The following is a 144,179-nucleotide window of genomic DNA, read 5'->3' on the forward strand; positions in this document are numbered from 1 at the left end:
CCAATATTTTCAAAGTCAAACCACTAGTAACTTAACAGTGTGCCTAACATTTCTTTTGTCATAGAACACATGAAGTTTATGTTTGCACAGACAAGTTGGCTTGAGGTCAGGGCCTCAGGCCCTGCCCCACTGAGGACTGAGAGCATAAATATCTCAGACACACTGTAAGTCATTCATGTGGGAAGGGTTGCTTTCCAGTAGAGGTTGCTTTTTCTGTCGTGCTATCTGTTGATGTCTATTAACCCCTTCTCAGAATATTTTTAAATGCATGAAATAAAATTTATAGGATTGGAAAGGAAACTGATTATATAGAAATACAGTTAGCAAATATTTTAAAACAAATGTATGATATAATAATATACATACTTCTTTATTGAAGCATCAAATAAGATCAGTGGCAACTTCAAAGTAGTTGAAAGTATAAGTAATTTTCAATGTATTTGCAACCATTACATTGTAATATGAAAATATTGTTTTTGCTATTAGAGACCTAGTCATGGGTGTTGCTAATACTACAGAAGTTTGTAGCCTATATTTATAGTTGAGGGAGATGACAAGTTTTGAGAGAAAGTAAGGATGCAATTTTTTCAAATGCCAACTCATGGACCCCTAAGACTTTTTCCCCTAAGAAAACTCTGCTTTAGAAGAGGAAAGCTACAGGAAAATGTTTCTATTGCACTCTCTTCTTCCCTGTGCCCAGACTTTCCCTGAATCATTCAAAGTCCCTTTACCTATATTCTTTTTTCCTTCGGTTTTCTCTATATTTTTTAATTTTTGAATTAGTCTTTTTTCATTATTATCTTCCAAATTCCTTCCATTCTTTTCCTTCACTTCATTTCCTTTCCTCCCTTTCCATAATTCATTTCTCAATACACTTAGCACATGAGCAGGTCCATTAGGGTAAGCCCTTGAATGAGTCTGTCCATAGCACACAGTAGAAGTTTGATCAAAGAGGGAAATGCACCAAGAAATGCAGCCAAGTTATAGGAGGGATTCACCTTGCTCCAAGCCAGGCCCTTTGTCGTCAGTAAAAAAAAAAAAAAAGAAAGAAAGAACGTAGTTTTTACTGCTCAGGATAAAAGTGGGCAATTGTCTGTTTACCTTAGTCAATATACAGTCAGTAAAATTACCTAATCATCAGAGTAGAATATTTGCAGTCATTTTTATCACATAAATATCATGTTCTTCCTGTAGATTAAGGTTCCATTAGTTAATCTCATATCTTAATAGAAGTTATTATCATTAACAAAACCCTAAAAATATTTATAGACAGTCAAGATTATAAGAAAGTGCAAGCATTTAAAATTGTTCTCCACATACCTCAAATACACAACCATACATTGGTACTGAAAAATATCGTAACACCACACTCATTTACCACCCTCCTGCTCAAATAATATTCTAGATAAAACTGGTATGATTAGGCCGGGCGTGGTGGCTCAGGTCTGTAATCCCAGCACTTTGGGAGGCCAAGGTGGGTGGATCATGAGGTCAGGAGTTCGAGATCAGCCTGGCCAAGATGGTGAAACCCCGTCTCTACTAAAAATTAAAAAAATTAGCCGGGCACGGTGGCAGGCACCTGTAATCCCAGTTATTTGAGAGGCTGAGGCAGGAGAATCACTTGAACCCAGGAGGTGGAGGTTGCTGTGCGCCAAGATCATGACACTGTACTCCAGCTTGGGCGACAGAGTGAGACTCCATCTCAAAAACAAACAAACAAAAAACTTGTATGATTATGCTCTTAGAGGCCATGAATTATCTGCTTGATCTCTTGGGGCCGCCACTGAGTAATCCAGAAGACCATTAAATTCCCCAGTAAGGGCCGGGGGCAGTAGCTCACGCCTGTAATCCCAGCATTTTGGGAGGCCGAGGCGGGTGAATTGCCTGAGGTCAGGAGTTCAAGACCAGTCTGGCCAACATGGTGAAACCCCGTTACTACTAAAAATACAAAAAAAATTACCCAGTCGTGGTGGCATGCACCTGTAATCCCAGCTACTCGGGAGACTGAGGCGGGGAATTGCTTGAACCAGGGAGGCGGAGGTTGCAGTGAGCTAAGATGATGCCACTGTACTCCAGCCTGGGTGACAGAGCAAGACTCCATCTCAAAAACATAAAAATAAATTCCCCAGTAAGTAAACGAAGAAAAATACTGAGTAAATTTGGAAACAATAGGAAAACAAGAGACTCATAAGTGAAATTTATTTTTAAATTGTGCTGGATTCAGCTTACCCATAAGGAAAGGGAATTCATTAAATGTTAAGTCTTTCATCTCCGTAAAGCACATGTAACAACATTTAATATAATTGTGTGTACAACCATGTGAGCTAATTTTGCCACAAAAAAACAGCCACCTGGGTAGTAAACTGTCTGAAAAAATAATGATAATTTATAAAAATGCCAATTGGGGAAAAGCACTTAATTCTATGCTATCTAGCCAAAGAAAATGAGATCCACTCCAATTATTTCAATACTCTGACATGAAGCATTTTGTGTTACTTTGGTAGTCATAATTTATCGCGAGGAAGGCTGATCAGGAAGTGGATAGAAGCATCTGTATGGAAGCCACGCCTCAGTCCACAGGCTTTCTCAGGTGACTCACCTATTTCCAAGCTACCTAGCTCTCCCTGCTGATTGTTTCAAGTGCAAATAAACATGCTGTATGATGCAAATCTCGGCTTCCCTAATCAAATACCAAATGTGTGACCATAACAATCATTATCTTTTTCTCTAAGCCTCAGTTTCTTCAAATGTAATATGGGGTAATTCATAGAGCAATGATGAAAATCAAGTTAGACAACACATGTTAAGTTGTTAGTGCTGAGCCTGACACAGAGTAAGTTCTCAATCAATAATACGGTGATGGCCTTTAGCCGATCCAAGCAACTGGCCAGATAATACTTTGAACTCTTAAGAAGAAAATATGGTTGAATTTTATATGATGTGTAATGCCTTTTACCTGTTTAGAAATCTATTTTATTCTTCTTCTATTTGGTGCAGTACATACCAATGGTGAGCTAATGCTGTGGTATTTTTCACACACCATAGTGGAAGTATTACTTTAATGTCAAGTGTAAGCAGCTCTTATTATGCTTAAGACCATGACATCTGCCTTGATATAGCATAAAGAAAAATCACATCCACCTGGAGAACATGAAGATAACTATAGCATTGTTTCTATAGGGGGAATAAATTAAAATTTTGTGATTTCTTTACGTGAAAATTTGAAGTACATTGACTTAGCCTGGGGATTTCCAAAATAACTTTCTAAGAAGTAATACGGATCTTTAAAAGAAAATGATTAAAAATCCATCTATTTTATTTGGCTCATTCAAATATAATATCTATAAAAGCTTTGTGTTGTGGTAATAATCCCTTACTATTTCCTCTCTCTCCTTGGTCTTTTCATTTATTCATTTCCCATTAATCGTAAAACTGAAATAAAAAGAGAATGAATTTTTTAAAGTCACTTTCCATTCTAAAGCTTTGTTAATTTCTTCTAAGTGCACTTTAGTGCTGTTTAATTTGTATCTAGGGGTAGCTCATTGTTGCTGCACTATTTGCTTATTCCTCCAGATAGAAGCAATTCACTGGGCTGGCCAAATCCTCCACCTGGCCACCATCAGCATATGCACAGCACCAGGAGGAAACAGGCAGCTGAGTGTACCTTTGGGCCTGTTTCCTTTGGTATTCAAACTCTCCACTTTCTCCAGTGGGCCCACAGTAGTGGGGGCATATTTATGGAATTTAGATCATCTCTGATCCTAATCCTGGCAGACAATAAACATAGCTGTGCTTCCATTCTGATATTTTAGTACTAAACAAAGCTCTATCTATTTAAAAGCTATTGCACTGACAAATAAGGAGTCTCTAACGTGCACTTCCGAATTTAACATTAGTTGTTATTGGAACTCACTGTTTTGTTAATGTCATATAAGAAAAGTCTAGAAAGAAACAGGAGTGATCTTGCTGTAGCTCAATCAGGATTATGGATGTCCACACTTTGGAGAATGTATAAATGTTACACTGTGGTGATACGTTTTTTAGGGTCACCGGACAACTCCACACCCCTTAGAGCTAGAACTTGGTATGTTAACTGTAACTTGGTAATACATATGTTAAAAATGGCTTTTATCTTGGATGATAACATCACTAGTTTCTAGGCGTAGCACTTTTTCTAATGTGTAAGAAGTTTCACTCCATGGATGTCACCTGATGATTGATCATTTTGATGTAGAAAAGTTTGAATTTAAACACCAAATCATTCTTTATCTGAGAATCTGTTACTCAAGAGAGCAGATATTTTTAACTAAGGACGTATCATGCCACATTGAACTGAAACAAACACTAAGCACATTGTACAAGATCAGTAGTGGCAGTAAATGTGCACTAATGACCAGGACACAGCACAGTATTTTTATTCCAAATGAAGTACTTGCAATTAGTTTAGTATTTTTTGAACAATATTTATATAGATTTCTTTATGTTAAATTTCAACAAAACATGGAGGGTCCAGAAGACCTCATCTTGGAGGTCTTGGGATTTTCGCCTTACAGAATGATTCTTCTTGCCCTTGGTCATATTTTTCTTGGTCTTAGAACCTGCTAAATACCAAACCCACAGATGATTCAGAAAAAAAAAAAATAAAATAAATTTTTAAAAAGCCAACCAAGCTATTCTACCAAAGAGCTGAAGAAAAGCCCTAATGATCTTTAAATCCAGTAACCAAAAGTTGCCAGCTTCTTCTTCTAACACAAATTAACTTTTTTTTTTTAATTAGTTTGGAAAACTCTCTGCTACATAGCTTCTTTCTTTGCTGTGTACAACTTACTCTAAACTGCTGTTCACACCCGTAATCTATGTGCCTAGCTTAGTGCCTGGCACATGAAAGGTATCACATAAATATATTTAGAATTCATAAGAGTCTAGTTTAGGGAACAAATTGAATGAATGAATGAATGAATGAAGACCATATTCTAAGTTTTAATCCTTATCACTACTAATTTAGCAGAAATGTCCTGAGAAGTGCTGATTTTCACATTCCTTCTCATCACATTTTTCCTACTGATACTGTTGAAAGTGACAAATGTAGAACTCCACTCCAGATTTCTCCAGTGTGGGAAACCAGGGAGCAGAGCAAATCAAAGCAAGGGAAGTTTTTCAATCTTTTAGCATCTCTGGTAAATTAGTAAGGTATCCTCCTGCATGTTGCTCTGGGTTTGAAAAGGTTTTAAAACAAATTACTTTTTTCTCTTGGCCTCTCTCAGGAGCAACCTAAATCCTAGTTTTCAAATGTTGAAATGCCCTTAAAAGGGAGGGGTTGAAATGATATATTCAAGGAATCAGTTTTAAAGAATTAGAATGCTAGCTCTCCTCACAGCAGATAGTCTGGAAATGAAAACTGCTAGGCTTTTTGGTGGTATTAGCAGAGTAGTAAATATAATGTACATGTCATTTTTATTCCAGATGGAAAGACTAGTAGTTACTAGTGAATGACATTAAATTGTACCAGATGCCAAGTAAATTTTAACAATTTTATAGATGATTTTCTCATATTCATATATTCATTAGTATTTCAATGTTTAGGTATATAACTCAAGGTTTCAATATTACACCATGTAAAAAGAAAATTATAAAAGTGTCTACAGAACAACATTCCACTCTTGAGACAAAAATCCATAGTTTGGTCAAGAAATTATTCTATATCAACCCAAGAGAAATGAAAATATATCCCACAAATACCTATATGTGAATGCTCATAGCAGCAGTATTCATAATAACCAAAATGTAAAAATTATCCAAACGCACGTGAACTGGTAAATGGATACACAAAATGTGGTTGCTCCAGATGATGGAATATTATTAAGCAATAAAAAGGAATGAACTACTCATAAATGCTACAACATGGAAGAACCTCAAAAACATTGCACTAAATGAAGTAAGCCACATGCAAAAGATCACACATTATATTATTCCATGTATATAAAATGTCCAGAAAATAAAAATCTATAGAAATAAAAAGCAGGTCTGGAGCTGGGCATGGGAACAGGAATTGTCTGCGAAGAAGCATGAGGAATATTTTCAGGGTGAGAGAAAGAGTCTAAAATTGGATTTTGGTGATAGTTACACAACTTGTAAATTTACTTAAAAATTATTAAACTGTACACTTAAGATGGGTAAATTTTATGATATATAAACAATAAAGCTGCTAATAAAAGTGAGAACAAACACTTTTGTCACAGATGAAAAGCTTGATTAAAATGCTTACCTATGCAAAAAAAAAATCACCTGTGAAATATAAAATACTTTTACTAATATGTAAAGCAATTGTCAATGAGAAGTGGTTTTTTCCCCCTTAACAATATGATAGAAATATGAGAACAGACATTCCCTAAATTGCCCTACCTTCCAATATCTCAACAATGTCACTGAGTAGATACTTATTGGGAGCCTCCTGTGTGTCAAGTATCATGTTAAGTTCTTAAAAAGTGAAAAGATTGAGACAACTTTAATCAAGACCTCCTTTTTCTTTCATTTACTTATTTATTTATTTATTTATTTTTGGCTTTCCAGCCATAGACCTTCTTTACCCTCACTGATCTAAGAGACTGTCTCAAAAGGCATAGACAAGCACACTTGTAGATTTATCGTTCCAATTCCAACATCAGCTGAGCGATCTATGTGAATTAGTGTATGCCCTAACCCCTTCCCCAGATTTCACTTTCCTCAAACTCCCTTGCAGCCATATCCTTCATTGCCTGCAAATAACCTTGCCTTTTACTTCCAAAAGAAAATTGAAGCCACCCTGTAGAGAATGCCTTAGGGCCTCTTTCCACTCACCCACTGACAATCCTTCTCACCTCCCAACAAGTTAGCCCCTCCTATTCCCTCAGGAGTCAATATTCAACTCTCTCTAGTATATTTAACCTCTTCTTAATTGGTACTTTTCCCTTAAATTACAAACATGTTCAAGATCTTTCACTATTTTAAAAGTATTCTTAAAACTTACAAACTCCTCTAGCAACTTTCCTCTTTCCCTCTCTCCCTTCATTTCCTTGAAAGATCTGGCTAAAATTCCTGCTTCCTATTCTTGAGCCCTGTCTAAGATCAGCAATGACGAGCCAGTTGCTATATCATTGTTTCCTCATCAATCTTTAGTTTACTTGATGTTTCGGTAGTATGCTTTTGGACCTTGGAGTTGATCCTAGAAAGGATTGAGACTTTGGAGAATGCTAGAATGGAGTGAATATATTTTATACCTTCACCTCTCCAAAGACCCAGATCATCATTTCCAACTGCTTATTGTACATTTCCATTTGGATAACACATGGATTGTGCAGATTCATATACTGTATTTCATCAGATCTAAATTTTCATCAATTATAACATAACCCATTATTTTATATACCATTAAGAAAAAAATGCCACTAATTTGATGATGCTATGCTAGTCATTGTGAGAATCATAGCAAAATGTGGAGATGTTAAAAATCGGCGGGGGTTAGGGGGTGACATGGACCAATGAGGTGAAGGAAGGATTCAAGGAAGTGAAGAATTTAATCAGCAAGGAAGTGGAGGATTCATCTTCAGAAGGGAAGATGTTTCAAGCAGCTGGCAGCGCATGAGCAAAGTCACAGCTGTTTAAAAATGCCTGGTCTGTTTGGAAAACCATGGCATCTGGAAAGACCAAGGCCAACTTGTGACAGCCTGTTATCAAAAATACCTCAGTAATTAAGCAGACTTTAAACTGTAGGGAAAGGAATAATAACGCCCATACGTTCTTAGTTGAAATAGACTCATTAAGACAGACAGATTAACAAGAGAAAAACAAACAGAAGTTTGTTAACATGTATATTTCATATATACATGGGCGACACCCAGGGAATAAGTTCTCAAAGATGTAGCTTTGAATTCCAGCTTATATAACATCTTCAACAAAGAACAGTAAATTTTTAGAGAAGTAAAAAGACAAAGGAAAAGGACTTGGAGTCTCTAGGGACAGCAACTTGGGGAAGACTAACAGAAAAAGTTTACTTAGTAAAGCTTGTTAATGTGGATTTCTCTGGCATCACCCCTAAGCCTATAAATTGTGTGTATTAGAGGGAAAATAACACCTTTTGTCTTTGTAAATCTATATCCTGCTTTTAAGCAAATAGAAGACAGAGAGCTTTCCTGTATCTCCTTCTTAATTGCCTTCAGCTCAACAATCCTTTATATTTTGGGGTGATATATTCTTGTCTTTCATAGTCCCTCCATTGAAACTTTATTTATATAAAACTTCACAAAATAAAAGTCACATTGGTAACTATGGAAAGATTTGGGTTGGAAGTTGCAAGATCAAAGATGGGCAAAAGACAGAAAAACATAAATTGAAACAAGCAGGAAAAAAAAATACATTGAAATACATTGTCCCATACCTTATTGAATCAGTCACTTTGTACTGAGGAAAAGTCAGTTCAGTTAAACTTGTGTCTCATTTCAGGAGGTGGTATTATAAGTGGGCTCCCACCAAAGCTAGGCCTATATGATGCAAGCACACAGTTATTTAATAAGAGGTATTTATATGGAAACAAGAGAAAAATAAAGATTAATCATTAGAGCAAATTTTAAACCAGTTACTGAACTCAGAAGGTGGCTACTCAGAAAGAATTCTAAATGTTGGGCTCAAAGCATCTTTTGCAATTTTAATGACTCTAGTGATGTCTGAGTGGCCCAGAGGCAAGAGGCATGAAGGAGGTCCACATGTGAGCTATTGTGGTTATTTCTCTTAAGTTTATGTTAAGTTGTCCAGTATCAACTTGCGGGGTTTTGGGAAAAGGGTAGATTTTGTTCTTACTGAAGTCAAATCACAAAGGTAAGAGAATATTGGAAATGTTAATTTGGAGACCCACAGCCAAATATTGGAGGAAACTAGAAAAATTCAGAATCCAGTTCAGTCTACAGGTAGATAATAAAACCTCAAAAACTATCAATAGGGCTAGAATCTAATAATAGGTGCACTGTACTTTTATTCTGAAGCATTTTTTTTCTCTGTAATCACCCCTATTTTTACCAAAGATAATCACAGTAAGGCTAATTTATTTTCAGAATAAGTCTAGTGTTTTTAAACTTCGATTGGTTATTTACGTAAGTACAGCAAAAATAGTGATTGATCACATAGGATCTTTTTAAGTCTGCTTTGCTGCAACTTTTGATAAGAAATTTCAGATTAGACTTTTAAAAGGCTTTGACTCAAGGCCAAGGATTTGCTAGAAGACTTTGACCACAATACCTATAGATTTGGGTAAATTCTTCTGCTCTTAAGTTTCCTGAAATATTTTGAGGTTCCTGATTCTGCCAGGAAGTGACATTCCATACTCACCTATAAGGTTTGCAACACTTTTAATTAGGTACTAGGCCAGTTTTTTTGAGGGGGGCTTTACTGGTTCCATAAAGCCAACCTTAGTTTCTTAAAACTGTCTGGTCATATCTGATTCTATGCACATTTTCAAACATGACCTTCCAGTCAAAAGCCTTGGCAATATAAGGAGTGTTTCCAATTGCATTCTGTTATAAAGAGAATAAATTCTTATTGAACTTATAAAAATAACTATTGCCATAAAACAGAAATACTTGTAATAGCTTCTGAATTCTCAGGAGATCAGGTAAGGAGAAAAAATAAATGTTTACAAAATTCTGTTTACAAAAAGTATACTTTATCAAATTAATGTAAGCTATAGATAGTTCAAGACAATAAAATAAAAGGTTTCCTTAATCTGAAAAACAAAGCATTAAAAAACCAGTAATGTTTCAAACAAAGAGGCCATGAAAAATTTACCCTCATTACTCCAATCAGTTCCATAAAATTAATTCTTGTTCTGTTTGATCTCGGTTAGCAATTTTGTGAACCCATCAGTTCCTTTATTAGAATTCTAGAAATTCTTGCCCAGTCCAATGGTGTGATCTTATAGTTAGCAGAATATGTACTCGTCAGAGTCTTTTCCATGAATCGCCTTGAAGATGAAACACTTCAAGATTATAGTTGCTTGCAGAAACTTCCAGGAAAGTACCAGAGTAAAACAATTAATTAGCTGTGAATGACAATATTTTCAATGGCCATAGTTAAAGATCTGATGAGAGTTAACTATAATAATGATGCAATTGACAAGAAAATTTATTTGTTTCTGTGACAGCATTTTAAGATAACTAGGATTTTGTCTGATAACATTATACAAACTTCTAGGAATCAAATTTCTAGGAATTTCATATAATTTCTGGAACACATATTAATAACATATCCACATAATTCGAAGAAGGTGAAACATCATTTATCTCTTTTTGTTTCTTTCCAGACAGCCTGTCACCCAGGCTGGTATACAGTGGCTCAATCGCAGCTCACTGCAGCCTCGAACTCCTGAGAGGATCCTCTCACTTCAGCCTCCCAAGTAGATAGGACTGCAGGCACATGCCACCACACCTGGCTAATTTTCATTTTTCATTTTTTTGTAGAGACGGTGTTTTACTATGTTGCTCAGGCTCGCCTTGAACTTCTGGCGTAAAGCCATCCTCCTGCCTTGGCCTCCCCAAGTTCTGGGATTATAGGCATGAGCCACTGCACCCAGCCCATTTCTTATTTGACAATGCTTCCTATGCAAATTTAACATATCAAATAAGCCTAATTAATTTAATATGTCTCTTGTTAGGGAGAATAAATTTTTTGAGATAGTCAAGGGGCTCATCTGAAAAATCCTGAAGTTAATTCTAGGTTAAAAAATACTTAATTTAGAATTTGATTTAGGGCATTGGTAAAAATGCCAAAATGTTCAAATCACTTGAATCCATAGGATTACAGATCACTGTGAAATAATAGTCATTCATTTAACTAGAATGAGAATTAAAATACTTCAAAGGCAAATACAGAAAGTTACATAGCTGCAGGAAAAAAAAAATTTGCCCTTTTAATACAAAAGACTCAGTTGTCTTAAGTAATCAAAGACCTAATAATAGAAAACACAAAGCACAGAAAATTATTTTGATAAGACATAAAATCTTTGTTTTCTAGTCAGAGCCCTCTAAAGGTAAAAATCTTTCAGTGTCTCTTATCAAGAGCAGATTTAATGTTCTAAGGACTTTGCTTTTTTTACAGAGAAAAGCAGCTTCTAGTTTTATACTAGTAAGTTGTTGATAGTAAGACTCATTTTTAAAACTCTTATAATACATTTATTCAATTTTAACCAGCTTCAGCACAAAAGATAGTCCCTCCCTCTTTGACCCCTCCTCTCCTCCCCCACATAACTTTCTATATCCTTTCAGTTTTGTCCTTCATGTTCCTTTTTTATTCTAAAATAACCATTCCTTTCACTTTAATACAGAATTAATTACTCTCTTTTTCCTTTAACAAAACAGATCCTCTTATAACTTTCCTTACCAAAAGCACATCTCATTTTCCTTGTATACTTTGCACCCAAGAGTTGTTTCCCTTAATATTTCTAGTAGTTTTAATTATATATTAATCCAAATTTTTAACTCTAAGTAACTTTAATTTCTAGAAACATGTTCTTCCTCATAGTGTAATTTTTTAACTTGACACAAGACGTGTTTAATAGCAGACCCAAATATCTTCGGCTTCTCTATACTATATGAAAACAAAATGCCAAAAGTATACAAATTTAAACTTACGCTTAGTAATTAGTGCATCAGTATTTTATCTTATTTGGAAATGATCTAGATATTGAATAAGTATCTATTTTTTAACTTAGCAAAACTTAAGAGTGTAAGTTACCAAAGAGATTTACAAAACTGTTTTTAAGTAGATATAACATGAAACATAATTATTGTTTGAAAGCATATTCATAAATTCTTACCCCACTTACACCTGTTTAATTCACTTATTCTTCACAATTGTGCTTGGATTACCCATGAAATTTTCAGGGACATCGTTCAAAGTTAAGCATCATTTCAAGTTATTTCCCCATTAAGTATTTTCACTGCACATGCATGGTAGGCAGACATCATCAAAACAACAACTTAAAAGTTACATATATTGGATTTTTTGTTTGTTATTATTAAACTAACAATATTAATGTAGCCTTATCTACCAAAGACTTATCCAAGTCATGTGAACTTGAAAAGCATCTGGGTTAGTTCCTATACTTCTGGCAGTTTTAGGAATATTTAATTTTTTATATAAGCACTCATTTTTCTTTAAGCCAATTAAATAGAGCTCTTTTACAAATTAATTTTGGCAATGCCATCCAGAGTTAGGAAAATATCACATATACTAACATACATACAAAGACATATATAGACATAGACAGTAGTAGATCTTATAGCTTTCATTCTAAAACTTTAGCCATGTTCCAGGTACTATAATACAAAACTCACTAGTTTATAAAAGAATAAGCAGAATCCAAATTGTTTCTGACAAATGGGACAAGCCAGGGTTACCTGCTCAGATGGCCAAACCTTTCTACCACTATTTTTGGGAAAGACTTAGATTTTTTTATTTGCCCAATTTCCAAATAGCTTTTTTTCCTTCTGATGAGTCATCTCCCTGAAGTCTGCATTTCAAAAGGAGTGGTTCTCAGGTAAGACAAGATAGAACATTTATATCTCAAAGGTACAGAAAAAGAATGTAAGTTTCTCTCCAAGAAGGAGCCTTGGGGCACATTTTTCTATCATCAGAGCTCAATCCTGTGGAGGCTGTTGACTAAATTTTAAGTGCCAGTATATTTCCAGTTAACCTTTGTAGTCTTGGATAGCTGCTTTGGGGGATCCTGAGATCCATGAGAGCAGGATTCCAAAGCTCAAGTGACCAAGAGGCTAGAGTGGGAGGGAAAAGGTCCATCAAGGGAGGACAGAGGGATGGAGGAGGCAGAGGCTGAAAGGAGACATATCAACAATGTAAGGGAACTGATGAAAGATTTAAGGCAACAAAAGAAAAAAGAAGAAATAGAAGCAATGAGAAGGAAGAAGCCAACTTGGGGAGATCTTAAGTTCTTAAAGAAGCCAATAAAGTTCCATATTACCCTTAACAAAATTTATGCCAACAAGAGAGAAACCTGAAAGTGGGGGCAGAACCTACAGTTAGCAAGGGTTTGAGAAGAAGGGCTTCCCATGGAGGAATTCCTATGGGAGAAGCAGGATCAAATGGAGAGAACAGAGTGGCCTTTAAAAAGTTGCTCCTATCAGGCTATAAATATCAGAAACCAAACTTTTTTAACCAAAGGTATTATCTACCAAGCAACTCAGGATCAAAACCAATAAACCTTTTATGGCTTAACCACAGATATACTAGCCATCTCCAGAGGTGCAAAGATACCATCTCCGTGATTTAAAAGTTCACTTTCAGACGTAGCCAAAAGAATCAAAGATCTCTGTTGCCACAGGTGGTTAAGGATAGTGTTTGTGTAAAAATGTGTCCCAGGGAATGTGGGATGCTTCCAATCACAGCCCTGCTAATTTGAAATACCACACATGCATTTTACTGGGATAGAATTTTCCCAGCACTAACCAAAAGCAATGAAGGTTGAGACGATGAAAGCCGCCTGTGGACTGGGACCTATTATTAAGACAAATTCCCCTGAGAGTTGGCACAACGAACACTTTGTTTCTCAGGTTCCCAACCCAACTAACTTCCAGACACAGGTTGACACCTGCAACCCCACCCCAATGCCAGCAAGGACCAGAGAAAATATTTTTACCAGTCATAAAGCCAAGCTCTCAGGACATAAACAAGACAAACAGGAAAACGATGGTTGTACATTGAATGAAAAGGATCAATAACAAATGGGTACCCCAAGATAGAGAATCACATTTCGAACTAAATCATGCAAATGTTTTCCTCCAGCTAAAATGAATTTGGAAAGGAAAGGACAGGATAAATTTTTACTTTGCTCTCTTAAATGGGCACTACAGATAGAGATCAGGAAGAGCTGACTTTGATGTAAATTCTTACCCTTTTGCCTGCTTCTGCCATTTCCTCAGGATCCCATCTGTGGACTCTGAAGCAAATGAGTGTCCCAGAAAAATCCCATCTCCTTGTCACCAGAAATTCAGAGAAAGGAATAAGAACCTCTCTAGGTTCTTAGTAGGAACAGACCCATTACAAAAGACAGGTTAACAAGAAGTTTGTTAACAAGTATATTTCACATATACATGGGAGACACCCAGGGAATGAGTAGTTGAGTAGTTCTCAAAGATGTGGCTTTGAATTTCAGCTTATATCACAGATTTAACATAGAAAAGTACAAATAACCAACAAAAAAATGGTTAAGTAAGTAAAGCTTGTTAACTATAGATTCCTCCAGCATCACCCCCAGGACTATACGTGTTTAAAGTTGCCGTCAGTGGTTGTTGTTCTTCGTAGAACAGGGGCAAGATACCTTTTGTCTTTGTAAATCTTTGTTCTGCTTGTAGGCAAGTAGATGGAGGGTACAGAGTTTTCCTGTATCTACTTATTCTTAATTGCCTTCAGCTCAACAATTCTTTATATTTTGCAGTGGCCCGTACTGGTCCCCCACACAATAATAGTCCATAATTTCTTGCCTCTGAAATTTATTTCAGCCCCATATTCAAACTCTCAGAGACATTCTGTCTCATTTTAAATAAAAATGCATCATTCACTTCAGTCTTGAAACTATCCTCTTTTAAATCACCCAGTGAGCATTTATACATTTTTAAGAATTCTGTAACTTAGAAATCAGCTAATGATATTTGCTCTTAAGAATGAGAAAGAAAAAAATTTTCCTTGAAATGTGTGTTAAACGTGAAAGAAAAGAAAACATAAATAAGGAAGAATGTTTAGTGCTTGCCCAGATTTTTCCTCCTTTTATTAGGTAGTCCAAAGTCCAGAATGTGTTAAGGTCTATGGGAAAATGTCAAGTATACCAAGAAAACATTTAATTAGATCATAGACAATAACCAGCAAGAAACAGTTCCCTCTTCTTCACTTCCCTTTGAGGATATAACTAAAATAGCAAGAAAACAGAAATAAGTTCATAGCACCTAGTTGCCCCTGCCCAACATGTCTTCACCTAGAAAGTACAGAGAGAATTGAGCCAAAGAGAGGTAAGAAATAGTAAGAAAGCATCCAGTCCCATTAACTATGGTCACAGCTTCTAGGCCCAGCTGTACTGTGCAGGGAACTGTTTTCCTGGGAGACTGGCAGAGCTTGCAGATGTCAGAAGGAACAAGTACCAAGGAACTTTAAAGAAACCAAGCTACCTCCATTCAAGAAAAGCCTCCTACTCAGTAATTGCTGCCCTCTTAATAGGCCAACTGCTGTTGCCTTCCAGCTTGTCACATCTCAACCTCAACTCCTCAGATCATGCTTCAGGGCTTTTTTTGCCCTGGGTACCGTTGTTCCACTTCATCTCACAAATCCATAGCTGCCTCCAAGGCCACCAACCTCTGCTCTGCACAGTTCCAGAGAAGAATCTATTGCAGCAAGCAATGTGTTCATGCTGGCATTTAAGTGCCTCATTGTCTCTGGTATTGTCCTGTTATTTAATGCCTTAATAGGTTCTTAAAGATGCTGCTGGAGCCATTCAAAAGCCATGGACAATGTCTAAGCTAAACATTCTACATATATACCTTTTTCCCTGATTTGTGTCTCCATCTGCATCCACAATCATGCTGAAGTTCATGTAAACCATAGCTTGATTTGGAAACAGATAATCATGTCAGTAAACCAATGGACCAGTGGTTCTCAATAGGGAGAATAGGATTTAGCCGTGAGGAAACATTTGGCAATGTCTGAAGGCATTATTGGTTATCACAGTGATATCACTGATATCACAATGATATAGTTTGGCTGTGTCCCCTCTGAGAAGAGGGCTACCATCCTCCAGTTAAATTGGACTTTAACTAGAAGTCCAATTAAACCTCTTTTTTTCCTAGTTTCAGGTATGTCTTTATCAGCAGCATGAAAATGAACTAATATAGTAAACTGGTACCAGTAGAGTGCGGCATTACCGAAAAGATACCCCAAAATGTGGAAGCGACTTTGGAACTGGGTAACAGGCAGAGAGGTGGGAACAGTTTGGAGGGCTCAGAAGAAGACAGGAAAATGTGGAAAAGTTTGGAACCTCCTAGAGACTTGTTGAATGGCTTTGACAAAAATGCTGATAGTGATATGAACAATAAAGTCCGGGCTGAGGTGGTCTCAGATGGAGATGAGGAACTTGTTGGGAACTGGAGCAAAAGTGACTCTTGTTATGTTTTACCAAAGAGACTAGCAGCATTTTGCTCCTGTCCTAGAGATTTGTGGAATTTTGAACTTGAGGGAGATGATTTAGTGTATCTGGCAAAAGAAATTTCTAAGCAGTAAAGCTTCAAAAGGTGACTTGGGTGCTATTAAAAGCATTCTGTTTTGAAAGGGAAATGGAGCACAAAAGTGAAGAAAATTTGCAGCCTGATGATGCAGTAGAAAACAAAAACCCATTTTTGAGGAGAAATTCAAGTCAGCTGCAGAAACTTGCATATGTAGCAAGAAGCCTAATGTTAATCCCCAAGGCCATGGGGAAAATGTCTCCAGGCCATGTCAGAGACCTTCATGGCAGCCCCTCCCATTACAGGCCCAGAAGCCCAGGAGCGAAAAGTGGTTTTGTGGGCCGGGCCCAGGGTCCCCATGCTGTGTGCAGCCTAGGGACTTGGTGTCCTGTGTCCCAGCTGCTCCAGTCATGGCTGAAAGGGGTCAATGCAGAGCTTGGGCTGTAGCTTCAGAGGGTGGAAGCCTCAAGCCTGGCAGCTTCCATGTGGTATTAAGCCTGTGGGTGCACAGAAGTCAAGAACTGAGGTTTGGGAACCTCCGCCTAGATTTCAGAGGATGTATGGAAATGTCTGGATGCCCAAGCAAAAGTTTGCTGCAGGGGTGGGGCCCTCATGGAGAACCTCTGCTAGGGCAGTGCTGAAGAGAAATGTGGGGTCAGAGTCCCTACACAGAATCCCTATTGAGGCACTGCCTAGGGGAGCTGTGAGAAGAAAGCCACCATCCTCCAGACCCCAAAATGGTAGATCTACTAACAGATTGCACCGTGAGCCTGGAAAAGCCACAGACACTCAAAGCCAGCCCAGGAAAACAGCCAGCAGGGAGGCTGTACCCTGCAAAGCCACAGAGGCAGGGTTGCCCAAGATCATAAGAACCCACCTCTTACATCAATGTGAGCTGGATATGAGACATAGAGTCAAAGGAGATCATTTTGGAGCTTTAAAATTTGACTGCCCCACTGGATTTCGGACTTGCATGGGCCCTGTAATGCCTTTGTTTTGGCCAATTTCTCCCATTTGGAATAGGAGTATTTACCCAATACCTGTACCCACATTGTATCTAGGAAGTAACTAACTTGCTTTTGATTTTAGAGGCTCATAGGCAGAAGGGACTTGCCTTGTCTCAGGTGAGACTTTGGACTGTGGACTTTTTGGTTAATGCTGAAATAAGACTTTGGGGGAGTGTTGGGAAGGCACGGTTGGTTTTGAAATGTGAGGACAAGAGATTTGGAGGGGCCAGGGGTGGAATGATAGGGTTTGGCTGTATCCCAACCCAAACCTCAATTTGAATTGTATCTCCCAGAATTCCCACATGTTGTGGGAGGGACCCAGGGGTAGGTAATTGAATCATGGGGGCGGATCTTTCCCGGGCTATTCACATGATAGTGAATAAGTCTCATGAGATCTGATGGGTTTATCAGGGGTTTCTGCTTTTGCTTCTTCCTCATTTTTCTCTTGCCTCTGCCACGTAAGTAGTACCTTTCACCTCCTGCCATGATTACAAGGCCTCCCCAGCCATGTGGAACTGTAAGTCCAATTAAGCCTCTTTTTGTTCCCAGTTTCGAATATGTCTTTATCATCAGCGTGAAAACGAACTAATATACATACAACTTGAGCAGGTGGTTGGGTGGTGCTATGGGCATCTAACTGGCAGAGTCCAAGAATGCTCCAAAATATCCTACAATGCACAGGGCAGTCCCCAACAACAAAGAATGATCCAGCCCAAAATGTCAACAGTGCTAAGATTGAGAAACCCAGTAGTAATCTAACAAAATATTACTTATTCAGTAATTATGATCTCATTTCTCATGTCATACATTCTTGAATAGAATTGCAGCACCTGACTTCAAATATTTAACAATGAAAAGAACCAGAATATGAGCCTGTTCTGCACACCTGCCATGCATACATTTAAAGCATATACAGAGTTCAGCAGTATCAGATAAACAAAATGTCACAAACATTGTCTACTCATTTTTTGGTTTGTTTTTTGGGGTTTTTTTTTAAACAGTCTCGCTCTGTTGCCCAGGCTGGAGGGCAGTGGCGCAATCTCAGCTCACTGCAACCTCCACCTCCTGGGTTCAAGCGATTCTTCTGCCTCAGTCTCCCGAGTAGCTGGGATTATGGGCGCCCACCACCATGCCCGGCTAATTCTTGTATTTTTAGTAGAAATGGGGTTTCACCATGTTGGCCAGGTCTCTAACTCCTGACTTCAGGTGATCCACCCACCTCAGCCTCCCAAAGTGCTGGGATTACAGGAGTGAGCCACCGCACCTGGTCCGACTCATATTTTGTTTAATTTCCAAAATGCATGTAAGCTACTGATATGCATAAATCATTAACAATTCATTTCATAAATGCATAAAATAGTGAAGGCACTAAGAGTTACTATCCATCTGTCTCCAGAATGGTTTCTCAGCCTCACTAAACCCTTTTCTTCATTGAACGTAATATCCCTCACTGTAACCAGGGAGAATGTATGAAGTCCCTCTTTCACATCAGGAGATCTGAGCTACACACCTGACCCTGTGTGGCCAGAATGGACAATATTCTGGATCCTCCTGGTATCTTTATGATGCTCCTACACTGAAGTATTGATTTTCATGTATATTTGTTAGAAAAAAATGCTAAGAGGAAAGATAAGCAAACAAATGGTTTCAAAAATGGGTATAATGCAAGAGTGAGCAAGTGGAGAAGGAAGAGGACTGGGAGCACAAAGAAAGCGAGAGAGATTTTTTTAATCCTTTTTTAAATGCTTGTGTGAGAGATGTTGGGGGTAATTGGTTCAGCTGTGTTCTTCACCCTGCCTCTGAAACCCTGCCATGGCCGACAATTTGTGACTTGGTCCATATTTCTCTTGATCAACCTGTCACTCTGTCAGTTAAAATTTACCATCAAACACAACTTTTACCAACTGCTACCCTTATGCCCATTGGACTTACACCAGCTACACTTCCCAACATTTTATACTCTGAATTAAATTGTGTGTGAAAATTACCTTTTATTGACTTTAGTGAGTGCCTTATACAAACAACTGAGGGTTGATTTCAACTGCCCACTGCCAAAATAGCCCTCTGTCCCATCTGTTGGATGCACATATCATTAAGACTTTTATTAGCCTCAGAAATAGAGAACTCATTTTATGGTGTTAGCTAAAAAACCTGCAAAAGTCCGTGAAATGCAGCACTACTAGTCCCTGGTAACCACTGTATCTGAGCAAATGTTAAAAAACCAGGTTGGCATCAATATTAAAAGATAAAACTGTGTCCAAATGAGAGCACCAAGATGTAATTTTGTGTCTGTAAATTCATACTTTAGACTACTCAAGGAAAATAAACCTATTGCCCTTCCAAGAAATGAAGAGCTTTAAAAATGTAGGTGTTGAAAAGAATAAGAAAATGTCTTATTCTGTTTATACTGATTTGTTAAGAAAAATACTTGTCAAAGGACACAAAATTTAAGTTAGACTGAAAAAAATAAGTTTGAGAGATCTGTTGTACATCATGATGATTACAGTTAATAACAATATATTGAATATTTGAAAATTGTTGAGAGTACATTTTTAATGTTTTCATCACCCAAAAAAAGACTAGTACTTGAAGTAATGTCTGTGTTAAATATCTTAGCCATCCCAAAATGTACATACTATAACAAAACAAGTAATACACCATAAATATATTTAATTTTTATTTGTAAAGTTATTTCTAATTTACAAATAAATATTACATAAAAGAAATAAAGGGAAATTTCCTCAGAAGCACCAGGAAAATGTAAATTCTTAATGAAACCACTGGGGAGTAAAGACATGGCTTAAGAGTTACCATCAGAAGAAATCAAGAACTTTCTTAGAAAAGTAGTAAGAGGTTTAACCATTAGGGGCCCAGGGAGAAGTAATGATCTTTTACCAGAAGAAGAGAATAAAATCATGGAAGCCTAATATGGCTTTTTACAGTTCTGCTTACAATTACGCATTAAACAATTTACCCCTTGCAGATGAGTTCCTAAAGCCTGCTGAGATGTTGCACTCGGAGAAACGAGTACATGCTGTTTTTTCTTCTGTTGTGGTTTATTTTTATTAAAACAAAAACTTACAACAACTAAAAAAAAAAAAAAAAATCACTTTTGCTGAATTTTACTCTTTCCAAGAAGACCAACAGCTTGGATGAACATTTGTCCAATGTTTGTAGTAAGTCCGACCATAAAAGACAATGGCTTAGACATTCATGCCCAGTCAATGTCCTATGGGCTGGAATTCATAAAATAAAGGCAGCAGATGGCATACCTAAATTTAATTTGCTATTTGATTTATCCTTGTGTTACCACTCTGAAATGCAGATACCGAATGTTTATCTAATAACGCTGTTAGAAAACACAAGACCATGCTTCAAGCAAGTTTATCATGGAATCTGATGCTAGACCATCAATCCTGAGAATGAAAACTGAAGCCCGTCCACAGAGGCACTCTCCTCTGACTAAGTCGGACCTGTCAACAGCCAGTACTCTATGGTTCAGGGAAGGCATTTCATGTGGTTTAGAATCACTATTCTGGCTGTAATGCAATACCAGAGACCATCAAGAGGAAGAATATGCTTTTGATTCTGTCATTCCCATGTGAAATTAGAGGGGATATTTTTGTGTGCTTGGGTCTTATCTCCTAATGTTCACTAAGAAAATTGATGGTTGTTTAATTGTTGTGATCACTTTTCCTTGTGAGTTCTTCTCTTGAACATTATGCTACTGTCTGATTGTCCATTGGCATGTATACATCACACCAATATTCTGGAACACCACATAATAAAATGAAAACTTTTTGAGTCTATGTTACTGCTCTGGCAGCTGTCAAAATAATTCTTGCTGACATCATGTTGAACAGACTTGCCTCGGAGTCAGATCAATGTTGGGGAGCATCATGCAGTGCTGCAAAATTAGGTCATTAATTGTGAAGCAAGCACAACCCTTCTTGCATTTGGAGATCAAAATTCTGACATAAAAGAAAATTGAACAATCAAAAACTCTGTAATCATCTTTTAAATCTCAAACAAGTTGTCAATTTAGTCATTTAATTTCCAGAGTTCTTTGGAAGGATTTTTATCACATAAAAGTATGGTAATATAATACCTCATTTTCCAAAGGAACTGTGAAACATCCCAACATTAAAAAATTTCACTCTTAAAGGGTAAAAATCCATGTCCTAACATCCATTGCACTGATCATATTTCTGAGCACACAAATGCCAACTTTTTCAAATGACTCCAGGAAAACTTATTGTCAACCTGTTTCTCTCAAGTATCAACCATGCTGATTATAGGTTTGCTTATAAAATTACCTCGTGGTAATACAGTAGGAAGAAACTAGAGTCTCAATGATTTAGAATTGGAAACAGAAAAAAAAAAAAAGGAACCCAATCTGGTGGTTAGAACTGGATTGCCAAATGACAGCATCTCCAGCATTATCTGTGTGCCTGGGGCTTGCCCTTCCAAACTAATTTTTAAAATAAATTGAAATTGAACTGGAGCCATGCAAAGTAGAACAAAGACCTTTCTGAAGATTCATATCAGGTAAACAGTAAACAGGTTGTCAGAAAATATTGACATTTGAATTGACTTTATGCTTTTATTTCCTATCCAATATGGCATTTTATATTATTAACATTTATTTATTAAAACCCTGCCCTTTCCTCAAAAGGTTTTAAGGAGCTTTAATATTCTGTTACAGCATTTTAAGAATAAAAATAGTTTCCCCTTACCTTATAAACTGGAATAAAACAAATATTTCTCATATTTGAATTAAAAGTAGAAATGTACCTCTTCTTATACGTTTGTTTCCAAGAAAGATATTAATTTGAAAATATAACAAGTAATTTATTTAATAATTCAAAATACCTAGGAATTTTTTTCTAAAATTTATTACCTATTACATGAATCAAAGATCAGAATCTTAAGATGGCCTATGAGAATTAACAAAGATAAATGTAGGAACAAAAATAGATTGATTTATTTGGCAGTATTCCAGTTTACCTCCCCACTCTTCTGTCCTGATTAATTGCCCTCAGTGAGGAGCTGGAGCCTAGTTATGCTGTTTTCTTAATTCCTGTTGATGGAGTGTTGATATAAGAATAGAAAGAGAACCAACTGCCTTTTAACTAGTCCATTTTTCATGTACTAATCAATCATAACTTGTCCATTTTAATTATCTCCCAAATTCCAAATAGTGATACGCTTGGAGTTTCCAAATATTTGCATGATTAAATATGTTTTCCTTATTTCAATAAGGAGCCTCAAATTGATGACTCAGGTGGTAAGATTTATGGAATGCAGCAATTGTGCTTATCTCCCAGCTTTCAAAATACTGGTCTGCAATTCAGTAACAAACAACAGTCCCACCAGAGATATGCAGACTATGCCCATTAATGATGATGATCATGTTGGAAATAAAAATAGAACCATATACCAACATTAGTAGATGCCAAAGAGTAAACCCAGCCAAGAAAATGTTTACTAGCATCTCTTTTCGTATCCATAAAAAGACAGTTTATTCAAATATTAAGTATAATTATACAAAACTAACAGGCCATGGGTGCACCTATATAACATTTTCAGGTTGTTTTTGCCGTCCTTGGGGCAATACCAGCAGATCAGGTCACCAATCAGTTATATCCATCAAGTTACAAAGTAATTCTGTCTGCCTCACAAACAACTGGACAGTTCAGTTAAGAAAGGTCTATAAAAGGAGAATTTTTACTGAATCGACTGAAGCAATCAGTTGTTTTGATTGGATGCAAACAAACAGAAGTTAACTCTTTTCTGAAATAACTCCCCATTTAGGAGCTTGCCTCTTCTACAATATAAAATCCTATTGCCTTTTTAACATCAGAATTGAAGCAACAAGGTTCTATTTTCATAGTAATTGGTCTAGGAATTGATGATAGAATATGATGATGATGAAGAAGGAGGAGGAGGAAATAATGACAATAATAATATGAGAGGAAACATAATTTCTCCTCTTTCAGTTGGGATGGATCCCTATAACAAACGATAGATTAACAAGAGAAAAACAAGCAGAAGTTTATTAACGTGTATACATCATGTATACATGGGAGCTACCCAAAGCAAAATGAGTAAATATCAAGAATATACATCTAAGAAGGTAGACTAAATACCATCATCCAGTGAAACAGAGAGAGGTTTACTATGCAGGTTTCAGTCAATACTTCTCTATTAATAATACTTTCTAGTGATTTAGAGTCATCCTTCTCTTCCTGGCACAAAGCGGAGATACCATACAAAGGGAAATTTTTTAAAAGATGTAACTATTTTTACAAATGGTAACTTCTACTCTAGTTTTAGAGTTTCTCCTATGCCTCTTGTTTCCCATAATAAACTCAAAATAATCCTTAGGCTAAAGAGGCATATTTTGAGGTGGCATATTCGGTTCTTCTACAGTCATATTTTGGAATAGCATTTTCTGAACTTCATCAATGATAATGATAATAATGCAGGATTTCTTTTTTCAATTTTAGATTCAGGGTGTACATGTGCAGGTTTGTTACACAGGTGTAGTGCATGATGCTGAGGTTTGAGCTTGGGATGATCTTGTCACTCAAGTAGTGAACATAGTACCCAATAGGTAACTTTTCAACATTTGTCCCCCTCTACCTTTCCCTTTTTGGAGTCCCCAGTGTTTATTGTTCCCATATTTGTGTCCATGTGTACCCAGTGTTTAGCTCCCACTTATAAGTGAGAACATGCAGTATTTGGTTTTCTGTTACTGCATTAATTTGCTTAGAATAATGACCTCCAGTTGCAATGAAGTTTGCTGCAGAAGACATAATTTCATTTCTTTTTTATGGCTGTGTAGTATTGCGTGGTATGTATATACAACATTTTCTTTATCCAATCCAGCGATGGACACGTGGATTGAGCTCATGATTTTACTATTCTGAACAGTGCTGCAACACACATACAAATGCAGGTGTCTTTTGTTAAAATGATTTATTTTCCTTTGGGTATTTCCCCAGTAATGGGATTACTGGGTCAAATGGTAGTTCTATTTTTAGTTCTTCAGGAAATCTCCAAACTGCTTTCCACAAGGGCTGAATTAGTTTGCATTTCCACCAACAGTGTATAAGCATCGTTTTTTCTCTACATCACCAATATCTGTTATTTCTTGACTTTTTAACAATAGTCATTCGAACTTGTGTTAGATGGCATCTTATTGTGATTTTAATTTGCAAATGATGCGGGATTTCTGAAGGAATAATTTTCAGATAAAAATGTTCCTAGTTGTTTACAGACAAATTAAATGTAATAGAGTTTAACTGAGCAAAGAACAATTCGTAAATTGGGCAGTCTCCTGAGCCAGAGTAGGCTCAGCAACTCCGGCACAGTCACATGGTAGATTTACGGACAGAAAAAGAAAAGTGGCATACAGAAAATGGAGGTGAGGTACAGAAACAGCCAGACTGGTTACAGCTCAGCATTTACCTTATTTGAACATGATTTGAACAGTTAGCCCCCTTTGATTGGCCAAAACTCAGTTATTGGCACAAGTGTAGGTTACAGTCTGTATACACCTCTATTTAGTTTGTACTTTAGTACATTCAGGGAAACCTATAGGCCAAACTTAAAATATGTTAAGTAGTCAGCTTTAGGATTAACTTGATTTAGCATATTCAATATTTAACAGACACAAATACATGTACAAAGTACTTGAGGTTCTCCAAGTAATTGGAACTTCCTCTGACTTAACACAAAGTACTCATTCTCTGATTTCTCTCTCTTCCCTGGTATCATCTGGCCATTTTAACAGAGAAGAAGACAGCCTTCTGTTTACTCCTTACTCATCAGTTCTAAGCAGCACTCAGGTTGAGAAAATGGTTTTTCCAGAATCATCATTTGGCCCAGTTGTTAAACTCACACCCTAAAACAAAGAAAAAGAAGAGCCAAGAGAACTACTCCTTTAGTTTTTTTGCCTGTTTGCCTGCCTGGCACCGCAGGTATTAAAGAACACAATTAAGCCCTTTTTATGTCTGAATACCCCACAACACTTAGCTCAAGAACCTTACCATTGAAATCACAATAAATTCTTTGGTTTTGAACAACACAGACCACGAATCCACAGGGCCAGATCTTTAAGTTTACGTAATTGTAATTATGTACTCTGTCTAAAGCGTCCCAAAATGTATTCTCAAAATAACTGGTCTGAATTGATGATTTTGAAGAAAATATTCCACAGCCAAACGCACTGAAATCATAGGAGTGGTCATAAGTCTTCTAATTTTAGCTGGACTTTGTTATCCAAACCCTCTACTGTGAGACATGCTTGGGAAGTAGCTGTATGGCAGAGTCCCTTTTTGATGATTTGTAATGCATATTAAAGACTCCAAGAAACCTTACACTAAAGGAGTTTGTTTTAGTTTAAAGCAAATGTATTTGACCTCAGAACCCTTTTCTACTTAATATTATGGAATGCTTGGGGAAATCCTTTTCCAGAAATTGAGACATCACATAGGATAAATTATCACACCGTGGACAGTTTAGAGAGTTTCCAAAATCTCACGCTGTTACATGAAACACAGACAGACACAAAGGTGCCGCTTGCCTTATTAATCACCAAAGCTTTAAGTAAAAAAGAAATGTAAAATATGTACATGAGACAGAAAGAAAAATTTCAAAATCTATGGAAAAAATATTGCGTGCCTGTAGAAGCCAAGGAAAAACTTCCCCTTCGCATTCTGAAGTTTTGCTGAAAAATCAACTCACAAAATGCAGATAACCTGGAGAAAAGAAAAACAGATCTATTAATGTGTATACAGGGAAGAACTACAGACTGATTACTCTCCACCTTCCAGTGGGGTTCAGAAGGTCAAATGCATCTTGAGGATACAGAAAGAATGAGGGCTTGGACTATGACAAAACAGATTATGGGAGGGGAAGAAGAGGCAAGGCTAGCAAAAGTGGCCTTGTTATGCAGATGAAACCTCACAAGTAGCAGCCCTCAGAGGGAAGAGATAGCAAATGTTTCTTTCAGACCTTTAAAGGGGTCAGACTCTTCAATTAATCTTCCCTAGATCTGGACAGATGAGAGAAGGAAGGCCTCAGAGAAAAACTGGCTGCATCAGTGTGGATTCTCCACCGATGTAAACCTCCCCCATGAAAGACCTTGCAGGGTTACTTCTGTTTGCAGGCCTTCTGAACAGACAACTCAAAATATGTCAAAGAAGTGTATTTGGGGGAAAGATATTTTGATTTCCCTCACACCTAACAAAAATATTTTTTTTTAATTACTACCTGAAAATCTTAATTGCCCTCCCGTGGAATCACAGTGTATGGATTGAGATAAACTTTCCAGTGTGTTTACAGTTCCAAGTACAGCACACCACAAGCCATCCACAAATAATTATGTCGTCCTTTAGTGGATATTGGCCACTCTTTTTAGCTGTCCAGATCTGAACCCCACTCCCTAAGACTGGGGAATGCTCTAGCTAAGGAGTCATAGGAGGCAGAGACACTTCTTACCATCAAAGTTAAAGTCAGACTCTCACTTTCCCAGCCTCCTAGTAGCAAGGGCACTGACCTACGACTTTCACTTTGACTTGGAAGCTGGTGACAAACAGAAGTGAGGACTGCTCAAGATCTCTTCTGCAAAGGGTCGCAACAGCAGCAGCAGTAGTAGCTGCATTAAGTATTTTGCATGAGGTTTATGCCAGAGTCCTAGGGATGATCTCATTACGCTGGCCTAGCAAGCCAGCACATCCCACCATCCTGACCACAAGAATTGGTTCCAGATAGAGAGGCACATGTCCAAGAAGGTCCACTGAGATTCAATCTAAATATTTGGTTTAGCATTTGGTGGGGAAAGCGGCGCGCGTTGGCTCACGCCTGTAATCCCAGCACTTTGGGAGGCCGAGGCGGGCAGATCACGAGGTCAGGAGATTGAGACCATCCTGGCTAACATGGTGAAATCCCATCTCCTACTAAAAATACACACACACACACACACACAGAAAAAGTAGCCAGGCGTGGTGGCAGGTGCCTGTAGTCCCAGCTACTCGGGAGGCTGAGGCAGGAGAATGGCATGAACCCGGGAGGTGGAGCTTGCAGTAAGCCTAGATTGTGCCACTGCACTCCAGCCTGGGCGACAGACCGAGACTCTATCTCAAAAAAAAAGAATTTCGGGGAAAAAGAAATTATCTTTTCAATAGGGTTACCAATCCACTAGGATACAAAGCTGTACTTATTAGTGGCCTTCCTGTAACTACATGACACAGGTGACCAAAATATAGAGGCCTAGGCTTAACAAATATTGTAACTGCCCAATGGGTTCATTTTGCTTACTGCCCAGATAGAGTCAATTTATTAAGACAGAGGAATTGCAATAGAGAAAGAGTTTAACTCACCCAGACCTGGCTGAATGGGAGACCAGAGTTTTACCATTAGTCAAATCAATCTCCCTGAAAATTTGGAGATTGGGTTTTTTTGTTTTTTTTTTTTTTTTGAGACGGAGTCTCACGCTCTTGCCCAGGCTGGAGTGCAGTGGCGCGATCTCGGCTCACTGCAAGCTCCGCCTCCCGGGTTCCCGCCATTCTCCTGCCTCAGCCTCCTGAGTAGCTGGGACTACAGGCGCCCGCCACCGGGCCCGGCTAATTTTTTGTATTTTTAGTAGAGACGGGGTTTCACTGTGGTCTCGATCTCCTGACCTTGTGATCCGCCCGCCTCGGCCTCCCAAAGTGCTGGGATTACAGGCTTGAGCCACCGCGCCCGATAATTTGTTGGGAAGGGCGTCAGGAAGCAGGGAGTGCTGATTGGTCGGGTCAGAGACGAAGTCATAGGGAGTCAAAACCATTTTCTAATGCTGAGTCCGTTCCTGGAGAGGGCCACAGGATCAGATGAGCCAGTTTATTGATCTGGGTGGTACTAGCTGATCCATTGAGCACAGGGTCTGAAAAATATCTTAAGCAATAATCTTAGGTTTTACAACAGTCATATTATCCCTAGTAGCAATTGAAGAGGTTTAGAGTCTTGTGGCCTCTAGCTGTAAGGTTCCTACGCCATAATTTCTAATCTTGTGACTAATTTGTTAGGCCTACAAAGGCAGTCTGGTCCCCAGGCAAGCAGGGGGTTTATTTTGGGAAAGGGATATTATCATATTTGTTTCAAATTTCAACTATAAACTAAGTTCCTCACAAAGTTAGTTCAAGCCTACACTGAGGAATCAGGAATATACGAGAACAGCCTGGAGGTTAGATGCAAAATGGAGTTTGTCAGGTCAGATTTTTTTTCACTGTCATAATTTTCTTGCTGTTATAATTTTTGCAAAGGTGGTTTCAATATCATCAACTAAACCTGTGATGTCAGCATTATTGCTAAACTTTTTAGTTATATAAATAACAAGTTCTCTCGTTTAGCTAGTTTACTTTTAATTTTGGTTGCAAACAAGGGGAACTTAGGGAAGTGAAGTGAAGAAAGAACCCAAATTGGGGTTGATGGATTGCAAAAGCTGAAGCTAGAAAGACATTAACAAAAGCCAAATCCAAAAGGCAAGGTCAGTGGGGAGGAAAATACATAAAACAGAACAGTGAGCAATGAGGTTATAATCTGGAAGAATCAGCAACAGACTAAAATGTGGTGTACGAAGCAGATTAAGTTATGATAATTTAGAACAAATCCATGAATAAGCAAATGTTGTGATGTATCATTTTTGTGGTACCCAAAGCATAGTGTAAAAAAGACATCCCATATGTCTATGACCATACCACCCTGAATGCACCCAGTTAGCTGATCTTGGGAAAAAACATTTTATGTGTACACCACTCGATCATTAATTCTGAAAATAGAGAAGAGTCTAAGAAGCTAAAAGGAAATTGTCAATTCTAAGAATACATACATGGGTCAGAATAAGATGATTTTATGACTTCAGATAAGTTTATAATTTTTATTTGATGTAAATTTTCATAACCAAAAGGGAATTCTGGAAGGTATGTTTGCTATTAACCCAAGGGAAGAATAAAATTTGACTTTCCTAGGAAAGCAATATTTGTCTGAATATTACTCTCCCTATAATGTAATTACTGAACAATGTCAAAATAATCTGGCTTTCTTGTGAAAATGTCAGATTGTCATTATTTCTATATCCTTCCACTCAACAAAGTACCTTGCACTTGCTAAAGAACAAATTAAAATGAATGAGACAGTTTGATATTTTGAGGAGCTTATAATCTCAGGGAAAGGAGAAGGTTTCACAAATATTCAACTAGACTACAGAAATAAAGAAACAATATGAATAAATAAAATCAAAATACTATGAGACTGTGCAGAAAAGGAAATAATTAACACCCACAAAAGAAGCAGACTTGTCAAAGTCAACGAATTGCCTAAATTTTCAACTTTTTAATCAGTTGTGTTGATAGAGTATCAATATATAGACCATTTATATCCTTCATATCCAGAAGGTTATGTAATTGGGCTTTAATTTGTTTAATAAAAACACTTTCATCGAAGCATTGAGAACATCAACAAAACAGCTGTGACTTTTTTTTTTTTTTTTTTTTTGCAATTACAGCATGGTATTCAGTTAACTGAACAATGATTATTTTATATAAACTGCATCAGAGACAACTGAAGATGAAAACACTACCATCCTCATATATAACTAATTTGAACTGTGCAATGACAAGAACCTACTTTAAATTTCCACGCCCATTTACAACCCCAGTACTGTAGCAGGCAACGTTAGTGTCTATTGAAAATGCCACCAGGACAGAACAATCAGAAAATATATTTAGTAGTGTGCTAACCATACAGAAAAAGATAGTATAAATAGTTTAAAAACATATCTTAGGCAGGCTTACCTTTCATTTTTTTCTTTCAAAGGAATGAGGGTTTACAGGGGATTTAAATGCTTTATAGACAAGGGGAACAACTTGTACTAGAGCCAACTTATCATTATCTTCTTCATCTTCATTTTTTCATCTTTCTCCTCCTCATCCTTTTCATCTTCCTCGTCTTCCTCCTCCTTCTTTTTCTTGCTTTTTTCAGTTAATGACTCCCTTTTTTGCTACATCAGGCTTTCCTTAGCTCAGTGTGCAACAATATCCTTTTCATATTATTCTTTCAGCTTCACAGCCTTTTTTTTTTTGTAAGGCTGCTTGTCATCTGCAGCAGTGTTATTTCCTATCTCTCCCAGTTTCTTTACAACATTGCTGATGGATAGGCCGAGATGTTCTGCTTTGATTTGGGGGCAATACTCAGAACAGAACAGGAAAAAGGCTGAAGGTGGCCTCTTGGGTGCATTAGGATCCTTGAACTTATTTTCCCCCTTTTAGGAGGGATATAGGTTTTCATTTCCTTTTCACGAAGGCTCTGTCTGCCATTGCCATGTATTCAAATTTTCCTTTCTCTTTAGTAGAGAGGGTCTTCCATTTCTCTGAGTACTTCTTAGAAAACTCTGAGAAATTGACTGAAGCATCTGGGTGCTCCTCCTGGCAAATTTGCACAAAGAATGCATACGATGACATTTTGTCTCTTGGCTTCTGAGGATCTCCTTTGCCTATGTTTGGTTATTTTTCCCCAGTGAGGCATGCAGTTGTCTAGTGCCTGACCAACTCTCACTTGTTCTAGCACTTTCTCTATGGATCTCAAAGTATGGTAATGGCTCTTTAAGTTTAAAAAAAAAAAAATGTTGTACGCAGATTATTGCCTCAGGTGAAATGGAACAGTCAATACTGAAACTTAAGGAAACAGCTGCCTGTCTTTCTAAGGCAGACATTGATGGTTAACTATTGTTAACAATATTAACTATTGCACAAACCCTACCATGGCCTGCAAGGAGGAAGTCTAGGGTAATTCTACCATCCGTAACAACCCTGGTCAGTGAATTGGGGCTCACCTTAATGCCTCCCAGGGCTAACATGGTGTTTAGTGCATTTTATGTGTGTGTATAACTTAGGATCCAATCTAGGACGTCTCTTTAGTCTTCTTCAATCTGGACTAGTATCTCAGCCTTTATCTTTCATAATATTGACATTTCTAGAGGGTAAAAGTCAGTTTTTGTGGAGGATGTCCCTAATTTTGGTTTGTCTCCTTGCTTCTCATGATAAACAAGTTTTTATAAAGGTTAAAGAGCCATTACCATACATTGAGATCCATAGAGAAAGTGCTAGAACATGTGAGAAAAACCTTTTCAACAAATAATAGTGGATCTACTGAATATCCATATTTTAAAAATGAATGATTCATATCTTACACTAAAGACTCATATCTTACATAAAGACCTCAAACTACAAATCTGTTATAAGAAAAAATAGGTGAATGTGTTTGAAACCTTGAGATAGGCAAAAATTCCTTTGAAAAAATGTAAAGGCATTAATTATAAAATAAAAATGTTGGTAAACAAGCTTTATCAAGATTAAAAACATCTGTTGATCAAAAGATAACATTGAGAAAATAAAAATGCAAGCCACATACCGGGAAAAATATTTGGAACACATATTTCTAACACAGGACTTGTATCCATACTATATAAAGAACAGCTACAACACAAGAATTAAAGCACAACCAATTTCTTTAAAAAGGCAAAAGACTTCAATAGATGCTTCACAAAAGAAGATTTGCAAATGATCAATAAACACATGAAAAGATGTTCACCACTACCAATCATCAGGGAAATACAAGTTAAAATAAGAATTAGATACCACTTTATACTCATTAGAAATACCAAAATTAAATACTAAAAATAACAAGGTGTTGGAGAGAACACAAAGCGACTAGATACTGATGGAAGCTTAAAATGGTACAAACCACGATGGAAAAAATGTTTAGCAGAATCTTATTGTGTTAAACCTAGATTTACACTATTGCTTAACAATTCCACTCACATGTTCACCCCCCTTAAATGAAAACATATGCCAAGTAAAGAACTTGTACAAAAATATTTATTGCAGCCTTATTAATAATAACACAAAATTGGAAACAACACAAATATCTCAACAGTAAAACAGCTAAACAAATTATGACATATCCATACAATGGAATATCACTTATTAATAAAAAGTAATAAACCAATAATGCCAACAAAGCCAAGCACAGTGGCTCATGCCTGTAATCCCAGCACTCTGGGAGGCTGAGGCAGGCAGACCACTTGATGCCAGGAGTTCAAGGCCATCCTGGCCAACAGAGGGAAACTGTGTCTCTACTAAAAATACAAAAATTAGCCAAGCATGGTGGTGCATTCCAGTAATCCTAGCTACTCTGGAGTCTGAGGCACAAGAATCACTTGAACCCAGGAGGTAGAGGTTGCAGTGAGCTGAGATCACACGCCACTGCACTCCCACCTGGGCGACAGAGCGAGACTCTGTCTCAAAAATAATATTAACAGTAATAATGGTAATACAAACAAAAATACTGATAAATCTCAAAAACATTATCTTGAATGATAGAAGCCAGAAACAAAGGAATATATATAGTATAATCTCATTTACATTAATTTTAATACAGGCAAAATTAACGTATAAAGCTAGAAATCAGAGTAACATTTGCCTGAGAGGAGTACAGAAACAGACTGGAAAAGTGCACAAGGGAATTTGTTAGGGTGATGAAAATGTTCTATATCTTGTTTGAGATGTTTATTACATGGGTTTATACATTTGTCAAAATTCATCAAACTTTACACGAAAATCTGCAGAATTTATTGTATGTAATTCTCAATTCAAAATGGAAAAAAATACAAAATAGATTTTATTTAAATCTAATTTACTCCCAGGCTATTCAAGTTCTGATATCCAAATTAAATAAGTTGAATTTGAGAGTGTTTACTCTATTTCCACAGGTGTTGAGAGAGATACTCTCTCAGACTTTACACAGCTACCAAGGCAACAATGCCAGGAAAACTATTAATCAAGATATGGTAGCACCTGTTTGCAATCAGGAGAAGAAAGCAAAGAACACTCTGGATTATAAAAGCAGATGAGACCTACCCACGAGGCCTAGTCAGACACAATGTTGGCGCTCTTGGTTCTGGCAACTGTGGCCCTGGCATCTGCTCATCATGGTGGTGAGCACTTTGAAGGGTAAGTAAGCCATCTTTAAGGAGCAAGTCCTTCTTCCTTACTAGCCCCAAGATTTGGACACATCACTCAATTTAAATTTTCTGTGCTTCTACTATCTCACTATTCAGCGAAAAGGTGTTCCGTGTTAATGTTGAAGATGAAAATCACATTAACGTAATCCGCGATTTGGCCAGCACCACCCAGGTAAGTAACAATTTTGATTTGCTTCACATGTAATTTAAAATCTTAGATCGCACTGTGATTCCAACAATGGGAAAAAAAACATGAAATGTTAACTATAGCACTTTTGGTAGCAAGAAATAAAATCTTGGAAAACATTTAATGCCATAATGTCTTCTATTTCTGCCTAAATTAGATTGCCATAAGCCCTGTAGCATTATAAATCCATGGTAACTTTTAAAAGAGCTGACAGAGTGACAACTGGATGAGTTGGAACTGTCACGAAGGTCACAGAACATCTAATGTGCAGTCACTTTCCTTCTAAGGCAAAAGAGAAAAATGATCAACCTGGATATTACTGAAAAACTGGGCTTTTGTCCAACTTCAAATTCATTTCCACATCCCATGTATCATCTGTCCTCTTTGATTTTCTTTCATTCCAAATCAAACAGCTTGGGTTTGCATGACCTTGATTCAGGTCCCCCTAATGATATGACATAAGGGGGAAAAAGAAGGTAAAAAGCCATGAGTGATTTTCATACTTCTCTTTTGCTTTCAAAAAACTGACATCTCTGTGCTATTTTTTTTTTATCCACTATATACGAGGTGAGAACTGACATTTTAAACTGTATATATAATGTAGCAGGAAGCTATTGCCGACCACAAATACAGTAGTTCCACTTGGGCCAATGCCATTTTTTCATAAACATATAAACTAAAATAATCTGCTAGCTTATACACACACACACACACACACACACACACATACACATGTATAGTCATTCTGTAGCTTTTAAGGCCTAGAGGAAGGAAGAAGAAGGTGGATAGTGTCATAATCACAGGCTCAGAGGTTCAGAATTGAAAGAAATATAAACTCATCTATTCTGGCGATTCACTCAAATCCAGAATTTCCTTCTGGGAAACAGCATCCGCAGTTGCTACCCCTGGTAAAACCTGTTTGAGTAATTCCGGGAATAGTTCGTTTACTACTTTTTGGAATAGCCCACTTGCCTTGCAAATCATTCCAACTGTTTGCTTCCTTATTCTGAGCTGAAAACTTCTTTCTCTAACTTTGACCTGTTGGGCTTAGCTGAGCCAAATATCATGTTACCTCTAAGATTTATCTTTTTCAGGCTTTCTGTAATTTTTCTTAAAACTGGTTTACAGACTCTTGATCATTCTGCTCACCTCTAGATACAGCTCAGTCTTTCTGTCTACATTTCTTTTTTTAAATGTAGTTACCAGAATTGACAATGGACCTCCAGGTGTGCTCTGATTAATACATACTACAGGGCCGTTGCTTGCCTTCATTTGTAAAGCAGACATTTATTAATGGTGCCTAAGATTCCTTTTAGCATCTTGGGCAGTCATAGAACACTATAAGCTTATATTAAACCTGTGTTCAATCAAAACCATTAGGTAAATTTTTTTTCCTCACATGAATCACCCTCGAACAGGGTATCCCTCCTTCTGTGCTTACCTAATTGACTTTTTTCACCTATATGTAGCATTTTAGATTTACACTTTTAAGATTTATCTTGATAGCTGTTTTCAGCATGTTGAGATCTTTTAGGAGACTAATTCAGTCATCCAGGGCAATAATTCTTCCCCCTAACTTTGTATCTCCAGCGAGTTTGATAATCATGCCTGTTCAACTTTTATCCTTGTCACTGATAAAAGAAAATATTAAGTAGGTCAGGAGTCACTGAATTAGAGGCCTTCTTCATGTTTCACTCATTCAGTACATATTTATCATGAATCTCCAATGTACCAGACATAATGTTAAGCACTGAAGTGATTCGTTAACCTAGTCTCCTTGCATGAGTTTACTCAACTACCCAAACTAGTGGGGTGTTACCTAGGGGTAACTCTGCCTGACGCTTTCTGGTTTATAAAGAAAGATATCAATGCAGAGACTTCATCAAATACTTTACTAAGATCAAGATTCAACATTCTACCAAGTTAGTGCTGTCATCCAAAAATAAGGTGAAGTTAATTGGGCCTGACTTATTCTTGCTTTAAACTCTACTGACTCCCAGAGACCACAGCTTCCTTTTCTCAGCATTCACAATCCATCTGCTTCCAGTTTACTCTGCAGCTTTGCCAGAATCCATGCCAGGCCCCAGCAGCTCCTGCTTCTGGGCTTCACCTGTTTTCTTGTCTATAAAATCTAAAACTTGCTCCCTCTACTCCCCAGTGAGCCCTTCAAGCTCTGATTATTCCAAGATTGCTGAGAAAGTTCTGCAATCACATCTGCAGTATTTTTTTTTAATTATCTAAAATTCAGCATTTCATAGTGGTCAAGAGCAGAGAGTCTGGACTCAGACTGCCTGGGTTCAGTTCCTAGCCCTACTACTTGTTAGTCAAACTTGGACACCTCTCTGGGTCTCAACTTCCTCATTTGTAAAATGAAGACGATAATACTATTTTATGTAGGGGATTGTTGTGAGATGTAAATGAATTAATATAGGTAAAGCACTTAGAACTTAAATAGTAAGAACTACATGTGTTTGCTGCTATTACTATCATTAGGTCTGAAATTTTGAATACAATTTATATGGCTGGTATAATCAATCACCTATGTCCTCATCTACCTTGGGCCTCAATGTTCTCTTTCCAAAGAAGGTATTTCTGCTTAAATCATAACATGAAAAACTCTTTACTTATCCCTGTGGTAATTTCATCTCTCAGTAGTAATCGAATAAACAAGGGATAGTGTAACTCTCTCTTGGAAAACACAGAAGCCAAAAAAGAGTTAAATAGGGCTTCTTTCTTTCCTCTGGCTGCAGACATCATGCTTTAGCTCCAAGCAGTTGGACCCAACATATTTCTTCTTTATTCTTTTATTTTCAACATGATTGAAATGAGATTTTATTCTCCTTAGCAATTATGGGAACAGCATATTCTGGTCTGTAGCCTTCCTGATAAGATCATTACAAGGGCATCCAGTCTTTGTATTCATCCTTGGCCATGTGTCCTTCCTCTCAGCTTTTGAACATGTCCTTTTAAATGCTGAATATATTGGACAGATTTGTAACCACACTGTACTCCAGTAGCCCCTCTTTTCTCATCTATAATTGAATAGTAAGGATTTTATTTTATCTCCTCACAATCAGGGTTGTACTTTTTCCTTTATTGGAGGCATTCACTGTAAAACCTATTCACTTTTCTCTGGACTGTCTTGAAGTCTGTGTTTCTCAAATTTAAGGTGCATTTTTCTCTATACCTAGAGTAACATGGTTACTGTCTTCCAATGTTCTTGTCATTCCTACTGTACCGGTAAGTTCCTCCCTGCTGTCTGGAATTGGGCCTTGAGTAGAAGTTGCTTTCTTTTCCAACAAAAAAGGAAAATTTCACCAAGATAAATGAAAAGCCTATCAGATGTTTGACTTATAGTCAAATGCAACATGAAGAAACAAATTCATGCAAATTTCTGAAGAAACAAAGATCCCCAACACCAATATTTATATTTTTATTGGCCAATCTTATTCCCAGAAAAATTTCAGGTTGGCATGCTACTTTATCTTGCTTTTGGGCTAGCTTTCCGAGATATTTTAGGAAGGATTCTTTAGTTGTTAGGCAGCCGACTGATTAAATTAATATAATGCTATCATTTAAAGATATCTCTTAATCATCCAATAAATGTTCTATATGGTTCTTTGTCACATTTATAATTTTATAACTTCAGTTTTCTAACTTCATAATGTATAGTTTAATTCCCTACATCTACATCCTATATTTTACTCCATGTTTATATTTCAGACATACATCTCATTCACAAGGTCTTAGTAATTTCTGAAATTTATCACCTTATGTTATTACTTTGACTTTAATACCTGTATTCATATTTGGTGCACAGGTAAACACCTGTGAGACTATAGCATCGCTCCTGATTTCCAGCCATGTTTCTCCTAGGAAGTACCAGAGACTAACTCTAGTGTAGGGGGTCTGGGTCACACACGCGGCACTCCAGAGAGTTCTATGTTGACAGATTTGCTAACTAGTTTTCTCCACATCAAACTGAAATTTTTAAGCAACCTCAGGTTAGGTCTGTAAGTTTCTGTCAAACATATTTATGAGATTTATTTGCCCCCTCTTAAAGAATCCATAATGCTCATACCGTAATCTTAAAAGTAACACTTTCTCTACATATATACATATACTCTTCTAATACTTGGCAGAGCTAGGACCAATGGGTAAGAGCTTAGGAGGATACAGATGGCAATTTTCAGTTTGATATTAGAAAGAAAACCATTTATAATCAATTAAGCTGTTCTGAAGCGGCACTAGATATACACAAGGTTCTGCTAGAACCACCACCAAGAACATCATGCAGGCATTTGATGCTTTGAGTGGAAAGCTGGCATCTTAATATAGGCTCTTCCAAAGTAGACCCCGAGACAAAGATTCAAGGGAAAGAATTTTGTCTGGGAAGCGCAGGGAGCCCTGGTAAAGAAGTGGGGAGTGCTACATAGAAGTAAAGGCAGCCAACAAAGGAAACGGTGTTAAGCCAGCTACCAGAGGACAACTGGAGGTAAACCCACAGGGAAACGCTAGGAATGTGTACAAACAACACACTTCAGAATTATCCCACCTAAGAGGTGAAGGAGTTGGAGTAGTTCAACATTCGCTTTTCAGGATTATTGGTTGAACCACAAAGAGTAATTTCCTTGGTACCTCGTGTCTACCTGGAGCTGAGAATTTGACTTTTCCCAGTTCTATAGGAAAGAACCCTCAGGCACAGAGAGCAGATCTTAGCAACGGGAGTACACGGAGCACACTAAAAGGTCCCCGCAATTATGTACCAGCAGGACACTGTCAGGTCAGCTACAGATACGTGGAGGACTCTATGTGTTTTGCCAATTCTCAACCTTGTCGTCTATAATAAAGACATCCCTCCCTCTCCCACCACACCATAGAATGACAGGTGTTTATTAGGAACAAAATTCAGAGCTAAGTTTCAAAAATACGCTTTCTCTTATAATGTGCTTATCTTCATTGCCCTTCTCTCCACAATGTTGGCTAACTAGAAGTTGTCACCAGTCCCTTGCTTTCTCTGTCCTATTCTTAGCATGTCTTTATACTTCCACACTTCATTGAACCCTCTCATCCTTGACTCACTAGGTCACCTTCTACAGCCAATCCTTATCCAAACATTGATACTCTCTCCTTTCAATCCCTTTGTGACACTCACCTCACCTCATGCTTTTTTCTTCTGGAATGCCAGTATCCCTGCCTCCCATGGCCCTGACATTCCTTATGGGCCTGCTTCATGACTCACCACCTCTAAATATCTACAGTGGTTTGAAGCTTGCCAGGACAGAATATAGGTTACTGGGAGCCCCACAAGTGTATCTGAAACTGAGATGTCTTATAGTATTACCTCGTCAGTTTCTGCTGCACAGCCTCTAAGTCTGCGCAGACTCCCTTCCAAGTTTCCAAGCAGTGGTCCTAAATATCACCATCAGACACATTTCTAGCCCCAAAGCAATGTGCAAACATCTGAACAGAGATTGGCTGAGACACAGGGACAAAGAAAGACCCAATGTCAGGCTGACCTCAGACTTCTAGGCTTCCACTTAGCACAAGCAAGGAAGAGAAAAACAGACACCTACAAGACGCAGTATGTTTTAGTTAATATTTTTCCACTGAAAAGTGATACTTAAAACCACACATCCACAGATTTTTTAAAAAATGCTGTTTTGGGCTTCATATTCTCTAACGTCTCCCCTATAAAGACAAAGGCCATGTTTGATTTGCCCACTAATGTATTCCTAGTCTCAGACACAGAGCCTAGCATATCATAGGTTCTCAACAATAGTTGATGAGTAACAAAATAAATGAAAATGTCGGTACATGACTGGATCCCCAAGAGCAATTTGTTTCCAGCCACAGTGCCAATATACCCATTGTGAAAAGATATCATTTTTCTTCCTGATGTATCCACCAGAGGTCAGGGATGCTCCTGGTTCCGCATATTACTGTGACTTGCACAGAATTGAGTTCCAAGAAAAACACGTAAGTCCATTAAAAAGTAAAATAGCTTTACATTTCTCCATTAATTTTTGTAGTTCTAGTTAATTCATCATTCATCTAACACATAGATCCATTACCACAACACTACTACCCCAATAAGCTAGTGATCCAGAAAATCAATAAATAGAAAAGAACAGTTACAGAATACAACTAACTAGCATTATGGGAAATGATTATATGTTTTTTCATGTTCATTGATAATCAATCAAGGTTATATATGTATTTGTAAACAGTTTTATCAACATCTAACTGCTTGGTTCCAACCCTTGTTCACTCAAAGGAAATATTTTCAACAAATTTCATGAATGATTTGATTTTGAAAATAACTCAATTGAGTAGAGCAATAACATGCTCACAGATGATCATTCACCCATTGAATTATAGGTATCCAATATAGTTTATCTTGCCCTTTATTCAGATTGACTTCTGGAAGCCAGATTCTGTCACACAAATCAAACCTCACAGTACAGTTGACTTCCGTGTTAAAGCAGAAGATATTGTCACTGTGGAGAATGTTCTAAAGCAGAATGAACTACAACACGAGTAAGTTTATGTTTTATAAATATTAAAATTCTCTCCCATGCATGCTTTCATCTGAGCCTTTGAATAACTCTGGGAGGGTAGAAATGAGACCAAGACCATGCCTTCCCCAGGACCCCACAAATAGGTAACAGCAGAGCTGGCCCTGGATTCCAAGTCTTAAGACTTCAGTTCTGATGGATTTTGTGTTTAGCTATTGCTCTAATGAAAATGGTTTTTATTCTTGAATCCCAAGTCTTCTGCCAGATATCTGACTTGGTCCATTTTACAAGCAATGTATAGAGTACAGGCCTAACCAATGGATACTCTATTCTCAGCCAGACATAGTTTTAACCCCAAATCTTATCAGCTCTTCTTTCCAGGGTATTAGCCAGACCTATTGTGAACTATGAGGGCTATTTATGCATTTTTAGCATAAGGATAAGTATAGAGTCAGTCTGAATGACCCTTCTGTCCTTTTTTCTCTAAAGTCCCACCACTATGTCTAATGGTAGGAGAAGGCATGGAAAGAAAGATGCAAAGAAAAGACTAGAGTAGTTGGCTAAGCTGATCCTGTCTCCCTCACTGAATACCACTTTGGTTCATCTAGGTCTTTCATGACAAGAATGTCTTCCTAAGTAAAGGCAATTGTCCATTTGCTGATCCAACAAATCAGTATTGAATGTCTACATGTATCAAGTTCCAATAAGGACAGATATGGCCTCACATCCTTTAGGGGAAAACAGACTTTAAATAAGGAATTGTGGTAGTATTTAATAGATGGTAAGAAGAGTAAAGAGCTGGAGTTCAGAAGAATAGACCAAGTCTAGGGGTCAGGGAGGGCTGTCCTAGGAAATGATTCTTCAGCTGAGAACTGAAAGATGAGTAGGAGTTGATTAGCCAGACAAAGACGAGGAAAAAAACCATACTTTAGGCAGAGAACAGACCATATGCTAGGGCTTAGAAGCGCGAGAGACCATGCTAACCCAGGACATTTGCATAAGAGGGAAGGAAGAAACAAGGTCTCTAGTACAAAGCAGAGGTCCTCTTCCAGTGGGTGGATTAGGCAGGAACAAAGACAAAGTCTTGGGCTCTGGTCCTGAACATTCAAATGTTTATCCAGCAATCCCCCATCACAAACTCAAGTCTTCATTATGTTTTGGAAAAATGTAACCTATATAATTTTAACAGAAATTTTTCTTGTTTTTCACATCGTAAAAATGTAAAAGAATAGTATCTGTGCCGGTGAAGATGTCAGAATTGTCACCTATAAAATCTGCACCTCCATTAGAGAAGTGGTGTAGCATAGTGCAACAAGTAAAGGCTTTGGGGAAAAAACAGACCAGATTCTAATCCTGGCTTTGCACATTGCTGTGTGGTTGTGGGTAATTTGCTCAACCTTTCTGAGCTTCAGCTTTCTTATCCATAAAATGAAGACATAATGCCTCTTTCAAAGGGCTGTTGTAAAAATAAAACAAAACAATACATAAATAAATTACAACTGGTATTATATTGCTGAGAATGCTACTATGGTTTACTGTTGTACAAAGAGGGAGATTATACATTTTTTAAGAGTCTACAGAAACTGCTATGTTTAACCCCATTATCATGCCTCACAAAGCTTAGTTATGTGCTTTCTGCCTGAGGGAAGTGTCAAAATGTGACCTTAAGAATTGACTGTCTTTTTACAACACAGATATAATCTAGTAAGTCTCAAAATGTGATTAAGACTCATGTCTATAACATTTTGCTCTTTTTATTATACTGAAAAGGACATCTAAAATTCTAGTCCTTGGAGCCTTCAGAAGCATTCAAAAAGATCAGTTTCTTTGTAATTCTTTAAGAAAAACAAAGATCAGTGACCATAGATTAACTCTAGCTACCTGAATGATGTCTTAATTCTACCCTTATCACAAAACAGTAAAATGGTTTCTGATAGAATTTCAATCTCTATTTATAATCGGATAGAAAATTCCCTTTCCTTTTTAGTGGTGAACTTTTTGGGAATTGTGTATGAATGTTGTCTCATCTAGAACATAGGACATCCCCTGAGGGCTAAGAGCTTGTTAATTTTTGCTTCTCTGTTCACTGCTTAGCACATTTGTAGCGTATAATTTTTGAAATATTAAATAATAATGAGTCCCTGGAAATCCTGGAGAAGCATACCAGCAATATCCTTGCTGGGGTTGCAAACAGTCCCTGTGCATCCCATTATTACCTCATATGGTAACTAACTTGCATTTAGACGATTTCCTGCTGGCAAAAATTTGCAGTAGTGTTTGTATATAACAAGAACCATTCGCTGCACACAAGTTCTACCAAAATAACTTCTCAGATTTTTCAGTGTTTCCAACCCTCTTCACCAAGACCTGTATTATTTGGCAGCTTTAATCAGATCCTAAATTATCATAGGAAAAAAATCAAAATGTGTGCAAAAGAAAGATAACTGTAGTTTTAAATGCCAAAGTTTCACCCTTAGTAACAGAAAGACTAGAAATCAGATAGTGTAAATTTCCAACTTATGGTTATGAAGCTAAGTTGACAGAACCTTTAGGTGGCCTGCCCTCCATGGAATTCCTTGCTACAGACTGTAAAAGATTGCCTTTGCCCTACTTGATCCAGGGAGACTGACTGTTGCTCAAACATATATCAGCATTTTTCTGCATATTTCAGAGGTATACAGGAAGGTGTCCTAGGATAGCAATAGGCACGTAGTAATGTTCTTTAATAGCAGTGGGCACAAAATCCAGGTACTGATCAAATATTCCATTTTCCAGACATCTGAAAGGGGGATAAAACTGAGTCATGTCTTTCTTTACTTCTCAGACATTGCATTCCTTGCTTTTTTGGGAGTCCCAGTTATCTAATTTGCTTGCGTGTTTAAAAAAAGAAAAAAAAAAAAAGGAGAAGTTGGATGGCACTATAAAACGAGCATATAAAAGTATAAAACACTATACATGCTTCTCTATTTTGGAGCTGTGAGGCATTGTTTTAATCTTCTAGAATGGAAGCTCATTATTTAGTAATAATATTTTGTAATATAGCTAAAGTAGTACTTTGTCCTAAATCTAATAAAATCAAATAACCACAGGACTGGGAAGGATTATTTGAGGTCAGTCCCCCACCTTCAAGCAAAAGTCAGCACCACATTTCAACCGCGCTCTGATGCTCTTTTGCAAGTTACTAGAGGATATTTTTACTCTTGGGTGTCATCTTCAATTTAACTAACTGGTTTTTTATGCTTCTTTGTCCTGGATATTGATGAAAATGTTTAATATTTAACATAGTAATAACTCCAACAGAATGTCTCTTAGTACCAAACGAAATGCCAGCCTCCACACAGTCACCGATCCTCCTAAATAATTTAAACTCAGCCGGTCGCGGTGGCTCACGCCTGTAATCCCAGCACCTTCGGAGGCCGAGGCAGGTGGATCATGAGGTCAGGAGATCAAGACCATCCTGGCTAACACAGTGAAACCCCGTGTCTACTAAAAATACAACAACTTAGCCAGGTGCGGTGGCGGGTGCCTGTAGTCCCAGCTACTTGGGAGGCTGAGGCAAGAGAATGGCGTGAACTTGGGAAGCGGAGCTTGCAGTGAGCCGTGATTGCACCACTGCACGCCAGCCTGGGTGACAGAACGAGACTCCATCTCAAAAATAAATAAATAAATAAATAAATAATTTGAACTAAAGGGTTGGGTACAGGTAAGAGGATAGCAATATGTCTGGAAGCTTTGAAATGAAAGAGGATGTCATTTTCTGGTTCCTCTTGGATTTTTTTTTTTTCATTCCGAGAAGCTCATCCTTACTAGGTAAGATTTGTTCTTTCACATTATGATATCGAGACATAATTGTCTTCTTAGCAGTTTCTGTCGGTTGATTTTTTGTTGTCGTTGTTTCCAGGTTTTTGTCTTGCTTGGCTTGCTTTGTTTTGGTTTGGTTAGTCTGTTTTTAGTTTTTTGTTATCCTTGAATATCATTTGCTGAACTATCTATTTTTTAGTTTTCCTCCACGTTTTCCTGAGTTATGACAGTGGTAACTGGCAAATTTTTATTTTTTTCATAAACTTGGAAGACATGTATGTAAATGACTAAGGCTTATGGATTGGAATCAAGCCACAGCATTTTGGAATTGAAAAGGATGTTGAATATTTACTAATCAAATGACCCCATTCTAAAACTTATGACATTAAGGTCCAGGGATCAGATGACTTTTCTAAAGCCAATTTATGAGTTGGGCAAAACTATGACCTTGATCTTTTGATTCCTTATTCATGATTCCTTCTACTTCCACCCTATTCCTTAACAATTCAATTGGGGTAGTGAATGTAATTGGGGTAGTGAATATAGTGCTGACTAAAATCACTGTTCCTAACTATAGCAGACTGACTGACGTTCCCCAAAAAACTCTATATCCTAATCCCCAGAACATCTGAATATGTCATGTTTATCACAAAGAGGAATTAAGGTTATAGATGGAATTAAGGTTCCTAATCTGCTGATGTTAAAATAGGGAGATTATTCTGGATTGTCCTATAGGTCCACTGTAATCATGGATCTTTAAAGTGAAAGAGAGAGGGAGAAGAGGTCACAGTGATTGGACGTGAGGACTTTATCTGCTGTTGGAGCCTTGAAAGTGGAGAAAAGGGTATGGCCAAGGAATGCAGGTGACCTCTCAGAACGAGAAAGGGCAAAGAATTAGATTCTCCCCTAGAGCTTCCCTCTTGATACCTCTTTTTTAGCCACACCTCATTTTTATCCCAGTGAGACTTATGTTGGAATTCTAACCTACAGAAGTATAAAATAATAAATTTTATATATTTTAAACCACTAAGTCTGTGGCAACTGACAGCAGCCATAGAAAACTAATACACTCACAAAGCATTGGCAGCTGTTCAATAGAAAATGATTTTCCATGGAATAACTTCTAAAATCTGCATTTTTTCCTTTTTAATTACTACCTTAAGACAGTTAAGACCTTAAGAAAGTGTTTGTCTTTTGCTAGGAAACAGATCCCGTTTAGTATTAATTTATTACACTTTCCAAAAACAGACGCAAGTTCATACCCAAGTTCACCAGTTGAAGGAGTGACCAGGAGGAAGGTTCAGAGGATGTCCCTGACATACTTCATCAGAATGTCCTTGGGGCAGCCAGAGGAGAAGCAGACTTTTGATGTGTGTCTGCAATTCTCTGTATGTCAGATAAAATCATTTCAAGGTTTAACTGGATAATAGAAATTTCTGCAAAGTGGCCTCTGTCTGTAATATTCACAGTACTGTGATCAAGGATACTAATGATCATAAACTTTTCTCTCTTCCAAGCATACTTTTCACTCAAAGTAGAAAGGGAAGTGAAGTCACACACACACACATATCTTCAGACTGGCATCAGATTGGAAACTATCACCTGAACAATTCATTTATCTAAACAGGTAGGCCTCAAAGGTTTCTGTTACCACTTTTCATATTACCTTGCTACAGAGCCATTATTAGATTACTTAGACCACCCAAAAGACAAGCAAATAGAAACTAGTTCTTTAAACCCATTCTTCTTTTACCTAGTAAATCTTCAGCTTGTTAATATTTCTGAATTTCCAGACAAGATCTTTTTCTCAGAACCTAGAGACAGTTCCAAAGTGACAACTCCTCCCATTTACCCAGAATTGAGTAGCTCTCTGGAACACAAGACTTTTAGTTCTAAATTCAGAAAAGTCCTGAGGAAGAAAGACCATAGATAGGCTTCGAGTACATACTGTTGTGTGGAAACCCAAGGCCCTGACCCAAAATGTCCCAGGTACCACGGGCAACCATTTTCCAAGTTTAAGGTTCACAGATAGTCAAATACCTGAGGTTTGGGCTGAGGAAGTTCCTATTTTGCTTGCACTCTCCAGTATCCTTCTTCGTGACTTACTCACTCTTTACGATCAGTAACAGAATCTCCCTGGAGCAGCTGAAGGTCATCAGGAAGAACCAGAGGACGACATGAGAATTTATGGAGAGTGCACTGTGCCATCTGCTAAAGCAGCGGCTCTGGGGCTTTATGTGTGTTCACTGGGGAAAAATACACTTATATTCATAGGAACACCCACTTTGGTTCGTTGCAGGGTACTGATAAGCAACCTGAGAAATGTGGTGGAGGCTCAGTTTGATAGCCGGGTTCGTGCAACAGGACACAGTTATGTGAAGTACAACAAGTGGGAAACGGTATGATGTGCACATGATTTAGACAGATATTACTTTGGGAATTGAACCAAGAATGCCACACTGATCTACAAATGATTCCATTTGGTAGATAGAGGCTTGGACTCAACAAGTCGCCACTGAGAATCCAGCCCTCATCTCTCGCAGTGTTATCGGAACCACATTTGAGGGACGTGATATTTACCTCCTCAAGGTAATCATTTTTAACCATGACCTTGCCATGTCTGAGGGCTTTAAATCAATGAATTCTAACATATGAACATCTGTTTCACAGACATGCTTATCCCAAACATTGTTATAACTCTTTCCTGCCTACAACCCCGAGGGAACCAGATTCCCCAGCTTCTTTTATCATATGTGGATTTTTAAATCATTATTTTGATTTATTCAAAAGGAAAAATGCAATAAAATAAGAGAAGACCTATAAATTTAACCACATTCCTATAAGCAATGTAAATGATTATCTACCTTGATGAAATTCTTCTTTCCCAGCTGTCGTTTGCAAATCCATTTGCTAAAGAGGTTCATAAACTTCATGTCTATCAGACAACATTACAAAGCATATCAACAATTTGTTTCTGTCATTTTCTAACACCATTTTTGTCATGTAATTCTAATGAAGGAAATAAAAAGACAAGGAATAAGTGAGAGAGTAGTAAAAATTCTTACAAGATTAGCAATAATCATGATTACTTCTAATTACTCATCCAGTTGTCTTGGTCATGTCACCTAATAACAGTAGCTGAAAATAACCTCCACATGAGTACAATTAAGCAGGGTAATCAAGCATCATCTGAAAATATGAGCTTGTCAAGCTTAATAAAAGTAATAAACAGCCATATAAGCTTTCAGCTCAAACATTGTGAGTCTAGAAGCGAGAACATACTGTGTTAGTATTATATTTTAATTTAATCATGGGATCCAGCTCTTGCTGCTGTTGGGTTTCACTTGTTGAGTCTCAAGCCCAGACAGGTAGTGGAGGTTAACCCCTGAATGTCCTATGATGAATCATGGTTTTCCTTTTCCTTTTGTTTGCAATAGGTTGGCAAAGCTGGACAAAATAAGCCTGCCATTTTCATAGACTGTGGTTTCCATGCCAGAGAGTGGATTTCTCCTGCATTTTGCCAGTGGTTTGTAAGAGAGGTCAGTGTGTAGAGTGGTTTTTGGCAAAGAGAAATGTATGTTTTAATTTTCAATTAATTCCTTAAAACCTAGAGAGAATAATAACACAGAAAAAAATCCACAATTACAAGTTCCCAATTTTGGAAACTAGTTTCAACTTCCACCAACAGACCTTTATAAGGCAAGATTTTAAACAGAAAATTCTATTTATGGGCCAGGTGCAGTGGTTCATGCCTATAACCCTAGCACTTTGGGAGGCCGAGACAGCTGGATTGCTTGGGCCCAGGAATTGGAGACCAGCCTGCGCAACATGGTGAAACCTCATCTCCAAAAAAAAAAAACAAAAAAAAATGTATTTATTTGAATTTCATTCATCTGAACTTTCTCACCCACATTTGGTAGAGAGTCCAACAGCTAGTATAGTGGTTGGTCATGTAAAACCTAATGGTTGTGGTTAAACCAATTGGATCATTATCTCCTGGCTAATAATAATTGTTTACTTCAGAAGAAAAGAAAACAGTGCATAGTAGTCCTTACTCTAAATGATACTGTTTTTCATGCCTTATCATTCTAGTAACAAGATATATGTATAAGCCTTTTAAAAACAAGTTTTAAAATATGCATAAGTCTGTACTGATATGCATAGACGATTCAATAAATAAAAGAGAGGCAAAGAACAACTCCTTCTTGCAGAAGAATTACAACTAATATATGTACAAAGAATGAGCAAAACATAAAATCATCACTAGAACACCACAGCAATAATCATGTCAGGCAAATCCACGATGTATATAAAATTAGTGGGTAAAAGTTTAGGGAGAAACAGGATATTTGCACAGTCTCAAAGTTATCTCCTCCCAAAAATGTATTCATTATAAAGGGAAGACTTACAGTGGATAAACCTAGCAGAAGGAACTACCTTAACAAGTGATCAAGGTTGACATCACCAGTAATAAATAAGACATATCAATATCATGTACCTTCAGATATTATTCAGTGAAAAGACATATCACATGGTGATATGTGGCATTCTTCCTTAAAATAAGTGACCTCCCTTCAATCATAAACAAAATTTAATTTTGAAAAATAATTTAGACAAACTCAAAGTAAGGGGCATTCTGCAAAATAACCTGACCAGAACTCTTCAACAGTATTAAAGTCATAAAACACAAAAAGACTGAAGACCTGTCACAGATCAGAGGAGACAATGGAGACAAGACAAATAAAGGCAATGTAGGATCCCAGATTGGAAACGAGAATGGAAAAAGGATATTAGTGGATAAACTTGTGAAATCTGAATAAAGTCTATAAATTAGTTTATAGTATTGTATCACTGTTAATTTCTTCACTTTGAAAATTATACCATGGGTATGTAAGATGGTAACATTCCGGAAGCTGGATGACAGGTATATGGGAACTACTTTTGCAATTCTTCTGTAAGTCTAAAATTATTTCAAATTTAAAAGTTGAAAACATTGAAGTGCTTTAAATGTGTAAGAATATTATCATATACAACATAATTTTTGTGTGAAGCACTTCCGTATATATTTGTTATATAGTCTTGGTTTCTAGACATTATGTATCAGATTGGCATCACTTAGCTTCACTATGTAGCTCACCGTCTGCCTTTTAGAAGAGGATAACTGGACCTTAGAATGAAATTTTACTATTTTTCCAATTTGCAGATCATTAAAAGAACATGATTGTATAGCTCCTGTAACCTAAAAAGCACATGCTTGATCATGTAATATTGTAATTAATTTATATATATATAAAAAATTACTAATAGTATATAAAAACTGTTCACACATAGAAGTCTAATCTATTTTAAAGTTTATTCAAGTAAGCCTAGGGAAGGGTTGAATTTAAGTTTAGTATGATGCTGGATCAGAGGGACAATGACTAAGGGAACTTATTAAATGGGCATGATGTCCCTCATTCATAGATAAATGTCTACATTACTTAACAGGGACAACAGGATTGTCCCTTCTTGAGAAAGACAACAAAGGAAACTCCCATCACTATGCAGCTTGGGGTGTTGGTGAGAGCCTCCCCAAAGTCCCTGAGTGTGAGCTTATTATGAGAGGCATTCTCATTATCTTGTTATATTGGACATTCCCTCTAGTGAGATCATCTACAGGAGGTTTCATAGACAAGAAATACATTTCTAAATGACATTATTAGGAACACGCAGAGCTATCCACAGAACTTCTTACCAGAACTAGGTCTTACACTTATACCTTAGTAACTTTGAAAAAAGCTATTGTAGTTGTTATCTGAAAAGAAATGAATATATATGTTCTTCAGAAGTCTTTAATTAAATAAGTTTCTCATTAAAGTAAAAAGTTAAAATAAGAAGGATGCAATAGAAATATCCTGGAAGCAGAGAAGAATTAGAAATAACAATTATAAATAAAAATATTAAGTATTGGTAGTAATTTGCTGATTGCTTTTTAAATATTAATATTGTCCATCCTCAATAGGAAATACTGTTTTTGTTACCAAAGTTAACATTCAACAGTCTTTGTAAATTTTAACAGCATTATATGTTCCATTTTTCCATGATGTTCCTCTTCATAATTCACATACAGGCTGTTCGTACCTATGGAAGTGAGATCCAAATAACAGAGCTTCTCAACAAGTTAGACTTTTATATCCTGCCTGTGCTCAATATCGACGGCTACATCTACACCTGGACCAAGGTATATGCAACAATACTGAGAGAGGCTGATTAAATTAAAACCAACCTCTCTCTGTTATATTTGTCCTAACCATATAGTCCACTTTCAGAGCCGATTTTGGAGAAAGACTCGCTCCACCCATGCTGGATCTAGCTGCGTTGGCACAGACCCCAACAGAAATTTTGATGCTGGTTGGTGCGGTAAGTATCTGGCTAACCATTTTGCATCTATCCATTGAAAAACATAACAGGAAAAATAAGAAAACACAATAGTGTCTAAAATTAAAAAAAAACAGCGAAGTTTTATATTTTAAAGTTCTAACTTTCTAAAAGCACCCAAAAAAAAAATTTAATTCAATTAACTAAAACATATTGAGAACTCTGTTGTGTTCCCAGCTGTGCTAGATGCTGAAAATATAAGGCTGAACAAACCAGACATAATCCTACTACTCATGGAATGTATAGTCTAGAGGGGGAGACAGCCATTAAATAAGTCATTATTTACATAAAATTGTAATGCAATTAAGAATGATCATACTAAAAATGTTTTCATGGATATTAGTTTCTCCCCTGCTTATTAATGTTCTTACACTATATTGATACTACACGGAGACACATTGGTGATTCCACGTGCAACTTTTTACCACGTTAGCTTAAAAACATACCATCCTAATCCTGTGATTAAATGGATATTTTACTACATAATATATACATAATAGGGACAACTATAAGGCCTCCTTGATTAGGACTCCTATGAAAACAACTTTCTAATTTGAAACTTTAAAACATCCTCACAAGAACCTTATTAGGTGATCCTTGCCATTAACATCACATGTTTTTCCAGAAATTGGAGCCTCTCGAAACCCCTGTGATGAAACTTACTGTGGACCTGCTGCAGAGTCTGAAAAGGAGACCAAGGCCCTGGCTGATTTCATCCGCAACAACCTCTCTTCCATCAAGGCATATCTGACAATCCACTCGTACTCCCAAATGTTAATCTACCCTTACTCATATGCTTACAAAGTCGGTGAGAACAATGTTGAGTTGGTAAGTAGCAAAATAGTAGGTATGATATTTTACTGCTGAGATTTTTAAAATTCTAATCCTAAAAAAAAAAAATCATTATAAGAACACTTTCTGCAAGTCCCTTTATTGATTTTTTGGTAGTAGAATTGAAAAACTTATTACAGATGTATAAGGAATCTGGAGTTGGCTAAAAGAAATATGATTTTCATACAGGAAATTGTTCCCCACATGTGATTTATTGACTAATCTTCAAAATGACAATAGTTCCATTTCCTCTGGCTTCACCACAATACTGACTTACATGATGATTTCAGATGCATTTGAGATAATCAACAAAGTTGCTTGATCACATACATATTTTTTTTCAGTCAGTTTTGTCAAGCTGCCCTGAGCTGAATTTGACACAGATCCAGAGCATAGCAGAGCATAGCAGATGTCATTAGGAATTTGTCACACTTGGGTGATATCAGGTTTAGTCATTAAATACTAAAACTGTTTATTTCACTTTTTGATTGGGTGAGACTCAAAAGTAAATCAATCAATGAACAAATAATGTGAATGAGTCTTTACCACATACAGGGCATAAAGCAAAGAAATTTAAGAATCTCTGACATCAAAAAAACTAGCAATCTTATTGAACAATCAAGACATAATCACTTGAGCAGTTAAATAATGAGTTTTCTCATTGAGAAATATCACATGTCAATGAATAATTTTTTAAAAAAGCATGTTTGAATCTTTCAAACAATATTTCATTAATTTGTGAAACATCTGGCTGCCAGAAGTTGGCACCAATAAACTAAAAGAGCAAATATAAGATTTAAAGCATTTGAGTTACGCCAAAAAAAAAAAAAAAGTGTATTCCACTTAGACAATGACATGCATATTTGGCTTACCTAAATGAATAAATTTGAAGACCCAGTAACTTTAAAACTGAAAAATGTTGTTTTATACTTTCAGAATCAGTCTTTCAGAGACCAAATAAAATATGTAATGCTGTAAATATTTTGAGAACAAATCAGAAAAATAACCCCATCTCCTAGAAAATTGATAGCTAATAGTTGGATGGGCCCTTTTCTTTAAAAAAAAAATACAATTTTTCAAAAAGCTTTTCATTTTTCCCCATCCGTGGCCAATATATAGAAGTTAGCACCGCTAAGCATTTCAGTTTTTCACTTAAGCTCAGGCTGTCTGTGTTGCCAGTGGGCACTCACAGTCTTGCTGTCCCAGAGATGGGTGTGGTTGGCTCCTCATTTCTGTCCAAAATTTCTGGCCACCAGAAAAGGGGATGTGGGGGTATGTAGTTTGTATAACTCATGTAAATATATTTAAGTTGTGCCATATCAGAAGAGAAAAAGCCAAAGCCATAGCTACATACTAATGAGTTAATAATTAAAATATAAAAATTAAAATTACAAAACACATTGAGAGTAGCAATAACATATATATCCAGTTTGCTTCAGTATCAACTAGTTTTACACATAAATACTAAAAGACTAACACTAACAGAATAAACCTTAAAGTGTTCCTGGAAGCTGAGCTGCCAAAGTTTTCTTATTCAGTACATTTCCTATTCAAGGAATAAGTGTAAGCCCTTTTAGTGATGAGACAGCTTTGTTGCCACTAGTTGTATACAATAACAACGAGAATCTGGGCTACCCTAAAAGTCTCCAAATCATCCTTAAAAAAAAAAAAAGGCAAGTAAGTCCTGCCTCTAGAATATTATGAATAATTTTTGCTACTTCCTAAGGGAATTTTCTCCAGCAAAAGAAGCAAGCCTCAGAGTTAGCAGTTTTAATGGGCCAATTCACATGTGCGCCAAATGGTGTAAAACTGTTCCAACAGAACGTGAGTCACTGATACTCTTCCCTAAGAGTCACTTCTTTGTTTAAAGTCAAGGAGAGGTAATAGTAAAAGAGATACTATTCAAAATCCTGTCCTCCAAAATTGTTGTTAAATTCTAATTGCCAATGAAGTATAATAAGTAGAATTCTACCAAAGTAAAATGTTCATAATCTATTCTCAAAAGGAGAAAAAGCACAAGCCACAAAATAATCTTATTTTGGATGCTTGTTTCTACACACACAAAACTAAAAAGTTCAAATAAAAGTACATGCCACTTTTATCTTTACCAGAGTACAAGACAGGTGACTAAAATGCATAAATTGAATTTGATATATCAGACTCATTGATTTAAAAACTTTTAATTTCCAATAATTTTCTCTATTGATTAAGCTTTCCTCTAGTATCTTAAAAGAAACACTCAAATGCCACTAGTAAGTGGCATGCTACTTAAGGTGACTGTTATTTGATTATCTGATTCATTTGGTGTCTGAATTTAGTTTAGCACACCAAAGCAACTTTAATATTTTGAGTAGCTAGAGATCCTTCCAACTTTTTCTTGTATGGTAGAATTCCAATTTACTTACTTCCAAAGCACATTTTGCTAAAACAAGCTCATTAACTATAGTGCAATTACAAATATACGTATAGACAAAAAAGAATATGACTCTCTCAAAAATATCAATCTTAACATTTTTAGTTTTTATTTGCAATGAGGATTTCAAGGGGAAAAAAATAAGCCTTGGTCTAGAAAAGTTAATTTTCCACCCAAATCTAGTGCCTCCATATTAATTCTTACATAGAGAAATGTGACTCTGCTGCAGAAAACAAAAGGTAGTAAAACATTAGGAAGATGAATTCTTGCGTCATACCACATTAAAATTCAAAGGAAACAATGAGGACTTATACAGCATTCTGCCAAGTCATTGGTATACATGGGATTTCTATTTTTCTTTATATCTATAAAATTATTATTATATTTATAGCAAAAAATATATATGTTTCAATGACAATAAGACTAGACTAAAGGAAATTATCTTGTCCTTATGTTAGCATTTTCAGCCCAAACTTAGGACATCCCATAAGCAGCAGTCCTTTGATATCTGAGTCATGACAAAAATTTATGTGGCTTCATTTCTGAATGATTTTACATGTAGCTTGCCTAATAATTGCTCACATCGTAAGACAACCTTCCGAAGAAAGAAGGGCAGAGATAAGAATGCAAAAGACCAATGAAGTAAAGAACAGGAAAAGTATTATATGGATTGCAGAGAAGACTACTAGAAAAGATATGTTTAGCAGAGCAGAAGGGAGATGGAATAACAAGAATATCTCACACATATAATGCTTTCCCATTTGCAAACTGATTTTACTCATACTATATTGTTTAAAGCAAGAATACAAAGTGCACTCTGAGCTTCTAATGGCCTCATAAACCGTCCAGTCTCTCAGTGTAGACCTCTTTAATATAAAGTGGCCACTACCGTCAAAGGAAGTTTTAAGACTTAGAAGAAAAACAATGAATTTAGATTTCCAAAATTCTAAAGGACAATGAAATATTGAATTCTGTGACCTTGTTATTGTCAGAGAAATTAAAACTGGGATAAAAGCCTTTCAAACCTAACCAAATGACTGCACTTATTGGGCAGGAAGAAGCACCCAATCTTTGGTACACCTCCTGCAAAGTTGTCTACATGACACTGTTAATAATAACAATAATAATAATAATACAACTTCAAAGTGAAAAATGGGAAGCCAGAAGAATATCCAGCCAACAAGTATCTTGTCCCTCTCCACAGATTAACAACGTGGAAAGCAGAGTGCACTACACAAAGGTGCCAATCCAGGGCATGAGTCTCGCACCATTTCTCTGCATTAGAAGCACAGAATGTTATGCCTAGAAAAGTCTTAGAAATTCTCTGGTCTGTTTCTCATTTTCCACCTGAGGTATGGAAGGCTTGGTGAAGCCAACACTAGTAGTCAGGGTAGCCCTGGGTCTAAAGCTACTGGCTCCTGAAGAATCTTCTAGGCTGCCTCAATTTCCAAAGACACACAGACACATATTTAAGTGGGTACATTCTATGGTGGTACCCCATAGAACTGCTTTGCAGAAGAACATTCATCAGAAAGTCTTTCATCCCACACAGTACATCATAATTACCTCTGCCTCTGGACATTACTAAAGATGTACTCTGGTTAGCTGAGATGACTAACTTCTAATGGCCTAGTCTTTATGATTCTGGCCCATTCTTTTGAGAGATATATATATTCATTAACCAGGAAAAAGATAACAGTAACCAGAAGAAGAAATATGACAGACTTTCTAAAAAATTATTAAATGTGAACAAAAGATAGAAAGCTACTTCTAAATTCTAACACCTTCCAGTCCAGTGGCACCTCACTCACTGCCTCTTAATTGAAGTTTTAATTAAGGCATTACTAAGACACAAGTCCCCTGCTCTCCTCAAGAATGTGAGTATAATGCAAGATTATGGTTAAAGATAAACCTAAAAATCAGAGGGAAAACTATTGTGATTAGAAGGCGAACAGTTGCCGGGCTATGCACACATCCAAGCACATCACCCATCACAGCTGCTCCATGTCCCTAATAGCAAGAGTAGCAAGCCACAATTCTGCTTTCAGGTGTGCTTATCAGCGGCTCAGGTGAACAGAGCTTTAGACACAAAATATCTGCTGCAGGAATTTTCTCCAAATTTATACTCTCACTTAAAAGACAAAAACTTTAAATGATAAACTCAGAATTTATTTAAGAAACTAGTTGCTTATTCACCATTATGCTCTTTAAGGGACTTCTTGGCCTGATAAAATTCTCCTACTAGGCCTGGTCAGTACATGGCTTATCAATCATCAAAAATTTCATAGCCAGGCCTGGTGGCTCATGCCTGTAATCCCAGCACTTTGGGAGGCCGATGCAGGAGGATCACTTGTGGTCAGGAATTTGAGACCAGCCTGGCCAACATGGTGAAACCTCTTCCCTACCAAAAATACAAAAATTTGGCTGGATGTGGTGGCACACGCCTGTAGTCCCAGCTCCTCGGGTGGCTGAGGCATGAGAATCATTTGAACCCGGGAGGCAGAGGTTGCAGTGAGCCAAGATCATGCCACTGCACTCCAACCTGGGTAACAGAGCAAGACCCCGTCGCGGAAGGAAGGAAGGAAGGAAGGAAGGAAGGAAGGAAGGAAGGAAGGAAGGAAGGAAGGAAGGAAGGAAGGGGAAAAAAGAAATTTCATTAAGCAACTATTAAGTGCTCATTATAAAGTATGTTTCCTGCCACTGAGAACTTACAATCCTACTGAAATGACTAGACTTGGGTACCAGAAACCATACAAAAGGAGAACAGAATTGGGAGTTTCCCATTAGTGCAGTAGTAGGAATTCAGGAGAGGAAAATGGCAATGTTTGCTGAAGCTACACAGTGAAGATCATAAAGAAGGGATGCAACTTGTTCTGAGCTTTGAAGTCTGGGCAGAATTTGAGCGGCAGAGAAAGGGATAGGACGTTTTAGGCAGAGAAAATAGCCAACAAATGAGCAATGGAGAAACTGAAAGATGAAGTTGAGGAAGGAAGTAGAAGGGGGTCATCTTGTATCGAGTGTTCTCCCTGGGGAACAGTCGGGGCAAGGGCCAATCAATGAGGTGACCAGGTTGTGTAGGCACTTGAATGCCAGGATGAATCCTGTGTCACAGTGGGCCCTGGAGTCAGGGGCCTGGAAAATAGGATTGTAGGTCCATTACAGAACTTCCAGTAGAATTTGGAATTCAAACAACAAATAATTTTTATTGTAACCATGTCCAAATATTTCATGGGACAGACTTCTACTGAAAAATTATTGTTCATCTGAAATTTAAATTTAACTGGTCAATCTGTATTTTTTCCTAAAAGCCTGAAAGTTCTTGGGATAAAGTGATGTTTTAGCAAAAGTGACCTAGCAGAGATGTTTAAAAGATACTTGTAATGTCATCAACAGTGAAAAAGACATTCTCATAGCACCTTTAAAATCAGTTGTCTTTCTTTTTCATCTTTTTCCTAAAATAAATTCTAGTTTACCATAATTAAATATTTTATATGACTTCCATTTCAACTAATTTTGCCCCCCACCCCCAGATGACATTTGGCAATGTTTGGGAGACAACTTTGGTTGTCATAACTGTCAAGCTCTACTGGCATCTGGTGGGTAGAGGCCAGGGGATGCTGACACACTTCCTACAATGCACAGAACAGCCCTCCCATCCCCAACAAATTATCTAGCCCAAAATGGCAAGAGTGCCAAGGTTGAGAAACTTGCTTTAAATAAAGATAAGAACAAAGTCACATTCCTGGACAAAGGCTCTGGCCTTTCACAGGATCTTATACTTTCTTCACAAAACTTTACAATGTTCTGCAAATTTCAAGTGCAAGAGAACCTACAAATCCCCCATTAGACAGTGTTTATTTATTTGGGAGAAACTCCACTTCTACCAGAAAAATAAATACATACATACATACATTCTCTAGACTTTGCAATTTCAGCTGACTCACACTTCACATTTCCCTTGAATGTCAAAGAGCTTAAAAATATGTATGCAGATCAGTCCAATACAAAGTTTGGTTTTCATCAGTGAAAGCATTCCCACACTCCCCTGGGCTCTGTGGAAATCGGCAGGCCTGGTTCTCCTAAGTCAAACTTTTTCCTAACTCCTTGCCCTTCTCTAATCTCAGGGCCTCCTTTTTCTCAAAACACATTTGCTTTTTCAGGTCTCAAATGCTTTCTCCTTGGTGCCTGCTTATAGACCATAAGGACTTCTTCTTTTGCACCAAAATTATAAAAGTTAAGTTTCTTATTGGTCCCTTGGTATAATTTACCCATTATCGCAGGACAGAAGGAAGGAAACTGCAGTTAAGGGTCATTTTGATGCTTCCCTTATCACAGATATTCACCCATAGGGATGGCTAAACTCAGAACTTTCAGTCAGAAACAAAGTTCTACAGAAAATTTTCTTTAAATTGTTTTATACCTTATAGTTGGTTTGGAGCTTTTGTTTTCTTATACTGTAATAATGGGCCACTGGAAGATTGATGCTGGCCGTGTACAAGAGATTGGAGTGAGAGCGATGTGCACAGTCACGAAAGGGGAGTTTCTTTATCATATATTCAATGGGAATGCAGGTCAGTGGAAAAGAATATCCTCTCCTTATTCATCTCACCAGGTCCTTGGAACTCAACGCCTGGAGAAACATTACACTAGCTCTTACTTTGTCTCTTGGGCTGTGAGCTAGACGTGACATTTTAGACTCTCTCTGTCTTTTGCTCTAGGACCAAGGCCTCTTTTTGAGGAAATAGATGACAAAAGAGAACATGCATAAGATGTGGTAGGAAATTCATAGCTAAGGATTAATAAAGGCTGACCATGTTTGGCCTTGACCGAAAGCAAAGTTTTCTCTGAGGCTGATTTATATTTAGCTTCCTTCTGTTCTTTACAATTGGTAAAACCAGCTCCAGCAACACTTCTTTTGAAGTATTCCAAGGCCACAAGGAGAAGTGAAAAAGAGCAGAGGATTTAAAGAAAGAAGAACCTAGCTCAAGTCAGCCACTTATGGGGCTGTGTGCCCTTGAGCAAGTTCTTTTATCCTCTGTGAGTTTTAGTTCTTTTATCTGTAAAATGGGGATAAAAATATCTAGCTCTTATCAAGAGCTCTTTGTAAAGCTTAAGTTTTTATGTAAATGTTAGTTCTGATTTTGAATCCACTGAGAAACAATGTAAGATGTCCCTCAAAAGAGAAGTTGTATAGAAATTGTCACTAATTGGAATTTCAAGATACGGACCGAGCTGTCTGCTGTGTCGTTGCTTCTTGGCTCTTCCATCATCTGCCCTCGTCTCTTTTTACAGAAACATGCAAGGGAACAGAGTTACCACTCTAACATTGTAGCAAATGCAAGAATTACCTTTCTCTCTACCATTCTTGGCAGGGGTCAGTCATCCAGGTTGATTGGAACATTCCCACTGAGCTTGCTGCCCCAGATGGCATTCCATTCTGCTAGAAAATTCTGTGTCAGTGAAATCTGGACAGATAATGTTGAGAAGATAAATGAGTAACATTTGTGAAATTATTTGAACTCTTCTAAAGAAAAGACGCACACTGATTCCAGGGATTTTTGTTAACATAATTGGAATTTAAAATATGATATTTTACTTGATTAATGTCTGTTCTGACTTTTTTTTGTCTTTTGGCCTTGGAGGGGCTGAGAGAAAGATCCATAGACTTTTTTTTAATTAATAGAAATAAGTAAAATGCACAGAAGATGTCAATGTCTAAATGTAGCAACCCATCAACCATCAATAAATGGTACCACTGCCCTCCCCAGAAGCATCCCCAATCTCCACTCAGGTGGGTTCAGCCTCTGCAAAGCTCAGCACTCTGCACCTCCACCCAAATCTTGACTATTCATAATACCCCTAAGCCAGAGTGTTAGACTCAGTTGACTAATCATTTGCTAGGTGCTATGCAATCTGCTGAGGATACAAAATGAATAGCCAACAATTCCTTCCTTCAAGGAGCTCACCTGGAGAGGACATAGATGCAAAAACAACTGATTATAGCACACAGTGAACCCTGATAAAAGTGTGGGCACCCAACAAGGAGGGGTGCTCAATGCTTCCTAAGAGAGTAGAGGCAGTTTCATAAAGAAGATAACACTAAAACTGAATCTGGAAAAACAATAGCAATTATTCATATTTGCAAAGACAGAAAGAGGATTCCAGTGAAGCGAAAAGGGTACCCACAGTCATGGAGGTCAGGAGAAGCAGGAAAGGGTGTATAGAGAAGTAATTCAGGAAAATCTACCTCAGGAGGAACACGAGAATACACAACAAATGATGTAGCCTGAGAGACAAGGCCGGACCTGGTTTGTAACAACTGTTTTTGCCAAAGAGGTTTGACATGATAGAGCCACCGAAGACGTGGTGATGAGGTGATCTTCAGAAGATGAGAGATGAGGTGGATATCAAGATGAGAGAGCAACTGAGGACAAGAGCTGAGAACTTAGACATAAATTAAATGTTCCTCCAGTGTGCACCTGTGACAGGAATAAAATAACAACCTTTTTAAGCCCACATCAACCTCAGGTATTCCTTCAGCATCAAAAAACTAGAGCAACTGTTTCCAAAAGATGCCAGTGAAGGCATAGAGAGAACGCGGATGTCACTTCACATGCCCAGAGTGTGGTTTGAGGAAAGGACAACTAAACATTTTTCTGTGGCCTTAATGGAAATCATGATTAAATTGATAAGATAGTAAGTCAAAAGAGATAACAGATCACAAATAGCCCCCTTTGGTTTTGTCTGAAAACTGTATTATTGTATTGCACCAGTAAATATGTTGAGAGACTTGAACGACAATCAATCAACACGAGCCCAAAAGAAAACGACAATGACTACTAAATCTTCTCAAGTCTTCGTAACTATTCATGTTTGGAACTAATCTTGAAGAATATTTCCACTAACTAAAAATAATAATTCAAGGCTTAAGGAAAAATTGAAGTAAAGCCTGAAGAAGGCAACCGGGCAAGGAATAAGAATTCTGTAAGATCAGAGGTTCTGCCTTCCAGAAAAATAACTAACTAGAGATTTCCTTTGATAAATGGCAAGTTAAAGAAATTGTAGAATGGTAGAAAATATCATGTTTACCTACAAAAAGAACTATTGCCTCACCATGTTTCACATCTCCAGAAGATGGTTTTAAATCTATTCTTAGCATTATGTAATGTTTAACTGGTTCTGGTTTCAATTGGCAGTGGAACCTAAGGGTTTAACCAAAGGGTTAAAAAAATCTAAATCTAGTGTCTTTGTCACAATAAGATTAAACAAGAGGAGCAATATATTTAGGCCACAACAGTAAATATTCCATGCAGTTAGAGAAAGCATGTCTTAGTTTATCAGTTTAGAAACAGGAAAATGGAACCCTAAAATTTGCAGGCACTGAACCAAAACTCTGAAAATAATGTTAGTTCCAGGAAGCTGATTGCATCATTTCAGTGGACCAGAACAGAAAATAATGAATTACATTTTATAACTCTCTTAAAGTTTTCTAATTTACCACCTGGCTGATGAAGTATTAATGCTTTAGGAATTGGAATCCTTGAAGTCTTATGGCCATGCCCTCATCAGTTTGACATAAGATTCTACTAAACTGGTTTCAACACTAGAATAAGGGAAGGAAAATTCCTACTTTGTAAAAATCATATTATTCTGATTTCATCACCAACCTCACAGTTTTCCAGGCATATGTAGAAGAAGTAATTATAATGCCAGAATATGAAATACAGCCAGTTTCATTACCGGAATGAATTATGGCTAATTCTCATGCAGTAAACAATTTGTTTTTCAAATCTGTATTCCCCAGACAGCTGAGCCAGGCCTTGCTTCTCAAGTGTTTTATTTAAATAGGCAGTATGTCAGTGGAGTTTTACCACAGAGTTTCTGAGTACAGAGAGCCTTTCCCTAGGAGTTGGGTGCAGGGAACCGGAGGGCAATGGTTCTTATGAGAAGGTGATGATGCTTCTAAGAAAAAAGATTACACGTAAGTTAATATTTAACAACTTTTTTAAATTCTGAAATTCAAATGTTCTGCATTTTGAAATAGAATGAATATTCTGTAACTTTTTAGTCTAAAAATTTTCCAAGCTGGAGCTACCACTCATCTATGGAACTGCCAGTCCTAAGCATTTCCATGCTGGCACTGAATGTTGCATTGACTAGCCAATCCTATGGGCAGTTTCTAATGCTCCTGCCCTAACTCACACAACCCTATCGTAACTTAATCTGGCTTTATAACCTGCACATTGCCAAGCGGTTTTTTGTTTGTTTGTTTTGTTTTCTTTGGGTTTTTGCGTGCGTGTGTTTTGGTTTGTTTGCCTGCAAACAGGTAGACAACTTCTTTGCACAGCCATAAAGCCTTCCTTGTCTCCTGCTTTACTCTTACAAACTCTTACAAGACAAGATAAATAGAGGCTCAGAGTGAATGCTTGGGGAGGGTACTAGGGAAGACATCCTTGCACAAGAATTACTTGGATCATATCACTAAGTTAGGTAGAAAAATGAAAATGGGTCCTGAAAAAGCATATAATACTATCCAAATTGTTACTTTACATGCTTTGGATGCCTTAAAAATAAGGTACAGGGCATTTATTTAGCAGTATGCTTTTATTTATTTCCTTACTTATTGCTGTTTCTTTTGCAGAATACCCTGGCTAAAGCTGCTGTGAAAGAACTTGCCTCACTGCACGGCACCAAGTACACATATGGCCCAGGAGCTACAACAATCTGTGAGTCTTGGCTTCAGAACTGTGCAAAGAACCATGTGCCTAAAAAGCCAACAAATGGTTCCTGGGGCGTTTATTTTCTGATAGTTTAAAGCATGTGGCTTCTGCCTCACAACTAATTTTTCTAAAATATGTAATCAGTTTTCTGTTCAAAAAAAAAAAGGAGGGAAAGCCTGGACAACATAGCAACTTTGTCTCTAAAAACATTTAAAAATTAGCTGGTCACGCACACCTGTAATCCCAGCTACTGAGGAGGCTGAGGCGGGAGAGTCCCCTGAGCCCAGGAGTTCAAGGTTACAGTGAGCTATAATTGCACCATTGCACACCAGCCTGGGTGACAGAGCAGGACCCTGTCTCAAAATAAAAAGGGAAGGGAAGAAAAATATCCTTTTCAACCCACAGAGACATTTGCTCTCTGTAAGTATTTACTGAGCACTTACTATGTGCCAGGGCCTCACTAGGCACTTAGAGAACAAGAAAGTAAGAACAGAGAGAAGAAAAGATGAAAAGAGAAAAGGAAGGAGGGAGAGATCAGAGCAGTCTTTAAAAAACTGGCAGTAGGGAAGCAGGAAAAAATACGCAGTCTTTTGTGATACAGGTGCCAAGTGCTGTGACATTAGGATGCACAAGGAAAGCACACACAAAGAGACCAACCAACCCCACAGTATCAGAATTAACTTCCCAAGATGATGACACCACAAAAGTTTTATTTGAAAGGACCGTTGCTGGAGGAAAATATAAAACAGAGTGTTTCCGGCCAGGCATGGCGGCTCATGCCTGTAATCCCAGCACTTTGGGAGGCCGAGGTGGGCGGATCACGAGGTCAGGAGTTCGAGACCAGCCTGCCCAACATGGTGAAATCCCATCTCTACTAAAAATACAAAAAATTAGCCAGGCATGGTGGCGGGCACCTGTAATCCCAGCTGCTCAGGAGGCTGAGGCAGGAGAATCACTTGGACCCAGAAGGCAGAGGTTGCAGTGAGCTGAGATCCTACCACTGCACTCCAGCCTGGGTGACAAGAGCAAAACTCCATTTCAAAAAAAAAAGACGAGTGTTTTTGTTTTTGTTTTTGTTTTTGTTTTTTTGGCTAAACAGACAAGTACCAGGGCTACTTGAGGCACAAGTCACCTTCAAGAGGTAGACACCAGTCGCTCTAATCAGTCACTCAGTGTATGCAAGCAAGTGGCTAGAGTGGTAGGGGCTAGACTCCAGAGCTGTAGATGCTGCAGCTTAGATCTCTCTGGAAGGCACGTTCCACAGGCCTCATTTTCAATTTCTACGTATATCTTCCTTTGCCTTCAAATGATTTCTTTCTGCCTGAGGTTGGAAAGAAATTGAAACACACACATGAAAAAAGACCTGGTCTCATCATCAAGTGGCCTCCAGTGCAGTTGGAGAGGCTCTGGTCCTGAGTTGTTGGAATTTATTGTAAGCCTTTATGCAGAATACAATTTTCTTTACTTTTATTATTTTTTAAAAACCGCTCTGAATCATACGAGGCATACTGTTTTCTTAAGGGATTTCTAGCAGAGATAGCCCACCTATTTATATATTGTGAACTTGGTGCATATTTTATTCAATACAGCTAGGTTTCTTTTTCCATTACACTGTAACACCTTGGAGGGCAGAGCCAACATCTCTCCCTTGTTCTGGCATCTTCAGAGTTGAGGCCATAGCCTGCTGTTCCGTGGGGGCTATACAATTGTTGACTGAAAAAACAGATGAGTGAATAAATGAACAAATGAATTAATTAATACATATTTTATGTGTTAGTGACAACATGATTGTTATTGAATAAATTAACAAAAAGTACCTTATCTACGCCAGGCCCTATGCTAGATAAACACTAAAAATACGAAAATGAAGGCATAGCCCTGCCCTCAGCTTCTTTAATCTTATCATTTGGCATAGTTTCAGCCGGGTTTAGAGTCTTCTCCTCTTGCCAATCATACACAGCTTTCCTTATTTTCCTGAGAAATACACATCCTTTCACATATCAAGTATAGTTCACCATAGCATACAAGTACACTGGGAATTTTGCATTACAGATTACATACTTTCTGAAGTATTAAACACATCATTTCTACAAAGTGAAGTGGTGATACGTTTAATAAGATTGGAGTTATTTTTTTAAAACGGCCCCCAAAACATTTATGATCCAGTTTACTAGAAAATTGGCCTACTCAAAATATTTTGCACAGTGAAACATTTATAATGATAAAAAGAAAGTGGCAATTTTTTAAAGCTCCTTCCTAGATTTAAAGTTTTTTTTCATTGCTGTTTGCACATTTCAGATCCTGCTGCTGGGGGCTCTGACGACTGGGCTTATGATCAAGGAATCAGATATTCCTTCACCCTTGAACTCCGAGATACAGGCAGATACGGCTTTGCCCTTCCAGAATCCCAGATCCGGGCTACCTGCGAGGAGACCTTGCTGGCAATCAAGTACATTGCCAGCTATGTCCTGGAACACCTGTACTAGTTGAGAAAGCTGATGGCCTCGTTTCAAAATTCTCATTTTTCATTTCTTTTCTTTCTTGAATTCTTATTTTGGTTTGCCTGGATGTTTTACAGATCCCAATCTTTCTTTTAAGTTTCTGGGTCTATTAAACTAGGTAGATCTTTTCATATTGATCATAATAAAAGTGAATCATTACCATTGGAAAACCTGACATATGGTCTACTTCTTTGGGGATAAACCGATGTGAATGAATGACTAAGCAAGCCGTGCACAGTGAGGATTTGGTCAACTGTATAGGAGTTAACATCCTCGGGTGCTGGCCAAGACCATCAGGGTGCAGATGCACTGATTACAGTGGGAGGCTTGTGAGCTAAGAAGAAATGTAAAGGGAAATTCAGGACTATAAAACCTGGCATACATGAAAAGACACCATCTTTCTTGGTCTAGCTTTGGTCTCCACTCATTGAAGTTATTTTGTCAGCTGTCTACTACATGCCATGCACTTTGCTAAGCAATTGAAGATGGAACAATGAAAAAGAAAGATAACATTTCTGCCCTTAACGTGTGTATAGGCCCTTAGGAAAGACAGACATTACACAAATAATTAACTCATTAATTAACAATGTATTAATTAGTGATCTAATTTACGTTAATCAAATAAGTGCTGGATGAACTACACAAAAAGAACGTACAAAAAGTCTACCTGCTTGATGTAGGGGAGAAGCCTCCCTCAGAAGGTGCTGTAACCTGACAAATAAATCACAGTTAGCTGCACCCCTTCCAGGCCTGTGGCTATCCCAAAAGTGTAAGAAGAAAGCCAGTGAGGGTGAAATTTAGAGAGCTGAGGAAAGAAGAGCATGTGTCCAGGCTAGGGAGGGTGGTAGGAACCATGTCAGGCAGAGCTTAGAGGTCATGTTAAGGATTGGGGACACTGGTCTAAGAACAATGAAAATCCATGGAAGATATTAAGTCATCCATGACATGGTCATGGTGTTTTTCGAACACCAACTAGGCTAGGGTGTGGAAAGCAGATCAGACGTGAGACAAGAGGATGCCACGGACCCTGACTTGACCACTTGGACCAACGAAAGTGGCAAAAATCACTCCAGGACTTGAAGTTTTCCAGGACTGGAATTGAACATACTAATGTTGGGAAGTATTGTGCCAAGTTCAAATTTTAAAATAGAATGAGATGTACTAAAGTTATGATTTAGAGGCATCTCTTACTTAAAAATAATAGACTATTAACTCATTACTTTATAGACTTTTTGTAGTCTACTTTCATAGACTATTAACTCATTACTTTCTATATGACTTCAAGAAAAATGAGACTCCATATTGGGCATGATATCTTAAAATATCTGTAACAGTGTCCTATTCATAAAGAGAATCCATTGAAGGAGCAACGGTTTGCGAAAGTTGTCAAGCCAAAGAATAATTAATTGCATTAATTGTCCACTAGATGGTAGCAATGCAGCTGCTACAATGTGTCACACAATCACCTTCAAACTCATTTAGTAATACATCATTTAAATAGAGAGACAGAGACCCATACGTGCAAAAAAAGAAAAACAAAATTCCCATTAATTTATCAGCAACATTGGTGGTAATTAAAAAATAGATGTAATTTAGCTAAATATTCTTCCTCCTACTCTTTAAGTTATATCAACTTTGTGTATTGGAGGGTTAACATAGCCATAGTTACCTGAGTGAGGTAATCTTGCTGGAGGTGTATCATTAACTCCTGTTCCACAGGAGACTCGCTTGTGCTATCTCTGGCAAGTAACACCAACCCCTGACTAAGGGATGCTATGGCCCAAAGTATGGAAATCTTGGCAAACCACAAAGAACTCTCCTAATTCCCTAAATTGAACGCTTTAAAATAGAAATTAGGAATATATGTGGGCTGCGTTTTAAGTTTTAAGGGTAGGAACAAAGAATAGGAAAGCAAATATACAAATATTCTTATTTGAAATCCCGTGTATCTGAGATGTCCTGCACCTGAGAAATTTTTACTATAGCCACTGTCTGCTGAAAGTTAACAGGAAGCTGGCTAGAATTTCCACTTGCCTGGGCAAAACCAAGAAAAACAGAAAGGGAAATCTGCCTTAGTCCTCACTGCAGTAGTGTCTGACCAGCTAATCAGAGACTGCTGTGAGTCCACCCAGCCTTACCCACCTGAGAACCCCAGGTTGGGGGGATACCTCTTCTCCCTCCTTTATCCCACTCCCACCCTGAGATCCCAGAGCAGGCCCTGAGCCTTTCCTTCAGCTCCAAGCTCTTAGCTCCCAAAGCAACAGTGAACCAACAGCACAAGAGTGGCCCCTGAATCTTTCTTTCGCAAATGATGTGGATAGAAAATAGCAATACTGATTTTCTCATCTGGATTATGGAATTCCTACATACCTAGAATCATATGCCATTTGTTCATCTTATTTTGCAAGCTCACCTATATCAATTGGTCAAAGAGAGAATTTCTAGAAGGAAAAGAAGGCAGACCATAGCAAGTTAACATGTTAATTTGGGGGCAAAAAAGGGTTCTGCTGAGCCTCTTAGGTCATCTCATGGGAGCAGATAGTTACTAACCCCCGCCACAAGGTCAGACACTGCCTGAATCATATACACCCGCATATCTGTCCTCAAATGCCACCTTTGCTGCAACTAATTAAGAAAAATTTCTCTGCAGCATTTGCAGAGTAGTTTTGTTTCAATGTTAAGAATCCAATGATCATAACTAAAAGCAACAATTTTTTCTTTCAACGTACCTTTTGTGAGATATGTAAATGTATTCCAGAAGTTTACTGGATTGAATTTGAAGATAAAAAATCATTTGGAAGAGTATTAAATCATACTTCCATTTTATTGTTTCTTTTCTTTTTCCTTTTTTAACTTTTTTCTGTTTTTACTGTTTTTTCTGTTCACCTTTTTAAGGCATCACTTCCATTTTCTAGGATATTTCTTGTATAGTGATAACAATTGAAAATACATATAGAAAAGCATAGCTAAACTATATGGTGATATTTTAAATCATGGCTAGACATACACTACTACAAATACCCTAGAAGTGCAGAGTTCAAGAAAGATGGAAAATTATAGCTGCGTGAAGTATTCACCTCCAACTCTTTAAAGAGGTTGATTTAATCTGTTAAACATCACGGTCTTACATAGTCAATCCTAAAATGATATGGTGTTTGACAATTATTCATCCTACCCACACATATGCCAAGACCTTTTATAAATCTTGATGCAGTAATATAAGGCTGCACTGATCTATGTTTGCCAAGAAATAGCACTTGTTCTGAGAAGAAGCTCTAGAACATTCTTGAAATCCATCTATTGTATTTTTCTTCAGAGGCTAAATGGATTGGAGAGGCAGTGGGAGTCTCAAATGCATCACATGTTTATATCGTATTCCAGAAATAAGAAATTGCCAATATGTAATCTATTAAGAAGCCAAAGATATACTTTTATTTATTAACAAAGTCCTATCCTGAGAAATACCAGGGTCCTCAAAGCACTCACCTAGATTCCCCAAATAAAATAAAAGTGTTCTTCCTACTTGACCTGAAAAACAGACATAGAAGCTTTCTCTACACAATTTTAAAACCAGTCACAGAGGAAAAGGCTTCAAGAAAATATAACAGAATTCTAAAATTAAAAGAATTTCTATTTTTCCTCTTTCAACTTTCCTGTATTTTCCCGAATCGTTTTCAATGGGCATTTATAATTTTTAGAATCAGAAAATAAAACTCTAAAAAACAAAGCAATAACATTTTTTAAAAATCTTGAAGTAGTCCACATTAAAACAAATACAGAGAGATATTTTATCCCTAAAGGTCACGGCCACCACTTTAATCTACCACATGATCTATTTTGATACCAGTTCTGCAGGCTGGCAGTGGCCAACTGTAAGTCTCTGTTAACAGCACATGAACATTTTATCAACTGTCTAGAGAGCATGGATATGTTTCTTAGCACCTACCACAAAGTCTGTAACATGTGCTATCTCACTAAGCCTCACAGCCACTTGTTAGAGTCACATTAGCATTCCCATTTTACAAATGAGGTAACCAAGGCCCAGAATAACTAGGCAGCCTGCTCAAGGTGATGTAGCTAGCGTGTGGGAGCCACATTGAAGTGATGTCTCTCGAAACCCAAAGTCAAGGTCTTTCTTTTGACTAAAGATACTTTTCCCTGGTCAAAAGTATCTTTAGTCAAAAGCAATAGAGCAAGCATTTGCTTTGGGAATTCTCAGTGCTGATGAGCTTGCCCAGTGTCAAGAATATGAAGGCACTTGTAAAACCCTCCTCTTCCTTACCTGCAAGGCTGGAGCCGGAAAATCCATTTGGGGAAATAAAAAAGTCTTGAGTTCTACCACACACCCATCAGACAGAGAAGAATGGAATTACTGCTCCTGGACATACAACAGGGGCGTGTCTCCAACCGCACTATTTTCATAATACACAGTCATGACTCAGAGAAGTTTTATATACAGTCAGCTATACATTTGTCAATGTGAAGAGGTGGTTTTCAAAAAGGAAATTCTAATAAGTTATCTGATTAGATAAATCCACTTACTCTTTTAGGTTACCTATGATTCTAGGTAAAGGTATTAGTCTCCCATAATTAATCAAGTTATGTTCAAGACTAAAGATCCCTCCAGAGATGGTTTTAAATGATCTATAGGTGGCTTTCATTAATTCAACTTTCAAAAGGCATTATTTGGCAATTACAGCATCCAGGCTCTGAAGACAGTGTCCAATTAATAAACATTACAGTATTGATATTTTCTTCCTCTCAAGGAGTCCTCAAGTTGCCTTAGAAATAGGGCCGACTCTGAGGACAAAACGAAGAGAAGGGACAAAGAGTTAGGGCAGTGCTTTAGGTCTTTAGTGTTTATTTCTTCACCAAGAGAAGTACAGGACAAATGTAACAAAAATGTTATCGTTGTAAAATCTAAACAGTGAACACTTCAATGTTTGCCATAGTACTTACAGCATTTTTAGTACGTTTATATTTTGTAATTTAAATGTTTTTAATTTCACAACTTACATTCTAGCTTCAAAAATATATTTTACATTATTACAAACCACTCACCAAGATTTTATGGCCAGATACCCAAATTCATCTCAGTCTCCAAGTGCAAATTGTAAAACTGATTTCTTCTATCATTCAATTCAAGCAGAATGGTAGAGTAGTATTTTAGAACAGACAGAACTATTAAACCCCAGCTCTGTGAACATACTTTCTCTGTTACCTTGACCAAGTTATTTGCTAAAGGCATTTGCTTCCCATCCTGTGTCTGTAAAATGGGTATTTCCTATTGCAAAAGGTAGATAAGTAGCATGGGCTTGATGGGTTAGCGTTTTTCCCTCCCCAGCTAGAAAAAAAAAAAAAAAAACCTAGTGTGGGCAAAGAAGGGGAACAGTTTGTGCAACAGAACCCTAAGAGGAAATCAGCTGCTCATCAAGATAAGGGCTGATGCATAAAACTGCCAGAGGGTCTCAAGGCAGGCAAAGAAGAATCATGATGCTCATCCTGCCCATGGGTTTGATTGCTACCACTCTTGCAATTGCTCCTGTCCGCTTTGACAGGTAAATCTTACTTCCTGTGTTCCAGTCTCTGTGTGGGAAGAGAACTAAAGGTTGTTTCCTTACAGTTCACTGTTTTTTGTTTTTTTTTTCATTTGCCTTTGTAAAGGGAGAAGGTGTTCCGCGTGAAGCCCCAGGATGAAAAACAAGCAGACATCATAAAGGACTTGGCCAAAACCAATGAGGTAAGCATTTAGAGGGATATTTTATCTTTTCTTACTGTTCTCTAAAATATGCTTCTTCTTATTTTACTGTTAATGCCCACGGGACTACAAAAGACTATTGAACATAAGGGGAAAGCAGGAGCTATCTGGATAATTCAGCCAGTGGCCAATACTTCATCTGTTCTGGTTTTGGTCTTGGTTTCCACGACTACCACTTCTGTTTTTCCTCCCAAAAACTTTGCAAACACCAAGTTTTTTCAAGTAAAACTGTGAAATCAGGAGCTGTTCTTAGCTTCCTTATCAGGGCATCTTTCTCTTGCCTACTGGTGCCATTCCCTCTCCATTCTCCCCACTCCCACCCTCATCTCCTCTGGTGCCATAATTTCTCTTTGAGTACTAACTAAAAACGTTGAGGCATTGGCAAATATCAAGATGTGACCCTTTCCAAGAGCAGGTACATTTTCAAAAAAGACTTTTAAAGTTAGATCAATCCTTTAAAATCTAACAGTCTAAAATAATTTTATCATGTATTCAGCTGCTCCTAAATACGTTGTGCAAGCCACCTTACATATGTCATTTCAAATTCTCCAACAGATTCTCGATGTCAGGGTTATAATGTAACTCATTTGAAACAGAAGAGCTAAAGTGCAAAGACAAAAAATTAAATGACCAAGATTACACATCAGATTTAAACCCAGAACTGGACTGGGGATTTATTCCAGTAGAACACACTCTTATCTCTACAACAAATCAATCAAAGGCTCTGCCTATTCTAACTCCCAAATATTTCTCAAATCCACACATTGCCCTCCATTCCACTGCCACTGCCAACTTCATATTCACTCTGCCTCTTGCAAGGACAATTTCCATAGTCCCTTAGCTAGCAATCAGGGTTCTAGTCTTGCCACCCACAAAGCCAACTCTGCATTGCAACCTGATTGCTCACTCTAAAACTTGACAATTGCATTCCTCCATTTGAGGGTCATTGCTGAGAAGCAGCCTAGTATGGAAAAAGCATTTTCTTCAAAGTCAAATGCTTACATTCAAATCCAAGCTCTACACTACCTCTGTAGCCTTAGGCAAGTTACTCAACATCTCTGGGTCTCCATTTCTTCTTCTATAAAATGAGGAGGATAATAATCATACCTACTTCCTAGGGTTGCTTCAAAGACTAAATAAGGTTTTGGTAGCACTCAGAAGCAGGCCTGCTGTATTAAGCATCACAGAAGTGTTTTTTGTTTGTTTTTGTTTTTGTTTTGAGACAGAGTTCCACTCTGTCACCCAGGCTGGAGTGCAGTGGTGCAATCTCTGCAGCCTCCGACTCCCAGGTTCAAGTGATTCACCTGCCTCAGCCTCCCTATTAGCTGGGATTACAAGTGCCCACCACCATTCCCAGCTAATTTTTGTGTTTTTAGTGAAGATGGGGTTTTGCCACATCGCCCAGCTGGTCTCAAACTCCTGACCTCAAGTGATCCACCCTCCTCGGCCTCCCAAAATGCTGGCATTACAGGCGTGAGCCACCATGCCCGGTCAGAAGCAGTTTCTGTTGGTATTCGTATAGCATTCAGAACCTTTTATGATCGGCCAAACTACCAACCTCTTCAATATCCTGCTCATCCACCTTCTTCCGCACCCTTCAAGCCCCATAAACACCAAAATCTCACCCACCTTGGCCCTGTACACCTTTCCTCATTCTCAGGAATATGTTTCTCTCCATTTTGACCTGGGTAAGTCCTACTTATTTCTCAAGATCCAACTCAGGCAGTGTCTCCTGCAGGAAGTCTCTTCTGTTCATCAACTCTCATGACTCAGTTTTGGCTGCTCCTTGTGCTCCTGGAACACCAGATCCTTCCTCTGGCATTGGTTAACATGTGAGAAACATGCACGTCTGATTGTGTTCCACACCAAACCTTTCACATGTCAAAAGTCCCTTATTAGTCTCTACAACTGTGGCACCCAGCTCTGTGCCTTGTGCTTAATAAATGAAAGTTCACTAAGCTCTAAGCTCCTGCGGCACATTACCCTGCTAGAACAGAGAAATGTCTATTTTGATAAGTTGGCTCTGCCTAACTTGCTTTTGCGTCACACTACATCTCTCATATGTCCAACTCATGCTGTAACTTTTTGATCAAAATAAACAAACATTGGTTGGTTCATAGCAGCCTCATATTGTCACTTGATTGACCTAGAGGTAGAGGGGGTCTCAACTAAGAAACAGCCAGGCAGACCTGGACACATGCACAAGCAGGGGTGGAAATTGAGCTTTGCCTTCACATTTCCCAAGCTGGGGACTTGTACTTCATTTAGTTTCACAATTGAGTATGATTTTGAAGAACCACAAGAACTGGAATCTTTTTAATGTTTGTTTTTGTTTTTGTTTTTGCTTTTGTTTTGTTTTTTGTTGTTTTTTGAGATGGAGTTTTGCTCTTGTTGCCCAGGCTGGAGTGCAATGGCGAGATCTCAGCTCACTGCAACCTCCGCCTCCCAGATTCAAGCAATTCTCCTGTGTCAGCCTCCCAAGTAGCTGGAATTACAGGCATGTGCCACCACGCCTGGCTAATTTTGCATTTTTAGTAGAAACGGGGTTTCTCCATGTTGATCAGGCTGGTCTCGAACTCCTGACCTCAGGTGATCCGCACCTCAGCCTCCCAAAGTGCTGGGATTACAGTCGTGAGCCACGATGCCCAGCCTCGTAATTATTTTGATCTGAATGCTATACTTCTGAGGTCATATACAAATTTTTGAGATTGTCAGCTAGAGGAAGAGAAAGGAAAAAAAAAATCTGCACCTGTTAAATGTCTTCATGCCCCAGATCTCAGACCTATTTCACAATCTTCACAGCACTTCCCAGTGAACTCTCATTTACCCCATTATTTTAGGAGAGAGGACTAAAATTTAAAGAATCCTAGTAACTTGCCCAAGGACATATTGCTAGAAAAATGACATTCCTGGGGGACTATCCCAACTGTCGGATACAAGACTTTCAGGATTTCCAGAGTTTATAGGGACATCAGGTTCTGAGGACTAACTAACCAGATATTTAATTTAAATTTCCAATTAGAGCCAGATTCTGTGGCTAGATGAATTGTGATCCCATTCAACCCCAAAATTGTGGAAGAAAAAAATTAATCAAAAGAGCTGCCCATCCTTTTTAACTTGATAGACCTGAAGTCCTAAAAAAAAAAAAAAAAAAAGTGATCAGGCACTAGGAAGGTTTCTTTCCTCCTCCCTAATATTCAACAGTTCTTAAGTATATTTGCAAAAATCCCATAAGCTTATTAAAAGAAAGGTCTATATCTTAGCTATGCTGAGCCCCAAATTCCTTTCACAGAGTATGAGACATGATCATTTCTTAATCAATATGTGTTGGGTAAGCAAATAAACTCTGACTAACATTGAGCTTATCTCTGCAGCTTGACTTCTGGTATCCAGGTGCCACCCACCACGTAGCTGCTAATATGACGGTGGATTTCCGAGTTAGTGAGAAGGAATCCCAAGCCATCCAGTCTGCCTTGGATCAAAATAAAATGCACTATGAGTAAGTCCTTGGCAAATATTGAAATGTGTTGGATATTCAAAGCTTTGGGAGTCTTGAAGTAGAAGAAAGTATTACAATGGAACTATGTTTAATTGGGCCCCCAAAAACAAAAGCTCTTTCTATAAGATACAGATCACAGCTACTTCCAAACACATTATCGAAGCCTATTTACAGAGGTGATAGAATCAAACTTGGCAGTTCAACATCTACCTTACATTTGCTGTTAGCTATAATAATAACAATTACCTGTATCTACCATCTCCAAAACCAGCCCCTCATAAGCACAGAGCCCACATGAGCAGGCATGAATGGGTTAGCCACACGCCATCACTACTGACAGGTAATCGGCCCAGATCATGAGCTACTGGTACTGGCCTCCTTTTATGTATTTGAATTTCCCTGATACACAAAAGGAGACCAAAAAAAAAAGCCATTGGTATGTCAGAAATACAGCAATAAATAATTCTTTACGGAAAAATTTCTTCCTCAGAGAAAGCACAAGCAGAGCAGTCGAATAAGGTTTAAATCAAAGAGAAAGGAATCTCAAATAGCCAGAGATGCAGAAATGAGTTATTCTGGCCCCAAGGAGAAATAAGAGAAAATTTGAATATATTGAGCAGCAGCCATGGGCCATGCACAGTCTGGGCCCTGGCCAGTGAACGAGAAGGGAGCCCAGCAATGAATATCATAAATCAATGCATAATTTAGAAATTAAAATGTGTCAGCCAGGCATGCTGGCTCACGCCTGTAATCCCAGCACTTTGTGAGGCCAAGGCAGGCAAATCATGAGGTCAGGAGTTAGAGACCAGCCTGGCCAATATGGTGACACCCCATCTCTACTAAAAATACAAAAATTACCTGGGCATGGTGGCATGTGCCTGTAGTTTCAGCTACTCGGGAGGCTGAGGCAGAAGAATCGCTTGAACCCAGAAGGCAGAGGTTGCAGTGAGCCGAGATAGCGCCACTGCACTCCAGCCTGGGCGACACAGCTAGACTCCATCTCAAAAAAAAAAAAGAAAGAAAAGAAAGAAAATGTGCTTTTATACTTTCAAACATTTCATAGTTTCATGTACAGAGAGGTCCAATTTTAACTTCCCCAGGCCACGTCATGCCAGGATTCCCGTTTATTGAGACCCTCATTATCTAAACACTAGTTCATTTTTTTTTTTTTTTTTTGAACTTGTCATTTTACACCTCTATTACCTGACTTGGTGCTTTAACTCAAAAGATCTGCTTCTGGCTGAGATAAAGAAAGATCCTATTAATGTCAGTGATGTTATACTGCAGAGCAGGATTTACTACTGCTCACCATAACTTGATTGTATTTATGATATTGCTACAATATTTCAAATAAATATAAACTCTAATGAAATTTAAAAATCACATACATAGGACAAGTAAGCAAAAAACATTCTTATTCATGGCTTTAAAGGTAACATTCTATTATTTGTGATGGTTATTGATGACTTTTTCGGTTTTGTTACTGTTTCAAGAAGGTTGTGGTACAAATGTAAAAGTTAACAAATTGAAAATACATAATTCAAAATTGATACCAGCTTTTAACTCTTTTAAATTAATATACTGATATAGGTTTCTCTGTGTTTTTATAAATTGCATCATTAAACTTAGACACTTTGAAAATATAACTACAAGACTGCAGAAATTTGTATTACATTATCTGTTTACATTAAGGTTCAGATAATGCATTGACTTTTTCATTTAAAAGAAATCAACCCTCTATCTTAAATAACCCCTGGTTATTGTGTGTTTTTTGTTTTTTTTTTGTTTTTTTTTTTTTTTTTTTGAGACAGAGTCTCACTCTGTCACCCAGACTAGAGTGCAGTGGCGCAATCTCGGTTCACTGCAAGCTCCGCCTCCCAGGTTTACACCATTCTGCTGCCTCAGCCTCCCGACTAACTGGGACTACAGGCACCTGCCACCATGCCAGGCTAATTTTTTGTATTTTTAGTAAAGATGGGGTTTTACCGTGTTAGCCAGGATGGTCTCGATCTCCTGACCTTGTGATCCGCCCACCTCAGCCTCCCGAAGTGCTGGGATTACAGGCGTGAGCCACCACGCCCAGCCTACTGTGTCTCTTGATTCACTCACTTCATTGCCAACTTTCTAGTGTATGTGCCTAAATTATCACACTCTTCACTTTACCTCAAAAATATAGACCTGGTCTGGATTCCTATGATAAACTAATTCTTACAAAGCACTCAGCCCAAGCTAAAATAAAGTAGCGGTGTGGCCAAATTTTATATAATTTGGCTTGAACAGCAAGGTAAAGAATTAGGTATTATGTTTTCCTTAATAGCCCTCTAATGCAGTTATAATGTAGAAAATGTATCTAGAAAAGCTAGTTGTTTGGCATGAGCATGGATAGTGGAGTAAATCACTGTACGACATCTAAGCAGGCAGCTAGCATCCTTCTAATTTATCAAATAGCTCACATCAGCCTTTTTTCTCCTTTGGTCCTCTAGGCCTCTGCTAGCCTGAAATGATTCTCATTCAACTAGATGTCTAAATCCAGATCTTCAAATTAGTGTGTTTTTCACTTTATCTTATGACAAAGGAGTTTCTTGCTATCTACATCGAGAACCAAAGTGTTAAATTACCTATAAAAATTGGTTTTATCAAATTAAAACATGAATTCTAGAAAGTGGCCCAAATCAGTCACAGTTATGGGAAAGCCACATAATTAGTTACCTCCCTCAGAAATATAAATATGTAAACTGATATGTGCAGGCAAGAACTATTTAAAATCTTGTCTCCAAGTACTAATTATATAGATAATTTTATTTGCATATTAATTATATGTATTGCTTGGTGTCAGTCAGTAACAGAAAAGAGTTCTAAGAACAGAAAAGAGTTCTAAGAACAGAAACATCTGGTCGGATCCAGGCACCAGGCTGAATTAAACCGAGGCTGGTTTGACACAATGATTTACTTAGACACCCTTCATTAGATAGTATATATCAACCACTATTTGGTTTAAAGTGTCTGTGTGATTTTTTTTAATTTTTAGAAAATTAAGTTAGTAAGCCAGATTTTATTTTAAAGTAACATACTTGTTTCCTTTTTTATTTATAAAATCATAAAAGTTCAAGTTCAAAAAACAAACAACATGGATATACTAACAAACCCAAACAGACTGGAGAACAAATATCGAAGGGAAAGCATGTCCATTGGACTGAGCCTCTGGGGAAGACACTATACTTGGATTCAGCAGTTAAAAATCCTAGTGTTTTTAACATTGTTTACATTTTAGATAGTCAATTTTTAACACTGTCTTTTCTTTGATAAAAGGTTAAAATTAGAAAATAAAGAGTTGTTAATGAAAGGTAACTCAGAAAACAGCTATTAATATAATAAGAAAACTCAAATGGTACAATTAAGTAAAATCTTACTAGGATCCATATAAGATTATGTGAGAAATGCAAAAGAGATCTATGCCAAACTAACACAGTGATAATCAACACCTCATATTAATGTCTACCTGCCTAATAATAATGTTCAGTCAGATACAAATTCATATTCCATGGATATACACAGTCCTATCAAGTGTTTCAATCAAATCATTCTAATGAGTCATTCATTTTTTTCTTCTGCTTCACATTTTTACATATTACTTACCTAAGAGTATAACAAGCATGTTATACTACAACATGCTACATGCTACAAATGTTGAAGTTACAATTGGTCATGTGACAAAAAGGAGTGTGGAAGGTAGGAAAGCAGGTTCTGAAGCAAGGCTATCTGGGTCCAGTCCCATTGAAGCCATGCATTAGGTATTTAACATTGGCAATTTATTAAACTTTGCTTTACCTCATACCTCATCTATAAAATGGGAATAATAATGGAACCTATTTCATAAGCGTTTCATGAAGATTGACTGGGATCATAAAGTTTCTGTCTGCCTAGTCCTTTACTTCTATGAATACACACACATATACTGAAACAGGGAATAACTAGAGGCTATCACCAGATGCTCCATTTTCCTCCCAGTGAATAAATGAGTAGTATTCCTCAAACCTTGGGAAATCCATGTCAGTAAGTGTAGAGTTTGATGTGTGGTAATCAAATTAGGGAGTTACCAGGAGGATATTGAATCTTATAGAAATCCAAAACCATGCTTTTTGAATAGCACCATATCCTGATGTAATGTGGGCATCAGGAGAATCCAGTCCCATTTATAAGGCACCCTGACAGTGACTCTGCCTTCCTGAAACACCTTTCCCCAGTGCATACACATGCACACACACACACACACACACACACACACACACCCCAGAGCCTATGATGGTCACATACATTGGCCCACAGTTCTCCAGTCCTTCTGTGCTGCTTTCTAAAAGCAGCAAAGGATGGGAGTCTTGAAACTGTCAAAGTAAAATTTATCTCATCTCTTCTCTGAACCTCTTACTTGCTCCCTGATCTTGGGACACAGACTTCCATGAGTGTTGGTTGATTAGGCCAACCGTGCACCAACCTCCGAAGACTAAGGAGACTAGAGTCTGACGGCAATACCCAAGGATTTCATCCGGTGATGAAGGCACTATTGCCAATGGCTCACAGCTAGGGTGCTGATGTCAGACCCTCCAGGTTCAAATTCCAACTTCTGTATTTCAACAGTTGTGTCCATTTTGGAAACTGGCCAAACCTTCATAAAAACAAGGGCTGATAATGGTACCCAGTTAATCATGCTGAGTGATAAAATCTAAATACAGTGCCAAGAAAAGTGCCTGGCGCATAAGGAAGGTTCAGTAAACATTAACCATTTGTATTACTCAATCCCCAGTGATAATTATTTATCCTTTCACCTATATTTAGGAATTTTGTTAAACAAATTAAGCAAATTTTGGAGCACAAAATAATATTTGAGAAAAAGTAATTTGTTTTCATTTGTTTATGCCTGGCTGCTGGTTAGTGAAAGGGCTCGTGAAAATAACATCTGGCTCCAATTCTTAATTTCCAGCCTTAATTTCTAGTCCCTATCAGCAACAACCTGGCACCTTTCTGATGTTCTCATGCAGCTGCATCATTTGTGGAAAGATTGAACTTCAACTCACCCTGTTTTTTGTGTGCATATATGTGTGTGTGTGTGTGTGTGTGTGTGTGTGCTGCTATTGTTATCACAAGAGCTAAACTGACACGTGTAAGTCTAAAAATATTCTTAGATACAAGCTTCCTGTGACTAATTAATACTGCCTTATGTTACAAATCAACCTCTGGGACCATAAAATTTCTCTTCTGCCTGGTTCCTCCACTTCTATTAATGCAGGTGGAGCAAAAGCCATGTGCCCTCTTTAGAGCTTAAAGCAATTAATTATGTCTGTAATGATCACCCAAAATATAATTTCAAACCTTCCCAGGCTTCGTGTGAGTTTCAGTGCAACATGCTCCACCTGATTCCAAAATTGCTGCCACAAGTTTATTTTCTCAGAAATCCTAGATTCATCATAAGTCAAAAGCAAAGCATACAGTGAGTTAGATATAATATACATAATGTACATAATGATGTGCTTGTCAGTGCTGCTAATAGGAATCAATATTCATGACCAGTACTTGGTCCCATGTGCTAAATAAACTCTAATTAGGGGAATACGGCATTTGCGTTCCACATCAGAACTCAGATCAGTCAGTCAATCAGCAAGGAGAAACCAACAAGTAGAGGGGAGCTCAGCAGTGTCAGTATTATAGCTCATTATTGTAAGAAATTGAAGAAATCAAAGAGTCAAACATCAAAACCTGCTTTAAAAACGTGTTACGACTATAAAATGGTGGTCGATTTTGTGACCCAACTTCACTATTATTCGGAAGTTCAATGGGAGCCTGAGGCCACCAAGCACTTCGGTTTTACTTCATTTCATTCTCACCACAAGCCTGGTCACCGCAATTGTAAAAGTTGGAAAGCTGAGGTTCAGAGGGTAACCAAGCCGCCCAAGATCACATTTAGTATTATGTAGGCGAACTGGGGTTGGAACCCAAGAAGGCTGAACACAGGTCACTCACTGCTTGCTTATTTGATAAGATTTATGGTGATGGAAAGAGTACATGATATTGTCTCAAAGACTAGAATGAATATTTTAAAATAGACATTTTCCTGCATCCAGGACTCACCACTAACAGCAGAAAAAAAAATACATGTGCATTTCATTGCCAAGAGGTGAGTAATTCCTTTATTTATATAGTCAATGAGAAATGAGATAAACCAAATAAGAAAATTGTTCAGGCAAGTACAACTTCAAGAAATCCTTTCTTTAACATTTTTATTGAAACATTCCCATTATAAATGATAATTTTCTGCCCTGCAAAATAGAGTATATTGAATATGGTTTACCTTTGGGTAAATAATTATCATTATCAATATGAATTTTCATTCTGTGCTATGAGACCACTAACCCATGTTTGCTAAGTCCTTCTGTCTAGGGAGTTTTTTTACGTTTCTGTTTTGTTTTGTTTTTTTCTTTTTGCTGTCAGCTATCACCTACTGTTAACAGTGCACTCGCTGCTTGCTTTCAGCACGTCATTCTCCCTAGATCCAATGCATTCCTTCTAGGTTAAACAAGATTTTTAGAACACTATCTAAAATAAGACAAACAAGGCTTTTTGTGAGGGTATTTGTAAATCTCCTACAGCTGTTAAATAATATTTAACATATTAAGGAATCTAATAATAGGTTTTAATGCAGCCATACATCAATGGACAATAATTTGATCATATAAATTGATACTGCCATATTAATCTCAAAGTGGCATTCAACATCTTTCTTAACGGTGAAAGATAAGTTTTCCTGTAAAAAAAAAAAAAAAAGAATGCCCTCTATGGCTACTATTATTTATCATAGTTCAGAGAGTTTTCCAATGCAAAACAGCAAGGAAAAAAAGAAAGTTACTAAGAAAATTAGAAAGTATAGATACTGGCAGAAGAAATAACACAGAAAATACCCTAAAGACATAATTAAAATTCTTAAAAGTAAAAAGATAGTTTTTTAATCTAATAAAATAGCTAAGTATAATCAAAGTAAATGGTTTTTTAATATATGAATACTGTAATAACCAATTCAAAAATGTAGTGAGAAAAAAAGTCACTCGCAAAACTGGTAAAAAAAATATATATATATAGAGAGAGAGAGAGAGACAATCAAAATACATAACATTTTACTGAAGAATCAAAAAGATACAACTATATTATGTCTGTTATTAATTATAAAATTCTTATATTTATAATTTAATGTCTATCCAAAATCCTATTTTTTCTGATAATTCGAATTCCTAAAATGATTCTGATAAGATTTTTTTTTTTTTTTTTTTGAGACAGAGTCTCCTCTGTCACCCAGGCTGGAGGGCAGTGGCGCAATCTCCGCTCACTGCAACCTCCACTTCCTGGGTTCAAGCAATTCTTATGCCTCAGCCACCCTAGTAGCTGAGACTACAGGTGTCCGCTACCACACCTGGCTAACTTTTGTATTTTTAGTAGAGACGGGATTTCACCATGTTGCCCAGGCTGGTCTCAAACTTCTAGCCTCATGTGATCCCACTGCCTCGGCTTCCCAAAGTGCTGGGATTACAGGTGTGAACTATCATGCCCAGCCAAGATATTTCTTTAAAATAGGTGAAATTACTCTAAATTTTTGGAGAAAAAGATACATTATCCAGTATTAAATTTTACTGTAATTAAATATGATTTGGTTTATATTAAGGCATAAGAAAACAGATTAATGAAGCAAATAGAAAATCCCCAGACAAAATAAATAAAATACTTTCATATATGATGAAGACGACATTTTTAAAAAATAAATCTTGAAATGAGGCAGTTTGTATTCAAATTCCCAACTCCACCTCATACAAACTGTGAATATTTAAAACCTTCTGAGTACTAACTTCCCCATCTGTAAAGTGATAATACTGACAAGGTTAATTAAATAATGTGTATAAAGCTGTACCTGGCCTGTATTACACATATGGATATCTGAATCCTAGTGAAAACATCAGGTAGGCAGTTGGATGTGTAAGCCTAGGGTTCAGAGGAGAGTCTATACCTGGAGATTCAAGTATGAGTGACCATCAGGTGACCATTACAGCCATTGGACTCCATAAAATGATGACATGAGATGGCTCAGAAAGAGATGAAAATAGGAAGATGAGGCCGGGCGCAGTGGCTCATGCCTGTAATCCCAGCACTTCAGGAGGTTGAGGTGGACAGATCACCTGAGGTCAGGAGTTCAAGACCAGCCTGACCAACATGGATAAACCCCATCTCTACTAAAAACACAAAATTAACCGGCGTGGTGGTACGCGCCTGTAATCCCAGCTATTTGGGAGGCTAAAGCAGGAGAATCGCTTGAACTTGGGAGGTGGAGATTGTGGTGAGCCGAGATCACCCCATTGCACTCCAGCCTGGGCAACAAGAGCAAAACTCCATCTCAAAAAAAAAAAGAAAAGAAAAGAAAAAGAAAATAGGAAGATAAGGTGTAAGCCTCTTGACCCTCAACATCAGTCTCCCAGTGATTTTTCCCATCTCTTATTTCGACCCCTCCAAATCTTGTTAGCCATTTTCTAGATACATCTCTATAGGCACATTATTTCAACACTTTGTACCTCATTTTTCTCATCTGAAGATAAGCATAATAATCTCATATGAAGATTAAATGTATTAGTAATGTACATATGGAGGTCAGAGCAATGCCTGGCACAAGGTAAGTGCTAAGTACCTGCTTACTATTTTAATTATCATTATTATTCAAGTTTCTCCCAGCTCTCAAGGTGTGAAATTATAAGGTATGGTCTGTAGATGTGTGCATGAAAGTATCCCTTGTTGCCTGTGTTTATGTGGACGTAGATGTGTGTGTGTTTTGGAGAAGGATGGGGAGTACTATAGCAGTACAATATGAGCCACATGCATAATTTTAAAATTCTAGTAGCCACATTAAAAAATTAAAAAGCAACAGGTAAAATTAACTTTAGCAATACATTTTTTAAGCCCAATATATCTGAAATATTTATTCTATACAATATAAAACTTATTAGTGAGATAATTTATATAATTTTTATACTATCTTCAAAATCTGGTATATATTTTACACATACAGCAATCTACTCTTGGACAAGCCCCACATCACATGTCCTGTAGGCACATGGGGCTAAAGACTATCATACTGGACAGCACAGCTCCAGATAAATGGGGAGATCAGAAGCCAGACATATGACATGTCTAAAGGAGATAGCTAGAGGAGAATAATGAAGAAACAGAGCAAACTTGATTAAAGATACAGGAGAAGGAAGAGAAGCTTTCTGCAAATGAAAGATAACTGTGTTTTCCTTTCTCATGATAAAACATGTATTTTATCATTCCCCTGTCAAACAGAATCTTGATTCATGATTTACAAGAAGAGATTGAGAAACAGTTTGATGTTAAAGAAGATATCCCAGGCAGGCACAGCTATGCAAAATACAACAACTGGGAAAAGGTACAGTATAAAATGCCTGTACTTTTTAAGCTACCCTTAATATTTATTGTCATTTTATTTTCTTTTATTCTAATTTTGCAAGATTGATTTTGCTCTTAAGATAGTGGCTTGGACTGAAAAGATGATGGATAAGCATCCTGAAATGGTCTCCCGTATTAAAATTGGATCTACTGTTGAAGATAATCCACTCTATGTCCTGAAGGTAAAAATAATTCAAGAACCACTAGTTCTTATTATTGTTGAAAAACATTAATTTAAAAGTTACTTTGTAATACAACTGAGTCATTTTTGAGACAATACATATTATCTCTGAAAGACTATTTAAGCTCCAGACATCCATTAAAGAATAGAAGTGACAGGTGGTTTTGGTGGAACCAAGAAAGTGTCTGGATAAACATTTCTCAGAGATTGCACAGTGGACAAACCCAAACAAATATTTCATCACACTGCTTTATTACGAGAGTCTGTGATGTCTCTGGTATAAAAAACTCAGCCCTTAAAATGCAGCGAAACTGATGAATGAATGTCATGAAAGGAATCTAAATATCATAGCCTCATAGGACTGTAGAACAGTATATTAGGCATTTCAACCCTGTATTGCTGGAGGGTTCCCTAAAACAGAGCCAACAATTTCCATTCTGTTGCTGCTGGATTTTTGCACATCCAAAGATACTGCTCCCTGAAGCAGCCACTTAACAAGTGAGAAGCCCATCCACATCCTGAATCCCCATTCATTCATTATCTCCAATCACCCAAAACAAATCTGCACTCTCTTCAAAACGGCAGCCATTCAAGTAACCAGTAATAATTCCCTTCCCCACTCAACACAACACAAGATCTTCTCCACTCCAGGGTAAATATCCCCAGTTTACAAAACCAGAAAAGCAAAAGGAAATGGCAGAAACAAAAGTGACTTTATAATCAATTTCTCAGAACACAGGATGTTAGTAATAAAATAAAAACAATGGACTACAATTTTTTTTCAAAATCCTACCAGCTGCCCTGACACTAGAAAAATTTTTTGAAAAATATACATTGTAATAGATTATGAATTATGGATAGACATTTAAGGATATGTCCCGTAGTCCCTTCTGAGAACAATATGTGCATACATGGTTCTCATTCAACAATAGACAGGGGAAAGAATTGCTTTGCGAATATGAATGAGTTATTGGTCAAGAAGGGATCAATGTGTGAATTTGTTCAAAACAATATCTCAAGTTTATTTTTAAATAGATTGGAAAAAAGAATGAAAGAAGAAAGGCTATTTTTATGGATTGTGGCATTCATGCACGAGAATGGGTCTCCCCAGCATTCTGCCAGTGGTTTGTCTATCAGGTAAGCGAATCAGAAGACTCTCCCAATTCTCCTTTGACTGTCTAGTTTCCAGCACTTCACTGAGTGGCGACATCCTTTCCAAACACGCAATTCCACTGAGCTAGAAGAGCCCACACTTGGTGCTGGTCAGGGAAGAAATGCTCTGAATTTTACTCATCATTACAGTTTTTATGAAATTGACACCTTCCCTTCAAATAATTCTTAAACTCAAGCTAAGAGTTTATGAAACTCAAACTTTTCTTGGGCTATCATATGAAAGTTTTTCCTATAGTCAAGTGTGGAAAATCTGAAACAAACTTCACATAACCTACAAATGTAACCTTTGTTCAGTGAGTTCAAAACATAGATATTTAATTTTAATTCCTGTTTAGATAATACATTGGTCACACATGTACTTGGAATTTTCATATTTAAGTTTCCTTTCTGAGTGTAAAATAACTCACTCTTTTTTTTTTTTCTTTTTTGAGACAGAGTCTCACTCTGTCACCCAGGCTGGAATGCAGTGGTGCAGTCTCGGCTCACTGCAACCTCCAATTTCTGGGTTCAAGCGATTCTACTGCCTCAGCCTCCAAAGTGGCTGGAACTACAGGCATGCGCCACCACGCCCAGCTAATTTTTGTATTTTTAGTAGAGACGGGGTTTTGCCATGTTGGCAAGGCTGTTCTCAAACTCCTGATCTCAAGTAATCCGCCCCCGTCGGCCTCCCAAAGTGCTGGGATAACAGGCATGAGCCGCCACACCGGGTCTATAATTCACTTTTTTAAAAGGTTCATCTAGTTTATATATTCAATTTCCTTTCACTCTATTGCCAATGTATTTTGACTCCTAATCATATTTTAATTTTCTCTTTCTGTCAGCTTTTGCATATTGCACTGGTGAAATATGTATAACAATGGTTTTCTGGGCATAGATAGTTTTTCTAGAAAAGAATCCACCAGGAAGTAACCTGTAGTTATTTTTGCTCTCCCAAATGAGGGCCAAGAGCTCCCCCTACTCAACACATAAAGGAATGCACATCACAGGTCTACAAAAAATCTCTTGTCTTCAGTTCAGATACACCTGGAAGGGACTTCCCAAGCGTGGTGAGAGAGATTTTAGGTAGCTACAGAAAGTGCATGTGATTCGAGAAATTTCAGTCAGATATGGAAAAAAAAAACAAAAAAGTTGTTCAATCTCTGAATTCTTGGATATTTTATTAATACAAATTTTTTTATTTAATCCTGCTTATAACTATCTCACAAATTCTCTCCAATCTTTTCATATTCCTGTGCTTACAGACTCAATCTATATAGTTACGTAAAGGATGTGAGAGAATCAATTAAAAATAAGTAGTACTACAAATTTTCCATTTGGCTTCCAATCTTTCTATGAAACATCTCTCTCATGCTACCTTTAGAACACTACAGGTCTCGATAATTAAATGCTCCTTTAAAGACTGTTCATTTCCATTAATGTCATTAGTCTAAATAAGTTAGGTTTTTTTCCCCTGTAATCTACATGGATTGTTCATTTTTGTTCATTTTAAGGAAAATATGTTTGAAAGCATGTGATCTTGGGAAGTGATTCAAGTTATTACTATTATAAACACAGCTTTCCACATAATAGCTAAACTTCATACCAATAGCTTAATTTTTTTCTCCTCCTACAGGCAACCAAAACTTATGGGAGAAACAAAATTATGACCAAACTTTTGGATCGAATGAATTTTTACATTCTTCCTGTGTTCAATGTTGATGGATATATTTGGTCATGGACAAAGGTACTGCTCTCTACTCTCTTGTATGCATTTAGATATTATTTACTGGCTTTAATACACATTGTTATGCATTCAGCTTAGGGTTTAGGTAACTAGTTAATGTTAATTCAGAAAATTATATTTTTTTAAATCTCAGTTTCAAATTAAGCATGATTTCTTGGTTGCATAGGTATCCTTGAAATAATACAAAATTTTTGCTGCTGAAGCTAGTTATGTGGAAAAATGAAATAAAGTAGTAATTATAGAGGAAATGTATGATTGCATTATACGATATGGCATAACTAGCTAAGAATAAAGTCAATTAATTGATTTTAAAACAAAAACCTTTGTATTTCATCAATTTTGAATAGAATTTGAGGTAGAATCATTGTATCAAAAAAGAAATAAAAGAGAGATACGGATACCCATTTGTCTTTTCACAGTACATTTTATTATCCTGCTTTTGCTAAATAAGAACTCTCAGACAGACACTGTCACATCAAGTTATTTTCTGCAAATAATGCTCCAACAGTAAAAATTTGACCTGCATTATATCTGAATCTATATATGGTGAAAAAGCTAATGAAGTTATAATTTAAATTATGGTTAATTTCAGAACACCATTAGTCATCTTCTAATACTGAGAACTAAACAACAGTGTTTAAAATTAACTGAATTATTTCATCAAAGCCCAAGGATATAATATTAAAAACCATGATTCTGAAAATATTACAAATTATAAGAAAACAATATTTTTTCTTTTTATAATAAAGGGCCTCAAGTTAACTAGATAGATTTCAAATAAAGTTGCAGACACCTGCAGAGAGAATTTGAAATGATCAAATTGAAAAATGCAAACTGATCTTGTGTAAACACTTACATCATTCAATCTGGCAGAACCGCATGTGGAGAAGAAATCGTTCCAAGAACCAAAACTCCAAATGCATCGGCACTGACCTCAACAGGAATTTTAATGCTTCATGGGACTGTGAGTAGCAGATTTGCTATCAAGGAAAATTGCTATAAGGAATATTTAGGCCCCAAGCTTAACTAAAACACCTACTTGTTCAGTAAAAATGGTTATGCTTAGAGTGAGTGTTCACTTTTGTATCTGTAACATGAAAGACAATCATCACTACCATTGAGGGATGTTTTGCTGTGTGGAAGGAAATGAGGAGGAACGGACTGTTTATCAAACCATCTCTTACTACATCTAGTTTGCTAATAATTAAGCACAATCCAAATGTACAAAAATTCAGATAATCTGAATAAAGACCTCAGATTCCTCTGCTTCCTGATGTGAGAAATGTCAGCAGTTAAAAGCAACATAGAGACGGTTTTTCAGATATTTAGTGAAAAGAGTCATCTGGAGCAAAGAAAGTGAAAAAGTGTAATGGAAATACGATGATAAGCAGAGGCCTGCTACATCAGACGATGCTTTAGTTGCTATACAACTATGACTTTATCACTGCCTAGTTTCAAGGAGAAATTACCATTGCCCCAATTTATATTTTTCTTCTGTGCCTAATTTTGTTGAAAACATCACCTGAGCTCTTAACTGTATTCTGCCATAATGAACATGATAATAGCAGCAGCTACCCCTAATTGAGAGCTTTCTGCTGAAAAAAGCTGAAGAAACTTTTGCCCAGAGAAGGTAATTCACACCAGCCCCCAGCGCATTAGAGCTGGGGTTGAATTAGAACTGGAGTCTATCTGGCTCCAAGTCATGGGCTGCTGCTGATTTATTATTCCTGTGGCCTTGGGAAAGGACAAGGAAATAAACAAAGCTCAGAATATTCCAGTGGGCTAAGTCTGTTACAATCTGGCATGTGTGTGAAATGTTAATCTGTAGTGACTATGATACAAGGGACATTGAAGCAGCCCTGTAAACATGAAAGGCAAAAACATTTAAACCATTCTGTGAATCTATAATACATTAGAAGAGGCAGGAGCTGTATGGATGGGGAGCAGACTATGGTCTCATCCACTTATGTCTTCTGCAGCCATTCCTAATACCAACGACCCATGTGCAGATAACTATCGGGGCTCTGCACCGGAGTCCGAGAAAGAGACGAAAGCTTTCACTGATTTCATTAGAAGCCACCTGAATGAAATCAAGGCTTACATCACCTTCCATTCCTACTCCCAGATGCTATTGTTTCCCTATGGATATACATCAAAACTGCCACCTAACCACGAGGACTTGGTACGTAGACAAAAGTTTGCGCTTAATGCATCGACACCACCATTGACTTTCAGTCTATTCTTCATTAACTAGAGTATGTTGAAAGAATTTCACATTTTAATGTCAAAGAAAAGAACTAATGAAATTTGCCTTGAAGTTAAAATCATGATCTTGAATTTTTCATTGACAAAAGTATATAGATAATAAACTCTTTTAATGTGATTCTCAGGAGGAAAAACAAATCGGGAAGAAATGTCTATGCAAGGCACAACAGAAGCCTATTACGACACAGTTCCCTGTGGGGTTTAAGAGTTACCATGGGTCGTACGGTAAAACCATACATGGAAAAAGCCTAATAGAACAGCAAAGACATTCACTAGTCCTGCCCCCCAGATATCAGATTTAAGAAGATACGTTGTATTTTTATCCTCCTGATAAACTTGGAAAGTATACTTTTACTATCCAAAGAAGACTATAAATGTTTGTGAAGCTTCCTCACTAAGAATATGTTATCTTTCCAAAACTATGATCCATTAAGCACCTTTTATTAATAAAAACTGATTTGATAATGTGAGCTTTAAAAAAAAAGTCTGCATATGGGTTCCAATGAATCACAGGAAGTAACAGAGTGAATGTGTGGATAGAGGGATAAATATTTTGAATTGCTATAGTAGAAAATAAATAAAACAGAAAAAGTTTAGTGGCCCAGATCTCATGGTGATTGGCAAATATAGCACGTCCGGTAACAGCTGTGGTTCAAATACTGCCTCATAAAATATTTTAAAATTAAAAGGTTACAATTTTCATTCTGACCTCAGTTCATTGTGTTTAGCACAACAGCATTTAATGTTAATTGGAGCAGAGATCTGAATCAGTCATTAAAATCATCTCCATATATACAACAAAGAAAACATACCAGCAATATATGGCCCATAGTCATTTATTATCCAATCTATGTGATAATCTGAGTGCATGAGTTCAACTAATGCATACAAATGTACAGCACTGTGATTTCAATCCACTGTTAGGAAAATGACATTATGGGTTAAAAAAATGCTTATCCACAAAAAAAAACACTTTGAGTAAAATGAGAGTTCTTTGCATAGCAACTAAATTGATTGAGAAAAAGAAAAATTCTTGGTTATATACATTACACATATCATCTTTTAAAAATCTTTACTTGTAAGTGCAAATATGTTAGGAACTATATTCCATTAAAATTCATTCTGACAATCACTCTCATAGCACAAAACACTAACGTGTATTAAAAGGTCATGACAAAATGCCATTCTGAAAGAGACACCCTAATTAACAACTATTTTAAAGAGTGATCAACCGCCCTTCTTCCCTTGGTATGCTGAAGTCAGATGAGTAGAGAAGATCCTGTAGCAATATGAGCCTGTTAGGGACCAAGGAATGTAAAACACGGAAGAAACTAGAGAAATCGTCAGAAAAGACAATTATCTGAAGCCAAAAAATATTGACAGGAAAAATAATGTATATTTTATATTTTAAAAGAAAAGAATGAGGAGATAGAGAGAGAGAAAGAAAAGGAAGGGTAGAAACACAAAATGAGATATGGCATTACTGTATATAATTGACAGCATATTTAAGTCTTCATTTTTTAATTTTTATTTTTTTAGACGGAGTCTCACTCTGTCGCCAGGCTGGAGTGCAGTGGCGCGATCTCAGCTCACTACAACCTCTGACTCCCTGGTTCAAGTGATTCTTCTGCCTCAGCCTCCCGAGTAGCTGGGACTACAGGCACATGGCACCATGCCCAGCACATTTTTTGTATTTTTAGCAGAGACAGGGTTTCACCATGCTAACCAGGGTGGTCTCAATCTCCTGACCTCGTGATCCACCCACCTCGGCCTCCCCAAGTGCTGGGATTACAGGCATGAGCCACCGTGCCCAGCCAGGTCTTCATAATTACCACATATATTACTGAAAATAAGTTTCTCATTTAACCATTTATTTTCTTTTGATCTTCAAATGCCAAATAACTAGTAAATTTGACTTTTTTTCATCCCTAGTAATTTACATATTTACATATATATGTATGTATGGGCTTTGGTTTTGTTAAAACCAGGAACTGAATTCCGGCTTCACCAGTTGCAAGTAACCAGGAAATAGTACTGTCCACCTTATAGGGTTGTTATGAGTCTTGAAACTCAAAATCAAGGGCTAAGCACAGTGACTAACCTGTAAGACTCCATTAAAAAATTGCATACATCCATAATTACATATTATTTGGTATTTACACAGTATTCTATTATTTCACTGTAACTTTCCTTTCTCTCCAGGCCAAAGTTGCAAAGATTGGCACTGATGTTCTATCAACTCGATATGAAACCCGCTACATCTATGGCCCAATAGAATCAACAATTTGTAAGTCATTCCTCTTATTTACTGAGCCCTTTCCCTTAATTATTTTTTATAAATATTAAAGAAAATCATAGAATTTGCAATTTATGTTAGAGCATCTGAAATTGCTAATTTAAATTCTACTTTTTACAGGATATTCTGAATTATATGTGAATCTAGGTGATAGATTCTGCCCTTTTCTTGGGATAAGATTTTTCTAGAAACAAATTATACTGAACTTTTACAGGGTTACAAGGTCAACAGAAGCTATTAAGTCAAGACAGATTTACAGTTTAATTCATCTACTTTCCTGTTTCCCACCTCTACCACCAACAAGGTTGCACCCTTCCAGGAACTAATGAGAATTCACTGGAGCGAGAAAAAAAAAAAAATTAGCCAGGCATGGTGACCTATGCCTGTAGTCCCAGCTTCTCGGGAGGCTGGGATGGGAAGATCATCTGGGCCTGGGAGGTTGAAACTGCAGTGAGCTGTAATTGCGCCACTGCACTCCAGCCTGGGCAACAGAGCAAGACCTCATCTAAAAATAACACACACAAAAAAGTAGTTGGAGCAGAGTCTACATTTTTTTAAACCATTTAACTTTAACTGGACTCTTTCTTACTTGCCTTGTCTGCATGTAAGTATGGTCTATTCCCTAGCACCTGATAGGAAAACAGATAGAAAATCCGTTTCAGTCCCTCTGGTCATATAAAACAAGTTATTTGTCCTTCTCACTTGCTCCCTCTCGCTATGTTCAACTGAAAGCTGTATGGTGAACTAGAAAGGAAATCACAAGACTCTAGTTCTGTCACTTTTGTTTTATATTCTCAGCACCATTTCTTACTCTTCACTATTTTTAAATTTGTGTTGTCTGTGTGTTTTTAAGTTATTGACTTGGATTTCTTGGCCTTGATTTTCTTGTCTCTTGTTCTATATACAAGGAATCAGTAATTTTTTTTCTGTAAAGGGCCAGATAGTAAATAGTTTTGTGGAGGTACAGTCTCTGTTGCAGGTACTCAACCAGAGCATCATAGCTCAAAAACGGCCATAGACAATAAGTCAGCAAATGGGCATGATTGTGTGCCAATAAAACCTCATTCACAGAAACAGGAGGCTGGCTAGGATTTGCCAACTCCCATACTTTATACTAAATAATATCTGCAAATATTTATAGAGTCTTTACAAGTTAGGCACTGTGCTTACCCTTTGATTTTCACAATCTCAAGCCTCATGACAACCCTATGAGGTGGGGAGTACTATTTCCCAGTTATTAGTAACTGGTGAAGCTGGAACTCAATCTCAGATTTTAACAAATAAAAGCCCTGATCTTGCCCACTGCACATACTGTTTGCGTGTTTGGATTTTCTATTTTCAACGAACAGCCAAAAAATCCATTTGAGTATCACCGAAGACCACTAACTCAGATCCTGGGAAGTAAGACCACTTTCTACTCTTATAGCACCTCCCACTAATCTTAGTTTGGGAATTATTTAGTAAAAATACCTTTTCTCCAAATCAAGTTCAAGCTTCAGTTCTTAGTCTCAAAATTTATACAAAATTCCCCATGAAACTTCTCAAAAGCAAGAATTATGCTTTGGATTTCCTCTTAGACCCTATAACATATAGTACAGTGCAGGGCATGGAACAATAGCAGAATTAGTTCCCATAAACTTGCTCAATGATAATGGTGTCCTGGCTTATTCACAAGAAGTAAATGTGGGTTGAAATCACAACAGGACTGGACTTGATTAAGCCTGCATCACTCTGTAGACCAAATATCCAACATTTTTTAGCATTAAGACTGCCTTTTAGCTTTTAAAACTTTCATGAACAACCCTTCCACCACCAAACATACACTCATATTTTTATTACACTTTTAGAATCTGTGCATTAAAAAATATATATGTGCATATGAATCCATGGATTCCTTGCAACAATTTTACCTGGTCCTGTTTTGAAGTCACTTCTGTAATCCAAGCTAAAAGTATAAACTTGGAACTGAAAGTCTGCATCCTCAGGAATTGCTATGGAATTTGAAAATGCTGGAATCAACATATACTGTTTCTAGGACTTACTTATTAGAGGCTTCTTTGGCAGAACTGGAAAATGACTAAAAAATGGAGAAGTCCCATTCCTCGAGCACATTCATTAACAATCACCTATCAACCAGTCACTGTTAAAGTGCTGAAGAGAAAGTGTAGTGATACAGATGATCCCCAGCATCCACACAGATCTTGCTACAGCCTAGCCATGCTGGGGACTCATTACATGTACAGGTCGATGACAACAAGATTTCAAAATAGATGTTATGTATCCAACTATGTGAGTGGACAAAAAGTAAGCAAAGTAAAGAACAAAAGGACAGACTAGAACATCAGTTCAAAACGGCAGCCCACTTGGTAGATACTAATAAATAGCAGGGCCAGATAGGCCACCCAGACACCATGTAAGAGCAATTCCTCTAAGCAAGAAAAACACGTGGATAGTCTTCGAGGCAAAGAACAAAGCATTCCAAACAGGAACAAACTTTGCAAAAGGCAATTAAAGCATCAAATAATTATCCGTGTGTGTGTGTATCTACAAAAGTATGAGAATACAGAGCTGTGCATAGCATTGCATTAAGATCTCTTAATGAACAAAAAGGTATGGTGTACCTAGCTAGCAGGCTAGCATTTTGGAGCTTTCGGAGATAGATGAGAGGACTTAGGACACAATAAACTACTCTTAAGGAAGTCACATGCTAACTGGAAGGAGCGGATAGCCAAAACTACTATAGCTCCATGCCATCATGTGTCACTTTCAAAATGGAAAGATAGGGTCAAGAGGGATTACTATTCTGTTTAACTGTGCAGCATTATTTAAATTTTTTATTACATTATACTAAAACATTTTAAAGGCATTGAGATTTAGAAAGAATTGCCTTTGTCCTGCAGTGCTGCAGCAGCTTGATAAATGATCAAGATTTCTAGGACAGACTGCTTTAATAAAGCATCTGATAGAATGTTAATCAAACATTCATGAGAAACAGAGAGTAGCAAAGTAGTTGACTTGGTAAGAATAAAAAATAAAAACGTGATTAAGGTTTAGTCATTCCAATAACCTGATGTCACTTAACTTGTCCCCAGATTTAGGAGCAGCATCTAGCATTTGTCAGTGATTTCCTCTCTTTGACTTGATGAAGACAGAAAAAAAGGCACTGGGGCAGCGTTTTTTAAACCCAACTTATGGAGGATCTCTGGACTTCAGAAAAAAAATATGTTTGCTATTTGAACATGAGAGGCAAACATATCAGATAAGTTAAAATCATAAATTTTGAAACCAGGGAGAAACACAGGCAATGATCTATTACATGGTTCTCAAGCCTGACTTCCCATTAGAATCATCAGGAAGCTGGCCAGGCGTGGTGGCTCACTTTTGTAATCCCAGCACTTTGGGAGGCTGAGGTGGGTGGATCACAAGGTCAGGAGTTTGAGACCAGTCTGGCCAACATGGTGAAACCCCGTCTCTACTAAAAATACAAAAATTAGCTGGGCGTGGTGTTGGGAACCTGTAAGGAAGGAGAATCACTTGAAACCAGAAGGCGGAGGTTGCAGTGAGCCGAGATCGCACCATTGCACTCCAGCCTGGGTGAAAGAGCAAAACTCCATCTCAATAAATAAATAAATAAATAAATAAATAAATCATCAGGGAGCTTTTAAAATGTGTGAATGATTATACCCCCACCCCCAGAGATTCTGATTTCATCAGTCTGAGGTGGAGCTCAGGCACTCAATTTTTTTTTTTAAAGTACCTAAAGTGATTCTAAGATGAAACTAGGGTTGAGAATCACTGATCTAAGCAAAACCTCTCATTTATAGACTGAAATTCAGATACAGAAAGGTTTCATCACTTTAGAGCAGAACAAAAACAAAAATCAGCATTCAAGACCAGAGTTAAAATTATATACCTACCACTTTGCCCCAAAGCAGCAATATTAAGATGGCACAAAAATGTAAATAGTAATGTTTAATGTGAAATGATTATATTTGCATATAAACACCATATCCAATCCTTCATCATCTTAGAAATAACTAAACATAGTACTTCGTGAGCAAGAATAGTTATTTGAGTTGATAAGAACCAAGAAGATTGCATTAGTAATAAAATTTATCTGTGAGTCACATCATGAATTAAAAAGTTAATTTCAAAGTACATTTCTTGTAGCTTCCTTCATGGACCAAAATTACTAGATCTGCCACTGGTTCTCAACCCAGTGCTCTTTTTTCCTATTCTACATATTCTACTCCTTCAGAATTTACATTCTGAAAAAGACAAAGTTAAGATTTGTAGTTCATAACACCAGATCTCTACTTACTAAGAGACATTCAAACTGATACTACAGAGAAAATATTTCCGTTTATGCCCATGTATCTCTGGCTTCAGCTCTTGCTTCAAATATAATTTTCACTTAATATTAATAGTACAGGTTATTATATTGAACACATTTAAATAATACTTTTTAAAATGATACAATTTTTTAGAAAACACTGTATCAAGTAAGCAATAAATGCAGCACACATTAAATCACCAGTATCACTTTGTATGGATCCCTTTGGGCTGAAATCAGATTTCTAGTTTGGTACAGTTTCATTTAGATTTGTTCTGATTGAATTTGTTGCAACTAATATTGTGCCTTGAAATAAGTAGGAGATATTTTCTTAATGTTGAACATACTCAGAATATGCTGTCAACAAAAATGAAATTATTTTATAGAACTGAGTAAAGACTTGTCATTGGCTAGAATACAGAGTGGCACATAGGTGGCACAGTACAATGATTAACAGCATGAACTCTGAAGACACAGCCTGGGCTTGAATCCTGATTCAACTGTCTACTAGCTATGTGTTTTTCAGCAAGTTCCTTACTCTGAGCCTAAGTTTCTTCTTCCGTAAAATAGTAATTGTTACTTACATTTGGGATAGGAATTAATTAAATGAGTTAACATGCATAAAGCACACAGAAGGGTACTTGGTATTTAGCAAGTGATTGTTATTATGTTTTATAAATGCATACACATGCTTTAGTGGGTACACATGGAGATAAAGAACAGGCTAAGTATCAGGTTAAACCAATTAAGTTCTGGCCAGGCACAGTGATACACACCTGTAGTCCCAGCTACTCAGGAGGCTGAGGTGGAAGGATCACTTGAGCCTGGGATGTCGAGGCTATAGTGAACCATGATCATGCCACCACACTCCAGCCAAGGTAACAGAGCAAGACCCTGTCACATACACACACACACACACACACACACACACACACACACACACACAAATTCTCTATTTTTTTCTCAAAGTAAAAACTTGCAATATTGTATTTATTTTGTGCCTTAATATAGTTTTTGTTTGCCAATTTAAGATCTAGAAAATACGAAATGTCTTCTACTTCATAGTATCACATAATTATGAAAAATCAAATTCCATATATTCTCAATGACCACTATTAATCTTAATGACAAACTTCACATAAAGTAAATCTCTCAAAAGAAAATAGTCATGCCCTTTAACCCTTGGAAATCACAGAAGTTTACTCGGCTGCAAATAGAGAGAGCTACTTCAACTAGAAACTGGTCAATTTTATTAAAATTGTCTAGCATATCCTAAATTACAAGACAAAATTCCTATTTACTTTACCTCCTTTGCTACCAAGCTCGCGTCTTAGCATGGTTTCTTTCTCATGAACTTAAATCCAACTAGCTAAAAGTGGCATCTTTTTGATCACAGAAGCCAGTATCTGTATTTCAGCTCACATGCTCCATAAATTATATGCAATATTTGACCCTGTTAATAACTCTTCTTCTTGCCATTCCTTTAGCTTCCTTGACTTTGAACTCTACTAGTTCTCTTCTTCCTCCTCCTCCTCTTTTTTCTACTCTCTTGCTGACTGCCTCTAAAACTAGATATTTTCCAAAAAATAGGGTACAATATATGGATACTTCCTCAGGTTCTCTCCTCGGGTCGCTCCTCTTACTTTTGACTCTCCTCATCATGAAATGACCTCTATCCCCACAGGCTGGAATCCCTCATTTGTTACCTAGGGCCCCAGGCAATCACCTTTTAGCCACTAAGTGAACCAACCAGACCAAAATAGCAGTGCAAAGCCTTTGAAAACTATATTGTCAGCTGAGCACGGTGGCTCATGCCTGTAATCTCAGCACTTTGGGAGGCCAAGGAGGGAGGATCACCTGAGAACAGGAGTCCAAGACCAGCCTGGCCAACATGGTGAAACCCCGTCTCTACTAAAAATACAAAACTTAGCTAGGTGTGGTGGTACACGTCTGTTGTCCCAGCTACTCAGGATGCTAAGGCAGGAGAATTGCTTGAACCTGGAAGGCAGAGGTTGAGCTTCAGCCTGGGCAACAAAGTGAGACTCCATCTCAAAAAAAAAAAAAAAAAAAAAAAAAAGCAAAACTGTCTAGGTGTGGTGGCACATGCCTGTAAACCCAGCACTTTGGGAGGCCAAGGTGGGCAGATTCCCTGAGGTCAGGAGTTCAAGACCAGCCTGACCAATATGGTGAAACCCTGTCTCTACTAAAAATACAAAAGTTAGCTGGGTGTGGTGGTGGGCGCCTGTAGTCCTGGCTACTTGGGAGGCTGAGACAGGAGAAGCACTTGGACCTGGGAGGCAGAGGTTGCAGTGAGTCAAGATTGTGCCATTGCATTCCAGCCAGGGTGACAGAGCGAGACTCCATCTCCAAAGAAAAAAATATATATACTATATTGTCATCAGTATCACAAGACACAAAAGTAGGCCAAGGGCCTGTTTACTAAACCTAAACAGGGTGACTACCTGCTAAATTGAAGATTTAAGTTACAATTTATTATTTAATGTAATAGCTAAAATGTCCAGAATATAATCAAAAATCACTTATAATACTAAAAACAAGAAAAATTACAGCTTGAATATAAAAAGACAATCCATAGATGCCAACGCTGAGATGATTGGAATTTCAAACATTGGAAAAGAATTTCAAAGTTGCCATCATAAAAAAAAAATGCCTCAACAAACAATTATAGATGGCCTTGAAACAAATGAAGAAATGGAAAATATCATCAAAGAAATATAAGATATAAAAAGGAACTGAATGGAAACCATAGAACTAGAAAATACAATAACCTGAACAACGAAAAACCTAGAAGGGCTTAATAGAACAAATATGACAGAGGGAAGAATCAGTGAACTTAAAGACAGAACAATCGAATTCACTCACTCTGAAGACAGAAAATAAACAAAAAAATAAACAAACAAAGCCTCAGGAACAAATAGCATAATAAAACATCCAACATTCATGTCATCAGTCCAAGGAAAATATAGATAAAGGGAACAGGGGCTGGAAAAAAATGTTTGAAGAAATAAAAGCTGAAATATCCTACATTTGACAAAGACATAAACTAACATAGTCAAGTAGCTGAGTGAAACCCAAACAGGAATAACCCAGAGAAACTCACATCAAAGTATATCATAATTAAACTTCTGAAAACTAGACAAAGAAAAAAACCATAAAAGAAATCAGGCCGGACGTGGTGGCTTATGCCTGTAATCCCAGCACTTTGGGAGGCTGAGGCAGGTGGATCACAACCTCAGGAGATCAAGACCATCCTGGCTAACACGGTGAAACCCCGTCTCTACTAAAAATACAAAAAATTAGCCAGGCGTGGTGGTGGGTGCCTGTAGTCCCAGCTACTCAGGAGGCTGAGGCAGGAGAATGGCATGAACCCGGGAGGCCAAGTTTGCAGTGAGCCGAATCGCGCCACTGCACTGCAGCCTGGGCGACGGAGGGAGACTCCATCTCACAAAAAAAAAAAAAAAAAAAAAAGGAATCAGAGAGAAATGATCTAGAGTTAAAAACAATTCCAGTGACAGCAGATTTTTCATGTGAAACCATGAAAGTCAAAAGGAAGTGACATTTTATCAAGTGCTGAATGAAAAAATCTATCAACCCTAAATGCAATAAATTCAATACCCAGCAAAATATTCAGAAATGAAGGAGGGAATAAAGACATTCTCATACAAAGGAAAATCAGGAGATATGTCTCCCGCACACCCACTTTTAATGGCTAAAAGAACCCTCTGAACAAGAAGGAAATAATCACAGCAAAAGGCTTGGAACTGCAGAGAGGAAGGAAGAAAAATGGATTCAGTATAAATAAATTAAATAATAGACTATCTTTCTTCATATGATGATTGAATCAAAAATTGTAAGTTTATTTGATGTGATGTTCAATGTATGTAGAGAAGTACTCAAGACAATTGTACTTTAAAAGTGGGAAGAGAAAAAGGATCTAAAAGGAAGTAAAGTTTCTATACCTCGCTTGACATAGTAAAATGTCAATACCATTAGACTGTGATAAGTTATATATGTGTATTATAATATCTGGAGCAACCACTAAGAAAACTAAGCAAGTGACATACTTTAAGACATTATAAATCAATCAAATGGAATCCTAAAAATGTCATGTAACCAAGAGGAAGGTGGAAAGCAAGAAAAGAAAGATAAAGGGATAAAAACAGAAAGAACAAAAAAAGAAATAAAATAATAGCACAGTTAAGTCATATCAATAATTTACCTACATGCACTAATTAAAGACACATGGGCAGAATGAACTTTTTAAATTGTAATTCAACAATATGCTGTCTATAAGAAACTCATTTCCAGTATAACAACATAGATAAGTTGAAATGAGAATGATAGAAAAGATATACTATGCCATTAGGAAGAATAGCTATATTAAGTATCAAATAAAGGGAATTTCAGAGCAAAGAAATTTGCTAGTGACAGAGACATTAACAATGATAAAAAGGATCCATCCCACCAAGAAAATAATGATCCTAAATGTGTGCACACCAATTTCACCCATGATGTCTATGCCAATAATTTAAATATTCATTTTTCCAAGCTCTTTCTTGAATGTCTTTTTGATGTTAAACGTATCACTTCATCTTCCTTTGCCTTTTCTTTTTCCCATCCTAGCGCTGAGTTCCCATTTCTTTTAACAGTATGTTTTTCCCAGCTACCCAGATTGAAACATCAATCATTTTTATCAAATCCCAATGTTTCTTACATGGAATCCCTCAGTTCTATTTCCAATGTGGTGACTCTACCCTAGTTCAGGCTTTCATTTCACAATACCTCATAACTGGTTTCTATTCTTTTCAATCCAGATTAACAATCCTAAAGTACTAAAAGGCCTCCAAAAGAAAATTTAAACACCTAGTCCCGATTCACAAGGTTTTCCAAGTTTTACTCACAAACTCCCACTGCTGCCGTTGCTCTGGTCCAGCTGGATCTCATTAGTTTCTAACAATGCCTCCATGCTTTTCTATCCTTGTAGTTCACCAGCCAGAATTCCTTTCTTCCATCTCCAGCTGAAAACACACTAGCCTTTCTTCAAGGTTATCCTACAATATCACCTCCTCCATCATGAAGGCAGTATTTGAGCTGGCACTGGGCATGAAAGGCCATACTCCTCATCAAGAATAATCTTTTTTCTTTTAAATCTTGATAAAATATTGTACCTTTTCTTTGGTACTTAGCATATTCTGCTCTGCCTCTATTGACTTATTCCTTGACTTCTGCCTCCTAAATTGTAAGTTACTGAAGACACCAGTGGCATCTTCTGCATTTTTGTACCCTGCAACAATTACTCTCCCCGGTGCCAAGAAATGTGTCCTGTAAATATTAAAGGTTTAATAAATATTTGGTGACCAATTTAAGAGCCAACACTATCTCTTTTCATCAAAATATCCCTTCTCTCTTTCTTCATCAGTTTTGAATTCTTTCAAATTTTCAAACCTTTCAGACTGTTATTATTAAACTCATTACTTGTCCTAGAACATAAACACCTTCCCATACAAAAAAAACCCTTTTATATCACATAAAGCAAATGTGAGCACATAAATGCAATTATTATATGTATATGCACTCGTATATGTATACAGCCTCTAGATGTGTGTTATATGCATATAACCTTTAGAAGTGTGTTGATATTTCCAAACTTTTTATCAAAAAATAGAACCTTGAGTTAAATTTCATAAAAGTTTACATGGAAATTTTGAATTAGGAAATTAAATATGTCTTTAAAATAACTAAATTACATTTTCTTGGTCTTTTGACTATGAAATAGTTTACCCCAGCAACATGAAAAACAAGAGACCTAAGCTATTAGAAGAAATGCAATTCTATTTATCTTGTGTGTATAGTTTTTCCCTGGTGGTTTTTAATGACCAGTGACTGCTTAGCTGGTTTCCTCAGCTGCTAGCACTTGCTCTGAACACGTCTGCAACAATGTGTGCCTAGGAAATAAACTCCAGTTAGTAGTGACCCAACCAAAATGTAATATTTTAAATGCAGCACACACTTGGTGGATTCCAAAGTCATGATTATGCTTTACTATGCACTCTGTACTATTCAGACCACTACTCTCATTCATGACTGCAATTAACTGTATACATAATTATTTTTTATTGCTAATTATATACCACTGATTTCCACTTTTAAAAAAACATTAGCATTTGTCTCTAATTAAATATTTACTGCTTGTGTTTTACAGACCCGACATCAGGTTCTTCTTTAGACTGGGCTTATGACCTGGGCATCAAACACACATTTGCCTTTGAGCTCCGAGACAAAGGCAAATTTGGTTTTCTCCTTCCCGAATCCCGGATAAAGCCAACCTGCAGAGAGACCATGCTAGCTGTCAAATTTATTTCCAAGTATATCCTCAAGCATACTCCCTAAAGAATTGCCCTCTGTTTGGAATAAGCCAATTAATCCTTTTTTGTGCCTTTCATCAGAAAGTCAATCTTCAATTATCCCCAAATTCAGCTTCTATATCACCTGAATCCTTCTCTCGCTCATTTAAGTCCCACGTTATCACTGTTTGCTTTTACTTACTTTCAGTAGCACCATAACGAAGTAGCTTTAAGTGAAACCTTTTAACTACCTTTCTTTGCTCCAAGTGAAGTTTGGACCCAGCAGAAAGCATTACTTTGAGTATTTTGAAAGGTGATATACAGTGGGGCACAGAAAATAAACGAAAACCTTCAGTTTCTCACAGATTTTCACCATGTGGCTTCATCAATTTATGTGCTAATACAATAAAAAATAAAATGCATTTAATGCTTTAAAATTCATCTTTTTATGATAAACTATATTCTCTGTATTTCTCTATAGCATTAATAATCAACATTAATGCCAATCAGTCTGTTAATAAGAAATAATATCTTCAATTTTCAAAAACATAATTTGCCTATTTTTTTCTGATAGAAGTAGACATTGTTTATATCTTCAAAAAAGCAAAAGGATGTCCTAGCAGGAAATAAAATGGTTCATATAGAGAGGAATCTCAGTCCTTTAAACAACCGATCCAGTTCTCATCAGCATAATGTACATTAAATTCGAAATAGTTTAATTTAACCTGCCATAATCAGAAGAAACCACCTGCTAAAACATCTCTTTGCCAGTACAGACACAGACAAGACAGTCTGGTCAGCTGTGACCCCTGCCCTCCTGATGGATAGAAAGGAAACCTGGAAATGTACCATAAGTTGAGGAGAGAAAGTCATGTAGACCAAAGGCAATCAGAGTAACTTGCTGCATTTGTACTATTTATACTCCTATTATTTAAGATGGTATTATTGGATAGCTTCTCCCCAACACCAATACCTCAATGTGTGATCAAGTGGCAACAGTGGTAGTGTTTACATTCCCAAAATCCAGACACAGATGCCTACCACTGGACTGACTATAATTTGAGGGACAAGTAGAGAGTTCCTTGACTTCCAGTAAACTTACTTCTTAGAACACCCTAGACAGTTTTCAATGATTGGGAAAGGTCCTGAGAAGTTAAGTCAATAAACAATCTGGGACATGCCTCATGAATCCTTTAGGGACCCATAAAAGACAGGATGCCATCAAAGCTACAAGATGATGGTGTGCTGTGATAATCATGAGGTAGATAAAAGTTTCCCATGCAAAATTGTCCAGGAAAAACAAATGTAAACTAACAAAATTGCTTTACAAGGGGAGGAGGGGAAGGTGACAGAGTCACGAAAGTAAAAGACAAAAATGTGGCTATGAGATTATATTGTCTCTTTAAAAATATGGTATCTATATCTAAATATTTAGCATTCCAAACTAGCTTCAGAACGTGGGAATGTAAATTTGTTTCATTATACATGCCATATGGGAATTATATACTCACTCACACTTACTCAAATGAGAAACGATTGAAGTATATTCTAACCCTAAAATTCATATAAATACCTCTAATTCCATTGAGCCTTTAGGTGGAGGGGATAAAAGAGATAATCCCAATTGCAGAATATTGTCACATGTCCAACCATCATTCAGTTTATAAAGACACAAACGTTGTACACACTATTTGAATTATTATGCAGCTTAATATTTTTTTCTCAATCAGAAAAAGAAAAATTAGCCTGAGTGGCTAAAAATAAAAAATCCTAACAAGATCTCATCCTAACTAAATAGTTTCTGAATGGCATCTGATTGCATTTACTTCTTTGACTGCATATGAATTGTGAAAATAAATATGTGAATACAAATATCTACATTAAAGTTAAAACACTAAATTTTTACCTCATTTATGAGAAAGTTTGAGTGGTAAGTGCTGTGATTCTTCCCTTTTAATTTTTCATCCATCAGTAAAAGTACTTTGTACCCAAGTTACAAGTTGTGCTATACATCATAATATTCTTGACAGAGGCCAGGCACAGTGGCTCATACCTGTAATCCCAACACATTGGGAGGCCAAGATGGGAGGATCACTTGAGCCCAGGAGTTCAAGACAAGTCTGGGTGATAAAGTGAGACCCTATCTCTACAAAAAAAAATAAAAATAAAAAATTAGCCAGCTGTGATGGAACATACCTGTGGTCCCAGCTACTTGGGAAGCTGAAGCAAAAGGATTGCTTGAGCCCAGGAGGTCGAGGCTGCAGCGAGCCAAAATCATGCCACTGCACTCCACCCTGGATGACACAGCAAAACTCTGACTCAAATATACATATGCACAGATACACACACACATACATATTGTGTATATACATATATACACAAAATATATACGTGTATATACATACATACAAAATATATATGTAAAAATATATATATCATTCATTTTCCAATTTTCTTACTATAAAACTCAAGAGGCATTGTTTCATATTTTGAAAATGTGTTCTGTTATAGCAATATCTAATTGTTGAGGTACACATCTGAGATGTACATCTGTTATGAAAAAATGAAACATCTTATTTTTACTCATGCAAATAAATGTTTCCAGTAAGCCTTATGACTCCAAACTGATCTTTAAATGTCATATCAGAGGTCTCTTCCCCACATTTGACACATTGGATATGCTTTTTGACCACAGAAGTGCTCACTGGCTAAGTGAACATTAGGCTTACTAACAAGAATATCTGTTTCTCATTTAACACAAACGTTTATGCCTGATTTTCTTTAGATGAAAAAATAAAGAACCCCCAAAGAAACTTAGAACATATCATTGCAAAGACACAAATTTTCTCTGTTCTCATGTTCTCCCTAGACTCTTTACCTCAAAAAAAAAAAAGTTTAAATTATTTTGACCTTTCCAAAGGGACGGATGTTGGGCTTTTCTGGACATGGGAAAAGGTCAAGGACAGAGAACTCTTCTTGGTCCCACCATGTGGTTCCCAGTGCTATAAACTAACCTTTTACCTTTAATATAGAAAATGGAAATGGGAGGTTTTCTAAAAGAGAATATGCATTGGTCCCCCAAATCTACAATGAAGTATTGCAGTATTAAGTCAATGTTAAATTTCCCAGGATATAAATCATACAAAGCAGCAGTAGCAAGAAATGTACTTAAATACTCACTTATTTGAGCATCTAAAAGAAGCAATGGAGTCTAGAAACTGTTCCTGACCACTGACCCTCAGAGACTGCATATTGTTCTCTAAAATCTCTCCTCTTTTCCTTGCCCTCTTTCTTCACTCTATTCTCCCTTATAATAGGTCTCCCAGTTTTGAACCAGGCACATGGCCATACATATAAAAGTTCTATTTCCAAACTCCCTGCAAATAGAATCGTAGGGCTACTCAAATTTTCTCATAAATAAAATAAAGTTTTAGTGTTTTAACTTTAATATAGATATTAGTCTTCACATGTTTATTTTCACAATTCATACGAAGTCAAAGAAGGAAAATACTCTGGGATGCCATTCACAAACTATTCAGTTAGAATGAGGAATGATCTTGTTAGGATTTTTTATTTTTAGTCACTCAGGTAATATTTTTTTCTGATTATGAAAAGAAATATGAGGCTGGGCGTGGTGGCTCATGCCTGTAATCCCAGCACTTTGGGAGGCCGAGGCAGGTAGATCATGAGGTCAGGAGATCTAGACCATCCTGGCTAACACGGTGAAACCCCGTCTCTACTAAAAAATAAAAAAAAATAACCAGGCTTGGTGGCGGGTGCCTGTAGTCCCACCTACTCGGTAAACTGAGGCAGGAGAATAGTGTGAACCCAGGAGGTGGAGCTTGCAGTAAGCTGAGATTGCACCACTGCACTCCAGCCTGGGTGACAGAGCGAGACTCCGTCTCAAAAAAATAAAAATAAAAATAAAAATAAAGAAGAAAACAGAAATATTAAAATGCATACTAACTCAAGTAAAATGGTATGTAAAGCTTTTGTACCTTTTATAAACTAAATAATGGACGCACACAGGACAATATCAAAAATTGGACTATTCTAGTCTATGAGTTGTAAGAAGAAGCATCATATGGCAAAGTCCAGAAAGCTCACTTCAAAGACCTCTGGAACACTGTGGCTCTTTTTTCTTTCTCTTCTTTTTGGCTGCAATATAATTGTGATGGCTGACGCTGAGCAGTCATCTTGAACCACAGATGATCTTGAAAACTAAGGCAAAGAAAATGACAAAAGGAGCCTGGGCCTTTTAGGACTTCACCAAGCAGGGATGCTAATCAAGGCTTGGACCACCTACCTTAGTATTTAAATATGAAAAAGAAATGAAGGTCCTCTTTAGTGAAACCACTGTTAATTTGGATCATTATTCTTTACAATCAAGCCTAATCCTAACTGATGCAACAAGCCAGAAACAACTGGTATAACAGTTCCAGATGGGTCACAGATGGAAATCCTTGGAGGATATGTAGTGTTACGCAAAATCACAGAGCTAGAAATCAGGAGGTTTGGGCTTGAATCCTGACTCTACTACTGAATGATATCTAGCAAGACACTATCACCTTTTGCCTGCCCTGCTTATCTCGTAGCTTTTTGTTAAAATTTGAGATCATAGATGCTCACCAAGTTAATCCACTAATTTCCACTTTGTCTTTGGGACAAAGTAAACTTGTCTTAAAAGGAGTTGGCTCAGGTGGTTCCTACTTGAGGTAAGTGTTGGATGGTATCAAAACAATGGGTGCAATTGCTGCTCTCAAGTGTGGTTCTTCACCAAGTTCCACTACAATGGGGTATAAAGTAATGTGTGCATGTGCATGTGTACATTTTCCTGTGTGCAGAATTTTCATCAGATTCTTACAATATGGGAGTTATGGACCCTCAAAAGTTTAAGCACAATTGAATGTAAAACCAAACATAATTTGAAATCATGTTTTCACGCATTAAAGTAAAAATTAATTTCAACTCTGGAGCTTTTGATAGTTATTTGCTCCCTTTTTATTGTTGTTTCTTACTATTGATTTCTTCTTTGTTTTATGATGATCTTTTGAAAAAAATATATAAAATTTCCCTTAGATGACTGGAAAATATAAAACAGTTTCACTGAACAAAACCAGGAAAATTGAATATCTCAAAATTGTATGAAATAATTAAATTCTGCCAACTTATTTGTAATAATATTGCGGTCCTTACAAATGATGTAATATTTTTAACTGTGCATGCTATGATATTTTGAGAGATCCTTACTTATTTCCCTCAAAAAAGTTAACCCACCGAAATGGGAAAAGCAGCAGCATTCTTTTATTAGGGAAGAACAAACTTATGGAGAATTATGTAAAGTTAAGATTACCTCTGGTTGCAGAAGATGCCTCCTTTTCATTCAATTGGTGACATACAGAAAATTATGGGTGGAACTCAAATTAGGGGAAAGAAATACATGGCCCCTTCCAAACTAGAAGATTTTATTGCATAAAACCACTTTGAAAGCTACATTTTCTAAATAGTTAGACTAATAGGAATACATGGCAATATTTCAAAGATTATGGCTTTACACTTCTTTCTCCTCCTTTTTAACACAATTGTATTTCATGATTAAAATGCCAAGCCACTTTTCTATAATGAGTCATAATAGCATCTTGAAAATTTCGGCAGCATATATATAGGCTACTGTCAGAATTTTCTTAGGCAAAGCTTTTGGGAGACTCTCTTGCATTTCATTGTCACAAGATCCATTATACCAGGACAGATCTCAACCTCCCTGAGTAATATCTATCTGAGGGTTATAATTTTGTCATAAAAATTTACTCTCACATGAACTTAGCATAAAAGGTCTCCGTCCAGAAAACAGGAATTGAAATGGATATATTATCACTTAAACTGCTTTTTCGCTCACTTATCCTTCAATTACAAGCCTCAAGTTCACTGGTGTCAAGAGAGGTTAAACCAGAAAAATGTAAAACAATTTTTGAAATATGTGAGGGAAATTTGACACTTAACATTCCAAATGCATTATTATTGCCATGGTATCACTGAAATGTGCTATTGCCTCATTTTACATGGTGGATTAAAAGCTTAAAAGACTACTCATGAAAAAAAAAAAAAGATCCATAGGTACCATTTCATATATAAAACAATTTGCAAGAACTCTGATTTCTTTTCTTATTCAAAAAGCCTCCAATTTCTTTTTTTTTTTTTTAATCGCTGCTTTGCAAAACTTAAATTTAAAGAGATAATTAAATTTTCACAGGGCAAAGAATGGGGAGGTGAGAAAGGCAAGTTTTGAGAACTGCAATCATATTGGCAGTAATGTGCTTATGAAAAGTAACATTTGCATAGTAGTGGTAATTTTTAAATTGCCTTCGCATGCACATCTGCATTTGATCACAAGTCTATGAGACTAATTTGGGGGGAGGTTATTATTATCCCCTTTTATATATTAGAAACATATGACTCAAAGTACTTCAATGACTCACATATATAAAGTTGCAACTTGAAAACTAGATCTTCCCACTTTAAAATTTCAATTATTTCCATTACACTACACTGTCCAATGGTCATCACTTCTCTATAAGGCAGAAACAGCAAGATTGTCCAGTTTATGAGTCATCAATTTAAATTCTAATTGTCAAGCCATGCTAAAGGTACCTCGTCATAATGACCCATCAGACACTCTTTTGAACCAGGGATTCTCACACTTGAGTGTGCATTGGAATCACCTGGGAGGCTCACTAACAGACTGCTGAGCCCTACTCATGGAGTTTCATAAAACAATAGGTCCTGGATGGGGCACAAAAACCTGCATTTTTAACGAGTTCCCAGGTAATGTTGATACTGCTAGTCCAAGAACCACACTTTCAGAACCACTGATGCAGAATAATTTTAAAATTTTCTCCTATTTTTTCAATTATTATTTCTTCAATTTTGGTGATTTTTATTTATTTATTGCAGTTTATTGGCAAAAAAATAATTTATTCATAGGTTTTATCTTTAATTAAAATTATAGACAAATCAAATAAGAGAAGAAATTAGGATAACAGCTCCATTTCAATTCCTATCTTCTATTAAAATGTTTGCAAAAAACAAAACCAGGTGCGGGAACACAGGTTTACATATTTTAAATCCATTACACATTAAAATAGTTTAGAAATATACAGAAATAATTAAAAATAATAAATAGTCCTTGCTTTGATGTGTTGATTCCACAGATTTTAAGGTAACTGACTGTAATTTTTATTATTCATATTCATATTTTATATTTTATGTATTAATCTATTGAATTTTAAAAGTTTTAAGTTTTATGTTAAATGTCATATCCAAATCCACTTTGGGAACATAAAAAAAATGTAACTTCTGCCCAGGGGTGGGTTCATTATGGCTACATCCAACTGAGAAAACTCTGGCTTGAAAATCATTATAAAAATTCCTTTGGTGGTGAGCAGTCACTTTCTTAATAGTAAAACTGGGAAAATTCTGTGAGAAATATTTGCAGAAGTATTTTTGGAGGTAATAGCGTTTGTTTCATGAAGAGTAAGGAAAGATTCCAACTGGTATGATTCTTTGGCTGTCATACAGACAGGGTTATGGGATAATCTGAGGACTTTCTTATGTGCAGGCATCCCCTGATATTGCCACTTGACAAAGCTCAATGGTGTCTGCTCCAACTGATCTTCTACAAAGACAGAGAAATGAAGAAAAGGTAAGAAACAAATCTAGGCTTTTTGGCAGAAGACTGGAAAGAGAAGAATCAGGAAGAAAAACTTAATACAGGGGCCAGGTGCAGTGGTTCGAGCCTATAATCCCAGCACTTTGGGAGACTGAGGTGGGAGGATCACCTGAGGTTGGGAGTTGGAGATCAGCCTGGCTAACATGGTGAAACCCCGTCTCTACTAAATACACAAAATCAGCTGGGTGTGGTGGTGCACGCCTGCCATCCCAACTACTTGGGAGGCTGAGGCAGGAGAATTGCTTGAACCTGGGAGGCAAAGGTTGTAGTGAGCCAGGATTGCACCACGGCACTCCAGCCTGGGTGATGGAGTGAGACTCTGTCTCAAAAAAAAAAAAGATTAACGTAATACAATCCTATTCTCCCTAGCCCCCTGCCCAAACTTCCACTTTCTCCCAAAATTATCTAAATAGTCTGCTTCCCAGCCTCATTGCAACCCAACTGTTCATTGCATTTGGTCCATAGAGAGCACGTCTTTGAGATGAGTTGCCTTTCCTCAGGCCTTGGATTAGGGTAGCCTCATGATTTGGCATGTCCAGTATATTTCCTATTTAAGGATTAATTTTTTAATAAAATAACTTTATAAGAGTTAAAGATCTTTTATTCCTTTATCTTATTCTAAACCTAATATGTTTCTGGTATACATTTTGGTTTTCGTTGTTGTTGTTGTTGCTGTTGTTATTTTGAGATGGAGTTTCACTCTTGTTGCCCAGGCTGGAGTGCAATGGCGTGATCTCAGCTCATTGCAACCTCCGCCTCCCGGGTTCAAGCGATTCTCCTGCCTCAGCCTCCCGAGTAGCTGGGATTACAGGCACCCACCACCACGCCCAGCTAATTTTATATTGTTTAGTAGAGACAGGGTTTCACCATGTTGGTCAGGCTGGTCACAAACTCCTGACCTCAAGTGATTCGCCCGCCTCAGCCTCCCAAAGTGCTGGGATTATAAGCATCAGTCACCATGCTCGGCCTCTGATAAAAATTTTGAAAGACTAAATAAGAATACAGGAATGACCGTTGAATGTACAACAGATGTTGCATACAAAGACTTTGTAGACACCCAAAGGCAGGTTTGAACACAGGCTTCACCACTTACTAACCATGGTCCATCAAACCATCTATGAAATTCAGATAATGGAACCTATGTCTAGAGAATATTATGAAGATTACAAAAGAAGTATATAAAACATATGGATAACCAATTGTCCCAGTTTGCTCAGAAATGAAGGATTTCCCAGGATGCAAGACTTTCAGTGCTAAACCAAAGCAGTTCCAGGCAAACTGGAATGGTTAGTCACCAAGTAGCAGTGAAATGTTTCTCAAGTAAAAATAAATAAATATTAGGACTCCTTTTTCTTCCCTTCTAATTTTCTAGAAGCTATTTTCATCAGAAAAAAATATAAACTATATTGATTAGCAGCCATTGCTTTGCTATCATGTATTACATACTTTACACAAATTATATCAATTATTCTTTAAATAAGCCCTAGGAGCTAAATGCCATTTTAATCACTCTTATTGTGACAAATGCCAATATGGAGGCACAGAGCAGCTAAATGTCCTCCTCAAAGTCACATAGGTAATAAACAGTAAAACAGAAATTCAAGTCCAAGTAGTCAAGTTTAAAATTGTGTGCGCTAAACTCTTTATTCAGACCAACAAACTTAGCATCACCTGGAGCCTGCTGGAAATGCAGGATCTCATCACCACTCCCACCCAAGACTAACTGAAGCAGAATCCATGCTGAAATATAACGCTACATCACCCGGGACTTTTACAGTTGGAAATCATTTAGCATCTTGAGCTATAGAGAACATTAGCAAAGTTCCGTTTCATGCCCCTGATTTGAGGTCACAAATCTAATGCCCAGAACCTCTAAAAAACACGAAAAAATTAATGAAGGAGACTAAAGTTGAACTAAAGTAAAACTCACCTCTCTGAAAATCTAGCCAGACCTTGGACCACGAAGTAGACTTAAACACACTAAGAAAACCTGGAACTGAAACAAACCCAAAGAGCGGAAAGCACAGAGTCAGAGTGGTGGCAGTTGTTTTCCTTCAAAATATACCCGCTTAACACATGACCAAAACTGTACTTTTGTCCTAAGCCAATGCATCAGGAAGCAGGGAGAGAAAGAGACTAAAACATTAAAGCATGTTGAAAACTAACTCTGAGATGATCCACTGTTTGTGCTGTTCAAGTTCACAGCTTTGACATAAAACTGAAAATATGAGGAAAATTCATAATTAGGAAACTTGCTTATGGTTAGCATGAATTTAGAGTTTTAAATATAAATATAAATTAACAAGTATTTAATGTTCTTTTCAAAAGCAAGGTCTTAGTAGCAATAATCTATCAAGCACTCTTACCAAAAGCTGAAAGCACAGCAATAAAATCTCATTCAGCACTGAAACCAGACACACAAAGTCAGAAGTGATGAAGTCATTATCTTTTGCTAGATTAAAAACACTCAGTCTCAGTAACAACTCAGATCCAGTTCAGAGTAACAGCTTCAGTCTATCAGAGTAAATATTTTATGTGCCAAAATATGTTGGGTACACAGTCTGTACCAAATTATGTGCTTAATTAGCTGCATTTCATCAGATGCCTTTATACAGAGGCTACCTCTTCTATATGACATATTTTTCTATACAAAGTGAATAAAATAGTCCCTGAAAACAACTGCATTTAGGAAATAAGACTGTGATTCTATTTTCAAAATTCCTCAGCTAAATCTAAAAATTTTTTCTCATGGTTTTTCTTTTTTAAATAGTGCATAAATATCTTATATTTTCATTAAATTTAAATTGAATTTTTAGGCCGGGCGCGGTGGCTCAAGCCTGTAATCCCAGCACTTTGGGAGGCCGAGACGGGTGGATCACGAGGTCAGGAGATCGAGAGACGATCCCGGCTAACACGGTGAAACCCCGTCTCTACTAAAAAATACAAAAAAACTAGCCGGGCGAGGTGGCGGGCGCCTGTAGTCCCAGCTACTCGGGAGGCTGAGGCAGGAGAATGGCGTAAACCCGGGAGGCGGAGCTTGCAGTGAGCTGAGATCCGGCCACTGCACTCCAGCCTGGGCGACAGAGCCAGACTCCGTCTCAAAAAAAAAAAAAAAAAATTTAAATTGAATTTTTAAAGTTTTAGTATCAGGAATCACAACTGACATACTAAGCTATATTAGAAGCGAACTGATGTTTCTAAAGTTTCATGCCAGAGGCTTTACATCAGGATTTTATTTAATCTCCCAACAACACTATGAGACAGATATACTTAGCCACCACTGATAAAGAAAGAAACCAAGAGTCTGTAAGAATCGAAGAGAAGCACTGGTGGTTTCACCTGGTGGCAACATTAGGATTTGAATCCAGGTCTGAGACCCAAGCACAATGCCTTCCAAAAGTGCCTATAAGTTATTCAAGGCCCCTGGGGTTGAAAATAGTAAACTGTTTTCCCTCTAACAAGCAGGAAATTGCAGACAACATAGACTTACAAGGGATGAGTAAACAAAGAGAAGTTTTAATACCCTCCCAAACTCCCTTAGACCCTTAACTCCATCCACCATAGCCCAAGGGGGAAAAAAAAAACGGTTACAGCTCCCAGTGATGAAGAAGAGGGGTCATGGCTCCACCTAGTGCAGATCCAGCCAAGAAAGCTGGTCAGCCTTATCCAACACGGAAAGGACAGCAATTTCCTAAACAAGTTCCCAAACATGCGACACAATGGCTTGGACCAGAATGCACAGACCATAGTACATCCAGCTGCCCAAGGGAGTGAGCTACCAGGTTTTTCTCCTTTATAGATTCCTCTGTATCTGGAGCCTTTATCCGAAGCATTCAGCCAAGCATTCAGAAATGGAGTTCCCCGTGTCCAAATAACCCACCAAGCCTGTCCAAGGACATTGCTAAATGTCAGTCACCCTCTTACTAAGCAAACATAGCATTGGTACCTACAGGTTTCAACAAACTTACTAGACAGTTTGATTATCACAAAGGAATAAGACCATGTTTTAAAATGACATTTTCTTGAAAGTCTCAGCCTCCAAAAAACGTCTTATCAACTCGACTTGCTTAATTCAAATTCTATCCATTCTTCAGGGCATGCTCAGGCCTGGCCTCCTTGTGGGACTTTTCCAAAAGGTTCCGATCCACCTACACTCTCCTCTCTCTCAACTGCTCCCAGAGTTTGAGTTACTGTCTTTAGTAAACTGCCTCTTGTGCGGATTTATCCCCAAGCATGCTTCTAAACTCCTGGAAACCGGTCATAATCACACAGACCTTTTTTAATTCCCCATAGCACTTAACACATCTTGGACGTAGTAAGAATAAGGCTGATTCTGGCAGACTGCTTCAGCAGGGCCTCCTGGGATGGCAACGCCTAGGTGGAGTGACCACAGTCCAGAACTGGTGTGCAGAAATGTGATCTGGAATAACAGCCTCTCCCAAATAAATGCATGTTAACCAGACTCACTAGGGGTTGACTTCCACATGAGATTGCCAAATTATTAATAACTTACTATAGGCTGGCCGGGCGCAGTGGCTCATGCCTGTAATCCCAGCACTTTGGGAGGCCAAGAAGGGCGGATCACTTGAGGTCAAGAGTTCGAGACCAGCCTGACCAATATGGTGAAACCCTGTCTCTACTAAAAATACAAAAAGTAGCCAAGCATGCTGGTGCTGGCCTGTAATCCCAGCTACTCGGGAGTCTGAGGCAGGAGAAGCGCTGGAACCTGGAAGGCAGAGGTTACAGTGAGCCAAGATCACGCCCCTGCACTCCAGCCTGGGTGACAGAGCAAGACTCTGTGTCAAAAAAAATAAAAAATAACTTACTATGGGCTGATAGGGATTTAGAGTGAATCAGAGAATGTGGAGTAGATACATTTAAGATAGACAGAAAGCATTCATCCCAAGCAGTTGTTAAAGAGGCAGGAATGCATATGGGATGGGAAAGCATACGCTGTAAAATCATGCTGTCTCAACTTTATACATTTTGATCTGGCAAGTAACATGGAAAAAGAACAATACCAGCATAGTGCTTTCCAGTGCTATCTTTTTATCTTCATCACTGTTCTTTGTATTCAAAAAATAAGGGCATCTTTGCTTTTCTACCTCAGAGAGCCTAGAAGTGGTGGGTGGGGGACAGTAAATGCCCCCAGGGATGAAGTTAATCCCCCTAGAGGGTCACTGCTTCCAGTGACCATGTCCTAAATACGTATTCACATCTTTGTCTCAGACTACGCTTTCAGTTGATCTAAGGAGGGAAATGCAGGCAGGGAAAATTATCAAATTAACCAGAAGAGATGAAAAACAGGTTTGTGCTATTAATTCATGCCATCATCCAGGCCCTAAGTATCAATTTGTGAGAAACTTTTTACTCCCTATAAACAGAAGTTAGTTAATTTGCAGCAACATATGATTCAACTGAGAAAAATAATACAGCAGTTTGTTTGGTCAAATATAGGATGCTGAAGAAACTCCAGTGCTTATACTACCAATGCTGAAGAGATCAAGATCATGACACAGATTACAAAAAAACAGCCTATACTGCCGGGCACAGTGGCTCACTCCTGTAATCCCAGCCCTTTGGGAGGCCAAGGCAGGCGGATCACGAGGTCAGGAAATGGAGATCATCCTGACTAACACGGTGAAACCCTGTCTCTACTAAAAATACAAAAAAATTAGCCAGGCATGGTGGCGAGTGCCTGTAGTCCCAGCTACTCTGGAGGCTGAGGCAGGAGAATGGCGTGAACCTGGGAGGCGGAGCTCACAGTGAGCTGAGATGGCGCCACTGCACTCCAGCCTGGGTGACAGAGCGAGAGCGAGAGCGAGAGCGAGACTCCGTCTAAAAAAAAACAAAAAAAAACAAAACAAAAACAGCCTGTACATACAACACTATGCATAATTGACAATGACAGTGTTGTTATATTTAATTTTTTAATAGACTTTATCTTCTAGAGCAGTTTTAGGTTCACAGCAAAACTGAACAGAAAGCAGTGCTCCCTTCCCCCACAACACACAAACTTATCCATCAGCAATATCCTGTACCAGTAACGTTGTTATGTCAATCAATAAACCAACATTGACACATCACTGTCACCCACAATTTAGATTAGCTTCACTCTTGGTGTTGTACATTCTATGCATTTTATATTTAATTTCAGTTATTTACAAAATGGTACCCAAAAATGACATATTTCCCCAAAGATATGCTCAAAACTAACAGATGGATTGCCACTGAGCTAACAGAAAATCTTCCAGAATAGATTTTCAGGATTTCACAATAGATATCCAGGAGCCCTATACAACCACTAATTAGGTTTGTTCTTGGTGCTTTACAGGAACATGTATTAAGATGGGGAGAGAATAAGTTCATTGAGAAGTACAGAATCAATCCCATTGGTTTATCTAAAGCATTGCAAATTCTCACATTTTCAATCAACAAACCATTTAAGAACTGTCTGAAGATGGATAAAATCAATATAACACCAGCAAAACTTTCAGAATAGTTACCAGCTTGGAAGAAAAGGCAAGAGACAATGGTGGAGCACTCTTTTAAGAAATAATCCTTCACCAATGCTCCTGATGCCTCTTGAAGAGTGGGAAAATATAGATACTGATGCCTCTAACTGGGAAAAAAAAAAAAGATTCACAGGAGCAAAATTCTAAATTTGAAGGTACTTCGGAAACAACATATGTATTGTGCTCATATTCGCATTTGTATGCATGTAAAATTGTGATATATACTTTTGAAAACTTGTCTAAGTAGGTCTAAAAGAGGCTTTTAAGTATAGAATTAAAATCTTAAAGATAAAAAGTTTTAATCTTATTGGTAGCATTTTTTTCTTTCTTGACAGAATTGATGGCATCTTAAACTCAGTAAAATAATACAAATACTTACAAAATTACAGGAGGATCTGTGGGAGCAAAGGTCTACTTTCAGAGGTCAGAAGGCCGAAGGAATCACAGCAAACCTCCGCTGATGATGTCAGCTCCCTGCAGCACCAAAGCAAAGGATCACAAAGGAATGCTCAGGAGTCAAGGTAAACCTCATGACTACCATTTGCCACTTACCTGCCCACCTGCTGTCAGAGTAAAACCTTCTCCTGATTTTCCACTTTCCACATCCCAAGTGTTTCTCATTAACAGAATCTGAACCGGAATTCCACTGGCAAGAGATTCTGGGAAATGTTGTTCCTAGACTTCTCTCCTAAAATGTAATACTGTCAGCCCCTTTTATATAAAATAGGGATGGGGTTGATAGCGCGTTAACTGTAGACAATCTGCACCGTTGCTTTGAGGATTCTGATATATTGGATTATTGTTCTCAATTCTTCACTCACTCCTCAATAGTTGGATACTCACAATCTTTCCCATGTGATTTTGTAGTGCCTCCCACTGGGAGTGGAGCACATATCCCAGCCCACTGCTGTTGGGCTTGGTCAGGTGATTGCTTGGGCCAACAGAAGTTAGCAAATATGAGGCAAGCAAAGGTTTTACACGTGCCTGTGTGGTTTGGCTTCCCTGCTTGAACATCCATAATCTTCTATTAGAAGAGCATGCCCCCTTGGCCGGGCGCGGTGGCTCAAGCCTGTAATCCCAGCACTTTGGGAGGCCGAGGCGGGCGGATCACAAGGTCAGGAGATCGAGACCACAGTGAAACCCCGTCTCTACTAAAAATACAAAAAATTAGCCGGGCGCGGTGGCGGGCGCCTGTAGTCCCAGCTACTCAGGAGGCTGAGGCAGGAGAATGGCGGGAACCCGGGAGGCGGAGCTTCCAGTGAGCCGAGATCGCGCCACTGCACTCCAGCCTGGGCAACAGCGTGAGACTCCGTCTCAAAAAAAAAAAAAAAAGAAGAAGAGCATGCCCCTGGCCAGGCACGGTGGCTCAAGCCTGTAATCCTAGCACTTTGGGAGGACGAGACGGGCGGATCACGAGGTCAGGAGATCAAGACCATCCTGGCTAACACGGTGAAACCCCGTCTCTACTAAAAAACACAAAAAACTAGCCCGGCGAGGTGGCGGGCGCCTGTAGTCCCAGCTACTCGGGAGGCTGAGGCAGGAGAATGGCGTGAACCCGGGAGGCGGAGCTTGCAGTGAGCTGAGATCTGGCCACTGCACTCCAGCCTGGGCGACCGAGCGAGACTCAGTCTCAAAAAAAAATAAAAATAAAAATAAAATAAAAGAAGCGCATGCCCCCAGGTGGCTTATGGCACTGTTAAAGCAGATGAAAACCCAGCCCACAGCCCGGAGCCAAGGCCAGCCCATCCTGAAACCCAGCTGAGCCCTCAGACAACCAGAGACCCAAAAAAAATTAATACAAGGATTAAATGTACAATATTGAAAAGAGTGCTTCACAAATATTAATCATAATTTTTTCAAGACTCTTATAAATTATATCGTACTATAAAAATGTAACACATTCAGTCTTTGTTTAAAGACAATAGCAGATATGAAGTGCTGCAGGACCCTTAATATGTTAAAAAGTTGCCTTTTTAAATTTTTCCAAATTAAATCTAGTTTGAGCGCCAAGCGTTAGGGTTGCAAGAAGTCTAATAACTGTCCTTTTTTCATCCCTGTTGCTCTCTTGCATGATAGAAACCCAGGGACTTGAATGGCTCCAGAGGGGAAGGACCAGACTTTCAGACAACTTATGGAAATAACTTCCATAAGTTCCATACTTTCAGACAACTTATGGAAATAACTTCCATAAGTTCCATACTTTCAGACAACTTATGGAAATAACACAAATTTCAAAAAAATATTTTGTACCTTTCTGGGACACCTAATATTTCAAAATATATGATTCTACATGTTCTCTACATTGTCAGAATCTGAAGGAGTAAATGTCATCCATTGTCTTAATTTATATTTATATTCCTAATTACTTAAATTAGAATTAGAATTAAGAAGATTTTACAGGGCTATTTGGAAGTAATAGTGCTTTTAAAAAAAAGGAGATGGTCTATCACCATTTTAATTTAACGTATCCTTAAAAAATGTAATCAGAGTAGTGTAAAAAGACAAGAAGATTTGTCTTAAGTGATATCCATGCATATGCAATTAAGTATACATCAGAATAAGTGTATAGAAAACCATTCAAAGAGTAACATCATTCTTTGAAGGGTAATTTGGCAATACTTATCAAGAGCCATAAAGTGTTTGCATCCATAGACCTTGAAATCTCATTCTTAGGAATAAATCTAAACCAATAAATCAAAAGAAAAAGAATATATGTATAAAGATGCTATACTCATCTCTAGCTATAAAAAGTAAAAATAATTTTTCTACAGTAAGAGAGTTTTGGTAGGTTTGGGTATATAATTTTTTTAGAATATTAGGCATTCTAAAAAATATACATGTCTAAAAATATATCTAAAAACACACACTGAGAAGTACAAAAATGAACAAAAAGGACAAACCAAAAGAAGTACAGTCAAAATAATATAAGGTAAAAAAAAACAGTAAAAAATATGATTGCAGTTTTTTACTGAAAACAGTAAAAATGTGACTGCATGTGGTTAAAGACTGGAAATAGAACACAAAGAGCTTGGATGTAATATTTTACATTTACAAGTATATTTATATTCTAAACACGTTTTATAAAAATAAAGCCACACAAAACTATGTTACTTTGTATTGAAAAAAATATACATTGGCTCCTAAAAATAGTAGCAAAGGTGTGGGTAGATCCATTTCTAGATCCTACTAGGATCATGAACAAGCACTATTATTGGCGCTCACTCCCAACATCAACCAAACAGAGAATGAAAGGTATGAGAAATCCCTGAGATAAAGGCAGAGGGTTTTTTTGAACTGATGTGGGAGTGAAGGAATGGATTTGTCTAGCACAAGAGACAGACCAGTAGAATATAGAGAGGATAAAATAGAAAAGATGCTGTTGGGGCAAACGGTTCACACCCCACACCTGTAGCAACTCAGGTCTCTCATCCAAGTCATCTCAAAAATACTAGAAAATCACTGACAGAAGCCACTCTGTGAAAAAGGAAGTAGTGACTTTGGGAAGTTGCTATGCTTAAGGAAGATCCCCACTTAAGTACTTTTTCCTAAGGAGTCAAAGATCAAAGTGCTTTCTTTAGTTGTTTTTTAGAGGAATAATTGACTCTGGTTCTTCACTGCCTGGGCCTCTGCACATTAGGGCTCATGCTTGCACCCCACCTGCTTTCCCTGAGCTAATTGTGGTGACAGATGCAGAGATCCAGCCTTTCTTTGTATCACTGCTTGACAGAGTTGAAAATATCCCCAGGAAAGACAAGCCCCCACAAACCCAAGGATAAGATAATTGAGGAGTGCAACTATCTGAATTTAAGATTGTATCCAAAGCAAATATATTTAAATCAATAATTTTAAATCACTTCAACAAAATTTTTAAAAGGAAAGAATGTATTAATATGATTTTTAAAGATGCACAGAGAAAAGAAGGTACTTTAAAGAGAAGTTTATAATAGTTAAAATAAAGAGCACAAAGATAAGATACATTAATAAAAGCACACCATTGATGAAGGAAGAAGATTTTTAAAAAAACATAAATAGGTATAAGAATAGGATCCCGAGTGTTATAATTCAAATAATAAAAATCACAAAAGAGAGGAAAATTTAAAAGAGTAAATATTTGGGCCGGGTGCAGTGGTTCCTGCCTATAATCCCAGCACATTGGGAGGCCGAGGCAAATGGATCACTTGAGGTCAGAGGTTCCAGACCAGCCTGGGAAACATGGCGAAACCTTGTCTCTACTAAATATACAAAACTTAGACAGATGTGGTGGCTGTCGCCTGTAATCCCAGTTACTCGGGAGGCTGAGGCACAAGAATCACTTGAACCCAGGAGGCAGAGGTTTCAGTGAACCGAGATCGTACCATTGCACTCCAATCTGGGCAACAGAGCCAGACTCCATCTCAAAAAAAAAAAAAATTGAAGAAATAATGTAGATAGATGTCCCAGATTTTAAAAAAGATAACAGGCCCAAAACTGAAAGAGTCTATAGAGTGCCAAAGAAGAAACAGAAAGAAAAATCCACATCACATAATACTAAATTTTAAACATAAATATTGTCTTAAGAGACAAAGATAAAAATGAAATTCTAAAAGCCAACAAAAAGAAAAGCATACTATATGAAATAATTTAATAATTTAATTTAAAGAATTAAATAATTTAATTCTTTTTCCTGTGGTATAAGAATTAAATTGTTTAATTTTTAATTAAATTTTACCATGGGAATAAGAATTAAATTATTTAAAAGCAAAACTGACTTCAAGAAGACCGTGGAAGCAGAATTTCCAAACTACTGGGGAAAAAAGAACTTAGAATTTAGAATTTTATATCCACCCCAAATATCAGTCAAGTCTAAGGGCTTGATGAAAATATTCTGAGGCATATAAGACCTCAGAATATTTGCTGTGCAACGACCTATGTTGAAAACATTGTGGGGATAAAATTCTCAAATAGAGGAACAAACAAACACAAGAGAGGTGGCAAGTGATATAAATAAAAGAGATCAAACACCTTTGTGTATTTGTTTGCTATCTTAGAAAGAGAAAGAAAGCTATTACAAAAGTAACAGAGGAATCATATTTATAATAACTCCTAATTAAGAGAGTCAAAGGACGAGGAAAAAAATAAATAAATAAAAATAAAAAATATATTTATATTAAAAAAAAGTTTAGGTAATGTTAGTATGTTGAAGGTTGAGTTCTCACAAAAGTGGTGTGAGAACATGCTAACACAGTATTTCTCAGACTGTAGTCCACCAAACTGGTCTGTGAACTTTTCATAAGTTCTTGACAAAGAAGGATCTTGCACAAGAACGCACATTAACTTGTTACTAAGCACACTGCTTAGTTCAGTTGACAGGATTTTCATGTAGAGACTTTCTCAATGAAGGGAGCAATGCTTTGATATACATTCTGGTATAAAGTGCTTATCTCATTGTGAATCAGTAACAGATAATTCCTGAATCAGCATTTTGGGCAGATACAATAGCAATTTAAAGCAGGGGGGAGGTGAAGTGGGTAAAAAGAAGTAGAAACAGAAGAGAAAAGACTGGATGCAGTGACTCATGCCTGTAATCCCAGCACTTTGGGAGTCCAAGGCAGGAGGATCACGAGGTCAGAAGTCTGATACCAGCCTGGCCAACATAGTGAAACCCCATCTCCACTAAAAAATACAAAAAAAAAGTTAGCCAGGTATGGTGGTACGCGCCTGCAGTCCCAGCTACTCAGGAGGCTGATGCAGGAGAATTGCTTGAACCCAGGAGGCCGAGGTTGCAGTGAGCCGAGACTGTGCCATTGCACTCCAGCCTGGGCAACAGAGCAAGTCTCCGTCTAAAAAAAAAAAAAAAAGAGGAGAAAAAGCAGAAGTAATAAGATATTTAAAACTGTTCCAAATATGGGAATTGGCATAAATGAATATAAACTAAAGATAAAATTCACATTTTGGGTTTTATAAAAATCTAAACTAAGCTGTTTATAAAAGACTTACCAAAAGCATACGAAAACACAAAGATTAAAAGTAAAAGGATAGAAAATGAAACATGAAACAAATACAAGCAAAAGAAAGTTGTTGGCCAGGCATGGTGGCTCATGCCTATAGTCCCAATACTTTTGGAGGCCAAGGCAGGTGGATTGCTTGAACTCAGGGTTTTCAGGCCAGCCTCAGTGACATGGTGAAACCCCATCTCTACAAAAAATAGAAAAATTCTCCAAGCATGGTGGCACATACTTGTAGTCCCAGCTACTTAGAAAGCTGAGGTGGGAGGATCCCTTGAGCCTGGGAGGTGGAGGTTGCAGTGAGCAACAAGGCAAGATCCTGTTTCAAAAAAAAACAAAAAAGCTGTTGCTGCTATACTAATAACATAAAATAAATGTTAAAGTAAAATATTATTAGAGGACAGATAATTCAATTTACTATCTAATTCAATTCTCCAAGAAGAAAAAAAGTAATTTTAAATGCGTAGTTACCTAATAAAATTGCCTTAAACTATATGAAGTAAATTTTATTGAAACTTCAGGAACACAGTAATAAATTCATCATTGGAATGAGGGATTTCAGCACACCTCTCTCAACTATTGACAATTTAAATAGGAAAAAAGGCAAAGATATACAAGATCTGAACAACACAATTAAAAAATTCATTAAAAAATTAACCTAATGAACATATATTGAATTATATATCCAACAACTAAAATAGTACATATTTTTTAAGCGTATATGAATATTTATAAAAATTTATGATGATTTAGGCCATAAAGAAATCCACAATAATTTTATTTAAAAAAAGCATGCAATGAAGATGGACAATTATACAAATATAATTTTTTTAATTCCTACTTATTTAAAAAATTTTTTAAAATCTTGATAAATAACTAACAAGTTAAAAATGAAGTCATAATGGAAATGTTAAAACATCTAAAACTGGCTTAACATTTTTTTAACTGCATATCAAAATTTATGTGATGAAGCAAAAGCAGTGACATAAGGGAAATTTATAGCTTTAAACATAAATATTAGCGGGGAAAAAAAACAAAGCCTCAAAATTAATGAATTGATTTCCCATCATTTGAGGTTAGAGGCCAGGCCTGGTGTCACACACCTGTAATTCCAGCACCTTGGGAGGCTGAAGCAGGAGGATCACTTGAGTCCAAGAATTTGAGACCAGCCTAGGAAACATGGTGAGACTCCCGTCTCTACAAACAGTTTAAAAATGAGCCAGGCATGGTGGCATGTGCCTATAGTCCCAGCCCCTCCGGGGGCTGAGGTAGGAGAATTGCTTGATCAAGGCTGCAGTGAGCAGTGATCATACCACTGCACCCCAGCCTGGGCAACAGAACAAGATCCTGTCTCAAAAAAAAAAAAAAGAATTTAGAAAAAGAACGATGGGATAAAACTAAAGAAAATACAAGGAATGAGGTAAAATAAAATAATGATAAAATAGAGAAGACTAACAAAGCCAAAAAATCGCTATTTAAAAACGTAACAAAATGAATAAACTTTGACAAAATTATCACAATAAAAACAGAGACGGCTCAAATGATTTCAGAAATTTTAAAAAACAGAAAAAAAATTACTACAGAAAAGTTAGAAGTTACAAAATGAGTTCTGCTTTCAAACAGACTGAAGAATCAAGGCCCAGATTGACCCTCTTACCAGAAACAACCAAAAAAAAAAAAAAAAAGTCACAATATATAAAACAGTGGTTTTCAGATGTTGATCATCAGGCATAATTGACAGTGATTCCTCCTGAGAAAGGAGGAACAAATGAGGGAAGTCTCACGGTTACCTCATCCTACTGTCTGTAGAGTTTTCAGGCTGCAGCTTAGGCGGGATCTGTAGTATCTAGATCACATTACTAGTGGGAATGTAAATGAGTGCAACACTGGAAAATAATTTAGCATTTTATTGTATAGTTGAAGACATATGAAGCTTGTAGTCTAGCAATCCCACTCCCAGGTAGATATCAAGAGAAACTCTTTAACATATACAACATGATACATGTACAAGATTGTTCACAATAGCAAAAACATGGAAACATCACAAATCTCCTCCCACAGAAGAGTAGATGAATAAACCATGTTATATATCTACAGCAGTCAAAACTAATAAATTATACAGAGACATGCTGCCATATGGATGAATTCTAGCAATATGATACTAATGCAATAAAAGAAATTTCCCAAAGAATACTTTCAGCATGATACTATTTTTGTAATGATAAAAAATAAGTAAAATAAAAGTGATATAGGAACAAATAAAAATGTAATTAATCTATATTAAAAAGAAAGCAGCTTCCACTTCCAGGAAGATAAAGAATATGTACTTTTTTCCTCATCCCTCTCACCAAGCACAATTAAAAACCCTGGATATAACATATAAAACAAATATCAAAAGACTCTGAAAGGGAGAGAAACTAAAGGAGACTTGCTTGGAATGTTGGGCTCAAGGAAAACAAGTGGTGGGTACCATGAATGTTTCTTCTACTAGACATAAAACTGAAGAAGCCAGCAACACAGAAACACCAATTGGGGACAGAGGGGAAGAAAAAAAAAAAAAGAAAAAAAAAAAAAAACGCCCTAACAAAAGAATACCCTCGCTAGCCAACAACAAAAAACTTGCTAGGAGACAGCCTAGCAAGACAGAAAACCTGTAGGCAATAATTGCTGTACTTTAGCAAAATACCACAGAAAAACTATGGTTTGCCCCATGCCAGTAAAGGCTGAGTGAGGAAGTCTAGATTTCCACCCCTAATAGGAATACTGTTACCAAACCAGAGAGTACAAAATGAAACCGACTAACCAAAATCCCTCATGAATTTAGATGTAAAAATCCTTGACAAAATATTAGCAAATAGAATTCAACAATATATAAAAAAATGATATATCATGAACAAGTTGGACTTGAACAAACTAAGAAAGAAAACTTCCATTATTGTATCAATAGATGTAGAAAAATCATTTGACAAAATTCAACACTCATTCGTGACAAAAACTCTTAGCAAAATAGTACTAGAGGGAAACCTTCAACTTAGTAAAGAGTATTTATCACCAAAAAAATCCTTACATCTAACATTATACTTAATGGTGAAGGGCTGAATTTTTTTCCCTGAAGACTAGGAATAACGCAAGGATATCTGCTCTCACTGCTCTTATTCTACATAGTGCTGGAAGGTCTAGCCAGTGCAATAATGCAAGAAAAAGAAATAAAAGCATGCAAATCAGAAAAGAAGGTACAAAAATGTCCGTATTACAGATGACGTGATTGTCTACGAAGAAAATCCCAAGGAATTTCAAAGAAAAAAAAATTTACAAATAAAGAGTGAATTCAGTAAGGTTGCAGAATATAAGAAAAATATACAAATATGAGTTATATTTCTACATACTACCAATGAACACTTGTGGACACTGAAATTTAAAAGTATAATATTTACTATTACACAAAAAAATTAAAATTCTTAGGTGCTAAATCTAACAAAACATGTACACTACTTGTATGCTGAAAACTACAAAATGCAATGAAGTAAATAAGTAAATAAACCTAAATAAATGGAGAGACATACTATGTTTATGGATTGAAAGAATCAACTTAGTAAAGCGATCAGTTCTCCCCAAATTGACTTACAAGTTTAATACAATTTCTATCAAAATCCAAGCAATAATTTTTATGGATGTAGACAGGATTATTCTAAAGTTTGTATGTAAGTGCTCAGGAACCAGAATAGCTAAAACATAACAATTTAGAGGTGATTGTCAGCAAGATGGCAGAATAGAAAGCACTGGATCCTCCTTTCCTCCATAACACACCAATTCAACAACAATTCACAGAACAATCCCCTTGTGAGAAATAAAGAAACTAGTTGAGAGACTCCTGCATCCTGGGCAAGGATGAAACCAGCCACACACAAGCCAATAGGAATAGTCAAGATACTGTCTAGCCATAGCCCTACAGCTGGCGTAGCACCATATGACTGGGAGAAAACACTCAGCTCCTAACTTCTTCCTGTGGAAAGATAAATATTCTGATCCTTCTGGGAGCTACCCAAAGCACTATCTTCTATTTTACCTGTCTCAGAATACTGACAGGAACCACCATTCTCTAGTCACTGGAGGCCATTGGGAAAAAAAGACTGCAGCTTGAATTAGCAAACTAGCACATGCCACAGCCCCACTCTCTAGCTCAGTGCAAAGCAAGCAGGTAAAAAAAAACTCAGCTTCCAGCTTCTCCCTGGAGAGGGGAGGAAATAACTAACCACACATTCAATATTCTTTTTTTTCTGTAGGCTACCCAAGGCACTACCTTCTGTCTCAGGCTACTGAATGAATGCAGCAAACTCTAGATGCCTGGGGGCCACTGGGAGAAAAGATAATGATTTAAACTATTTAGAATGAAGTTTTGAGAGACCTGCAGTATTTCTGGCTGGGCTGATTGGTCAGGGTCTTCTGTATCAGACTAGTCCCTGAAGACTGATAAGGCTATGTATGAAAAGTCTATAGTTAATATCATACTTGGCAGTGAAAAAGTGAAAACTTGTCCTCTAGGGTAAGGATTAATTCAAGGATGCCCACTCTTACCACTTCCATTCAACATAGTACTGGAAGTCCTAGCCAGAGCAATTAGGCAAGAAAAAAAGAATAAAACTTATCCAAATGGAAATGGAAGAAGGAAAATTATCTGTTTGCATGATCTTTTTTTCTTTCTTTCTTTCTTTCTTTTTTTGTCTTGAAACAGAGTCCTGTTCTGTCACCAGGCCAGAGTGCAATGACACAATCTCAGCTCACTGTAACGTTCACTTCCCCAGTTCAAGTGATTCTCCTGCCTCAGCCTCCTGAGTAGCTGGGATTGCAGATGCCTGCCACCACATCCAGCTAATTTTTGCATTTTTAGTAGAGACGGGGTTTCACCATGTTGGCGAGGCTGGTCTCGAACTCCTGACCTCAGGTGATCTGCCTGCCTCAGTCTCCCAAAGTGCTGGGATTACAGACATGAGCCTCCACACCAGGCCTGTTTGCATGATGTTATATATAAACACCTTAAAGATTTCACACACAAAAAAAGCCTTAGAACTTACAAATAAATTTGGTGAAGTTGCAGAATACAAAATTAACATACAAAAATTAGTTGTGTTTCTATACACTAACAACAAACTATCTGAAAAGGTTATTGGCAGAGCAATCTTATTTACAATAGCACCAAAAAAGAAAATATTTAGGAATGGACTTAACTAATAAGGTGAATTACTTCTCCGTTGAAATCCATAAAACATTCATGAAAGAAATTTTAAAAGACACAAACAAATGGAGAGATATCCACGTTTGTGAATTGGAAGACTAATGTTAAAATATCTATGCTATCCAAAGAGATTTACAGATTCATTGCAATCTCTATCAAAATTTCAATGACATTTGTATAAAAATAGAAAAAAAATACTAAAATTCATATGGAACCACAAAAGACCCCAAACAGCCAAAACAATCTTGAGAAAGAAGAACAAAACTGGAGGCATAACATTTCCTGATTTCAAAACATATTACAGAACTACAGTAATTAAAAGAGTTTGTTACTGTCATAAAGACAGACATATAAACCAAGGAACAGAATAAAGAGCCCAGAAATCAATCCACACATATATAAACAACCGATCTTAAAAATGGATGCCAAGAATAAACAATAAAGAAAGAATAGTCTCTTTAACAAATGGTGTCGGAAAAACAGGAAAACGACATGAAAAAAGAATGAAATTGGACCGTTATACCACACACAAAAATCAACTCAAAATTGATTAAAGACTCAAACATAAAACCTGAAGCTATAACACTCCTAAGAATATATATAGAAGGGAAACTTCATAACACTGGTCTTAACAATGATTTCTTGGATATGACACCAAAAGCACAGTCAACAAAAACAAAAATAATCAAGTGGGATTATATCAAAGAGAAAAACTGTACTACAACAACAACAAAAAAAAAACAATTAACAGAGTCAAAGGCAACCTACAGAATGGGAGAAAATATTTGCAAACCATATATCTGATAAAGGGTTAATATCTAAAATATATAAGGAACTCCTTCAACACAATAGTAAAAAACAAAAAGAATAACCCAGTTTAAAAATGGACAAAGGACTTGCAAAGACATTTCCCCAAAGAAGACATCCAAATGGCCAATAGATATAATATGGAAAGATGTTTAACATCACCAATCATCAGGTGTGACAATATGATATAATAAAAAATAGATTTTGGTCCTTATTCCTAGCTCCTGAACAGAACTTCTAAAACCCTTGTAATTTCCTTAATGACAAGAACAAAAGTAGCACATTTTGTCATAAATTTGATTTTTGTCCCCAGTTTTTAAAATAGCTCCAGAGTGGTAAAAGTGGAAGGAGCATCTTTTGTTGTTCATTACAAGCCCCTTTCAACCACATCTGAGTTTATATTAATGAGATGACTTTTGGAAAGTCCCTGAGAATGGGGGCTGATTGCCAGGGAAACCAACCATATGATTAGAGAGTTGTGACTTTCAGCCCCACTTCCCCAACCTTTGGGGAGGGAAGAGAGACTGGAGATTGACCTAAACACCAGTGGTCAATGATCTAATCAATTATGCCTACATAATGAAGCTTCCATAGAAGAAAAAAAATCAAAAACAAAAGGATGGAGTTCAGAGAGCTTCTGGGTTGGTGAACACATAGTGATACTGGGAAATGGCATGACCAGAGAGGGCATGGAAGCTGTGTGCCTCTCCCCAATACCTTGCCCTGTGCATCTCTTCCATCTGGCTGTTTCTGAATTCTATCCTTTTATAGTAAGTCAGTTGATGCAGGGCAGGTGATCCCCAAAACTGGGGAAAGCCCAGGGGGGTATTTGGCTTTAACCAGGAAAGAATTCAAGGGCAAGCCAGTTGTGTTAGATAGCAACCTGAATTGAAGTGGCAGTGTACTGTACAGCAGCAGCACTTGCAGAGCAGGGCTGTGTACCCAGAGGCAGTGTACCCAGAGTAGCAACTCAGAGGCACTTCCACAGTCATATTTATACCTGCTTTTAATTACATGTGTGTTAGATAGCAACTTGAAGTGGCAGTGTACAGCAGCAGCACTTGCAGAGCAGGGCTGTGTACCCACAGGCAGTGTACCCAGAGTAGCAACTCAGAAGCACTTCCACAGTCATATTTATTCCTGCTTTTAATTATATGCAAATTAAGAAGTGTATTATGTAGAAATTTCTAGGAAAGGGGTGTTAACTTCCAGATCATTGGGTCGCTGTCATGGAAAGCAGCGATAACTTCCTGACACAGTGCAATGTTGCTATGGCAATGGTAAACTGACACAGTGCACTGGTGGGCATGTCTTATGGAAAGCTGCTTCCGCCCTGTTCCTGTTTTAGCTAGTCCTCAATTTAATTCGGTGCCGGAGCCCTGCCTCTCTAGTCAAGTCCCACCTCCTATCTCACAGTAATCTAGTAAGTAACTGTTTTCCTGAGTTCTGTGATCTATCCTAGCAAATTATTGAACATGAGGAGAAGATTATGAGAACCTTTGATTTATAGCACAAGTAATAATGTGGACTTGTGACTGGCATCCAAAGTTAGGCTTTTGTGGGACTGAGCCTTTACTTTTTAGATCTGATGCTAATTCCAGGTACATAATGTCAGAATTGAATTCAATTGTAGGACACCAAATTGTTATCCACTGTGAATTGGAGAGTTGGTTGTTATGGGGAAAAACCACCCCACACATTTGGAATCAGATGTGTTCTGTGTAAGCGTAGAAATAAAAGTAGTTTGTTTTTGTTTTTATAGAGAAATGCAAATCAAAACCACAATGAGACATTGCCTCACACCTGTTGGAATGGCTACTATGAAAAACATAAAAGGTACATATTGGAGAGGATGTGGAGAAATTGGAATCCTTGTGCATTGTTGGTGGGAATATAAAATGGTACAACCACTATAGAAAATAGTGTAGAGGTTCCTCAAATATTTAAAAATAGAAATACCATATGATTCAGCAATCCCACTTCTGGGTGTTTATCCAAAATAACTGATATCAGGGTCTCCTAGGGATAATTGCACTTCCGTGTTCATTGCAGCATTATTTACAATAGGCACAATGTAGAAATAATCTAAATGTCCCTCAATAGATGAATGAACAAAGAAAATGTGATATATATATACAATGGAATATTACTCAGCCTTTAAAAATAAGGAAATCCTGCCATATAAGAGGAAATTATGCTAGCTGAAATAAGACAGTTACGGAAAGACAAATACTACGTGATACCACTTATAAGAGGTATATTAAACAGTCAAACACATAGAAGCAGAGTAAAATGGTGGTTGCCGGGGCCAGGGAAAGGGGGAAATGGGGAGTTGCTAATCAACAGGTGTGAAGTTTCCATTATGCAAGATGATTAAGGCACAACATTGTGCCTATAATTAGCAATACTGTATTGTACACTTAAAATGTGTTAAGAAGATAGATGTCATGTTGAGTATTCTTACCACAATAAAAAATATATAATATGATTCACCAGTTGCAGTTCTGGACATTTATCCTAGAGAAATGAGGACATATTCACAAAAAAACTGTACATGAATATTTATAGAAGCTTTATTTGTAATAGCCCAAAACTGAAAACAACCCAGATGTCATTAAACGGGAAAATAGTTAAACTGTAGCACGTCCATACCATGGAAACTCAGCAATAAAAAGGGTTGGACTATTAGTAAACATGACAATCTGGATGAGTCGTCAGAGAATTATGCTGAGTGAAAAAAAATACTAAAAGGTTGTTTACCGTTTGATTCCATTTATATAACATTCTTGAAATGACAAAATTACAGAAATGGAAAATGATCTAGTGGTTATTAAGAGCTAAGGTGGAGGGCAGTATAAAGTTTTGTGACTATAAAAGCGCAGCATAACTTATCCTTGTGGTGATGGAAATGTTCTGCATCTTGACTGTATCAGTTTTAATATGGTGGTTGTGATGTTATACTGCAGCTTTTCAAGATGTTGCCATTGGAAGAATCTGAGTAAAGGGTACAAGGGATCTCTCTGTGTTTTTTTTGCAACTGTATGTGAATCTAGAATTAATAGAAAATAAAAACTTTGAAAAAAAAAAAAAGGAAAGCAATGGAATGATCAGGGCTGGTCTCAGGAAGATGGTCTTCTTGTGTAGAGGAATTCAGGGGAATGAAGGAAGGGAAGACCATGTAGTTAGACGTAGGATATTGTCCTCTTATTTTGGGTGCTAAGTTTACAGGTGCTTCTTATATTATTGATAACTAAGTAAATAATTCAAAGCAAACGTTAAAATAGAAGACATTGGTTTTAAATTTTGTCTCAGTGTCTTATATTCTAAATAAAAAGTTGTGGCTAGACAATGCTATGTATGTATTCAGCAAACTTTTATTTTTGTCTCAGGCACAGGGAAAATCTATATTTCCTATATTCCCATGCATCCAGGTGGGACTGTGTAACTCAGTTCTGGCTGATGGTATTGGCCAAAAGTGAAGTACATGACTTCGAGTACTGCCCATAAAACATCCTTTACAATCTGCCACCATCTTCTTCCTTCATTCCCATGGCTGAAAAGGTGGTAGAGCTGTACAATATAGGAAGCCTAGATAAATGAATTTACTGCCTGGAGGAGAGCCACGCAGGAAAGCCTTCCGACCAGGAATATCTGCATTGAATTTTGCAGGAGCTAAGAAGAAATTTAATTGAATTAAACCACTGTGATTTGAGCTTTTATTTATTATTATAGAATAATCTAGCCTTCCCTGACTAATATAGATGCCAAAAAAGATTTCCCCTGAAAAAAAAAAATGATGGAAACTCAAAATTGTAAAGACTAAAATGGCTGATGAATTGCCCAAATCTGGGAAAAATAGCCACTATTGCAAAGTCCTTAGAATTAGATTGAGAAATATAACTGGTGATCCATGAATGTGTTGGCACTGGGTTGCAGCAAACCTGATGGCTGAAAAGAAGGTAGAAAGATGCTTTGCCCCTCCCAACTGTCTGCTCTGGCTCAGAAATGCAAAGACACTGCCAACCAAAAAATGGAGCAGCCATTCCTCTACTCTACAGTGCTGCTTTCAAAGCTGCTTTTAATCAGTTCTGTTCCCTCCCCCTCCACCTCTATCCCATTCTTGCCAGATTTTTTCAAGTTAAAAAAATATATATACACTTAGGAGACTGAGGCAGGCAGATCGCTTGGGCTCAGGAGTTCGAGACCAGTCTGGGTAACATGGTGAAACCCCATCTCTACAAAAAAATACAAAAATTAGCCAGGCATGGTTGCACATGCCTGTAGTCCCAGCAACTCAGGAGACTGATGTGGGAGGTTCACTTTAGCCTGGGAGTTTGCAGTGAGCCAAGATCACACCTCTGCACTGGAGCCTGGGTGACAAAGTGAGATCCTATCTCAAAAAATATATGGATATAGACATAGATATATTTGGAACCCCCTTTGTAATCTTCCCAAATTCTTCATCTGTCCTCATTACCCTTTTCTGAATATGGTGCCCATTTTTTCGTGTTTTCATATTTTTACTACATGTGTATTTGTCCTAAAGTAATACATAATAGTGTGGAGTGTATTTTAAAAATTTACCTGAACGTGAGCTGCATTAGTCAGGGTTCTCCAGAGAAACAGAACCAACAGGACACAGACAGAAAGACAGACAGGCAGATCTGGAGATTTATTATAGCAATTGGTTCATGCAATTATAAAGACCAAGAGTTATAAATATCAATGTGAATAAATGTAAAAAGTATAGTGTCAAATGAAAAAATAAGTTGCAAAAGGATCCATAGGATAGGATTCTATGGTTGCTAATTTTATGTATCCACTTGACTGGGATAAGGGATATCCAGATAGCTGGGAAAAGCATTAATCTCTGAGTGTGTTTGTGAGGATATTTCCAGAAGAGACCACTGTTTGAATTGCTGAACTCAGTAGAGCAGATGACTCTCCTCAGTGTGGGTGGGCATCATTCAACCCATGGAGGAACTGAATAAAACAAAAAGACAGAGGAAGAGTGAATTTGCTTTCTCTGCTTAAGCTGAGAGATCCATGTTCTGCAGTCCTCAGACGTCGGAATTCCTGGTTCTCAGTCTGTTAGACTCAGACTGTGTCTAACACTAACCCATCCCTCAATTCTCAGGCCTTCAGACTCACACTGAATTACAGCAATGGTTCTGGTTCTCCAGCTTGCAGACAGCAATATCATGGGACTTCTCAGCCTCCATAATCACGTGAATCAGTTTCCAAAATAGCTCTCCTCTTATATATCTGTCTGTCTGTCTATCCATACATCCATCCATCCATCCAAGTCCTATTGGTTCTGTTTCTCTGGAGAACCCTAATACAGAATGCATATTTTATAAGTTTGTTTTCCTATCTGAAAATTACTGTTTGTCTCGTCACTGATTTAGGTATTTTCTTATAACATTTCATCTGGCTTTTTAATTTTCTTCTTTAAAAAGTCTTGCATTTTTTAGTTTGTTCTTAGGCACTTATTTTTCCTGTGTTGAATGATATTATGGTAGCTAGTCTTTTAAGATAGCCCTCCAAAGAAATGTGCCTTCTGCTCTTGGTGCCCTTACGCAGTCTTATTTCACATTGATTTTGGACTAGTTTTATATCAAAGGTATATATATAACAGCCTCATAATATGTTTTGATAGCTCTTCCTCTTTTTCTGTTCTGTGGAAGAAGTTGCATATAATAGAAATTATCTGATCATTCTTTTTTTAAAGACAGCACTTTCCACTCTTGAGGAGCTTCCATTATTAAACTCCTTTCTTAAAAAAAAGTAAATTTTGATACTACATAACAAATTGTTTAATCCTGTTCTCTAGAGCTAGAGATAGTTCCAAATGAAAACTTCAAATATTTTGGTGTGGCTATTGTACTTCTACCCACACCCAAAGATTTTTTTTTTTTTTCATTTTTGAGCATAAGTAACTGTAGTTGCGTTAACCAATTTTTCTGAAGGCTGTGAATACATGACCTCATCCCCCTCCACCAGACATGCTCCTGTTTATTGCACCAAAATTCATGAATAAAATTACAAAAGAAAATCATCTAAAAGATGGAATTGGCATGAGAGATGTGATCAAATAACAGATTATTATAATTGTCCCTCTTCTGTTTTTTAGTATGTTCAACATTTTCCACAAAAACAGTATAAACACTAAGAAAAAATTATAAGGAAAAATTAATTAACAAAAGGGAATGATATTGCTATCTTAAATCCTATATATCAAAGAGCTGTTTTGCAAATATTCAGTCATGAGAAGGGGCATCATTATTGGTAATAAAAGTAGCCTTCATTAGCATTGTGTTTTCCATGGCAGTCACACAAAATAAAAATGAAAAAAAAAGTCTTGAATATACAGAAGTTCTACATCCATAACACATTAATAATTTTTAACTATTGTTTCTAGACATTTGGTTTATACTTCATCCTAAGACCTCCAAATTCTAAAATTAAATACATTTATGAATTTTACAATATGCCATTTGTGTGATTCTATCTTCTGATGGCCCAATAGTGATAAGAATGTTGAAAATCATGGGTTTATTTCTGAAATTAACTATCACTATGTGGCCAAATTTGCTTTTGGTAAATATTAAGCAATAAGAAACCTAAGATTAGATACAGTCTCATGTTCATTCAGACAACGAGAACAAAGATCATTTGGTCGTCAATTAATCCAATAAGTATTAGTTTGAACTCCATTTCCCCTAGGATGAAGGACTCTAACAGAGGATCTTAAATGCATTTCAAAAGGCTTTTTAATATTTACAGGAAAAAAATAAAATTTTCTTCTACACAATTATCTTTTTAAAATCAGCAATATAAAGAATGCTGGAAATAATGCTTTACAAGAAAATCTTGAAATAATAGTTTGTGTTATTAAACAAATGTCTTAAGTTATCTGGAAAACATCAGGTATTCCTTCAACTTGAAGTGCTTGGCAGGGCACACGGGGCTGCTAGGTTGGGAATAGTAAATGTGACTTCGATTTTTTGAATCCCAAAGATTAGTAACCTATGAAGAAGGCATAATCTTTCAAATTGTCAGTCTAGTGTTTTTTGTTAAAGGCTTCTTTAATGGAAAAAAAGAGATAAGCTACTTATGTCCCTCCGAGGTGCTATAGATAGCACTTTGATATTGCACTATTGATCAGAATTTATCTTTATCTGAGCCAAGTACAAGATAAAACAAAATTAATTTCCTTCAATTCTCTGTCATTGAAAATATTTGAATATTGAATTAGTCAGGGTTGTCTAGAGAAACAGAGTCAATAGTAGGTGTGTATATAGAGAGAGATTTGAGGAATTGGCTCACACAACTGTGGAGGCTGACAAGTCCAGACCTAAAGGGTAGGCCAACAGTCCACACCCCCAGGAAAGAATTAATGTTACAACACAACTCCACAGACAATCTGCTGGTTAAATTCCCTCTTCTGGATAGATCAATCTTTTTTCTTAAGACCTTCAACTGATTGGATGAGGCCCACCCACATTATGGAGAGTAATTTGTTTACTTGAAGTCTACTGACTTAAATATTAACCTCATCGAAGAAATACCTTCACAGCAACATCCAGACACGTTTGACAAAATATCTAAGTACAGTAGCCTAGACAAATTGACACATAAAATTGACTATCACATATATTCTGATATATTTCTGAATGGATTTCTTAAAATATATGAAACTAAGCTGAATGCGGTGGATCACACCTGCAATCCCAGCACTTTGGGAGGCTGAGGTGGGTGGATCGCCTGCAGTCAGCAGTTCGAGACCAGCCCGGCCAATGTAGTGAAACCCCATCTCTACTAAAAATACAAAAAATTAGCTGGGCATGGTGGTAGGCGCCTGTAATCCCAGCTACTAGGAAGGCTGAGGCAGAAGAAATGCTTGAACCCAGGAGGCGGATGCAGTGAGCCAAGGTTGCACCTTTGCACTCCCACCTGGGCAACAAGAGCAAAACTCCGTCTAAAAGAAAAAAAAAAATCATATATATATATATATATATACACACACACACACACACACACACACACATATGAAACTAGTAAAATACTTCACGAAACATTTCTAGCAAGAAAACAAAATTAAAAACTAGCATCAAATATAACAGGATAAATTCTCTAGTATAATCAAGTTAAAAATTATTGCAAATGAACAATTTCTGATATTTCTAGATTAAATACGAAACAGAAGAAAATGACAAAATTTTACATCTCACGTTGTCTGGCACCCACCATGGAGTTTGCAGTGTCATGATAATTGACTTTCACCGTCTGTAACCTTGCTAGGAGGTTAGAAAGGTCATTCATACTAGTACTTTTCCTAATCTACTTTTTTCAGTTTGAACTATATTCTTTTTATATCTGAATCTCAAGGGGAAAATATTGACTACCTAACAATACCATACCAATTTTTTATTTCTATTGAATATAGAATCTTTTTCTTGTTCTAGTATTTCAAGAACTGAATGGCTGTTGAACACAAGCTAAAACCTGCCATCCTATGATCACAAAACTCAAACGGAATCCTAAATAGTTTTATTGATGTTTGGCAGTTATAGCTGGGTTACTTTACTGCTGGTGTATGCCCCACATATTTCTTCTTTAAAAGAAAATAATTTGAAAAAAATGTATCCAGTGACACCCTGCTTTTCCTGCCAATGATCTAAGTGACTATAACTATGCTCTATTAGCTCTGTGTATAATGTACCAAATTTGCAGACCAGTCAATAAAGAATTGTACAAGCCCTTGTTGTGTCTGCCAGCAAGAGGCAGATGACTGACACCTGCTTTCAAGTTTCCCAAGGATGAGAAGGTTGGTTTTCTTTCTCCCCGCTGTTCCACTGTGTGTCAGTATTAAGCAGACATACCCTGCATATTTATAGGTAACTGCTCAAGCTAAGGGCCTTCTGCATTCTTGGCTCTTAGCCCCACCAAATGACATCCCATCAGTGGAATTTTTTTAGCCATCCCCTTGAACTTTGTGTGGATTCTCACTGACTCGCTTTGTACTGGTTTTCTTTTCCCTCTTTTTCTAATTTTTAACATTTTGTTTTTATTTTCTTTTTAAGATATTTCTCCAAATCCATTTTTATTCTTCTAAACTTTTTAATATTGTTTTACCTTTATTGTTTTCAATTCCTTTTCTTAGTCCTTAATTCTTTCTACGTTTGTGTTTTAAACTTTTATAACATGGATTTTAGTCTTTTATGTTAATCTTTTGTCTCTCATACTATTATATTTTTAACTTATGATTCTTTGTATCTTTATTTTAAATTATTTATTTTATCTATAATTTTAGTGCCCAATCATTTGTCTTTATTGAGACTTAATCATCATGTTTAGATATTTTTCCTTTTCATTTATTCCTGCATCTCAGATTTTTGTAGTAATCTCCTCATAATACTTTACAGTAACAAGTAGGAACACTTCCATGAAGAGAGCCCTCACTCAAAACGGCTGAACAAAATAAAGGGTTTGGGGGGTGGAATATATTAACTCACATTACTGAAAATGACAACTTGTAGGCTTGGTTTTAGACGTGGCTAAATTAAAAGTTTTGAAAACTCATCACAATCCCGTTCTCTCCATGCTTCCTCTGTAATGCTGCATTCTAGAGAGGCTCACCAGCACTACCTACAGGGCGGCGGAGTTCCAACCTACTACATCCTTTCTCATTCAAGTTCCTCAAAAGAGAGAGGCACTTCTCCTTCTGGGTCAGTCCTACCTAAGAAACAAGGATTCACCTGAAGCCAGAAGCAACCAATGTGACCAGGTAGAGTTTATTAACTGACTCAGACCTATGTCAAGTGTCTTCTCCCAGAACAGAGGGTGAGGCAGCCTCAGCCAAAGCAACTTGATTGATAGCAGAGGAGGGAGGCTCCTCAAAATGAGAGAGAGTATGGCGGGTAAGCAAAAGAAAACCGATAGCTACGAAATCTAACATCCTTTTCTATTGTCTTTAAAATGCTTCTCAGGATTCTTGATCTTGGAATTGTCAAATAAGCCTACAACACGAGAGGGCAAGCTGGAGACCTTGTTTCTTTCCTCGTTTACAGGAGCCTCTTCTCCAGCTCCCCATAGCGGGTGCTCTAGCATTTTCGGGGATGATTCTCCAAAAACAAAAACTTTCCAGAACTGTAAGTCTTACCAAACAGCTGAAACATTGTTAAGTGTAACAAAGTAGCTTCTTGACATGTCACACCATCCAGGCTTTAAACAACAACAAAAAAAGCTTCAGGTATTCCTTTAACATTAAAATGTTAAAATCCAATGGAAATGGAGTCTGTATGAGCCAAAAGGGGTGGATATATGAGTCCTTCCTTGCAGAGATGCCCTTTATGCAACATCACTAGCCTGATCTCAGAACCAGAGGATCAAATGAGTGAAAAACATCAAGATAAAGCCAACAGTTACACTTCTTAGCTCTGGTAGATTTCTTGGAGTATACTCCTCAACAGCAAAGACTCCTTTTAAAATTAGGCAAAGGCTGCATTTTTGACTAATTTTATTAGCATTTTATAACTTTCTCCTTTCATCTTTTCAAACATTAGAGAAAACAACTGTGGCAGGTATTAGTGTGCATTAGCCACCTTCGTTGCGTCTAGGCTGCTGTCCTATTTTGCACCTTCATTTCATCAGAACTCCTTTCCTCCTAGTCTAATTCAGTTCCAGGAAGATGATAGAGTTATAACCCCTCTCAAGTCACGGTCTACACACAGAGAATACCTTTGTGATGATTTTATTATTTTAATTTACTCAACACCCTCAAGAATAGAATTAATCATGTACAGGGAAACGAACAACACATACATAAACTTAACACATACGTAGAATACAATGACCTCTTACTTTTCTTCCTATTTTTCTTGAATCCTTTCCTGGTATTTTAGGGGTGATTTCTATTGCTTAAACATATGAATGAGGAATTACATCAAATGTCACTAGCCAAACTATTGTGCATTGCCTCTTGACTTAATGCTTTCTACAATTATATAAATCCCAAACCCCATGGTTCAGCACTGAGCCAAAAACATGCCACATCTACATGACACAGAAGAGCTTAACCTTGAAATGCACCATACCAAATGGAACCCCATTCCTTGCCAATAGCTTTGCAGACATCTGTCACAACATTTATCTCCCTTCAAGCAACAGCATCAGTGGCTCACAATGTTTTCCTACATTCCAAGTCTCTGGTTTCTCCCACTCCTACAGGTCTTCCTCCATATTTATAGAACAGGTTTCCACCTCAAACCCAGGAAACTCCAGCTTCTTCCTATTACATGTTTCCCTGGTTCACCCTACAACAATTATTTTTCCCACTGGTAAGAAACTCCTTTAACTTAGAATTGACATGTTTTTCAGGGTTGCTTCTTAACAGCATTCCCCATTAGGATCATACTGTTTTAATTACTTTAGTTTTAAATTGTTTGAGTATTTTTAAAGTAATATATCTACATGGTATTTTTTTAAGTTCAAAGGGGTTCAAATGAAAGTACATTTTCTTCTCACACCAATTCTCATCCATAACTTCCCCTTCCCTAAAGATAATTCCTAAAAACAGACTGTGGTGTTTTCCAAGATATGGTTCCATATTCATAGAGAGAAACAGATATTCAATTTATTGAGAAATACCAATTTGGTGAAGTTTAAATTGACATAGCTTTATTTTTTCAATCCCCATATTCATCTGAACTCTGAAAAAAAAAGAAAATTTTTCTATGTAACTTCTTAGACAGATCCTATAACTTCTTTGGCACTTTCAGTTAAATCCACCTTGTTTTGATTTAGAACTCCCACCTCATATCCAATTTAAATTTCATCTCCTCTCTTCTCCCCAGTGGAGCTCTCCTGGGGTTGTCTCACAGGACTTGGAGTTGGGAAGAGGCTGATCTCATTCATTGGGTAGAGGAAGAAGGAGAGAGTCTGAGTTTTTTGTTTGTTTGTTTTCTGTATCAGGCATTTCAGATTGAGAACTGAGGGGGCAGAAGAAATAGGAGAAGCAGAGACACTCTTGAGTCGTTGGTAACCAATGGGTGCTTGGAAGGCTCCTCTGGCATTCCTCTGGCTCAATCTTGTTCCACCTGCTATTGGTAGCCTCTGCTAATGGAGAGGTCTCTTCATATGTGGGATGATTTCTTTGGAATGGTGCTCAACTCCACCATGCCTTCCTCTGTTGTTAAAAGGCAGCTCAGAAAGTGGCAGACTCACCAGAAGACTAGGCGCCTGTTATGGGCTGAACTGTGTCCTCCCAAAATTCCTGTGTTGAACCCCTGAAATCTAGTATCTCAGAATGTGACTGTATTTGGAGACAGGACTTTTATGTAGGTGATTCAGTAAGTTAGGGTGGGTCTGAATCCAATCTGACTGACCTACCGGATCCTTTCAAAAGAGAAAATCTGGACACAAAGACATGAAGGCTGTAGGAACCCAGAGGAAAGATCGTGGGAGGACACAGCAAGAAGGGAGGCATCAGCAAGCCAAGGAAACAGGCCTCAGAAGAAACCAACATGCTGACACCTTCATCTTGGACTTGTAGCCTCCATAGCTGTGAGAAAATAAATGTATTTTGTTTAAGTTACCCAGTCTGTGGTAGTTTGTTATGGCAGCTCTAGCTAACTAATACATTCCCCAGCCCCTATATACCCACTAGGACCAGAGGCTGCCTGGACAATCTCATTCCCTGTACTCAGAACTCACCCTCATGCTCTTTTACATGTAGATCCAATACCCTGTAAATAAGTCTTCCATTTTTCCAAAGGGCATGAGGAGCCTCAGATGGCGTTGTTCTATTCCTTTTCCCATACAAATTATCCCCGCATCCCTTCTTACCTCTCTGCAATAAATGACTCCTTCAGGCCTCCTGCTTGCAAGAATCTCTACATAAGAAGTAATCCCTGGGTTCAGATGGCCTCCAATCCCTGGAACGCCTGTTAAGCTTTCCCAAGAAGTAAACTTCAATCCGATTTGGCAATACCATAGTGAGCCTTCAGATAGAAATGCCATCCAGCCAGGAGAGAAAATGCCAGACTCACCCCGCTTCTTACAGGAGGCCCCATCACTACAAGTGAGTCTTCTGAAGCCCCTTCTACATTTCTTGGAAGACAGAATCTTGACAACTGGACCTATTCTCTAATCTTTTTATATAAGCAAGCAGGAGCAGAGGTGATGGTTACTCTTGGTAAGTCCAAAGGGAAGTGTCTGACCTTAATTGTCAGACACCTGAAAGGCAATCGAAAGGCTCTTTCAGGATGCGGGGACAGAACACCTCTTTGTTCTCAACCTTGAGTCTTGGTCTCCAATTGGAGGGCAATAGGAAAAGTCCAACTTCACACACAAGTATATATTTCACATTTTTAAATCAGAGGTGAAAAGAAAATGTAGTTTATTTGGACTATAACTGATTTGGTCTTCAACTTCAGCCCCTACCTTCTAAACAGTGAGACACAAATCAACTTTTACTCCTATCTGATTTGAAACTTTATCCAATGTCTTCATTTAAGTTGTACCCTCAGGTAATGCTCAATATCTTGAGATAACTGCTCGGTGTTTTGCTACGATAAACAATATTCATGTCACTTTGTACACATGTATAAGTGTATCATCAAGTAAATTTCTAGAAGTGGAATTTCTGGGTCAATTCCATTCAGTAAATTCAATAAAAAGTCAATAAATATTGAGAAACTATTTATAAATATATATTTGACACCTTAACAGGCACTGTTCAGAGGTACATCAATGAACAAAACAAAAAAGTAAATATCTACACTTGTGGAGCTTATATTCTCATGGTGAGAAACAGGTAACACAATAAATAAGTCAATCGTATAGAACGTGAGAAGACAGTAGTCGCTACAGAAATGAATGAGAAGAGTAAGAGGGAATGGAAGCAGGAAGTTGTGATTTTAAATTGAGTGATCAGGAAAGGCCGCATTGAGAAGGCAACATTTCAGCAAAGACCTGGAGGAGGTGAGGGATGTGGTCCTGCAGATAACTAGGAAAGCCTGTTCTAGGCAGAGGGAACATTGACTCCAAAGGCTCTAAGATGGAAGGATCGCTGACAAATTCAAGGAAAAGCAAGGGGACCACTGTGGCTGGAGCAGAGGGAACCAGAACAGAGTAAGAGATAAGATTAAATTGGCACTAGGGTCGAGTTATGTAGGGCCTTGCGGCCCAATGTGGGAATTTTGGCTCTTGCTATCAGTGAGATGGGAAGCCAATGGAAGAATTTGAGGAAAACATGAAACATGATCTAGCTTTTAACATATTTTCTGTGACTGTGTGTTGAGAGTAGACGTTGGGGACAGGGTGATAGAAGGGAGATAGGAGAGGAGACCAGGTTAGCAATCCAGGTGAGAGAGGTCTTGGCTCATACCTGGAAGGCAGTGGAAGAGGTGCAAAATATGGTCAGAGTCTAGCTATACCATATTTTGAACGTATGTGATAGACGTTGCCAAAATGCCCCCAAAGGGGTTACACCAATTTATCTTCCCACCAGCAGTGGAGGCTTCCTGCTTACCCACACTCTGGCCAATGCAGCACATTATGAAACTCCTGAGGCTTTGTTGCTCTGGTAGGTAAAAAAGCAGTGCCTCATTTTTAAACTTAATTTGTATTTTTCCATTTGTGAGTGAAGATAAATATTCTCCACATGTCTATAAACTATTTGTATTTGTTTTTACCTGTTCATGTCCTTTGTCCATTTTTCTGGTGGGTTGGTGATGTTAAAAATCGATTTGTAAGAACTTTTTCTATATTAAAAAAATTAGCCTTTTATCTGTCATCCTTTCTCAGTCATTTCTCCTTGACTTTTTCTATAATATTTTTTCCGTGTATACATTTTTACCCTTTACATACTTAAAATTACTGATCTTCTCTTTTAGGATAACTTCTTTAGACAAGCATTTCTTACCCACCTATACTCCTTTCCCCAATGTCTCTTCCGAATACAGTAGTCCTCTAAGTTTCCAAAAGAAAGATCCTCATGGTCAAAATGTCTAGAAATAATTGTAGCCCCATCCCTTTCCTAGAGACTTACAATGCACATGAGGTTGTTTTCTTGTTTGTCTTTTGTTTTTAATGTCTCAGTAAAGAAACATCAAACCACAAACCACAACCATCACCCCACTGTTCTCTTATTTTCTATTAAGTTCCATAGAACTGGTAATACTTAGAATATGGTTTGGAAAATACCACATTAGATATTCTAAAATCTATCCCCTAGTCAATTCAGCCATGAGTAGTGCTCCTGGATTACATTCTTTTGCCTACTCTCTCCCTCCACATGGCCCCACCCCACTCCACCCACCCAGATCCCTCCCTGTCACCAGCAAATGTGTGCTGGGCACGTGTAGTGTGGCTCAGACTTGTACATGATTTCGTCTGACCTTTTCAAATTCATTTTCCTTCTGTCCTTCCCTCTTCATCCACTTATTTTGTCTCATTATTTTGAATTTATTTTGCTTATACATGAGACCCCCTTTTAAATTATTTCTGGAACAAGGCAGAGAATAAGTAAACATAAAGAAATTCCATCTATGTACCACAAATATTGGGCTAGTATGTAAAGTCCTGAAGATATAAAGATAAGCTTCTTGAAAGGGAGGAGCCCGCCAAAGTGAAGCTGAAGTTTTGAGAAAGTGGATGGGGAAGGAAAGAAAGAACCCCTGGCTTCAGCAGCATGCCATGGCCCTGGAGTCACACAACCCCCAACAGCAGTTGCCCCCTCCTGTCCTCATCTGTCACAAGGAGAGTAGGGTCCACCAGAAGGCATGCAGGACCTCTGCTATGGTCAGGAGAAAGTGAGAGAAAGTTGAGATTGGAGGGGACCAGGGCTGGAGGGATTGACCCAAATTAGAAACTTTAGTGCCGCATTACCTGGATTGGAATCCTGATTCCATCACAGGCCGGCTATGTAAGCAGCCCTCTCAGAGCCTTAGTATCCTCATCCTTAAAAAAAAAAAAAATGGCTAAGAACATAGGACTTAATGAGTTGGCACACATACACACTTAGAGCAGCATCTGGCATAAAGAAAGAACTAGGAAAAGGAACCCAGCAAGAAGCATTAGGCTCAGGACAAGGAAAATGGAAATCAGAGGAACTG

At 37.4% G+C, this 144,179-nt stretch overlaps 2 protein-coding genes and 1 pseudogene across 3 annotated transcripts; 2 read left to right on the plus strand and 1 right to left on the minus strand.

Annotated features, from left to right (window-relative positions):
• Positions 1-30,077: 30,077 nt before the first annotated feature.
• LOC114676171 (high mobility group protein B1 pseudogene) lies at positions 30,078-31,757 on the minus strand (annotated as a pseudogene).
• A 1,311-nt stretch (positions 31,758-33,068) lies between these two features.
• CPB1 (carboxypeptidase B1) lies at positions 33,069-64,883 on the plus strand. The gene is made up of 11 exons (XM_015131768.3): positions 33,069-33,309; positions 33,417-33,492; positions 39,923-40,047; positions 46,126-46,225; positions 46,314-46,415; positions 47,264-47,365; positions 49,936-50,046; positions 50,135-50,225; positions 50,869-51,071; positions 62,129-62,213; positions 64,506-64,883. The coding sequence occupies exons 1-11, from the start codon at positions 33,239-33,241 to the stop codon at positions 64,691-64,693; spliced, it is 1,254 nt and encodes a 417-aa protein (XP_014987254.2). The 5' UTR covers positions 33,069-33,238; the 3' UTR covers positions 64,694-64,883.
• A 5,240-nt stretch (positions 64,884-70,123) lies between these two features.
• On the plus strand, positions 70,124-102,234 carry CPA3 (carboxypeptidase A3). 2 transcript variants are annotated; one of them, XM_015131769.3, is made up of 11 exons: positions 70,124-70,266; positions 70,373-70,448; positions 73,841-73,965; positions 83,335-83,437; positions 83,520-83,639; positions 84,674-84,775; positions 86,424-86,534; positions 87,408-87,498; positions 88,514-88,716; positions 91,002-91,086; positions 101,652-102,234. In XM_015131769.3, the coding sequence occupies exons 1-11, from the start codon at positions 70,154-70,156 to the stop codon at positions 101,837-101,839; spliced, it is 1,317 nt and encodes a 438-aa protein (XP_014987255.2). In that variant the 5' UTR covers positions 70,124-70,153; the 3' UTR covers positions 101,840-102,234. The 2 variants fall into 2 exon arrangements, with proteins under 2 accessions (XP_014987255.2, XP_001110081.3); XM_001110081.5 differs by having other exon boundaries at positions 83,538-83,639.
• Positions 102,235-144,179: the final 41,945 nt, after the last annotated feature.

This window comes from Macaca mulatta, chromosome 2 (genome assembly GCF_049350105.2).
Source record: "Macaca mulatta isolate MMU2019108-1 chromosome 2, T2T-MMU8v2.0, whole genome shotgun sequence".
NCBI classification, from domain to species: Eukaryota; Metazoa; Chordata; class Mammalia; order Primates; family Cercopithecidae; genus Macaca; species Macaca mulatta.

Coding starts and splice junctions, on each gene's coding strand:
- CPB1 (XM_015131768.3), top strand. CDS start 33,239: ATGTTGGCGCTCTTGGTTCTGGCAACTGTGGCCCTGGCATCTGCTCAT. Junction 47,366..49,935: donor GCCAGTGGTTTGTAAGAGAG/GTCAGTGTGTAG, acceptor ATTCACATACAG/GCTGTTCGTACCTATGGAAG. Junction 51,072..62,128: donor GTGAGAACAATGTTGAGTTG/GTAAGTAGCAAA, acceptor TTTCTTTTGCAG/AATACCCTGGCTAAAGCTGC.
- CPA3 (XM_015131769.3), top strand. CDS start 70,154: ATGCATAAAACTGCCAGAGGGTCTCAAGGCAGGCAAAGAAGAATCATG. Junction 70,267..70,372: donor GCTCCTGTCCGCTTTGACAG/GTAAATCTTACT, acceptor GCCTTTGTAAAG/GGAGAAGGTGTTCCGCGTGA. Junction 83,640..84,673: donor ATCCACTCTATGTCCTGAAG/GTAAAAATAATT, acceptor ATTTTTAAATAG/ATTGGAAAAAAGAATGAAAG.